This window comes from Acipenser ruthenus, chromosome 11, assembly GCF_902713425.1.
Source record: "Acipenser ruthenus chromosome 11, fAciRut3.2 maternal haplotype, whole genome shotgun sequence".
Classification (NCBI taxonomy): domain Eukaryota; kingdom Metazoa; phylum Chordata; class Actinopteri; order Acipenseriformes; family Acipenseridae; genus Acipenser; species Acipenser ruthenus.
Window position 1 is genome coordinate 12,207,538 of NC_081199.1, and position 137,491 is coordinate 12,345,028.

At 41.7% G+C, this 137,491-nt stretch overlaps 7 protein-coding genes across 20 annotated transcripts; 3 read left to right on the forward strand and 4 right to left on the reverse strand.

The window, feature by feature from the left end:
• Positions 1-399: 399 nt before the first annotated feature.
• On the reverse strand, positions 400-14,794 carry LOC117426502 (putative phospholipase B-like 2). The gene is made up of 12 exons (XM_059033365.1): positions 14,553-14,794; positions 12,618-12,711; positions 11,020-11,178; positions 10,124-10,224; positions 8,418-8,632; positions 7,822-7,916; positions 6,936-7,096; positions 5,032-5,127; positions 4,863-4,934; positions 4,066-4,218; positions 3,196-3,358; positions 400-1,941 (listed from the first exon to the last, which is right to left on the reverse strand). The coding sequence occupies exons 1-12, from the start codon at positions 14,768-14,770 to the stop codon at positions 1,774-1,776; spliced, it is 1,695 nt and encodes a 564-aa protein (XP_058889348.1). The 5' UTR covers positions 14,771-14,794; the 3' UTR covers positions 400-1,773.
• Positions 14,795-15,434: 640 nt separating this feature from the next.
• Positions 15,435-36,952, forward strand: LOC117426500 (mitochondrial sodium/calcium exchanger protein). 5 transcript variants are annotated; one of them, XM_059033361.1, is made up of 16 exons: positions 15,435-15,540; positions 16,141-16,398; positions 19,988-20,140; positions 20,632-20,684; positions 21,658-21,715; positions 23,396-23,501; positions 23,921-24,088; positions 24,734-24,847; positions 27,052-27,114; positions 27,453-27,583; positions 29,550-29,691; positions 30,590-30,711; positions 31,482-31,635; positions 31,988-32,068; positions 33,559-33,623; positions 34,977-36,952. In XM_059033361.1, exons 2-16 carry the CDS (start codon positions 16,174-16,176, stop codon positions 35,175-35,177), a joined length of 1,836 nt encoding a protein of 611 aa, XP_058889344.1. In that variant the 5' UTR covers positions 15,435-15,540; positions 16,141-16,173; the 3' UTR covers positions 35,178-36,952. The 5 variants fall into 5 exon arrangements, 4 of the variants coding, with proteins under 4 accessions (XP_058889344.1, XP_058889347.1, XP_058889345.1 ...); XM_059033362.1 differs by lacking the exon at positions 15,435-15,540 and adding an exon at positions 15,547-15,962; XM_059033363.1 differs by lacking the exon at positions 15,435-15,540 and adding an exon at positions 15,547-15,684.
• A 1,300-nt stretch (positions 36,953-38,252) lies between these two features.
• LOC117426975 (two pore channel protein 1) lies at positions 38,253-74,910 on the reverse strand. 2 transcript variants are annotated; one of them, XM_034045260.3, is made up of 27 exons: positions 74,006-74,910; positions 63,681-63,814; positions 61,020-61,196; positions 59,129-59,242; positions 58,793-58,923; positions 57,958-58,046; positions 57,478-57,512; positions 57,046-57,104; positions 56,340-56,439; positions 53,935-54,051; positions 52,924-53,048; positions 52,433-52,481; positions 52,272-52,335; positions 51,248-51,292; positions 50,749-50,805; positions 49,782-49,835; positions 49,252-49,324; positions 48,047-48,154; positions 47,181-47,252; positions 47,003-47,092; positions 46,482-46,597; positions 45,540-45,586; positions 45,132-45,200; positions 43,398-43,482; positions 41,146-41,288; positions 40,949-41,029; positions 38,253-39,662 (listed from the first exon to the last, which is right to left on the reverse strand). In XM_034045260.3, exons 1-27 carry the CDS (start codon positions 74,115-74,117, stop codon positions 39,534-39,536), a joined length of 2,475 nt encoding a protein of 824 aa, XP_033901151.2. In that variant the 5' UTR covers positions 74,118-74,910; the 3' UTR covers positions 38,253-39,533. The 2 variants fall into 2 exon arrangements, with proteins under 2 accessions (XP_033901151.2, XP_033901150.2); XM_034045259.3 differs by lacking the exon at positions 74,006-74,910 and adding an exon at positions 64,755-66,747.
• A 59-nt stretch (positions 74,911-74,969) lies between these two features.
• On the forward strand, positions 74,970-84,578 carry iqcd (IQ motif containing D). Of its 2 annotated transcripts, none has more exons than XM_059033366.1 (6): positions 74,970-75,484; positions 76,507-76,944; positions 79,451-79,699; positions 80,856-81,089; positions 82,088-82,159; positions 84,264-84,578. In XM_059033366.1, exons 2-6 carry the CDS (start codon positions 76,540-76,542, stop codon positions 84,552-84,554), a joined length of 1,251 nt encoding a protein of 416 aa, XP_058889349.1. In that variant the 5' UTR covers positions 74,970-75,484; positions 76,507-76,539; the 3' UTR covers positions 84,555-84,578. The 2 variants fall into 2 exon arrangements, with proteins under 2 accessions (XP_058889349.1, XP_058889350.1); XM_059033367.1 differs by having other exon boundaries at positions 74,970-75,472.
• A 2,181-nt stretch (positions 84,579-86,759) lies between these two features.
• On the reverse strand, positions 86,760-91,550 carry LOC117426420 (RBPJ-interacting and tubulin-associated protein 1-like). The gene is made up of 3 exons (XM_059033368.1): positions 91,394-91,550; positions 90,210-90,497; positions 86,760-89,258 (listed from the first exon to the last, which is right to left on the reverse strand). The coding sequence occupies exons 2-3, from the start codon at positions 90,437-90,439 to the stop codon at positions 88,760-88,762; spliced, it is 729 nt and encodes a 242-aa protein (XP_058889351.1). The 5' UTR covers positions 90,440-90,497; positions 91,394-91,550; the 3' UTR covers positions 86,760-88,759.
• Positions 91,551-91,979: 429 nt separating this feature from the next.
• Positions 91,980-111,556, forward strand: LOC131739419 (ATP-dependent RNA helicase DDX54-like). Of its 4 annotated transcripts, none has more exons than XM_059033370.1 (20): positions 91,980-92,288; positions 93,055-93,220; positions 93,869-93,939; positions 95,272-95,460; positions 96,565-96,614; positions 97,173-97,214; positions 98,893-98,988; positions 99,487-99,608; positions 99,753-99,814; positions 101,591-101,722; positions 102,263-102,473; positions 103,114-103,248; positions 104,320-104,541; positions 105,334-105,407; positions 107,358-107,543; positions 107,949-108,091; positions 108,434-108,547; positions 108,780-108,887; positions 109,592-109,710; positions 110,358-111,556. In XM_059033370.1, the coding sequence occupies exons 1-20, from the start codon at positions 92,163-92,165 to the stop codon at positions 110,600-110,602; spliced, it is 2,613 nt and encodes an 870-aa protein (XP_058889353.1). In that variant the 5' UTR covers positions 91,980-92,162; the 3' UTR covers positions 110,603-111,556. The 4 variants fall into 4 exon arrangements, with proteins under 4 accessions (XP_058889353.1, XP_058889354.1, XP_058889355.1 ...); XM_059033371.1 differs by having other exon boundaries at positions 109,592-109,701; XM_059033372.1 differs by having other exon boundaries at positions 93,097-93,220.
• Positions 111,557-111,707: 151 nt separating this feature from the next.
• Positions 111,708-121,200, reverse strand: LOC117973350 (coiled-coil domain-containing protein 42 homolog). 5 transcript variants are annotated; one of them, XM_059033379.1, is made up of 8 exons: positions 120,940-121,200; positions 120,542-120,593; positions 120,132-120,237; positions 119,315-119,419; positions 118,088-118,309; positions 116,828-116,989; positions 112,881-112,979; positions 111,708-112,597 (listed from the first exon to the last, which is right to left on the reverse strand). In XM_059033379.1, exons 3-7 carry the CDS (start codon positions 120,231-120,233, stop codon positions 112,884-112,886), a joined length of 687 nt encoding a protein of 228 aa, XP_058889362.1. In that variant the 5' UTR covers positions 120,234-120,237; positions 120,542-120,593; positions 120,940-121,200; the 3' UTR covers positions 111,708-112,597; positions 112,881-112,883. The 5 variants fall into 5 exon arrangements, with proteins under 5 accessions (XP_058889362.1, XP_058889358.1, XP_058889359.1 ...); XM_059033375.1 differs by having other exon boundaries at positions 120,421-120,593; positions 120,940-121,199; XM_059033376.1 differs by lacking the exon at positions 120,940-121,200 and having other exon boundaries at positions 120,399-120,677.
• Positions 121,201-137,491: the final 16,291 nt, after the last annotated feature.

Below are 137,491 nucleotides of genomic sequence, written 5' to 3' on the forward strand. Positions count from 1 at the left end.
TTACACAGACCAACATTTTTATTTAGCCAATCATGTGAAAATGCAAGCCCAGGCATGTAGACAGGTTCCTGAAAGAGCTACATAGAGCTGTGAAAACAGCACAGTTTGTATGGGGTGCTGCGGCTGGAGTCTGTTACTGGCACAAGTGTTGTGGTCATGCTTTATTAAAAGAGGCGCTGTTAGTTCATTAACTGTAACAAGTAGCTTACCAACATATTGTTTCAGCAGTCCCACTCTCATACCTTTAGTCCCCCGTTGCCGATGGAAACAGGCCTCCTGGAGACTAACAGGAAGCACGTGGTAGTGGCTGTGAACCAAGCAGAGCTCAAACTTCATAAAAACAAGTTTCAAGGATGTGTTGAAACACAAAATAAGAATTGGAACCAAACTACGCGAATGATACATGGAGGATGATTTAATTGTGTACATCTTATTCATTCTACATTTCTTAAATCAACACAAATTACATCTGACAGTATTGTATTTTTGTGTCACAGCAGGTGTTAGTGAGAAGATGCACCTTTTCAATTACAACCTTCTTGTCAGATGTTCGTATTATTGTTCAGCCTGCAGGACATTTCTAGTTTCTAAATGGAATACAAAACTAGTAAGAGCTGGCTTCAGTAGAGTGCTTTGTTTATTCTCTGATATACAAATAGACTGTAATCTAAATCCATCATACACACAATACATTCATTCAATAAAGTGCTTTACTTTCTTTTTTTGTTAGATCAGAACGCTTTAAAACTCAGTAATGATTCTCTATTGGATTAAACACCAATATTTAAAATGGTGTCTTAGACTTGCATTCAGCACTGTTTTAAATCAATGGGAAGTCTAACCTAAGCTGCATCAAGCATCACAACACAGCAAAGTAGATCTTCAGACCCACACTGCCATCTAGTGGGGTTAGCCAGTACTGACCATGCATGCATTTAATATATTGAGTATGCAATAAACTGCATGATCTTACACCTCATATATATACACATATGCATACACAAGGCACTGTGTACTAAAATAATTATTTAGCAAATTTCAGGAGCAGTTCATGCCCAAATTAAACATATTTACATAATTAATGTCACCCAAAACTAAACTGTATGCTGCCAAAGTGAACCGCTGAATCAGCCCAGATGATAACAGCGGACAAGGGTTACGCTCCTGTGAAGAACCCAAAGCCCTCATTGTGAAGTTTCTATCTCTTAAAAGGGATCTGAAATCAGTCCAGTTGGTTTCTAACTGCAGCTACATTTCAACCTGCCTGTGAATCGATTTGAATTGGGACCGTGTGGGCTGGCAGATATCCAGAGCACACGGACGGGTGCAGTTACCTGTTGAGCGCCTGATACGAGCGACGCGAGAGCCGGGTTTGAAACCTCTGAATGCTGAAAAACATGCGAGCTGAACATGAGGACTGAGAATAAGTTAACCTGCCAGGGAAACACTGGAGATATGTCCAGCTGCAGACTGGTTTGTAAATTGCATATGGAACCGGCCCAGTTTGATACTGGTAACAAGATGAGTTTTCCAGACTGGTTTCACAGCGCAGGTGGAAATGTGTTTAAAAGCTAGTTTAAAAATGTGCATCAGAACTCATACTGCACAATTCAAAATGCATGTTACACATCTAAAGAGGATATTGGAATAAGAATGGGTGTTTTTCATATTGGTTTCATGAAGCAGATAAAAGCAAGGCATTGCTTTGAGGTGTGGTAAGGAAAGGTTGACCAGGTTTCCTGCCCTCTGCCTGGCAAGGAGCAGCCCCTCCCCTCAGCCCCAGCACACCCACACCACAGGGAAGGCCCAGGTGTCAGGGTGACCCATGTGCAGCAGCCGGCTGTAGGGGGAGCGGCTCCACTGGAAGGGGGGCACCTGGTCCCACGTGGGCCCGCTGACAGCCAGGAGCTGGTAGTCTCGATACAGGGAGAAGGAAGTGACCTGGAGGGGGAGAGAAATCAGAAAATGAGTATGAATGTATTGAAAACCGCTAAGCACAGTGATTTATTATCAACAATAACATTTATGAGGAGAGTTTGAACTTGACAGAAAGGACTGTCACGCAGAGTGTTCCAATGTGTTGCTACAACTGTTTCACTGTTTAAATTGCATTCCCTGCCTCCCGACGGCTTCATATGTACCCACATGGACCTCTCAGAACTACATTTCCCATCATCCTCCTGCTTACATATGTAACTTAGATGGATTTACCAGTGAGCAGGAGGATGATAGGAAATGTAGTTCTGAGAGGTTCATACAGGTACATGTGAAGCCATCTTGAGGCAGGGAATGCAATTTCAATCTCAGCTCTATGCCTCAGGATTTCTGTTCCTGCTTTACTTATTCACCTCAGGAGTGTCTTTGGGGTCAAAGCACTGAACCATCAGCAGAGCTTGGCAGAGGAATGGAAGCAGCTGATTGGTTACTGACAGGAAAGGCAGCCCTGAAGGGATGGGGACACTCTCTCCAGGTGAAATGACCAGGAAGTGCAAGACAATCCAAAAGCAGGTCTTGCAAACAGATTTGTTAAACTTGATGGAGTAGCAGATGTTTACTAAAACATGTTTCTTTCAGAACGGCACATTTGAGACATACACAGTGTAATGAAGAGACGTGCAGAACAGAGCAAACTACTCTGTTAACTGCAATTCCCTTAAAATAACACTGCCTGGAAGGGTTCATTTGTGTTTCTAGTGCATGCGAGTGCATGGAAAGCAGGTGGGATTTTAGACGTGGATATCCAGCTCCCTGGTGGACACCTGGGGTCAATACAATTAGAATTACAGCAGAATAGTTTGCTGAAATTGAAACTACAAGTAACAAACAGCTACCCACATTAAAATACATTCTAAATAGCCAAGCAATAATCACAGGTACAAATACAGAAACAAAACTATAGAACTTATTTTTTGCAAACAAATGGAGTCACCAAAAGTGATTGAAAATACAATAATGATCGCAGTTGAACTGCAAGCCATTCAAAATGTACATTTACAGGTTCACCTACAATTACATTCATTACAAACTGCACAATTATATTTTAACTGCAATTCATTACAAATTGCACAATTCCAATTGGAATTGCCCACCCAAGTCTGATTTAGTGTATATCTGAGTTTCTCAAAGTCAGGACAATGAACTGCAATGCCTCCCTAACCCCCAGAGGAGGGAGTGCTGTTGAACCCAGCTCCTCACCTTCATGTCAGTGCCTCCGTGCAGTCTCTGCTTCAGGGCTCCGAAGGGGTATGTCCCGTTGGCCGGGTTGAGGTCCGAGCGGGCGGAGATGGCGTTCTCCCCATTGTGAGGGGGGTCACAGCCCTGGCACACAGACAGAGGGTCCTCCATGAAGTTATTATACCTGACAGTAAAACCGAGAAAGAGATGGAATTAGTGACCAAGCATCGGCTCTAACCTCTAGGCCATGCATTCTCAAATTCTAAATGTTTAAACTCTATAAGAAATACACTTGTGAAATACCCGCTGGCTGCACAGCAGTAGATATCCAGGGCATGTATTTAATATTCAGTATTCAGAGTCTATTCAATAACAATAGACTTGCACACACTGACACTGTAGTCATTTCATTTAAACTCTATTTTTGTAATAAGCTTTTCAGTTCTGTTGGTAACAACTAGACCACGCTGCCTCCCTCCCAGCCCCTCAGCTCTAACCCCTAGACCACACTGCCTTCCCCCCAGTCTCTTAGCTATAACCACTAGACCACACTGCCTCCCTCCCAGTCCCTCAGCTCTAACCACTAGATCACACTGCCTCCCTCCCAGTCCCTCAGCTCTAACCACTAGACCACACTGCCTCCCTCCCAGTCCCTCAGCTCTAACCACTAGACCACACTGCCTCCCTCCCAGTCCCTCAGCTCTAACCACTAGATCACACTGCCTCCCTCCCAGTCCCTCAGCTCTAACCACTAGATCACACTGCCTCCATCCCAGTCCCTCAGCTCTAACCACTAGACTAGATGACACTGCCCCAGCCCACTTGCTCAGCTCAGAGCACTAGGCCTCACAGCCTCCCACTCCAGTAGCCCGTGCTGCCCTGGGCCCTGACCTCATGAGGCGGATCATGGACTCCATGTCGGTGACCTGGCTGTGGTTGCGACGGAAGATTTGTGCTCGCGGGTTCAAGTCGAAGGAGAACCAGTCTCCATACTGCTGCACCAGTTCAGGCCCACCACTGGCATTGAAGATGGGCTCAAAGTACCTGGGAGAGAGGAGCAGAGAGATGCACATCACCACACAAATGACCTGCCGGAGCCTGTCTGCCGTGTGTCCATCAATCACAATGTCTCCTTACATCTAGAGAGGTGTCTTCGATGAGGAATACTAGGTACAAATGCATGCTTCTATTGTATGATCCCGTTTTTTTATTTTTTATAAAAAAGTAAAAATAATAACATCTTCATACTGTTTTAACTGAAATTATTTAACTGTCAAATGGAACATTGAGGGTTTATAGGGGCTGGGTCACTACATGGTTGTTTTTAACAACAGTTTGATTGTTTGTTGTGACGTGACCCATTTCCAAGGGAGGGCTAGGTTGAGACGACCAAACCTCATTCCACCAGACCACACTGCCTGCCTACCTCCCAGTCCCTCAGCTCTAACCACTAGACCACACTGCCTCCCTCCCAGCTCTAACCACTAGACCATGCTGCCTCCCTCCCAGCCCTCAACTCTAACCACTAGACCACACTGCCTCCCTCCCAGTCCCTCAGCTCTAACCACTAGACTACACTGCCTCCCTCCCAGTCCCTCAGCTCTAACCACTAGACCACACTGGTCACATGAAAGGTGAAAGGTGAGAGAGGCCAGAGAATCAGATACAACACAAAACAATGTACTCACGGTATGTTATAGCTCGCCCAGTAGCCCTTTCGGAACAACTCCTCAGTTTTATCTGCAACCATAACAAGGCCCCTAAACCAAGAATTGAAAAAGACAAATACTGTCACGTGTCACACACACACAAACAGAGAGCGGTATCCCCAGGGTAGAAATTGTGTACATTACTCACGGGATCTGCTCCAAAACAGTAAACAGGTTCTCCTTGGTGTCTGTCTTCCCAGGGGTAAAGTAATTGTAATCAACAATCATCCATTGGTTATTGTACCTGGAATAAACAAAGCAGTGAGGAACAGAAACACCCATACCCAGCCCTGAGGGTATCACTACAGCAGGGCTTCTCAAACTGGTCCTGGGGACCCCCTGTGTCTGCTGGGTTTCATTACAACCGAGTTCCAGTTACTTAACTGAACCCTTAATTGAACTAATCATTTACTTAATTAGACCTTTTTACTTGTTTTCAGCTCTTAAACAGATTTCAAGTTAGCTGTAACATTAACACTTTTTCAGAGCTGAGCACAATTAAAAAGGTCTAAAGCAAATCATTAGTTAAATTAAGGGTTTAGTTAAGTGATTGAGAACTCAGTTGGAATGAAACTCTTCACAGGAGTGAGGATTGATGTCAATTAAAATTAGTGAAATGGATTAAATCACTAGAAATAACAATAAAAATATAAAAAACAATAGATTTATTTATATAATGAGAGATTTAGCATCAAATAACCTTTTCATGGTCGGTGGTCCTGAGTGAATTTTATTTATGTATTCATTTTTTAAACCGGACCTCATTTCTGAATCTATCTAGCATTCAATCAAACCCAAAGACATCATGCGGTCTTGCTAAGGAGATGCAGAGCTAGATCTAAGGAAAGTAACAGGGAGAGACTGCAGTGTCTATGTCAGCGTGTTAGAGGAGGTACAGGCAGAGACTGCAGTGTCTATGTCAGCGTGTTAGAGGAGGTACAGGCAGAGACTGCAGTGTCTATGTCAGCGTGTTAGAGGAGGTACAGGCAGAGACTGCAGTGTCTATGTCAGCGTGTTAGAGGAGGTACAGGCAGAGACTGCAGTGTCTATGTCAGCGTGTTAGAGGAGGTACAGGCAGAGACTGCAGTGTCTATGTCAGCGTGTTAGAGGAGGTACAGGCAGAGACTGCAGTGTCTATGTCAGCGTGTTAGAGGAGGTACAGGCAGAGACTGCAGTGTCTATGTCAGCGTGTTAGAGGAGGTACAGGCAGAGACTGCAGTGTCTATGTCAGCGTGTTAGAGGAGGTACAGGCAGAGACTGCAGTGTCTATGTCAGCGTGTTAGAGGAGGTACAGGCAGAGACTGCAGTGTCTATGTCAGCGTGTTAGAGGAGGTACAGGTAGAGACTGCAGTGTCTATGTCAGCGTGTTAGAGGAGGTACAGGCAGAGACTGCAGTGTCTATGTCAGCGTGTTAGAGGAGGTACAGGCAGAGACTGCAGTGTCTATGTCAGCGTGTTAGAGGAGGTACAGGCAGAGACTGCAGTGTCTATGTCAGCGTGTTAGAGGAGGTACAGGCAGAGACTGCAGTGTCTATGTCAGCGTGTTAGAGGAGGTACAGGAAGAGACTGCAGTGTCTATGTCAGCGTGTTAGAGGAGGTACAGGAAGAGACTGCAGTGTCTATGTCAGCGTGTTAGAGGAGGTACAGGAAGAGACTGCAGTGTCTATGTCAGCGTGTTAGAGGAGGTACAGGCAGAGACTGCAGTGTCTATGTCAGCGTGTTAGAGGAGGTACAGGAAGAGACTGCAGTGTCTATGTCAGCGTGTTAGAGGAGGTACAGGAAGAGACTGCAGTGTCTATGTCAGCGTGTTAGAGGAGGTACAGGAAGAGACTGCAGTGTCTATGTCAGCGTGTTAGAGGAGGTACAGGTAGAGACTGCAGTGTCTGTCAGCTACAACCTATGCGATATTTGTTCCCCAAACTACATGTCTATTTTCTTTACTCATAAACCTGAAGTGGACTTTGATGTGCAGACTGCAATAGCCACGTGTGAACAGCCCAAAACAAGAACAAGCAAGCACCATGGGAACAGCGTGGCTGGGTTTCCCACTTACGTTCCGCTGTTGAACTTGCTGAATAGCCCCGCCCACTCCTTTCCTGTCTTTGCCAGCCGATTGGCTATCACGTTCCGCAACCACTCCATCACCGTCCCCTCAGGAGTGACGAACTTCCAGAGGGCGGGGTTACTGTTCCCGATCGTCGTTTCCAGGGTAACCTAGAGGACAGGAAGCAAAGGGATGAGAGGGGAGGGTCTGACTGGATGGATATTTTATAAAACAGAAACAACCACATAAAATCAGTAAAATAGTAAGGCTCTGCTTGAGAGAGACCCAGGACTGAAACCTGTTCATTGTTTCAGAGGCTGTGTGATTCGCCATCAGCAGGTTTGCGCCTTTGAGGTTTATTTTCAGGGGCTGAAAAAAATACTGTAATATATCCCCTAACCTTTTATCAGAGTTTCTGAGAGAAATCTAGTTCTTCATTGAAACATCATGAAACCTATTCATTATCTAACAGGCTGCAGGTGCTTTAATACTGAATACAACATTGTCAATGTATTCTTTGCTTCTGACCAGCAGCTGACCAAATGCAGCCCAGGCAGAGATTAAATGAAAATGGGTGTCAATCATACCCGACGCTTTCCTGTTGGTGACTGTGGATGCCAGTATCTCCGCCCCACTCAATCACGGCGTGTCGTCAGCTCAGCTGGTCAGAAACAACTCAAACTCAAAGTGGCGAATCCTGTTGTATAATGAACTGGTTGTATGAGGTTCCAATGCAGAACTCCAATCAAATACTCAAAAAGGTATGCCATTTATTACAGTATTTTATAAACCCCTGAAACAAACATAGAAAAATAGCAAGCACAGTTATAAGCAAGCGCAAGGTGAAACCCAGTACGTTGTGAATGACATCACATCTGTGCCTCCTGCAACTCACCAATCCACTGCTCAGAATGTAGAAGTCGTCCCCTGAGAATATGGAGCCCGGGTAGGAGGAGAAGGCCTGGACCCCTCCAGGGATAGGGGAGTCCGCTGGGAAAGAGACAGGAAAGACAGCAGGGCAGGGGTCAGCAGCCTTGGACAAGAGAGGACACAGTGTGTAGAGATGCAACAATTAGGCCCGGTTGTCTAACATGGTTAGCATCCACACTACAGTGCCTTTAGAACCCTACTTGAAACCAGAGCTCTGCTTCATCCTCATTATTCAGTGTGGTTTACTACACTGTTATACATTAGATTTATCATCCAACAGCCCAGAATTCTATGACATTCACTTAATTATTATACAGTCTTTGCAATGAGGGTGGTGGTACTTCCTAATAAAAGCACTTTTGGTTGGCCGGCCTATGTTATGTTTGTCAGTGTTTTCCAGAGAGGAAGAAGATTAATTCCAACAATGAAAAGTTTACACTTTGGGATCTTCTGAATACCCATTACCTCTGCTGATATTTCCTCAATGTTATATTTCAAAATGATCTCCCACACCTGCCTCCACTGATAAGGTAGGAAGAGGCAGGGGTTTGCCGCAGGTACCTTGAGGAGAGGCCTGGAAAGCGAAGGAGTACTTCTTCATGATGCGCAGCATGGACTGGTAGTTATTCCAGGTGTCATGGGACACCAGCAAGTCCTTGTTGCCTGGCAACAGCTTGATGAGGGCGGAGCAGGAGCCAGAGCCCAGTGCTCGCGATTGGTCTGTCTTGTTTAGGGCAGATTCAAGATCCTCCAGGTCTCCACCTAGATTGAACAGCCTGTACCGGAGCGAGAGAGAGAGAGAGAGAGAGAGACAGGGGGTGACCTAAAACACCACAGATATCAATCAACAAACCTTCAAATACATGAATCCTTCTACACACAGTTAAAGAGAACAAAATAATTCCATACATTCCCCCCGCCATGCACATCAATCCACTACATAGGTCTCAAATTTGCAGTTTTGAAAGGAACATGTGTTTTAGCAAGTATGTCATTTCAAATAAATCTGTATCTGTATCTGTATCTGATACAATAGTGGGTTAAAGAAATCCTGGCTTACAAGCCACGCTTTCAGATTGTTTTGCACTCCCTTGGTCATCTGGAGAGTGAAATTGTCCCCACCCCTTCAGGGCCTTCTTTCCCGTCGGTAACCAACCGGCTGCTTCCCTGAATGACTGACAGTTAAGCAGCCAGTAGCATGCTTTAACCTCAAGGTGATCACGAAGTAAAGCAGACTTCCTGGTAGGCAAAGCAAGCAAACTGAGAACTTATTTTAACCTAGGGGAGTACCAGATGTCTACAACATGTGTTTCTGTCAAAACTACACATTTGAGACCTCTACAGTGAATGAACGAGCAGAACAGGCAGCATATTATAGAATTACTACTGTAACACAAAATAGAAGCTGGTTCCCAATTCCTCCCAGGACTGTACTGTGCTGCACAGAGGAGTGGCTAGAGGCGTTGGAAGAGTTGTGGGGAAATTTGGCAGCATGATACAAATAAACCAGTCTTGCAATTACTGTAGCTGTTGAGGGATGTCACCCAGTCTGTCACTAAGGCTACATTTTTTTTTTACAAATCCATCTTTCCAAATTGAAAGTATGGTGGACTGAACCTAGACCCCAGCAGGGTAGTGTGTCCCACCACAAAACCACCAACACACATAAACACTTTCTCAATGACTGTGCTTTCTTCAGCTAGTGCGTGTAGAGTCAAGAACTCAAATGGAGCAGCTTGAGCGAGTTATGATATTCTAAGACAGTCAAGACAGATGTTAAAAGAATAATGTGTTATACTTTAACCACAAATACACAGCTCTATTTAGTAGTATATGTTTTATGACAGGCATGCTTTAACCTGGCTGGGAGGCAGGTACTGACAGGCAGGCTTTAACCTGGCTGGGAGGCAGGTACTGACAGGCAGGCTTTAACCTGGCTGGGAGGCAGGTACTGACAGGCAGGCTTTAACCTGGCTGGGAGGCAGGTACTGACAGGCAGGCTTTAACCTGGCTGGGAGGCAGGTACTGACAGGCAGGCTTTAACCTGGCTGGGAGGCAGGTACTGACAGGCAGGCTTTAACCTGGCTGGGAGGCAGGTACTGACAGGCAGGCTTTAACCTGGCTGGGAGGCAGGAACTGACAGACATGCTTTAACCTGGCTGGGAGGCAGGAACTGACAGGCAGGCTTTAACCTGGCTGGGAGGCAGGTACTACCAGGCACGCAGGGCAGGCTGCCCCTTGCCTGGCCAGGCCTGAAACACACTCACAGGAATCCGAAGGGGTTCAAGGAGAAGGAGCCCAGAGGGAGGAGGATCTGGTCGTTGTAGCTGTCCTCCAAACCACGCAGCTGCAGCAGTGCCAAGCGAACCTGACAGATAGAGAGAGAGAGAGATCTGAGAAGACTAGGCAGCTTCACACACACTCATCTATGTCTATTATCCACACACTGCAGCCTGGGGCACTACCAGCTGTGCTGTGAAACCAGACCGACACCTGCCTGAACAGAAACTCATCAGGAACTTAAATAAAGTGAAATGACAACCCTACATTAAATAACTACATTTAAAACTACCAACAGACCTGGTCTCAATTAGATTTAGAATTACAGCAGATATCATCATTACAATGGACCTGGAATTGATCAGTGATATGCTCATTACAATGGACCTGGAATTGATCAGTGATATGCTCATTACAATGGACCTGGAATTGATCAGTGATATGCTCATTACAATGGACCTGGAATTGATCAGTGATATGCTCATTACAATGGACCTGGAATTGATCAGTGATATGCTCATTACAATGGACCTGGAATTGATCAGTGATATGCTCATTACAATGGACCTGGAATTGATCAGTGATATGCTCATTACAATTACACAGGTGAGACAAGGTTCAGCTACAATCACAACTACATTGCAATCCATTACACATTACAATTAAAACTGGCCCCAGGTCTGATGATTACAATACATTCAATGACTCAGAGTTTTGACTAGAAGAAGCCTCCCAGTATTTCTAAACAAACAGAATATACACTGAAAACACAAAGCCAAACATCTACGTTTGGCCTGCTAATTTGTGACCACTGCAAAATGCTGTGGCAGAATTCACCCCTGACCCACAGCTCCAAACCCCTGGCAGTCTCTGTGCCCCCTACCTGGTGCCAGTACTGGGGGTCCTTGCCGCTCTCCATCTGCCCCTCCATCCAGTGCAGGTTGCGAATGATGTAATCCTTCAGGCGCTGGCAGTATCCGGTGTCGTATTTGTAGGGTCCGCAGTATCCCACCATGGTGTTCATCCAGTGCATGTACATAAGCTGCAGGGAGCGAGGCATGAGAACATCAGAGATCACCACTCAATCTACAGCACTGTGTGCTGCTCATATCCATGTACTGCTCTGTACTCAGTCTGTAGCACTGCCCATATCCATGTGTTGCTCTGCACTCAGTCTACAGCACTGTGTGCTGCTCATATCCATGTGTTGCTCTGCACTCAGTCTACAGCACTGCTTGCTGCTCATATCCATGTGTTGCTCTGCACTCAGTCTACAGCACTGCGTGCTGCTCATATCCATGTGTTGCTCTGCACTAGGTCGACAGCACTGTAATAGAGAACATTTTGTTATGAACCATGCTGAGCTCAACCTTTGTAAAATAAGTTCAAAGGACATGATGAAAGACAGACAACAAGGACCAGAAACCAAACGACATGAATGTGTACTGGAGAGAATTCTTGATTTTTGGTGTATCTTTGGAAAAAAATGTTTTAGAAAACATCAGACTGCCAGAGAATCCATAGGACTTCAGTATAAAAACACTGGAAAAGTTCAAGACTTTTTTATATAAACTTAGTCAATGTAGCTACTTCCATAGCTTTCCATGCACATCTATTCAAAGTGTAGGACTCAGATATGTAGCATGAAAAGAAACCAATTTTTATTTTAAAATAAGACACCTGCAAGTAGCTTCAAATGCATTCAAGTTGATATTGGAACCCAGAACCACTCAGAATGATTGTAAATATCATAACAAAGGAAAATAGCTCATTAAAATGATATCTGATTTAATGTTGCTTTATTTGCTTTAGTTGAGCAACTATACCAATCCAAATTGTTTTGTAATCTCTGTTTTGTGACTGAGTGGATCATAGAGCTGCCTGCCTGACAGCAGTGTGGATCAGAGAGAGCTGCCTGCCTGACAGCACTGTGTGGATCAGAGAGAGCTGCCTGACAGCACTGTGTGGATCAGAGAGAGAGAGAGCTGCCTGACAGCACTGTGTGGATCAGAGAGAGAGCTGCCTGACAGCACTGTGTGGATCAGAGAGAGAGAGCTGCCTGACAGCACTGTGTGGATCAGAGAGAGAGCTGCCTGCCTGACAGCACTGTGTGGATCAGAGAGAGAGCTGCCTGACAGCACTGTGTGGATCAGAGAGAGAGAGCTGCCTGACAACACTGTGTGGATCAGAGAGAGAGCTGCCTGACAGCACTGTGTGGATCAGAGAGAGAGCTGCCTGCCTGACAGCACTGTGTGGATCAGAGAGAGAGCTGCCTGCCTGACAGCACTGTGTGGATCAGAGAGCTGCCTGCCTGACAGCACTGTGGGGATCAGAGAGAGCTGCCTGACAGCACTGTGGGGATCAGAGAGCTGCCTGCCTGACAGCACTGTGTGGATCAGAGAGAGAGCTGCCTGCCTGACAGCACTGTGTGGATAAGAGAGAGAGAGCTGCCTGACAGCACTGTGTGGATCAGAGACCTACCTGTTGGGTGAGTGCTGCTTCCACCAGTCCAGCAGCATACGCCTGCAGACTGTCATTGAATTTCCCACTCGTAGTGACCTCCAGGTACGCCCACCTGCATGGAAACACAAAGCATTTCACTGAAACACTCTCCTCATGCACAGACTTTGAAACCACCCTGTACCGAAATACAAATGTTAACAACACACCTCCTCCGTCAGGGCTTCAATTACCAGAAAACATATACCAGCATAACACTGCACACATTTACACAACGCTGAATAGTCAACTACTGGAATAATCAAATAGAAAAGTCACAGCTGGTAGTGAGCTCATCACACGTCCTGTGACTGTAACTGCGAGATGTGTGGTTTCAGCTGGACGGAAGTGTAGTTGCAATCCATTAAGACATAAATGACATTTTAGAACTTATGGCGACTAGTTAACCTATTCAGCTATTTTTTTTTTAAATGAATGGATTTACATTTCTTTTAGAGTGCCCAATTATTTTACCCACAATTTTCTCCCCAGTTTAAAATGTGCAATTATGTTCAGCAATTCCCCACAAAGCTCAGGAGAACTAAAGCTTCAGTGGACGTCCTCTGATCCCACGAGCAAGCCAGCTTCCTCTTTCACAGCCAGGAACGAGAGCGCATGTCAGCGAGCTACCGGCCACTGGAGGACAAAGGCCAGCCCTGCAGGTCTCCACTCGAACTCAGCAGGTGCCTGACCAGTAGGGTCTGCTGTAGCGCTATTGAGGAGAGACTATTCTAAAACATCTTGGATTAGAGGCTGTTTGTTCATTTCTGATACTCTTTGGTAGCTGCAGTGCCCCCATGTGTCTGGAGCTACAAACACAATGTAGTTCACATGGCCTGAAAAAATATTAGATGAATGAATTTAACAGTAATAAGTATCAGGCTGCTAAGACAAACAGGTGCTGCAGAGTTGAGAGAGAGCTGGTGCCGAGACAAGACAGAGAGCTGAAGAACAGAGAGATAGATTGGAGAGAAACAGCCAGAGAGAAGCAGGACTAAAGAGAACCAAGGAAGAAACCAAAAACAGTGTGCTGTGGACTGTCTTTTCTTTTTTGTCACAGTCTGAGTAGCACTACGCTGCAGCTGTATTTGTAGCACTGACTGGTAAAGCAGCACGCTTTTACCTGCCCAGTGTACTGTCCTGGCTTAGTAAACTGCTGCATTCAAGAACCTGCAATACCTGTGTGAGCCTGTCTTCATTTTCCACACAACGCTACACTATCTTGATATATATAGAAGAAAGTTTGTCTGTCTGTCTGTTCTTTTATGCATTGGGCCCCGCAGGAGCCAGTGCAACCAGACTTTGCATGGCGTCCTCTTTCATCCAGGGGAAGGTCGAGGGCTATGTTTGGATCCAAAGTTTTGACACCCGGGGTACTTTATTAGTAACCCCCATTGCTGGATCACTGCCGTAGCCATGTATCTCAAATTAAAGAAACCCACAAAACCAAAAAATAAATAAAAAGAACAAAAATCTAAAGTTAAAAAAAAGAGAAAAAACTGAAAGGGGTCCGAGCGCATTGTGCGACACCTATGATCTGTAACTTATTGGAAACCATAAGGCTACCGTTCCCCAATTTGTCATGCTTGAAATATTAAAATATTGAATTTCCCCGGGCAATGCCGGGTACTTCATCTACTATTCAATAATACAAGATACATTGCAAAATATTGTATATATCTTTTAACCCCAAGGCTACTATATAATGTGTGTTAACGTAACGTATACGCTTAGCTATTTAGAGTTGACATAAACATGTTATTGATATAGTATAACTCTTAACTGTACCATCAATTTATACCTAGCAGTACATATTGTACAGGTTACACAAGCGATCATTTGTTTTACTGTAATGTGTCATTCTAATAAAACAACAATTAACGTCAAATTCAAACAAATACAAAACGTAAAATGTACCCGGTTTGTTTAATCTGATCAGTGAAATTCGCCCAGGCGATAAAGTCGGGGTCCAGCTCTGACGTCACTTTCAGCTGTCCCGTCTGTTTGTCCAAAACGACGGAGCTGATCTGCGTCTGAACACGGGTCAGAAGAGCCGAGAGCGTCAGACATACGAACACTGTACTGTAAGACTTCCACCGACCAAACTCACTGAGAGGAGCCATCTTTGTTACCATCGCTGGTCATATGACAATGATAGTGCAAGAAGGAGAGGTTTAAATTAAAGAGCTAGGAGTCACATGAGCCAGTTCGAAGATACCGCACTCGCTGCTGAGTAAGTGCAATTCAGACAGACGGCGAGCGGTTATTGAAGAAATAGAACATTTCTGCAGTTTTGGAATTTTCTTTCGTGGCTTCTGCTTAATGTACCCAACGGAAAGTAAACACAAATACCAGATATAATTTAATAAAACATACTATAATTCAAGGATGAAAATAAATAAGTGCTATGGTAAACCAAATTACGTTAAGCTATAGGCATAATGCAACTACAACACACACACACACACACACACACATATAAATTGTCTCATAAATGCATAATCCACATATTGTTGATATATTAAAATCATGTCCCAATCATAGAACATGGGCAATAGAAGATCGGAAACTCTTATGTATTGTAATATAAGGGATAATTGCCTGTTTTATGTGACATGCATTGGGTAACTAAAACAATAGTTTAAAATGCAGAAGCTGTACATTTGAACCAACGTTCACCAACTCCAACATAATCTATAGCACCAAACAAACACTGTCAATGCCTACTGTTTACAAAACTGTTTGCCTTTTGTAAACACTGCTCAAAAGTAGGCTCTTGTACCTTTAAGAAGGAGTTTTTTTAAGAGCGCCAGAGTGATTGGTTTGTAAGTACGTCTGTATCACTGACCTGGACAGCTAGACAACTGTAGCTTAAGAGGACATTCAATCGGTAGCATTTAGCAGGGTAAGACATAAAACGCATGTAGCTGCTGATTGTAAATATGTTTTCTGTCATCGGGCCTTCGCTATAAAGTAGCTCGTTTGTTTGCATTCTTGTCGGTGCAGTAACTTGTTGGTTGTTGTTCCGAGAGCATGTTGAAGTACACAAGTAAGGCTGTACAGCATTCTACGCAAGACTATTGCACAACGTTTACTTTAGGCTAAGAATAAATACCATGCGATACAGGTTATGGCTATATAATTTAAGCGCAGAATAGTAGAATATAACACAACTAATGTATAAAACGGTGGTTTAATCGACCTAATTTGTGTGTTTTAACACTTTTAAAACGGGGAAGTAGTTTATGAAAGAGGAGCACGTTAACTTCCTTTAAAAAGCCTGATGTCAGCAAAGAAATGTTTTGAAATTCATGGATAGACTCGCAAGTAAGTGAAATGCGTTGTATGGTCTCGTGATTTATTTATTTTTCTTTGCGTTTGTACCTGTTTTAGAGAAGCCTGGGAAACGGTTCAGGGATAAAAAAAAAAGTGAAGTAAAACACGACACGCATTGCACAAGATACTTGACATTTGTTTATTTTGCCAACGAATTTGTGTCATTCAGATGAATATGCGACGGGCAATGGACGTCAAGTAAATGGTGGTCGGGAAAGTGTACCGCATGAAACTAAACATGCCTGTGAAATCCTGGACTGCGGTGTTTTTGGTGCTCACGGTGTTACCGAGCGGTGTGTCTACCGTGAAAGACAGAGAGGAGGATTCGGTCAGAACCTCCCGACAACAACACGCTGAGAATGGGCTGGGTCGAAACAACACAGGGATGTCGACACCAGGGGAATCACAGAATACAAGCACACATGAAGTAAGTGCATTCGTTTTACTTACTATAGTACGCCTTAATGCGTTATGAAGACCAGAGTTAAACCCTTGAACACTTTAGAAATACATCTCCTTTATTAAAATGTCCGTGTCGGCCGTACCAACAACTTTGTTATGGTCGCCACCTTTGCTGTGATAGTAATATAGACACCACCCCCTTGCCCCGTTCAAATACCGTGTATGCAGATGAGCAGCAGTGTTACATGAGTCATTCATGTACAGCCTATTTCACAAAGTACAGTACGGACTATGTGTCTAGCAATACTGCTGAAATACTGCAGTGCACACTGTTCTTTAAAGACTAAGTGGCTTTATTTTTCTTTTTTTACTGCCACCCCTTTTGTGATGTTTCTAAGTGATTCTTTTTTTCTTTAATTGACTCAAATAAGGTTTAATTTCCTGTCATAGATACATGCATGTAACTTAGGCAACATCAGCTGAAGTGCCTGCCAGCGTGTCATCTAGTGCCCTGCCACTTGGACTCAAGTTTCCTTTTGCTTTGCTGTCAATGCACAGCAGTGCACTAGCTTACCAATATGAAGTCACTATGGCTGATCTAGCTTATGTTACATATGTCTGTTCCAGGCAGCTGGAACTGAGCAGCAGTTTCTGAGCTCAGTCTAAAGAACCTCAACGCAGACTTATCAAACATTAAACACAGTGTTTGAGTACTTACAAGAATAAGTACTGAGAATGAATGGCAAAGTTAAGGGGAAAGCAGGTGTATTGTGGAAGAAGATACCATTAAACTGAGAAATGTATTGTAGACTGAGAGGAACTGGGGCTGGCAGGGTTGAAAGGTCACACTGTCATGTGATTTGAATGGATTGAGGAAGGCTTCAATTTGAGTTGAGATTCTCCAGACCAACTCAAAGGCAGATTTAGAGAAACATTAGAACTCAATATTGATGGAAAAGAGAAATTAAACTACTTACTACTTTTAATATAACTTTAAAAGGGATACAAAGCAAGCATTAGGAACCCACCTGACCACATATAAAGTTCACAGACTGAGTATGTGGCCAGCTGCAGAGGAAATGTGGTCTCAATTTAATACTGTGCAACCTGTCTTCCATCCGCCCACAGGTACTGTATACTGCTGTAGTAACAGAGACCCTTTATATTGCTTTATAAAACGAATCTGCCATTTAAGACAAGCTGACCCACAGTATTGTGTGCCGTGTGTGTGATACTGGAATCTGAGCAATTTTAGGGAGTTTGTGTCCCGAGGATGTATGGCCTTGAGGTTAAAAGGTTCTCAGTAGCTGCTACAAAGGAGTAAGTCTGTGAAAATAACAATTGCTCAGACATGTGAGGTGATAAGACCAATGGGGGATGTCTGGTGAGCAGGGGTATTGATGTAATGTTTTAGTGGAAACATACTGGAAGGTTCTGGTCTCTTCTAAAAATGTATAAAATAAATGTTTCATAGGTGAGCCCTACCTGTCTCCGTCTTCTGCCTTTTCTATCACCCTTCTCCAGCTGTGGTCTCGTTTGTTCCTGATACGGACTCGGTCTCTGTTGCTTATTTTGTGCTCAGGCACTGTCCCCCTCCTTGTTGTATAATTGCACAATCGAGTTAGTGAAGACACGAGCTGATGCATTTGAAATATCTGCAAGCACCTCATAGCAGTGTTGGTGTAAATTAATTGATTCTCCGGTCTGGGGATCATGGCTTTGTCAGGGTCATTTGGGAGAGATTTTTGTAAGAGCTACAGGCCCCTGAAACCATCCCATCCCCAGTTTGTGAACCCCTGCTATAAGGAATCTTTGAGTGAGACGTTTCATGACTAAATCCTGTGAAGGCTTGGTGACGGCTCTCGCATTGTAAAGAGATGTCGTGAGTATTGGAAGCATCTGTGCACACTTCAGTTGTTAAGCGAATAGCTTGAGAAACTGAAGACCAGTGATTCATGTACAAGAAGAAAACAGGCACTATGTTGATTTCTCTTCAATAATTACTTCATGTTTACTGGAAACCACCTGCCTATAAGGAAGTTATAAATTAGACAACCTCACAGTCAACATCTCAAAAGCATCCCAGCAATTCACATGGGGGGTCATTTTGAAGGTAGTTCTCTAGTTTTAGAAAATATGGGCTTTTAAGTAAAGTCAATGGTTTGACACCTACACGAAACTGAATGCAATCACATGATGAGTGCCATGTATCCAGGGATAGATTGTGATTATTTTCTGAATTTTGTTTATTCTAACATATATTGTATATTTGTGTAAATGGCACTAGATCCAGTACTTGCCCTTTCCTTTCCTAATTAAGTCACTATATTTTTAGCATTTGTTCCTTCACTGGCCCTCAACAGCTACTGTATATTGTGTGCCTCTAAAACATATTAGACAATGCATGCTGTACAACTCCATCTGCAGTTTGTACTTCAGTGTAGCTGTTCAGGATAGAACCACTACTAATTTGAGTCCAGGAGTTGAAATGAAAATAGTCAGATATGTCAACTAGTCGCCACTTTATCATGCACTGAGGTATTTGATAGCGTCTTGTGCTCTGTTTGTGAACGTATTGTGATCTGAATAAAAACATGTATGTATGTTACACTTGCAGCACTGCACCTGCATCAAAGAGAACTGCTTCTCCAATTGTGGTAAAACTTGGTTAGCAGGTTCTTTACCACAGGCTGTTGAAAGTATCAATCTGCAGGTAATTTCGCAGGCCATGGTAACACTTCTCCTGTCTTAGTAGTGTAGAGTTTAATCACACGGTTTCTGATTGCTTTACTTTTCATTGTGTGCGTTGGTCCCTCGATTGTGCTTCTTTGTGAACTTGTCACAATAAGTGTACACACAGTACAGTTGATACTTTATACTGCAGTCAGTGTAATTGTAAATTGTAAAGGCCTAGTTCACTGAGGGGTTGTAACTATGCTTCTTGGCTGGCTGAATGTTCATGTTGGGTGACATACACTCTACAGCATGCACTGTGATTCTGTACTGCCATTCTGAGCAGTTCTCGGGAGAAATACTAGCAAGAATCAGTGCAGTAGAATAGGTGTTACTGATTGGATTAAAAAGAGAGAGAGAGAGAACACACTTCAGTACAGTAGAATGGGTGTTACTGATTGGGTTAAAGAGAGAGAGAGAGAACACTTCAGTGCAGTAGAATGGGTGTTACTGATTGGATTAAAGAGAGAGAGAACACTTCAGTGCAGTAGAATGGGTGTTACTGATTGGGTGTGAGAGAGAGAGAGAACACTCTTCAGTGCAGTAGAATGGGTGTTATTGATGTGTGATGTCATCTATGTGCAATATATTTTGATAGTCATTTATCTAATATAAACAAGTGCCACCAAATAAATTTCATAGTGGTGGTTCGAGTATTTGTGCCTACACTCATTTTTTTCAAAGATTTATGGACACACTGAACCTTTTGTGTCTCCTGTGCTAAAGTTTATACAGGAGTTTATGATTCATATCTCAGCCAGTGTAAATCTCTTTCACCCCACTAGAGGGCTTGTAACGGTGTCTACCCTCCTGCAGTGCCAGTGTAAATCACCTCCACCCCACTAGAGGGCTCTGTTATAACGGTGTCTACCCTCCTGCAGTGCCGTGATGTGATGAAGCAGAAGCCGTCGAAGCAATGCTGGTTCATCAAGCACACCAAGGACTGTGAGTTCAGCGACGGCTACATCAACTACCTGCAGGGGGCGTTCTGCAGCTTCCCTCACAGTCTCTTCCCACTCGCTGTTACACTCTATGTGAGTATCCAGGCGCTGGTCACTCGCTTTTGGTTTACTGCTGTCCTGAAAAGACACTTGGACAAATGTTTTAGAAGAAGAATTTCCCAATTTCTATTGTATTATGAACTGATTTAGCCCTTTCATATATTATAGTATTGAAATGATCACGTGCCAGGAGTTTGAACAATCAGGCCTCCTGAATGAACTGATCACACTTGTCACACCTGTAGTTTTACTAATAGGCGTTACTCGTGGAACAATAAGAGAGGAACAATTTATTTAGCATCAAAGTGCTGGCTGTATTTCAATATCATGCCTTAATAAAGGTAGTTCTGTAACCCAGCACTGGGTGCAAGGGCTAGTGTGAGACCCAAGATGTGTTGCAATGAATAAATGTTCCTCTAAAGCAGTTCTGTGGAAAGCACAACCTCTTTCTGTAACCCTGCACACTGTGTGTCGCTCCAGCATGCTGTGGATGCAGTCATGTTGTTTCTCTTCCTCTTTTGCAGGCTGTTTGGCTCCTGTACTTATTCGTGGTTCTGGGAATCGCTGCGTCAGAATTGTAAGTGACTGGTGTTAAAGCTGGGCTCAGCAGAAAAGAAAAACACTTCTTTAACTTTATTAAAAGCTTCATTTTCAAATGTCATAAGAAATGAGGTTGATCTGTTTCCGGTTCGCTGCTTGTTTTTCTGTGAATGCAATTTATTTGGGGGATCGACACAGTCGATTGATTGATTGGTTGATTTAATAGATACCCAAACAAAATGTATTAGAAAGAAAAAAAAAAAAAAAGGTATGAATGTTCACAGGAATACAAATCTTTGGGCTGGATCTTCTAATGAGATGTGAGTTGTGAACGGGCAGCTGGAGGGATGTAGTTTACATTTTCCACAAATCGTAATGTTGCACTTGCTGTTGTTTTTGAAGCTTTGCTGGAACTCCATTTAGTCCTGAAAATACCTCCGTGAGGGCAGCAGTATCTCCGGTTCCAGTCCCAGCTCAACCTTTCCAGAGACATGCAGTGCTGTACATACCTACCTTTCTTTTAGTATTCACATTTAACACTGGAGTCTAGAGACATGTCTGTGAGCTCTGTAGAGTGTTGCAGGGAGGCAGGCTCGTGGGTGTGCTCTGGTGTTCCAGAGACATGTCTGAGCTCTGTAGATCCACAACAGTGTGACCAGGATGTGGGGGATCAAATAGAAACTGATATAACAAGTAAATGTAAACCAGAAGAAGATTGCATTAGTTAAGATAGCAGTAATATGTGAAGGTGGAATTGCCAGCCGTTTCTTAGGGTTCATTTCAGTAACATTCTCAAGTTCATTATTGATCTGCTAGCTGCATCAGAAGTGGTTAGGTAGCACAAATGTGTTGCTCTACACATTTAATGATCCTGAAAAATGCAAGCAACAAAATAGTTATTGTAATGGGGTGCAGTGGTAAAGTTGGTCAGGGAATGAAGTACTTACTACTCCTTAGCTGTCCTCTGTACAGTGAGGAATGTAATTCTTGTCTGTTTTGTTTCTGTTTAGCTTCTGTCCAAACCTGGCTGCTATCTCCACCAGCCTCAAGCTGACCCACAATGTGGCTGTATCCTTCGCTGGGGTCTGTGAGGGTTTGAAGAGGTTTCCTCACAAACCTGAAACACAAATGATTAATTTCCTGTATTGGACAACTGAAACTAATTTACAAATGCAGTCTAAATCTGCACGTTTGATATGCATGAAATGATTAGATTTTATTCATTTGAATGCAGTGCATGACCTAAAACGATTGAAATTGCTGATTTTCTACAAGTAAGAATTAAAAACAAAGGTGTCCCTGAGTGGCTTACCTGGTAATGGATGCATGGTCTGGAGAGTGAGGCATACAGTCAGGGGAGCGCAGGTTCATGTCCTGGCTGTGTGAAGTCATGCAGTCAGGGGAGTGCAGGTTCATGTCCTGTGTGAAGTCATGCAGTCAGGGGAGCGCAGGTTCATGTCCTGGCTGTGTGAAGTCCTGCAGTCAGGGGAGCGCAGGTTCATGTCCTGTGTGAAGTCATGCAGTCAGGGGAGCGCAGGTTCATGTCCTGGCTGTGTGAAGTCATGCAGTCAGGGGAGTGCAGGTTCATGTCCTCGTCCGCCTTGCTGGAGATTCTGGAGGGAGCATCACATTGTCTGGTGCTCCTGTGGGTTAGTAGGCAAAACCATCGGGGACTGTTTCTCCTCATCGCGATACAGTGAACCCTACCGGCCAGCCGCCTAATGAGCTCAAGAGCGGACACCTGCAGGGCTGGCCTTTGTCCTCCAGAGGCCGGTAGCTCACTGACATCCGCTCTCTCGTTCCTGGGTGTAGAAGAGAAAGCTGGCTTGGTCGTGGGATCGGAGGAAGCCCGCTGAACCTTTAGTTATCCTGAGCTGCGTGGGGAATTGCTACGATGAGGGGGGAAAAAAATAATTGGACATTCTAAATTGGGGAGGAAATCGGGGGTAAAGTAATTGAGCATTCTAAATAGAAAAAATAAATAAATAAATAATAATCGAAACTACACTGATTCATCTGTAATGAGTCCATTAGCTGTGAGTACAAAAAGTCTGGGATAGTTTAGGTGTAGAAACAGTAAATGTAAAAAGTACAATCAGAAATGCATAGTATTTCCTGTTTTATGGTTTGCATTGCATTTTTACTAAAAAGTTAATTTTAGCATGCAGTATTTTCATACATTGTAGTTAATTTAAGGAATTGCTGTACAAAATAATACAAACAGATATTAATACTACTTTAAATATTTAATCAAGTTTCTTGGAAATACATATGTTTGAAAATGTTTTATGATTTTTTTTTTTTCTTACAAAGGTATAAATGTTTCATGTAAAACTGGAAGTCAAGCAGACAAACCGTTCAGATAGTGCCTTCCTTAGTATATTGCAGAAGGCACTAGCCTAAAGGTGTGTCTACTTGAATTAGTTTATTTTAGTTTTACCTTCAAATTCCGACTGATTTACGGATTATAAATGTGTAATATAAATGTAGATTTACAGCCTTGCTATACAAGGATCTGCATACAACCATGCCTCATTTGATAAAGGCATTGATATAAGGTTTGAGTGTTTTATAGAACAACAACAATTTACACAGCAGCACTATTCAGATCCATGATGTGTTCAAGGACTGTGCGGTCTGTTCCACAGGAGAGGCCCCCTGTGCATGCTAGTGCGTGTGCGTGTGTGTCAGTGTGCCCATGGCGGTGTGTTTCCAGCTCCCGCTGTTTCCTTGACGTGTTCCTCTCAGGGAGTGACGTTCCTGGCGTTTGGGAATGGGGCTCCGGATGTGTTCAGCGCAGTGGCAGCGTTTGCAGACCCCCGGACCGCAGGGCTTGCCATCGGAGCACTCTTTGGTAAGACCCTCCGGTCACTCAGCCACTCAACCAGGACACTTTGTCTTCTGTATTGTCAATCATTACACCTATCAGAGAGGGGATAACCTTTCCTAACTGATGAAGACAAACAGGTCTTAATCAGCACACAGAGGGAGGCACTGAGGTTTGCTTTAAAGTTCTGATTGGGCATTTTTCAAGTAATGGTTAATAGAACACTGATTGCAGAATTGAAAATGTTCACTTGTTTGTATCTCTTCTGACTAAAAGAAGAAATAACTTTTAAACTGTTCAAATGTTTATCAGGCTTTCTCTTCCCACGTAGAGCAGCAGATAATCGTGTGAAAGTGTATTGACTTCTCTTCATATTAACTAATAAAAGCAGGTGCTATACATGTTGATTATAACTAGGCTTGCGTGCTTTTCAAACTGAATCCCAGGTGCGGGCGTGTTTGTCACCACGGTGGTGGCCGGCAGTGTGGCGCTGGTCAAGCCCTTCACTGTGGCCTCCAGACCCTTCCTCCGCGACGTCATCTTTTACATGGCGGCTGTCTTCTGGACCTTCCTCATCCTCTACCTGCGGGAGATCAAGCTGGGCGAGGCGCTGGGTAAGAATAGGAGGAACCAGGAAGTAAAAGTGTAACAGATTTCCTGGAAAGCAAACTGAGAACTTTCTCTTGCTTAGTTTATTACCAGACATTCTGTTATCAAATACAAATACATGACGTGCACAACAGGTAATATTTATGACATTATTTTTTCACTACAGCCTCTTTAAGCTAGCATATTTTGTGTGTTCTGGAAACTCGGCAGGCAAAATCTAACGGCATGCTTCACTTTAACCTGTGACCTGAGATGGCCACCATATTGTGATCCTGTGGCTTTTTGTTTTCCTCATGATAAAGGCTTAACACATTAAGAGATTGTCTTCATAATCGTTTCACAGCTGTATTCGGTAATTCTCAGTCAAGTTCGAATCCCTATTTTATAAAACTGCAGCTGCCACAGTGTCAGAGGCCCATATCTTAGAAACCGTTTGCATTGGTGACTTCAGAAATGTGTTAGTCACCGTGGCATTGACCTCTGACCTGATATGTTCCTGCGACATTTTCCATTTCTGGTTTATAAAGAGCGTGATCTGTGTGTTCATTGGGGACAGGATATGAGGTCAGAGTGGCGGGACAGTTTTGGGCGGTGTTATGCTGTGTGATTGTTGGAAGTGGTCTAGTGTCCAGTGTTCCTTGTTGTTTTAGGTTACCTTGGCCTGTACGTTCTGTACGTTGGCACAGTCATCGTCAGCACCCTCATATACAACCAACAGAAGAACCGGCTGCAGGGACCCATTCAAAGCAGCTACACTGAGCCAGGTACACAGAGCTTCAACACAGAACAGTTATCAGCACACTGTCCTGAAACACAGCTCAGAACATTCAAAATAATTGTAAAACTATACTTTTTATTTTATTTAAATAGTGTTTTTATCACTATTACTGTTTTCACATTAAACTAAGAGCAACCTCTGACAGCTGCACGACTGCTGCCCCTTCCCGGCCACGTTTAACTACATGTTATTACTGTATGTATTTATTTATTTATTTATTGCTATTTTAACCCATTCATTTCTATAATTGATACTTTTAATTTAGTATGGTACCCTATATGAAAAATATTATTCTGGAACCATTTAATATCATTGTTATTGTTTACCCAATTAAGAGTGCTGTCTGACTGCATTGCAAACTGGGACAAGGTTTGGAGAGAAAGCAGTATGGAGTAGTGGTTAGAGCTCTGGACTCTTGACCGGAGGGTCGTGGGTTCAATCCTAGGTGGGGGACACTGCTGCTGTACCCTTGAGCAAGGTACCTAGATTGCTCCAGTAGAAACCCAACTGTATAAATGAGTAATTGTATGTAAAAATAATGTGATATCTTGTAACAATTGTAAGTCGCCCTGGATAAGGGTGTCTGCTAAGAAATAAATAATAATAATAATAATAATAATAATGGAAGGGGACAGGACGGTCCCAGTCAAACCGGGACGTTTGGTCTCCCTACTTTAACCCTCTTTTAAGGAGTTCTAGCTGAGGTTTAAAGTCTATTTTCATAACAGTAGGAGCATGATCAGTGCCTCCCCTTTACTAGTGCTAAATACATTTTGCTTGTTTATTTAAATTTGGGATGTACAGATTTAAAGAACAACACTGTAAATGTATTTAAAGAATCAGTTTTTCCTGGATTCTAATCACTTCCTGTACAATAGGAGCAGTGGCATACTGTGACTCTTTTTTTGCAAGGCATGCAATAACTTTTTAGATGACAGATAAAAACATTTTCTTCTATTGTACACATAGCGATTCAATAAACCAATACAGGGTCCTACTGAAGGTTGATTGGGAAGGGATGGGATGATAGCCTGCAATAAATATGAGTCACTAGGTGGCACTACAAAAAGTTTAAAATGGGTTTTATTCGAAGTGTTATTGGGGAAATGTTTTTTGTGTGTTTTAGTAAGCAGATTTGTCTGTGAGAATCTTGAAATGCAAGTATTGTTATTAATACATGCAGTGGGAAAATGACAAACTACAAAACACGTTTCTGTCTCTTACTGGGAAGATGGACATTAAAAAAAGTTTGAGGGAAGATGGCGCAGAAACACTTTCTAGCTACTCAGATCATTGTTTTCTATGTGTTTTTACTGGGAAGATGGGCATTAGAAACATTTTTATGAAATCCATCTACCCAGTTCTAACAGATAGAAAGCAGTGATCTGAACAGCTAGACATCTTCCGGCCAGTCAGGAAGTCAGATGCACGCGGTGTCACGTTGCCTAGGTAGCATTGCACGCTCGCCCAGCAATATAAGAAGACCAGCAAGGTGAGCAGATTGCTTACATGCAGGCCAGTGCACATGTCATATTATAAAAAATGTATCAAAAAAGTTTGAATTCCAGCGCATGCATTGCATACATAGACGGCACGCCACTGAATAGGTCACATGACATGACATGGCATGCTGCTACACCATTGGAGTGACACTGCTACCACACAGGAAGTGATGTGTGACCAGGAAGCAGCGGCCACTTTCATTTCTAAAGTGTTGAGTTGGAAATATCTACCTATTCCTCCCCTTTTTTAAATTTCACACCAAGATAGAGAAGTTTTTAAAAGTGTCTCAAACACAAAACAGAACCATCCTTATTGCAATAGAAACCGCAAGAAAATAACTAAGATTCTCAACAGAACAAAGGGGGGGCAGTGATAATATCGGTAACATTGTACTGTTCTGAAAAACTTCCAGCACTAAACTCATTTCAGTGTGTTTAATGTGAAACACATTCCAGTGAGTGATCCATTACTTCTGGGCTGTGTTCAATGTGGCTGTGTTGCAAAGGGATTGATGATGTCAGTTCTGTACACATGTGGCTGACCTCCCTGGTAAAGTCAGTCACTGAACATCTGTTTCTTATCAAGCATGTTAATGAGAGGAGATACCGGGAGGGAGTCTGTATTTCATTTTAAAGTTGCGCTGTGATTTGTGAAGATTAATTGTGATGCTTGCTCTTCTGTTTGTAGAGTTGCCATCTGATTCCGAAGACGCTACCCCAAGCATCTTCAACGGGAGCATCCGGGACGATGGTACTGTTTGCTGTTTTAAAGCAGATTTCACACGATAGACCACACTCTTCCAGTCAAGTTCTGTTATGAGTGTTGTCCAGGAGAATGAACCATTTCACTGCCACTTTGTTTTAACCCTTAGCTACACTATATCATACAGTATCTGATACAGACCGCTCACTTTTAATATACCAATTTTAATTCAAGCAATTGCGACGTTAATGATTTAGCAACTTTATCCAAACGGCTGTACAGTGGATTGTGAAAGTGGAAGCCGCTGTGAATGGGGTGTGTTTGTGGCGTGTGGACCAGCATTGCTTGTTCTGTACACTGGATCTGACTGGTTCCTGTTGTTTCAGAGACTGAGTACCAGCCCCTGCTCCCCTTCACTGAATCCACCTGCCAGATCTTCATCAACTCCATCAACCCAATAGACAGCAGGAAGTGGAGGAGAAAGCGCTGGTTATGGAGAGCTGCCAAGGTGGTCCAGGTAGGGCACGCACACACACACGGACACACACACAGACACAGACAGACACAGACAGACACAGAGACATACAGACGCACACACATGCACACACACTCACTCACACATACACACGCAGACACAGAGACATAGACGCATGTACAGACACACTCACTCACACCCACTCAGACGCACACACACTCGCACAGACACTCACACAGACACACACACACACATCCACTCAGACGCACGCTCAGACACAGACACACACACACGCACACTCACTCTCTCACACACAGAGACACACTTGTGCTCATGAAAGATGAGGCACGATGACTGTTGCTGCAGTGAGCTGTCATGAGCGCACTTCAATCCTGACCTGAACACCCCCTGCCTGCCGTTCAGCCCCGGGTCTCTCTCACAGTTGTGCTGAATCATGCCTTACTGTGTGGTGGAGAAGTGGCATACACTAGTGTCAGCATTGACCTGAGCTACTGAGGAAGCGTGCTGGGGAAGTTTAAAAATAGAAAATAAAAATAGCCCTTTCTATCAAATCTATTCACTCCAATATTACTACATTTCATTCCCAGTTTTATTTAACACAGTACAGTTACCACTGAATCAATAAGTACAATTGTATTTGTTACTTCTGTCATGATGCACGTGCATCAACATATGAAATTAACGGAATAAGTAAGAGAAAAGCACGAGGCGAACGTATGCTAATAAACTAACGAGCAAAACACCCGTACACACAGTACAAATGTAGCAGAGGCTCTAACAGTAATTATGAATATAATAATTAATTTAACACAGTGGTTATTAACACAGCACCACCTTACACACATTAAATGCAGCAGCAGCAGCTCTAGATTACTCTCACAATGACAGTTTTGAAAAGATTGAATAAACCATTTGAAATTGAGTTTGCTGATGATGAGTTACCAGGTTACAAAACAGTACTGTATCCGTGTTGAATGAGTTCACAACAAATTGCTATCCATCCAGAACTCCGCTGCCCTCCTGGTGTTCTCTCTGCCTCGCTTCTCCCACGCAACTCCACTACTCCGCTCACTCCACTGGCTACCGATCACCGCTCGCATCCAGTTCAGGACTCTTGTACTAGCCTACAGATGTCTTGACCAGACTGCACCCAGCTACCTCCAGACCCTCATCTCTCCCTACACCCCCACTTGACCTCTCCGCTCCGCCTGCACTAGAAGACTGGCTCTACCTCCTCTACGCTCCCCTGCCTCCAGAGCCCGCTCCTTCTCCACCCTCGCTCCGCAGTGGTGGAATGACCTACCTACAGATGTCAGGACTGCCCAGTCCCTGACCACATTCCGGCGTCTCCTTAAGACTCACCTCTTCAGACAGCACCTGTAGAACTCCTCTGTTTTTCTCCTGGGACACTATCACCCTTCCTTAAATGTGCTTTACTTACTCTTATCTGCCCCCTATTTTACTGCATTTAATCCTGTAATTCAGAGTACTGTAATCTGCCAAGTGTTTAATCTGTAGTATTTGGTATTTAATCATATCTTGATGTAACTATCACTGTCACTGTTATCTGCTGTATTATTGAATTGTATTTTGTCACTTGTACTTGCTTGAACTAGTCATTGTATTTATCTTGCTCTTATTGTATTATTACTTGTACTGTAACACTTGAAATGTATTTACTTATGATTGTACGTCGCCCTGGATAAGGGCGTCTAAGAAATAAATAATAATAATAAATATCCATTAAAAAATGGTGTTCTTTTAAGCGAAGTTCCTGTTTCTTCAGGCAGAGCATTTACAATAGGGGGAAAATTCTGTTTCACCACAAGGGTGTTCCCTAAGCCGAAGCGTTCTCTTAGGAGGTGTTCCTATGCGCAGAGATTACTGTATTCTCTGCCAGTTAAGCAGAGTGCTCCACTTTTAATTGAGATTTCACACAGCAGCTGAGCTGGCCCCTCACGTGTGCTCTGCCCCCTCCCTCCATTAGGTGCCGCTGGAAGTGTTGTTGCTGCTCACTGTGCCCGTGGTGGACCCTGACAAGGATGACCACAACTGGAAGCGTCCGCTCAACTGCCTACACCTGCTGACAGGACCCCTCGTGTGTGTGCTCACCTTCAAATCAGGACAATGTCAGTCACCACGTCTCTGTGTGTGTGTGTGTGTGTGTGTGTGTCTCTCTCTCTCTCTGTCTCTGTCTCTCTGACTGTGTGTGTCTCTGTCTGTGTGTGTGACTCTCTCTCTGTGTCTGTCTGTCTCTGTCTCGCGTGTGTCTCTCTCTCTGTCTCTGTGTCTCTGTGTGGGTCTCTGTGTGTCCCTGTCTGTCTGTGTGTGTCTCTGTGTCTCTGTGTGTGTGTGTGTGTGTGTGTGTGTGTGTGTCTCTCTGTGTCTTTCTCTCTCTCTCTGTGGGTTTCTGTCTTTGTGTCACTGTGTGTGTGTCTCTCTCTCTTTGTGTATCTCCTGTCTCTCTCTCTCTCTCTCTCTCTCTCATTTTTATCTAGTTTATTGAATTATTATTTTAATAATGCAGAGTTCTCCTATAATTGCAGTCTATCCCTTGCAAGTCTAATTTTGATTCAGCACTCCTGTTGCTCCTTGCTGCTTGCAATAGAGTGCTAGTCCGGAGCTAGTCTATTAGACCGTGCACTGAACTCTGCACAAGAGCGCAAATACCAGAAGCAGCATGAACTGGACTTGTATAGAGGAGGTAGTGATGTGTTTCCTCAGTTACCTAATGCAACTATAACCATGAGAATATGAAGCATGGGCCAGATGTTCTTTCAGTAAGAAACACATGTGTTGGTAGAGTGCTTTTAAAATGGATTTATTTAATTGTACTCCTGAATGTTGAAACTATCCCTGGGGGTAAGATTACTTCATTCAAAGCTTGTGAAGGGGTATGATTGGTGTTTCAATACTGTGATGTAACGCTGGGTTCAGAATGGGTCCAGAGTCTCTCCCATGCCTGCCTCTCGTGTGAATGTGTGCAGGGTGGCTCTGATTCATCGCTCTGGTTCCTCTCTCTTGCAGACGGGCTCCTGAACATTGAGGGCGAGTTCCCAGTGTGGGCCCTTGTCCTTCTCATCGGGGTTTTTCTATCAGCCATCTCCTTCCTCACCACCAGCAACCAGCAGCCCCCCAGGCTGCACTGTGTAAGGATTCAACTCCCTCCCTAAACTAGAATAAGAGCCCATGTGATTAGATGAGATGCCAGCACAGTTACACACAGGCTGGTCCTTAATGTAATATAGAGGCAGGGACAGAGGCTTGAACCCGGGCCCCTGGCTGTCTGCTGTGAGCAAACACATTCAAATGACATGTTAATGTTATTTTTTGAGTCTTCGTGTCTTTTTCATGCTTGCAGTCGCTCTGAGCAGGTTAAGGTTAAGTAGGGTTCTTCCAGTGAATTTGAAGTTGTCCTCTTCCCTCCACCTCCATACAGCCAGTCTGCATGGCTACCAGTAGTGTCTCTGAGTTTATTTCAGTTCTGTTAATAGGAGGGACCTGAGGAGACAGGGCAGTTCCCAGGAGTTTGGTCAGAGCAGTTGGTTCAGAACAGACAGAATCACCTTCCTTAACATCCGCGAAATCATCATTCAGAAACGGAACAAGGACCTGCTCAGAGTGATTTGCAAACCTCATAAAAAGATAAGAGGACTAATATATATATATATATATAATATATATATATATATATATATAATTTATTATTATTATTATTATTATTATTATTATTATTATTATTATTATTTAAAGCTCAGTAATAACATAGAAGTACTGCGTGCTACTCCTTCATTAATGTAAAGAGAACTAAACAATCTCTCCTGTAGTAACAGCGTGGGTTAATGCACAGGAACAATGCTTTGTGTTTGTTTTACCATCACAAATACAAAGCCCTTCCTGTCCTGTGCCCCTCTTGCAGGTGTTCTCGTTGCTGGGGTTCGTGGTCAGTGCCATGTGGATCAACACTGCAGCCACCGAGGTGGTCAGCATCCTGCGGACCTTCGGGGTGGTGTTTGACCTGAGCAACACGGTCCTGGGACTGACCCTGCTGGCCTGGGGGAACAGCATCGGGGGTGAGGAGCCTGCTTACCAAATACCCAATACCAAGTATCCTGCGACCCCTGAGTGCAGGAACAGCAAAGTGTCACAATGAGAACCCCAATACCAAGTACCAAGTATCCTGCGACCCTGGAGTGGTAGCATTGTGTAAGTCAGACATTCCATGGAGTGTTACTCGCTCTGTGTGTGCTGAGCGCAGGGCAGTGAGGCCCCCTCGCTCTGTGTGTGCTGAGTGCAGGGCAGTGAGGCCAGGCCCCCTCACTCTTTGTGTGCTGAGCGCAGGGCAGTGAGGCCCCCTCACTCTGTGTGTGCTGAGTGCAGGGCAGTGAGGCCAGGCCCCCTCACTCTGTTTTTTTTCTTCTGTAGACTGCTTCTCTGACATCACCATGGCCCGGCAGGGGTACCCGCGCATGGCGATGGCTGCCTGCTTCGGAGGGATCATCTTCAGTATCCTTTCATGTGCAGCTGCTGCCCACAGGGAGACACCGCGGGGGCTGAGCGAGAGTCAAATCCATGACTGAAAATCCATGATCTTTTTAAATAATAAAACCTGCCGTGTGCAAGGTCAATCAATACTAGCCTCTCAACACAAGATACAAAGCAAACAGTCACTATTTGAGAACATTGTAAAATATCTGTTGTTTTACACGTCAATGATTTAAACAGTAGAGCTTTGTGGGGATGAGTAACGCTATCATTTTCGGAACTCCGCTACTTAATCTTCAACTTAGGAACCGAAGAAAAAAAAAAAAGTTCAATAAAATGTCCCATACCACATATTTAATGAAGCCAGTCATACAATATATTTTAAATCATTTATTTAATTGAATGAAGAGCATACCTTTTTCTTTAAACATTGTTGTATTTGAATTATGTGGAGCTTTGAGTAGTTTTTTGGATTTTTAGCTATTGAGCTTTGTGAAGTAGCTTCTGTATATGCAGAAAGTTGAGTAACATCCTAGCAAGTTTTGAGTCCTCTACATCTGAAAAATATACGGCACTAACCATCAACTGGCTTATTTTGAATTTCTTAAATGTTTAAACTTTTAACCCCCCTAAAAGAAACCAGGGGGTGAAATCCTCAGTTCAAGAATACTGTATAGGCATCCAGTAAAGGCACCATCGAGTAAAGGCTCTCAGCGTGGTGCAGGATGCACCCTGTAGCCTGGAGATAGCTGGTTCCAATGCAGGCTATGTCATTTGCCCACCGTGACCATGAGTTCCCAGGGGGCGGCGCACAATTGGCCAAGCGCTGCCCAGGTAGGGAGGGCTCAGGTCGGCAGGGTAATCCTCGGTTCACCTCGCACCAGCGACTCCTGTGGCCGACGGGGTGCCTGCGGGTCTGCTGTGGAGCCATTCAGATCTGTGTTGTCCTCCGGCACTGTAGGTCTGATGGCTTCACTGTGGACCTGCAGTGTGAAAATGACGGCAGTGCACGTTTCGGTGGAAGCGTGTGTTTGCTGCCGTTTTGCTAAGTCAGCATGGGGGTTGCAGTGGTGGACCGAGATCAATACGTACAATTGGCGATTCCAAATTGGGGAATAAATGGGGTAAAAAAATCCATTGCCGATGACTAAATTAATAAGAGTCCTGTGGAGAGCCTGTTTCAGGGGTCAGTCCTGTGGAGAGCCTGTTTCAGGGGTCATTCCTGTGTAGTCTGTTTCAGGGGTCAGTTCTGTGTAGAGCCTGTTTCAGGGGGCAGTCCTGTGTGGAGCCTGTTTCAGGGGGCAGTCCTGTATGGAGCCTGTTTCAGGGGGCAGTCCTGTATGGAGCCTGTTTCAGGGGTCAGTCCTGTGTAGAGCCTGTTTCGGGGGTCAGTCCTGTGTAGAACCTGTTTCGGGGAGCAGTCCTGTGTAGAGCCTGTTTCAGGGGTCAGTCCTGTGAGGAGCCTGTTTCAGGGGTCAGTCCTGTGTACTGTTCTCTTAACTCTGTTTCAGACATGCTCTTCGGGGTGGGGCTGGGCTGCCTGTTCCAGATGTTTAACGGAGACACCATCGTCAAGGTAGAGCTTCCTAAATATTTTTTTCTTTTAAGCTTTTCATTGTTCTTGGATTATGTGCAACACACAGTTCTAGCAGCAAAGTGGAGCAACTTTCTAATGCTGAAAGTAGCCACTTCATTGGCTTGGTTTCCATGCAGTTTAGAAACTCCAGATTCTCTCTCCACTGTCGTGAGAATGTGACGTAGCACACACATCACACACATTCCTCACGTTATAGGAAGTGTGCGGCCAAAACAGTCCGGCTTAAAAGGGTGGGGAAGTCTGAAAGGTTAAAAAGCAGTGCAAATTGACTCAAATATATATTTTTCCAAAAGCCATATCATATGTTCATGAGACTTCAGCAGTGAAGATCACGTTTGTGACTATACGTTTCTATTATTAACAACTGAGATCTTCTGGAAGTAGCCCTGGCAAGCTTCTGTGACCAAATAGAAAAAAAAAAAAAATAATAAGCATGCAGTACGAGGGGTTTAGAGACCTCTTCATTCATTTTTATATGACACCATTTATTCAGCATTTCAAATTATTGCCATTTGCAGGTGACTACTAAAATGATAGTGTTTTACAGTTTACTTTTTACAGTTTTATAAACAAGGTTATAAAAAATACTGACGCTACTAATTAACAATTAGTCAGGAATGTCAGCCATCATGTCTTTTTCAATTGATAACATGGCTAAAGCATTTCGGTTTTCATACGTTTAAAAAAAAAATACATAAAATGAGAAGTTGAAATAAGACAAATATATTAAACACACCGAAAGCACTCTGAATTTAAATGTGAATTTTTTTTAAATTGAAGTTGTCTCTGAATCTAAATCAATCCCAAGTTTGAAGACCAAGAAGAGGAAAGACCTTAAATGGAAGTCACAATTTAAAAAAAAAAAAAAAACACACTAATTAACAATGAAGTAGATTTTTTTTAGTAGATGATTTATTTTCAGGAATCAACAGATAATTTTATATAGACCTAATAAAAGACTGATCGTCTACAAACAAACAGTCAAAAAAATAGTAATTTAGAAACACCTAGAAAAAAAAAGCCTGATGCGGCTATCAACAAGATTAAAAAAAATATATATAAAATATTATATAAATAATATTAAAACATACTGCTGAACAGAGGGTGCAAAGTAAAGGCAGATTAAAACTGTGAAAAGAATGAAGTTGAACAAATAAGTATTCATAAACATTAAGTTAGACAAAGATAATTAGACTTAGAATTTTATTTGTATATTTGAACAGCTTCAACATTTTCTGTCTCCCCCTACACTACACTAAACTACACTTGCAGTTACTCTCCTCCTCCACTCTCCTCTCTCTCTCTCTCTCTCTCTCTCCTTCTCTTCCACAGCTAGAACCGGACGGGCTTCTCGTCTGGGTACTTGCGGGAGCGCTAGGCCTCAGCCTGGTACTTTCCTTCATTCTGGTCCCAGCACAATGCTTCCACCTGGGCCGTAGCTACGGGATCTTCCTGCTCCTCTTCTACCTGGTCTTCCTGCTGGTGGCGCTGCTCACAGAGTTCAAAGTGATTGAGCTGAGAGGCAGCCCCTGACACCCTGCACCCCCCTCCTGCTCAATCCTGACAGCCAGGCCCTTCTCTCCAGCTGGGGCGTGGTGACCCACAAAGAGCAGGTATCTGGTCAGACAGAACCCACACACAAATCACGTGATTCTGAAATTTCATGCATTTATTTCTTGGAGTTTCTGTAGAGTCTGTAACTACGGCAACTGATTACAACTGAATTAAACGACTCTACAGCAAGCTGAGATTCACTCAGGATCCAAGCTTTGTGTTTCCAGACTCTGTCCAAGTGTTATAAAATAAACTAGGCCTGAATGATTCAACTCTGTGTTACAAGGAATTGTGACAATTTGCTCTTCACTTAAATCCTCTTTTTAATTTAGCTTATGTTTTTAAATGCATCATGTAACTGGACTACTGTCATATAATTTGAAAACCATTGGGCAGGGTCCTACTGCTGAAGGTGTCATTCCATCAGCAGCCTCAAGACTGACCGGTTCGCACTGTGAAGAAGAGGAGAATCCTCATGGTTTATACACTGTGAAAGAGAGGAGAATCCTCATGTTTTCTGTGCTATTGTATACATCCATGCATAGATACTGGATTATAGCTGTGAAGTTATGTATGTAGGGCCAGTACACAAACTGCCAGCCTCACGTGAACAGACAGGGTCTTTACTGAGTCGCGTGCCTGCATGTTTTTCAAGGTCTTTGCTGTATGGTCCTTCACACAGACAGTAACAGAACACTAGATATTCTTCAGGTTTGCTGTGTTTAACAGCAGGGCTTCTGAAATCAGGATTAGTATTCTTGAATTTTAAAGTCATGCAAAAAAAAGAAAAACTACACCTGCAACCCTAATGCTGTCTGGAATTGAAACTGATGTTGAGTTGAAATATGCAGCAGCTGTCTTTTTATAGCATACCAAATAACAAAAAAAACATGACTATATCCCTTGTATGACCTCTTGTGTACTATCCTAGCAGAAATGTGATAGTATACTACATAGAATACAGTAACTGAATGTATTGTACACAGAGTATATAACGCACATGCAATCTCTTAGTTTGTAAGCATTCCGTTCCATCCTGAAGATTGTGATAGACTGTGTGCAGTATGTACAGTGTAGTGGCTGCTCCCTGCTATTAACATGTCCATTGTTCTTCTAAACCATTGCCTGACTTGCCTCTGGTGTCAGTAAGGGGCACACTTTTTCAAATTCCTTCAGTTTTGTTAGGTTTGCTCTGGGATCTCTTGGTTCACATTCACCACTGCCTGAAGAGTTGAGTATTCCAGGAGCCAGGCTTTTATACAGTCAACTGTCATACAGTAGATTAGTAGCATTTTAGATACTTAAGTGATGTCAGGTTTTTATATTAGTTTTTATATTTCTAAACCTGTCCAAAGGCGTAAGCTTACTACTACAGGTTTGTGTCTGGGAGCTTTGTGTTCTATTTTGGGATAGTGGTCATTTTATTTCCTTATTTTCTTCATATACTTTGTTAATAACCGCACAGGTGATTTATTATGAAATAGTGGTTTGAGAATCTGCAGTCCTATTGATGGCCACAAGGGGGAACTATAGTGCACAATAAAAACAAGTTAATTTTGTATATCATGGTATGTATGTGTTTAATATGTATACTAACATAATGACATCATTGTTTTGTTTTTCTTTCTTTGACTGAATCAGGGTTTTAATATACTGTATATAGTGATAAGAGCCAAATGCAATTTTAATAAGTATGATGTATTTATTTTATTGATACAGATTATATGTGATTTATAAACGGGTTTGAATTAAAACTAGCTGTGATTGTCTCTTATTGAATGCTTTCCTCCTTTCTAAAAGCCCAGAAGTTCAGCATACAGCATAACTGAACTGTTGAACTGTATTAAGCTCAGAAGCTTGCAGTATTTGCACAGGTTCTGAGTTTGCTTTTCAGTGTACAAGGAAGAATACATGTTAAAGCCTGCAGTACCTGAAACGTGACCAGAGTTCTGGAGAATTCAGCAACTCTCCCCTCCTGGCTTCAGCTTACAATCAACAGCATGGCACTGAAGAGCCCAGTTTTATTTTGCAGCAAAGCAATGTGTAATAGAGCCTAAATAATTTTATTAGTATGACTTTAACTGAGGCCCGTGCCTCATCGCTGGCCATGACCTTGAAAACATTTAGTGATTTCTGGGATTATATTGTGATCTTGATTATGTATAACTAGCTAAGAAACCCATTTCTGACCCCGAGCTACTGCATCTGCTGTCAGTGGCTGTAGCCTCTACCCAGCCACTCTGTGTGCCATACCTTGATATTTTCACTGATACAAAGAACACATTGTTAAACTCATGTTTTTAATCCACACACATACTTCAGCCCTGGTGAGTGTTGTATAGTTATGGATGTTAGTTCTACTGTTGTAATTATAGCCGTGATGGGAAATAATGGCTGGCCATCTAGCATATCACAGTACTAATGCATTAGAGGAGAGCAAGTTAGAGACCGATATGGTGGACAAGTGATACAACATCAATTATTTCAGATTTTATAAATAAGGCATAAGGAAAAGTTCCCCTCCCACTCCTGTTTTCTACTAAATAAACAACCTTTACAACAGGGTTTGTTTTAAAGTTCATGTTATTTTTATATATATTTTATTCCATACACAAATACACTTACTGAGTAGCAACAAAAAAAGAGAAATATGTGGTTATTTTGTATTAATAAATACAGCTTGTGAGAAGACTACAGACACATTATCTTTGGTACCTTAACCAGGCTCTTCTTGTTCTGCCTGTAAATAGTCTAACAAAGCTGAAAATGCCTCAAATCAAACTCTGACATGGTGGCAGCGGCAGCTTTAAAAGATACCTGGAACAAAAAGGCTATTCTTTTTTGTTGTTGTTGGAAACCCACAATCAAACTTTCGTACACAAAGCAATTACACATGCTTTGTGTACGAAGCATGAAATCAATGTCTTGAAGAGCTCTGCCTTTATTATCAGGAAAACAAAGACACGTCATCTCAACATGGCAGCCAGACATCTGAAAATATGAAGCTGTTATAAAAGTAGCAGCAGAAGCTTTACAGATTCATATAGGCTTGGCTCTCAGGGAAGCTCTTCGTTTATTTGTGTATTAAAAATGTTGATGGACAAGAGAACAACAATTACAAAGATTCAGGTGTTAGAATTAATAACTAATACTGAGAAATTAAAACACTTTTTAATTGTGTTGCATCTAAACTGCATACAATTTTACTTCTCAAACTGGATAGATGTTTTTTTAGTATTGATGGGTTTGATTTAACCAATTTGTGGGTAAAAATAAGGTCCTAATTTCTATGCTGCACATAGGAAATGATGTGGGCCAGATGAGGAAAGTTCAATCGAACGAGGATAAATGAGCTTCAACAAGAAAGGTCTGGAAAACAAGAGCAAAACAGCAAAGGCCATGAAAGCATGTTGTTGCAATGAAAGGCAAGAATGTCTTTGAAAGCCTTGGTCATCACCCCTTTAAGGTGTTCTATTAGATTGTTATTTTGCATAGTGCCATTGTCTGCATAGTGTTTTTAAAAATAATTCAAACTTCTTAATAAAAACTAAAAGTGAAGCATCTGAACAACAATATCTAGCATCAACACGGCCCCTCCTGGTTCACATTTTTGAATAGTTTGAATACTGTTGTCTGAAATGCTGCATTAATTAAACATCTGTGATTGTGTGATGTTTTAGAGGTTTATTTTACTTAATATTTTTAGGGTTCACTATTACTATAATTCCATATCATATGGAAGTAATGAAATATGTGATTAAGATTAAACCCTCTAGTTGCATTAATAAAATACCAACTATGGTCCTCAGTATGATCTCATCTGCAGGCAAGGCATATGAGAAAGGCCCCTAATGCCAAAGCACTACGAAACAGCAATTACAGAAAACTGAACTAAATCAAGGGGATGTGGAGGACAGATGGCTTTTCTACCCAGTACTGAAGTCTTCTCTTGTGAGAACAGGCCTGGTTGTGACGATGAAGTACACTGGATGAAATCCATTAGGACACTGCTTCTGTGGTGAAGCTTCTCCACCATTCTGCAATGCAAGTCTTCAGTTCCTCTCCTCCAGGTCCCCCCCCCCCCAAGGCACAGTCCCCTAATCGTGTGCACGCTACATTATGAAGTAATGGAAGGTTTTTTGCAGGGCTAGTAGAAATCCAGTAGAAAAAAGTTTTACTCGGAAGGCATGACGTTACTGTATACGGGAGTATGTTTTATTTACAAATCAAATGATCCAGAGTACGTGGGGTGGGTGGAGCACAGCCCAGGTGCTCCCAGTGGGTTCTTTTGGCCCTGTTAGTTGCACAGAGCAGGAGGGCTGCAGGCAGTCTGACCTAGCCGACAGTCTGAGAGCGCAGCCGCACGTGATCAGGAGGGGGCTGGTTGACTGAAGACTGCAGACTCTCCAACTGTCTCTCCAGCCGAGGGCAGCCACTGTCCTGCGAATACTCTGTATACCACTCCTGAAACACAGAGACAGACGCACAGCTTCACAGGCACATTCACAGAGACTACTTCATCACACCTAGGTTCAAATGGGCTTTGAACAGCACAATTACATTTGTACAGACTTTTATGCTGTAGGGTAACTGCATTTAGACAAAAGTGTGCAGAACTGACAACTTGAGAACACAACAGATTTTATAATACAAGATAATGCTGAACAGAAATGTTAACAAATAGTGTCACTAAAACAATGTCCCATTAAAAAAAAAAAGCATTATGCTTAACCCTTTTTTATCCCATTACAGCTTGCTTTGTAGCAAACATGATTGGATTCTCCCTTGGCAATTATTATTATATGAGTCATTTAGCAGACACCTTTATCCAAAGCGACTTACAGAGACAAGGGGGTGAACTTGCATAGGACCTCAGTCTTACGTCTCACAAGGAGGTTCACTGATTTGCTCCGAGTCACACACAGGGAGTCAGTGGCTTGAACTGCTTTCTTTAACCACTTGACCACCAAACCTCCTGGCTTTTAAAACTGCACCATGACAGTAGTGACAGGTCATATTGCCTTATTTTAACAATACATACAGATAGGTAATCCAAGTAATTACTTTAAAACTACAACTTCAGAGACATTCCAACTGGACTTCTGACAAAAGGTTCCTTAAAGGGAATATTTACAGGTCTGATAGTTTAACAAAAAACTTTTTTCCTGCGCCAGGAAATTACGTCGGAGGAAAAAAAAATGCAGTTTACTGCATTTACTGCTAAGTTAACCTGCATTTACTGCTAAGTTAACCTTTGTATATGTATGAGTGAAAGGTACATGCAACTTTTGCGAGAATCGCTTAATTTAATACTGTAGAAGTTGTTTTTGACTAATTACCCGAATTGTTGTTTAACAAACTGCATAGTCTCCATTGCATGGTTGCTTATATATCAACCTCAGGATGGAACTTTAATCAAAAGGAATCAATAGCCTACTATTTGTTATAGCATTGTAAATTTGTTATAAACACATAACAAAGAAGCACTGTATTTGTTATAGTATATAAATATGTTATAATCACATTATAACAGGTAGCACTGTATTTGTTATAGCATGTGAATCTGTTATAACCACATAACATGTTGTACTGTATTTTATAGCATATAAATCTGTTATTTTCAGAGGATGACATCATGAAGGATGTGTATACTGTAATGAATACCAATTGTTAAATGCCTTAATTAGAATATACTTCTAGTTATACATATCCTCTTTACAGAAGACATGACTTTACACTTTTCTCCTCACCTGTATCTCCTCCTCATACATTCTCATACTTAAATCACTCTTCGTCCTGGATCTTCGACCAAGGAACACCAACGAGGTGTGCTGAAGGACAAAACAGGTTTAGAGTTAGTGAGACTGGACAGGACAGGACAGTGCCCTGCAGTAGATTTTTGATTCTCCTTGCAGAATTTTGCTGTTTGTTGAGGTTTGGAGCTTACCCCATTCCTGTCCATGGCGGAGAGCACCCCCTGCAGAGAGGAGATGCTGGAGGCTGGAACGCAGGTCTGCTTGTAGAGCTCCAGCACAGTGTCTACCTCCTCCTTCGACACCTCCGTCTCAAACACAATGCCGTTCTCCTCTTCTGCAGAGTGAACAAGAAACAAAACTTAACACCTGCTAGGCTGCGTGGGATATGCATTAACCTGTTCGAAGCATGCAGCACCTCCAAAAATGTTACATTTTCACCCAGGACTGTGAGACAAGCTAAGCCAAGACCATTCCTCTATGTAGAGATACACTATTAAAACAAAATCAAGTAAACGTTGCTTGGGACTTGTAGTGTGTGGTGGGACACACTCAATTTAGATCACACCATTTGTTACAATTTCAATCAACCTTACCACAAATGCTAGCTTAATATAAACAACCCCAAAACTGGCAGGACATTTCACATTAATTTTTTCATGACTTTGTGTTTGAGATGTAAGGGGGGGGGGGGGGGTTAACATTGTCTCAAACAATTTTGAAGAAGCAACACAATGTTATTAATACATTTTAAAGTACATTTCTGTTTTCTATATGCTTAAGAGTGCATTACATTACAACATACATAAATAAATAAATAAATATATACAGTACTGTGTAAAGTTTTAGGCAGGTGTGAAAAAATGCTGTAAAATAAGAATGCTTTCAAAAATAGACATGTTAATAGATTATATTTATCAATTAACTAAAAGCAAAGTGAGTGAACAGAAGAAAAATCTAAGTCAAATCCATATTTGGTGTGACCACCTTTTGCCTTCAAAACAGCATCAATTCTTCTAGGTACACTTGCACAAAGTCAAGGATTTTGTAGGCATATAGTCAGGTGTATGATTAAACAATTATACCAAACAGGTGCTAATGATCATCAATTCAATATGTAGGTTGAAACACAATCATTAACTGAAACAGAAACAGCTGTGTAGGAGGAATAAAACTGGGTGAGGAACAGCCAAACTCAGCTAACAAGGTGAGGTTGCTGAAGACAGTTTACTGTCAAAAGTCATACACCATGGCAAGACTGAGCACAGCAACAAGACACAAGGTAGTTATACTGCATCAGCAAGGTCTCTCCCAGGCAGAAATTTCATGGCAGACAGGGGTTTCCAGATGTGCTGCCCAAGCTCTTTTGAAGAAGCACACAGAAACGGGCAACGTTGAGGACTGTAGACGCAGTGGTCGGCCAAGGAAACTTACTGCAGTAGATGAGAGACACATCATGCTTAGATCCCTTCGCAATCGGAAGATGTCCAGCAGTGCCATCAGCTCAGAACTGGCAGAAAACAGTGGGACCCTGGTACACCCATCTACTGTCCGGAGGAGTCTGGTCAGAAGTGGCCTTCATGGAAGACTCGCGGCCAAAAAGCCATACCTCCGGCGTGGAAACAAGGCCAAGTGACTCAACTACGCATGAAAACACAGGAACTGGGGTGCAGGAAAAATGGCAGCAGGTGCTCTGGACTGATGAGTCAAAATCTGAAACATTGGGCTGTAGCAGAAGGCAGTTTGTTCGCCGAAGGGCTGGAGAGCGGTACACGACTGAGTGTCTGCAGGCAACAGTGAAGCATGGTGGAGGTTCCTTGCAAGTTTGGGGCTGCATTTCTGCAAATGGAGTTGGGGATTTGGTCAGAATTAATGGTCTCCTCAATGCTGAGAAGTACAGGCAGATACTTATCCATCATGCAATACCATCAGGGAGGCATCTGATTGGCCCCAAATTTATTCTGCAGTATGACAACGACCCCAAATATACAGCGAAAGTCATTAAGAACTATCTTCAGCGTAAAGAAGAACAAGGAGTCCTGGAAGTGATGGAATGGCCCCCACAGAGCCCTGATCTCAACATCATCGAGTCTGTCTGGGACTACATGAAGAGAGAGAAGCAACTGAGGCTGCCTAAATCCACAGAAGAACTGTGGTTAGTTCTCCAAGATGTTTGGGCCAACCTACCTGCCGAGTTCCTTCAAAAACTGTGTGCAAGTGTACCTAGAAGAATTGATGCTATTTTGAAGGCAAAGGGTGGTCACACCAAATATTGATTTGATGTAGATTTTTCTTCTGTTCACTCACTGCATTGTGTTAATTGATAAATATAAACTATTAACATGTCTATTTTTGAAAGCATTCTTACTTTACAGCATTTTTTCACACCTGCCTAAAACTTTTGCACAGTACTGTATATAAATAAATAAACTTTTTAAGATCTCACCTTCAGTGTCCCTGTTCTTTCTGCTGTAGTTCATCCTGAACACGAAGGCGTCGAGAATGAAGGCCACGATTATGGTCATCACCACCTGAAACAGGAGGCTCAGGGTCAAACAGCACTGGGGCAGGGGCAGGGGTAGGCAGTCGGCATACCAGCAGAGTCAGACACCAATGGGGAGGAGTGGGCAGCACGCCAGCAGGGTCAGACACTAATGTAGCAGGGTGGGCAGCCGTCACGCCAGCAGGGTCAGATAGCAATGGGGCAGAGTGGGCTGCCGGCATGCCAGCAGGGTCAGATAGCAATGGGGCAGAGTGGGCAGCTGGCACACCAGCAGGGCCAGACAGCAATGGGGCAGAGTGGGCAGCCGGCACGCAGGCAGGGCCAGACAGCAATGGGGCAGAGTGGGCAGCTGGCACGCAGGCAGGGCCAGACAGCAATGGGGCAGAGTGGGCAGCTGGCACACCAGCAGGGCCAGACAGCAATGGGGCAGAGTGGGCAGCCGGCATGCAGGCAGGGCCAGACAGCAGTGGGGAAGGGGAGGCAGCCTACACGCCAGCAGCCCAGGTCCTTCTAACCATTTCCTTAACTTTTACAGTGAAAGATGAATTAATTCTACCAATTAAACCTGGAAAGGAATGACCCTCCAGGACCGGAGTTGACCCACATCAGGTGTAATTATAAAAAAAGACACTAAGAATTTTTAGATTTTGTTAATAGTTATATGGTAACACAAATACAGCTGGGAGTATCCAGCATTATTCAAGCAGTTTAAAAAAAAAAAGTGGATTCTATAGGTTTATTTGTTTTAGCATTGCCCTCTGTGAAAATCATCATGCACTGTAAAATGTCCCTGTGTAATGAAATATGACTAATCTTCATTAAACCTGGAAAGGAATGACCCTCCAGGACCGGAGTTGACCCAAATCAGGTGTAATTATAAAAAAAGACACTGAGAATTTGGGTGACCACACGAGGCAGAATACAGCTGACAGGACGATGTCTGTGCAGTAATGAGTGACATTAGGACGGGACTCCCGCGGGATTCCCACTTTATGGGAATACATTTCTCTTTATGTTTGCGGGAATGGATGGAAACGGAAATGAAACTGGCAGAAACGGGTGGGACCGGGAACAAAGTGTTTTAAATCTCACAGGAACGGATGGGAATGGAACTGAAGGCTGCAGGAATGGGTGGGAGCAAGACTGACGGCTGTGGGAAGAGCACTACCAAACTCTTTTCTTTTTATTAAATATCACAGGATGGGACAGGACGGGATGGGACAGGTCATTTTTTGAAAAAAAAATTATATGTATGGAACAGTACGGGGTGCGAAAAATTCTGGTGGGACAGGATGGGAACCAAAATTAAATTGAACATTTTTTCATGGGATGGGACAGGATGGGATGGAACTCAAGTTTCATTCCTGTGTCACTATACTGTGCAGCCACTATGAGAGAGAAATAAAAAATACATCCTAAAGCTTGAACCAATTCAAGCAATGTGAAACAAACATTCAGGAATTGGGTGATTGTGTGTGTAGATGCTCACATGGGGCTCCCTGCTCACACATTCAGGAATTGGGTGATTGTGTGCGTAGATGCTCACATGGGGCTCCCTGCTCACACATTCAGGAATTGGGTGATTGTGTGCGTAGATGCTCACATGGGGCTCCCTGCTCACACATTCAGGAATTGGGTGACTGTGGTCTAGCTGTTCACATGGGGCTCCCTGCTTACCATGGTGACGATGTAGAAGGTCATGAAGTACATGCGGCTCCAGTGAGAGGTCTGTGACGTCACTCCTTCCTGCAGTGACAGAGTCAATGGATTAAACTGCTGTGTTTACAATGTTATTCTGTCATGGTGTTATTTTGCCATGTAGAACACAGATTCCTAAGATTACTGTATGCCCAACAACCTAGACCATTACAGATTATTTTTTCTTTGTAAAAGTACTGCATTTCAAAAAAATACCACTAAACCACCCTACTCAAATGACTGCTTATAATCAAACAACAACATCCATGTTCTCCGAGTAACAATAAAGAAATAACAGCGCTAGTGTTTTCTTACCAAACAATACATCGTGTACAGGTGATGACCACTCTGTGAATTAAATATGAAGCTCAAAATCCTTAAACTCACCATAGTGATATACCAATTGTTTACCACAGTAAGCTCAAACAATGTTACTGAAAAAAAAGGAGAAAAAAATATGTTAAAACTTGTATTATCGACATACATAGGGTCCTAGAGAGTGGCTTTTTATAATGTACAGTATGCTGGGGGGGGGGGGGGGGGGTTCAGAAGTGCATGTAGTAGTGTCACCATGACCTACACCATCCAATGTGACATGCAAACATACAAGTTCCTCCATATGTCCCCAGATTCTGACACTCTTAATAAAATACATAACATATGATAGATGGGGTGCAGCAGCCTTACAATCTTAAACAAACATTTTGGGTATAACATTCGTCAATTTTATTAGCACACTGATTAAGGAAATGGCTATATAGCATTCCTTGTAGGATTACTGCTAAGTTTGTATTTGAAGTCATGGATGAAGTCTTGCATCATTCAAAACGATAAAACTGGACGTCGGATTCAAGTGGATTCAAATTATTGGAAAACCCATTTTCATGGCCAAATCAATTGAATCAAAGTTGAATTCAGTTTATTTGATAAGCAGTGCATTTTCTATATTAAAATGGCACAGGCTATGTCAAGAACAAGCTGAACGTGTCACTGCAAGCTATTCAACCAATCAGAGCCAACTTGGATGTGACATTTCAGTGATGTTTCTTCAATACAATTGGATCGATGTGGAAGGTCTGTTGTCAAAATTGCTTCAAAGACACCTTTAGTGAGAATGGGCTTGTTGGATATAGCAGGCTCCTTTAGTGAGAATGGGCTTGTTGGATATAGCAGGCTCCTTTAGTGAGAATGGGCTTGTTGGATATAGCAGGCTCCTTTAGTGAGAATGGGTTTGTTAGATACAGCAGCTCCTTCAGTGAGAATAGGTTTGTTGGATATAGCAGGCTCCTTTAGTGAGAATGGGCTTGTTGGATATAGCAGGCTCCTTACCGAAGCTGTTGACAATGTTGTTGAAGTTGTTAAGATAGTAGTAGCCCTCCTCCACCACAGTGCGGTTCCCCACAGTGTAGTTGAGCAGGCGGTACGAGTCTGCCACTGTGCTAGTGCTGGAACACAAGACAGCGCATTCATTATTAGATGACCAGACCCATACTTTCAAATCCCCCGACTCTAACGCTAACAGCTTCAGACGCTTTAGATTCAGCCTTTTTATAATCCCTCCCCAATTCAGACCAACCTTTTTCAAGCATGGATACAGCAATGCTATTCTCATAGGGCAAAATCTACTACAGTGGATGCAAGTCCTTTCTGTGTATTTAAAAAATTAAAACAGCAGCAATACTGAGATGTGACACCAGTTTAAATTAATTAAATGCCTTTCAACTGTAACCCTCGCTTTTACAAGAGACTATGACTGGTCCACTCCAGTAAAGGATGCAAATTTAAATGTGTTGTTTATGGTTGATAGATTTCTCCCTTCTATTTTTAGTCTTTATGAAGCACCAGCTTACTTGCAGCAGTTTGGATAGACGACACCAACAAAGAACTCCATCCCCACAATGGCAAAGGAGTAATAGAAGATAAGAAGGGTCAGCCCCAAACTGGAAAAGAATGAAACCGGGTAAGGAGGACTCATTGTCTATCTGGTAGACATCATCTTTATGACTTGATAAGAAAAACAAACAGTACCTGGCCATTCTAGGAAGCAGTTCGAACATGGTATCGAGAACATTGCGATACCTCAGCTTGATTTTAAACAGCCTAAAACAGAAGGGAACAACACAGCAATCATCATCATGTACCACTCTGTTTGCAACCACCTGGAGCTCCATTCTCAAACTATTCCTAATGAACTGCATTCATATATTTTAGGTTTTCACAAACCTTAGGAACATTAACTAGTAAGACTAATATTCACACTACAAACAGACACTAAACTTGAAATATTACAAACGTTATTCAATCTGAAGTACAATAAGGTTTAATACCTTAATTTAAACATAATTGCTTTGATCCGATTATGAACTGGAGACAATATTCTTGAGAATTCCTTGTAAATTAAATCTTGTTTGCCTCATATTTCAGTTAGCAATGTAACTTCCGAGGAATAAAGTCCTATATTTTAATAGTTATGGATTGATTAGGCCACAAAAACAAAAAAAACACTTGTGGTTCTGGTAGCCAATCATAAGGGAAATGTCAATACTGAGACACCATGTGGTACCCACAGGATAGCGCTGTACCCAGTTAATCTCGTTCATTCTCCTCATGTTTCCCTCATAACCGGGAAAAAAAAGCTAAAACATAAAAGTACTACAAATCGCCAGATATGTATGTATGTATGTATGTATGTATGTATGTATGTATGTATGTATGTATGTATGTATGTATGTATGTATATATATAAAAAAAATAATTAACAATACTTACCTAGCCTAGTTTTTGTATTCTATACTCAGAAAATGCTTTGTCTCTACCTTCCCTATATTTTCCACACTGTTCCCAGAACCACATCATACATTTTGCTTGACCTTACAGAAATGAGGAAAGAGTACCGCAAGAGCTGAAGAGGCCTGAGCACCACGATGAAGTAGAAAGGCTCCATATCAAACGCCAGGACGATGAGGCCAAGAAAGGCGAAGAGTGTCACTGAAAAATCAAACCTGCAGCAGGGCAGAGCAGAGCAGGCTCGTTACCACAATTCTACAGCTGCTCCTCAACAGCTAATATTAACATCACAAACAAAAACACACAATAATAATAATAATAATAATAATAATAATAATAATAATAATAATAATAATAATAATAATAATACAGTGCACTCTGTTTATAAGAATCACACGGCGCGGTGAGGAGGAGGAGGGGGCGGGGGGATTGCAGAGCTTTGCATCTCCGCTTAATGAAAAACTGTGAGATTTGCATCGCAACAGAAAATAAGTAAGCCTCAGATGCTTAAATGCAGTGTTAGTCCTGACAGTAAAATTCTGTACTGTGAAGTCATTTTTCATTCAAAGGCCATTACACATAACGCCACACTGCAGTCAAACTAGGCACCCTCACGAGACGATTGCTTCTCAAGTACACTGTAGTAAAATAGGGTTCTGAAGCCTTGAGTAAACATAATCGTGATCATGTAACAAGTTGCTTACCCACGAGGACTTGTTTTAATGTATTGTCCTCAGTGATTGAGCACCATAGATATTTGTACACTGTATTTAAACTGCTGGCGCGCCGAGTAGCTTTTGCCAATTGTAATGTGACGTAGCCGAGGGCAGCATAAATGATCAGGCTGCAGTCTTGATTTATAGTTTAAAACCGGTGTTGGTTTTATTTTTCTTACAGTGGGGGAAAAAAAAAAACGCTAATAAAACAAACAAACAAAATAAACCTAGCTTTCAGTTGGAGAGCTAACTAAATAATACTTTGTGTTGTCCCTGTGCATACATGCGGGAACTCATGACATCTACTGGTCAACCCACTACACTGCAGGGAACAAAGCTTTAATTCTCAACCACAGTAATCACATCACTCCGCTTTTAAGAATCAACCGCTTATAAGAATCAAGTTATCCGGGACGGGTGTGATTCTTATAAACGGAGTGCACTGTAACAATAAACTATTACAAATATTCAAAGTTAACAAGCTATATAAATGGCATTTTAAATGTCCAATCAAATTTGTATTATACATTCTTAGGAAACAATAGAATTTGCCATATTTAAAAATCTTGCTAAATGTGATTTATCACAATACTTACAGGTTCCACCCAGAGCTGAAATATTCAAGGGGCCCCAGTCCTGTGATTTTTAACAACATCTCCACTCCATAAACTGAAAGACAGAGAGAGTAGGAATCAGCAAATACTGTTGTGCAGTTCAGACAGTCTGCACTGTGCTACACCTACACAGGTTTAGTGGCTTGGAGAGGAAAGTGGACAGCGCTCCTGGGAGTGCACTAAAATAGCACTTACATGCACTACATGAATCTCATCCTTAAGTACTTCCACCCATTATGCACCTCTACCCTTGCAAGTGCCAATGATCCCACTCATTTTTTTAGATTTTTAAATGTAGTCCATTTATGCCTTTGTAAACCTGGTCAACCTTAATTTGGATGGAGGCAGGCTTTCCCATCCATGTATGCACTGCCTTAAGCTGAAAAAGAGGAAGCTGGAAGCCTAGGCTCATGTCTGTCTGCAGGGGGGCCAGGCAGTTCAGCATTACTGAGCTGTGATACAAGGTCTTTGCAGGGCAGCTCAGATAGCACCTGATTCATTTGAAAACTTACTTGTGAGGAACAAAATGTAACTCCAGGGAACGGTTCCTGGCGAGAAGCTTCCATCTGCACAAGGAAGAATTTTAAAGGGCGATGATCAACAATTGTTTATTGAATGTCACACCCGTCTTTGCACTTACCATTGCAGTAACCTTTTAAAAACAGCAATAGCATATTTGTGGAACCACCTGCTTAAAATCTTAACATATCCTTTTCTTCATTTCGTTTTACAGCATATTTAGTAAACTAGGAGTCTGAGATCATGAGGTTTATTGCTTTGTTCAACATCCAAAATGCCAGTAGGTTAAAGTCGTAAAGCAAGCTGTGATGAACAAACAAAGTAAAAATAACTGCAAACTGTACCACAGCAGAAGCACACAAAGAGACAGTGTTTTTGAACTCCTTTTTTTCTACTTTTATAGTCAGACTAATATTATTTGTTTATGTAGGTATATTGTATTTAAAAAAAAAAACATGGTTGAATTTTCATCCTGTGGCTTCACATATCATTACCCACTTCCTCCATGATTTTGAACAAATTTACCCTGACTGCTCTGTGACTTTTTGGTACAAATTTCTGTGACAAAAGCATTACTTATATTCCATATAGAAATGCATTCCTGTCATTTCAAGTCAGCCAGAGTTTTTCACAGAGTAATAAAACTGGCAGGAAGGAAAACGGCAAGGGCGGTATTTCATACAAGCCATCCTGCTTCAGACAGGAAATGAAGGAAAGGATTGTAAAAGCAAACCAAATACTCAAAGCCAAATTTATAAGACAGGTACATTTAGAGAAACTCCTAATAATTTAAAACAACTTGCTATTCTTAGGATAAATGAGTCAAAGTGAAAACAAAAGTGTAGGAAAAAAAGAAAATCTCCAGTAAAATCATTTGTGAATGTTGTGATGCTGTTAAGAGGAAATATTTTAAAAGTCCATAGCGAAGGTGGATATTTATTTCAAAGTAAAAATGATTACCGTGCATCATGAATGTTTGCACCAGGATCCACATTCCATTTACTGCAACTACGACATCTGCCAAGAAAAACAGTAAAAACAGCAGCGTTATAAACTCCAAAAGAGCTCCTCTGATGACCATGCGGTGGGATTGCAGCTCCTCCCTAATTCAGTACGGGAACAGCTGCTCTTCATGGCTCTTAATGAATGATGGTTGTTTGCTAGCATTGTTTTATTGATGGGCTTATGAAACAGTAAATTATCTGCAGGTCTGTACAATGACTGCTGTCTCTCATGTCAGGAGGCTCTTTACAATGGGAAATCACATTCCCTGCAGTAAATTAGTGAGGTGTACACCCACCTTTCACTCAGAGATGGGGAAGCCTGGCTATGACAGTGCAATATGTATACGGGTTCCTCTTTTCATCTCTGTAGCACATAAACAAACCTGTTATGGATACTGGCCTGTGTTTCTGGCATACATCAGTAACCCTACAGTTCAAACAAAAAGAGCACTTACACATTGCATATTGGAAGGCTTTGGATTTCACAAGAATATTAATGCCTAGAAAATGAGAGAATCAAAAAGTGAGTAAAACAATGACAGACATCTTTTGTGATTGATCAAAGAAACAAAACATATCCCCCCCAATCTCTGCAAATCACACCAGTGTGAGCTGCAGATGATTATGCGCATAGCTCTATTATTAGTCAGTTGTTGGTTATATGGAATCATTTGTATACAAATCTAACTGCTCGTTTTCATGAGTCTCATTCCCCTAGCATCATGAAGCCAGATGAAATATTTTTTGATCAATCCAACATGGCGTTCTGAAGTCATAAGCCTCACCAGCTTTCACAGAAACTAACATCCAAACCTGAAAACCTATAAAGACTGTAAGGTGTGCAGCGTTTGTAGCTTGCGCACATCACACATCACAAGTGTCTATAACATGAAAAAATGCCAACTGGATTTGACCCGTGCCCTGAACTGTAATACTGTCTTTTTTATTTATGTTCGTTTCATCTGTGGAATGGCTTGGTGTGGACAGGCGTCATCATAGCTTGGCCTCATGGTTCTGCAGGCGAGCGAGCGCACCACAGTCCTATAAACAGCCCCTGCCATTCAGGTATAGGGAATGAGTGAACTAGCCCACTGCTCCACCTAGCCTCCGATCTGTAGGAATCTCAGTATTAAACAAACCCAGCTGGACTCAGGACTGACTTTTCAGTAGAAAACAATAGGTCTGTTGAAACTCTTTTTCCCTTCAATACAACTGCAGATGTGATGGCTGACTTCGTAGGTCTTGCTGCTTTTATTGAAGTGCAACAACTAAAGATGAATCAATTATACAAACTAAAAGAGAAGTTAGAACTAAATAAAAAAAAAAAAGTGGTTTATCAAAAGTAGGTTACATTTAAAAAAAACCCCAGAGGAACAGGGTTTTGGGTGCTCAGGACAGGCAACGTACAGATTATAGGAGGGGACAAAGGGACGGTTCAAGCTAGCTGTCTGTGCTGTCTCCATTATTGTAAAATGTTACCTTTGAAAATGAGGAAAGTGGTGTGTGGGAAGTCATCAAACCAGTGCTCTCCACTTCTTCTGGCCTGGATTAGTGCACAATAATCACACGGTTAAGGAATTTAATGGAAATCAAACCCATGTACTATACCAAAAGCAAGCGGAGGGGGAAAAAGTACATACCTTCCATTTCAAGCCTGTAACTGCATAGAAGCTGTAGAAATCCTGCAAGCTGAAAAGAGGATTACAAATATACAGTTAAAGGATATACTTGCAGCTGTATGTATGCAAAATCATAAATCTATAATTCAATAATTACATTCAATTTGAGTTGATAGACACGTTTTTCATCCCACTCGTTAACTTCAATTGTTTACCTGGATGTATATCGGCCCGTTATCGCATTACGTGGGGAAACCCGACAATTAACCTGGCGGGTTACTCCAAAGGGTGGGAGTATGTTATACAGTCCTCAAAAATAAACAAAGAAAACAAATAACCCTATTCATGTTTTATCAGTTAAAGATATTAAGCAGAGAACCGTTATCAACCTATTGAATATGATTGTTAAAAAAGCATGACATTTCCATGACATGAAGAATTCAAACTACAGCTTTTTATTATATTGTTATATTGCATTTGGAATATGCAGTTCGTGCCGTGTGTGGGGTTACCTGAGTATTGGAGTGCTGGAGTGGTTGAGTGCCTTGAAGGTCAGGTAGCGGTCTCTAGCACTCATCCGGGGCCGGTAAAACCTCATCAGCCCGTCAAACTGCTTGAAGGAAACCCCAGTGGGCCTCTGAAAGAAGATGTGCAGGGTACAGTACTCCGTTCTAATTGTAGTATTGCACTTTATTGTTTTATTTAGGGACGCTGCTATGGTTATTTCATTTTGGGCTTTTTGCTTTTCTATTTAATAAAAAGCTTGTGAAGCATAAAAACATAGTTATGTTTTTACTCAACTTCCTCTAATATCCAAAGTGCAAAACAAAGCACCCCTCCCTTATACTAAGAAAAAAAGATTTGCATAATTGTACTGAGTCTTTAATGTAACTAGCACTCGGAGACTGAAATCAGTGGAGAAAAGGGTATTGCTAACCAGTAGGTCTTAACCTTTTCAGTGGCATAAAAATATTGTTTAAAATAGAGGTCTTATCAGGAATGTCCAATCAGGGTCCTGGCCATTCCACTCCAGGTTTAACAGGTAACATTATACTTCAGGGTCTGGATGGAGGTTCATTTAAACAATTTAGAACAGGGTTGGAACAAAGACCAGTAGTGGAAGGGCCAACTTTGGCTACCCCTGTCTGAACTCTTTCTGCTCTTGTTTTGATCTTGATGGGAAGTTGTAATCTCGTAAGCAGCAGTTTGAGTTAAAACAGAGGCTGGTTTAAAATATATAGGCAGAAGGATCCAGCAATTTCAGAAGACTACTTCAGAAGTATTGATGACAGCAAGTAAAAACCCTTTTTATTTAGAAATCCTAGGTCTTGGAAAAATAAAAATGGTTATTTGTAAGTCAGTTTTCTGAAGACAAAGTTACAGCACAGTCAAAAACAGGATGCTGGGTATCTCTTGGATTATATGAAGGAGAGGTAGACTTAAACTAGCAGTAATGTTCAAGGTAAAACTCAACCATTATAGCATTATACGCTTTTCAATGTGTTTTTCAGGTTTTGCCTCACCTGTTTGCTGACCAGAAGCTTGAAGGCATGATCGACTGCTGATCGCTTGTGCAGAAGTAGGGATTTAAATTTCATCTTTTCTACTCCGTTAAAGGTGTCGAATACCACAGCAAGGAGCTGGAGAATAGAGAGAGAGAGAGGCATCAAAGGATTGATCACTGAGGCTAATAGAGTCTATCAAATCAGGCAAAAAAGAAGAAACAAGGACAGTATGTCAGTGCCAGTGACACACTACAGGTGTCTGTACTAGGAACACGTGGGTAACTAAGAACACATGTAACATCATTAGACTGTTTCAAGTTGCTTTTAATTTTTAAAAGATAAATATTTGTGTTTCATATCTCATCCAGCAAAAACAATGAAAAGGACACACATTATACTACAGACACTTTCAGAAGAAAAGTCTCACACAAACCCCAATTCTGGTACTTGCAACAGTACTTTGGATTGGTGACACCTCCTATATATTATAGTACTGTACAAACTAATATACTGTACTGTAGCAGGGCTGAAGCCCTGCACTTGTAAATATTGGGTGTGTTTTTTTGTTAATTTATTTTGAATTTAACCCTTTGCAGTCCATTTATTAAGTGCGCGTCAGGTCCAATTTATTTTCACACGCGCAGTTAATTTTAGACACACTGTTTAAAAGTATTTTTTTCCACAGTCAAACGGGTTTAAAAGGCCCTGTATATCAACAAAGCACTCACTAGGCATCTCCAGCCCCCCCCCCCCCCCCCCACCCTTTCGTTCGCTATCGCTTTCACATATGCTAAGAAATAAATAATAATAATAATAAATAATAATAATAATAATAATAATAATAATAATAGTCGTACATACCGATCAATCATCTCCTGATCACTCGTTTTATCACCAAACTCCTCAATAATGCAATCCAAGTCATTATTTTATTACTATAACATCTCAAAAAAGCTCTGCAAATGTCCGTGATAGTCTCTGTGCGCTGATTCAGTAACAGCCAGCTTGTTTCCTTATGACCGCCCCTATGTAATGCCAGGGGCATGTATGACTATTCATGAGATACGCTTTTTTTTTTTTTTTTTTTTTTTAAATCGGCTTGTCTCGGCTCCTGTCGCTCCCACTCGGCCATTGAATGGTTTTCTCTGCTTTTTCCGGAGAAAAAACGACTAGAAACCAGTTTTTTGCGTTTTTTTGATGATGTCGGACAGGGTCCGACAATGGACCGTATAGGAATAATTGCGGCAGGGATGGTGTTAAAATCTCATCCCTGCCAAAAACATGTGTCGAATGTGGCCATTCCCAAATTGGTTAATTGATTGCCAATTTGGGGATGGCCAGCTGTATATAAGAGGAGTCAGTGCCTTTGTTCTGAGTCTCAGGTAGTTTAGAGAAGGGCTGAGAGCAGCAGGTTGTGCTCGCTGTCCTGCACCAAGACAGCTTTTGCTTGTGTGCTGTTTTTTGTTGTTTTTTTAACAGTTTACTTTGTTTATTTAATTGTATAATAAATGTGTGTGAGAAGCACTGAACTGCAATCTTCTGCCTCTGCTATTCCTGCCGCTAGCCAACCTTGACCATCCAGCTTCCCTATGACACGTACATATTCAGAGAGCTCAGATGCTAATTAATGCACTGCAGAAGTGTTGTGAACCTTTCACCACTGTTGCTGCTTAGTCCTCAGATGTCTTTAGAAGCACCCTGTACATTAACATCACAGCACAGTACCTATGTACAGCATAGCATTTACATTGAGTATAAAATTGCGGTACTTAACCCTTTGCGGTCCTATGTCGGATCTGGTCCAACATCGCAATTTTCCCTTTCCAGTCCAATGTCGGACCCTGTCCGACACCATCAAAAAGACGCAAAAAACAGGTCTCTAGTCGTTTTTTCTTCGGAAAAAGCCGAGAGAACCATTCAATGGCCGAGTGAAACCGATAGGAGCCAAAAAAAAAAGGGCGTATCTCATGAATACCGATAGCCCCGACACCACATAGATAACACGGACATAAACAAACAAGATAGCTGCTTCTGCATCCAGCTCTCAAAGAACATCACAGACATTTGCAGAGCGTTTTTTTTAGATGTTATAGTAATAAAATAATTACTTGGATTGCATTATTGAGGAGTTTGGTGATAAAACGAGTGATCAAGAGATGATTTATCGGTATGTACTATTATTAAGAGGTATTTGAAAAATATAGTGAACAAGGGGTGGGGCGGGGCTGAAGATGCAGTACTGAGTGTCCTGTTGATATGCACTGCCTTTTAAACAGCGCGTTTAAAATAAACTGCGCATGTGAAAATAAATTGGACCTGATGCGCCCGAGACGCGCTGAATAAATGGACCTCCAAGGGTTAAGTTGTGAAAATCTGCAGGGTTACAATGAAGACTGCACTGACCGGTGGATATATTTACTTACTAGGTTCATGATGAAGTAGAGTTCTATAGACAGATACACAATGAAGAACACACAGGACCAGGTATTCCTGGAGTAGGCTGGCATCATCACATCTGGAAAACTGCAGAACAAGAGAGGTGTTTTATTCACTACACAATACCAGTGAAGAGTACTCCTGTTACAAATTAAACTCCAAAGAGAAGCCATTCAAAAGGGCCCTCAGACATGAGATGTCAGTGTAGCAGTAGGGATGTAACACTATTCTAAAGTCACAATATGATGCAGGTCACTATGCAATAATTATCACACCTCTGTCATGATCCTGGTGTCTAATACTATACAACTCACAGGTATTGTAGACGTGATACTAGCTCAAGCTAGCCCTCTATTCTATATCTGGTATTTATAGTAAAGTAAGACATTGTACATTAAATATTTAAAGGTACAATGGATGTTTATTGATTAGGAATGACAGAATAATGATTTTACAGCGGTAATAGACTCACATCCCCTGGTGCCTAGTCTGGATAATAGTTTTAACTTCTTCCGTTTTATGGGATATAAAAACCAGTTCCCCATCTTCGATCCACATGTTTACAACCACATACTGGCCCAAAGAAGCTTCACTTCTCTTGCCCAGCACGGCGGTGGATGAAGCGAACATGCAGGATCAAAGAGCTACCATGCACACATGTCTACAGATCAGCAAACAACTGGCTGTACTCACTTGGCAGTGGTCAGGAGGACAAACAGACTGACAATGCTGTTTTCCAAAGTGTTGAAATACTAAAATTGGAACAGACAGTAATGTTTAAAATTAATATTTGGATTCAAATGGCAAGATAAAGAAAGGACTGACAGAAGTGTGTTCCTTTCCAAACAGATGGCATTATGTATGGATTATTTTACTACAAACAAAACTCACATGAGCAACAAGTATGTCAGTAGAACATATTCCTGTAGAGCTATCCAGTATCATGATCATGGCACACATCCAGTGTATGTGCACTTAATATGTAAGTGCTCTAGATATATGTAAAAATGAACATATGAAGAGACAGACAGAAGCTAAATCTCCAGATTTCAATCAACACATTTGGCAGCCAGAAGTCTATAGACAATTTGTTATAACAATTCAGAAAATGTAAAATATACTTACTGGGTCTGATGGATTTTGAGAAAACAAATAGAATCCTGCAAAGTATATGTTTTTAAAGATTACGTGGTTTCAAATGTGATTTCAATCATTGTATTATACTTCCCTTGTTTCTATAATCATCATGAGTTCTGTGCTCTAACATTGAGTTATTAACATGTCTTCTACAGCTTCCTTTAACCTGCTTGACAATGTGAACTTTAAAAACTCTGCTTGCGGCACATGTTCATGTACAGAAAGATTAGGTATGGCCAGCATAGTTGAAAGGCTATATTATTACATGATGTATATGGACTCAGTAAGTCTGTTTGGTAGTTAGGATTGTCCAGGTAAGCTCAAAGCAAGCGCAGTCATGTCAAGAATGACACAGAGAACATGAATAAGCAACACAGACCAGAACCACTGTGAATGATTACTATTAGTTACTATTACAAAAAGTGAAGAATCTTTCTTCCTGAGATCAAACTCTAGGATGGTACTCACCTAAAATGGCAAATATAACCATGAAAAACAGCAACAGTAGCAGAATATCAATGAAAGGAGGAAGAGACTGGAAAATCTGACGCAGATTCCTGTGTTAAAAACATAAAAACAGCCAATAACTTATCTGCAAAACAGAATCGTAGAACTGACACAAAACAGCATAGTGAAAGGAGAGTTGGGGATCTAAACTCAATTGAGAGAGCAATGAAAACAAGTATATCAGGGGCTTGTGTCTCTCCAACAGCAGTAAATACAGCATTCGAACCAGCAGTAACAACCTACAACAGCAGTAAATACAGCATTCGAGCCATCAGTACCATGTACAAGTAGATCCCATGCTCTGCATCCCTCGTACGCACATGACGTAAAAATATAAGTTACAGTCAGATGCCAAGACACCGCAAGATTCTGATACTTGTAACGAATATTATCATCACCTGTCATCAGTTGGATAAGTGCATGTCTAGATGTATGTCTATATCTCTTTCCCCAGCACATCAATAAACATAATTTCTACTTCATTTCTGTTTAGTGTGGTGTTTCTTCTAATAATCTGAATGAGCCATAAGCAAATATGTATGATATACAATTCTATGACTCTGGCTTTGCGAACAATCCTGTCTATTTATTATTTCATGGCTATGCTTTAGTACTACGCTGCGATGCCACATGGATCCAATTGCAATTAATTTCCAAATCATTTATTGAATACAGTTATTAAATACATTTCTGCATTTTCCTGTCGCAACTGTTATCTATGGTTCACATACTCTGGAGGAAAACAATCAGGATGTTATATTGTGCGAGGGCAAGCAGGGCTCCTGTGCTGGATTACCTCCGGACTGCGCCGCAGTATCTGCAGTCCACCAGGAAGATGGGCCTCAGGGCTCGCGTCACGCGCATGTGGGACAACTGTCTGACCAGCACCACGATCGCCTCCACAAACTGCAGCAGCAGCACACAGGTCTGCAGGAATAATATAGACAGATAGGAAAGAGAGAAAGAGGTGGTCATTATGAATAGAGGTGAAGGCAATCTGTGAAACAGAGATACAATCAATTCCATGTGCAGTGACAAGAGACATGCAAAAGCCCACTCAGGAGGGTTGTTTAGAAACGAGCATACTGGGTCTCGCTTGTTGATTTGGGGAGAGGGATGGTGCTTGACATACCTTGACCATCGTCCTCTTGTGTCTGATGAAGGTCTGGAAGCCCAGCCAGCGCAGTTTCATACACAGCTCAAACGCCACCATCACCAGAGCAAGCAGCTCCAGTGTGGTGTGGATCTACAAAGAGAAATCAGGGTTAGTGGGACCTAGGACAAGGATGGTAGGGAATGGATGTGCATACAGTCAGCATCACACATGAAACAAGCTTGCTGGTCTCAAGTTCTCTCTTAGTAGACAGTGGTCCAAATCACAAAACAATAACCCATTGGATTCTGGATCGCCCAGTGGCTGTAGCGGGTATTATACCCAATACATGGATTTACTTGTAGTTCTGACAGCATATTTTTAAAAGTGGTGCTTCTACTTGGAGTTTTTGAATGTAACATCACTAAACCTAAACAAACTAAATCACACAAACAAAGGATGAGGTTAAGGGTTACAGAACAAGAAATACATTACGGTACTTTACTGACTTTGCCATAGGCTGTGTTGTCCGTTTTGCAGCGCTATATATTTCAACATAATCCTACGGGTTATTAATCAACTGAAAAAAAAAAAAAAAATGAAAGAGCTTTCGCATGGAGATAGAGGAATCGTCTCATAAGCACCAAAGTGTATTCAAAGTCCCTCCAGCAACAATGCTAGTCCCACAACAGCCGTCAATTTCAATCAGAACATTATCATTGTATCAGGATTATGTGGAAAAACATAAATCAATGGAGACACAGCACAGGCAAAGTAATGCGTTCCTAATAAACATTGCAGGGTGTTCCGTAACCCTTTAGAAAGGAAAAGATCCTCTTTAATACCAACAAAATGGCAGCACAGCTAACAGGGGTTAAATATATTAATCATATTCAAAATAAACTTTATAGAGGTCTATTTTTGTTTTACAGCAGTTTAAGAGTGACTGAGGCGGAGTTCCAATTCTAAAAGGATGCATTGTCTTCCATGTGATCTTTGTGATTTGGACAAAAGGGAGGGAATCTTGAACCATTTATTAACACCCTTCACCTTCACCCAACTATCTAATTCACATGTAATCGTACCATTGAAGACTCCCTTATTCCATTTCATGATGTTGATTACCATTCACAGAAACTAAATTCAAACAGATAGTAAACCCACAGATGTGCATCTCTATTCAACTGGCCATCTAAACTACTAAATGTTTACAGCCTTGCGCTTCAAATCAAATGTATCTGCAACAACACCGATAACTACCTTAAAAGAATCCAGGAATTCAGTTCCTTTGCCGAAGGTATCCCTTAGACATTGTTAAATCAACAAATTCAACCTAGCACATTTACATTTAAATTCAGAGAATCTCTCTCTCAACAGGGTGAAAAATAATTTCAAAGAAAAACTAATTCCGTTTGTGGTTGATTTTCACCCTATAGCGCCAAATTGCAAGTGTACAATTCAGGAAAGTTACCCATTGACCAATTCAGTAGAACTCCAGAAAGCCATTACCAAGCCTCCTGTCATATTTTTTTTTTTTCGCCAACCTCCTGTAGCTTGTTAGTAAGAGCTGAGTTAAAACAACCCGTCATAAAATCCTGAATCTCACCACTGCACCTCAAACAGACGCACAATTATAAACTTGCTGATATGAAGATTCTTCCAATAGTAAAAGAGTACAATGCTAACATGTACGATAAAAGAGAAAAAGTATGGATTCAAGAACTTAAGACTATTTCCCTATGGACTGAACTTATATTTGAAGGAATGTATTTGGTAATAAAATGCTTCAGGGGATATGTTACTTCTTTCCACCTCATTGTATTAGATCCAGCGTGCTCCTCCTAGAATGTTTGCTCCTGATTAAATCTACTTTGTTTGTAGGCTCCTTGGCCTCTTGCCCACACTGTTGTGACGATGGTGTAGTACGTACGTAGATGTCAAGGCGCAGTGTGGGCACTGCAGGGGCCTCGCACAGTGACAGCACCATCAGCAGCAGCCCTGTCACCAGCTCCATCATGTAGAACAGGTGATTGTGAGCAAACAGGTAGGCGGCCAGCGCCTTGGGGTTCCTGGGGTGAGTGAAAAACTTGTCATTGTTCGCACCTTCCTGTGGGAAAAGCAGAACACAACAGTTAAGGAGTTTTCTGTTTGTCCAGAACCTGAAAAGATGTTTTTAAGTTATGTTTCCTAGCTTTAACAGTGTGTCTTGTTTCAGTTTTTCAAGCACTCTGCCAGAGCAGTTGTAAAGAGGAAGTAGCTTGAAATGCCATTTAATTTGTTTTCTTGATTTTTTTTTTCCACATTCCCACACTGTATGAGTTTTGCAATCATTTTGAGTGTTAGTGTTCTGAGTTACTATCATTTTTCTCTCTATTTGCCTTTATCATACTTGTGGTGGAGAGCTTGCTTGGATAATACTATCTGCCAGACAGAGTGCTGTCCCATTCTATTCAGATCATGCGACAATGCCACCTTTAAGAGAGTGAGGTGAAATATACAGTACATATAAACCATTCCCATCTAATCTTTGAACCCCCAGTGTGCAAAGGTGGCAGAGAGTGAGAATGAGGCATGCAGCCCATTGCACAGGTCCCTGGAGCTGTCAAGAGACAGACAATCATAATGAAGACTGGAATTTACTTATTTTCATTTGGTCAGAGAAACTTTATTTACAATCTTTAACGGTTACAGTATATGATTACAGTAGAGCTTGTGACACTGTGTGCACTGGAAAATAATGGTTGTTTTGCAGCGACAGCCAAATGTAGTTAACTAGCAACAGAAATGTAAACTCAGCTACAAAAGTGGAAGTTTAATCATCCTATAAAGCTCAAACCTTTGTTATTTTGTACTTTCAATCCCCCCCCCCCCCAAAGTCATCAACCAAGTAAAATACACACACTTAGAATTAAAAAAGTAAAATGCCAGTTAGCGTAGGCAGTGGTGGAGTATGAAAGTATATAGATGTGATTTATTTGTATTTGTATAGTTTAAGGAAACACCAGCTGATTCAAGGTTCCACTGTAATTAAAAGATCAGGATAACAGACTTCACTGATATTACTGGATAGATTTTTATTTTACAGAATGCATCAGTAATCACAAAGATACAAAATATTGATACTCAAACTGAATCATGGTTGTAACGCTATTGAACTTGTCTCTACACATCCTTTATAAGGAATAGAGAGGCTTTATCAGATATCCTCACAGGAAAGAAAGGTGAAGCCAGAAGCAATCTCTCTGTTTTGTTCAACTAAAGTCAAAAGTTAATGCATTTTATATTCCTGATAATAGCAAGTGCCAATCAATAAGTCAGGGGTTGGTTTTACTTTTCATATAATGGATACACATTCTCCTTGGTGTTGAACTTTTGTCTGGCAGATCTGGAGTTGTCTACTGTACTAAAAATCTATCCTAGCCTTTTAATTCAGAGCGCAGACGTATGGTTACTTCTTCAGACAGACCTTAAAACAATAGTCCAAATTCAGAAGTTTCATTTAGGTTTAAACTTTCTTCTCAGTTTGGGAAATCATAACCATTGCATTCCTAGTATAAACTGCTTCCTTTATGACTGTGCAGCTGAAGCTACAGCATGTATTTTAACATTACTATACTTTAAAACCACTCTGTGGACAATTTATGTACAAATCTCAAGGTGGTTCCTTTTTCTTAGTAAAAGTTTCACCCGAGTTGAGGTTTAGGGATAGGTTTGTACAGTGTAAACAGGACTTGATTTTTAGTCTCCAGATACCAATGTAGAAAGAAGTGAAACTCTACCATCAGCTCAAGTCACATCCAAGCCAGACATGTGACAGTGTTGTAAGGAAATTTGATAGTCCATACTAATATTTGGAATGTATGGTACTTTCAATGGAGAGATATTGAGCACAGAGTTTAGGTGGGGTATTTTGGAATGCAGGGTCTGTCTCAATAAATTACAGTTCGGCTAGAGAGAGATCAAATATGACCATTTATGGGCATTTGTGGAAAGGGTCCTCTGTTATGCTGTTTTGTTGCATGGGGGATGGGAAAATCTCAGAGATAACAGAGACTAGAGGAATGTTTGTGAGGCTTGGGGACTGGCCATGTACACAAGTTTAGGTGGGGAAGGGTCTCAAATGATGTAATTACAGGGGAGTAATCTATGTTATTAAAAAGTGATTGCAGCCATTGCCTGTGGCACAGATTCCATCCGCTGTGACCCAGAGCATTTGTCTCTGCTTTCTTCAAATAGTTCTATTCTTGTATTACACCAATAAACATATTTTTTGGTTTCACTAATATTGTTTCAGGTTGCATCAATTTTGCCTTACAGTGTGCAAGACATACTGTAAGGGGAAACTTTAAAACAATTCCACCTCAGGAGCCCATGTTTTGAATACAGTTTGTAAATAGTTTGGATTTCTCAGCTTTTCCTACAGCAGTCTTTATCACAAAGCAACAACTCCATTTGCCATAATGATTTCAACTCAGTTGCACTGGAGGAGCTCACCAGCACTGTACCCGACAGCCTCCACTGTTGTTTAACCCCAGTACCTGACTGAACGGGTACTATTTCATTGTTCGAGAGCAGACTGGAAGAGCCTCACCTGCAGGTATATAGCAGCCTCCTGGTAGTTCATCTCCCAGCTCTGCCGAAGGGTCCTGTACTGAGTCCTGTAGTCCTGTACCCCAGGGGTGGGTACCGGAGTGTTGTTAATAGTGACGTCATAACCGCCTCCATCTGCAGGGTCAGAGCAGACTGGGGGTCACACATCACACAGGAAAACAGGGACAGCATTACAGCAATTACTGAGTTAACCCCGGCTCCGATTCCTAGGCTGTCAATGCTGGGAGTAAAAGGGGTGGGGAGTTTATTTTTCTTTACCCACCTCCTTTTTTGTAGTGATTTAATACACATACAGTGGCACTAAAACTGCAGACAGGTACTGTACAATAGGTTTTATATAATGATCACTTTTAGCCAATACTGAAAGAAGAAAATTCACGTATTATGGTACTGTTAATTGAATAACATGTCAAGCTATTTTTAAGATCAAGAAACAAAACTTAGGGTAAATGTCTGAATACCTTTTGATGCCACTGAATTTGCAGACAAAAAAAATTAAAAAAACAAATGCACTGCATTGTCATCAAATCTGCTGTACACACCAGTACACTACTGCTTAACTGTACAATACCAGTGAAACACTTTGTAGGCCCACATTGACTACTACTTGTCTTATGACTTTGATACTCTCCACGATGGTATTTAAAAAATAAAAAAGAGAAAAAAAAACTTAAATAAAACAGCTGTAAATGCATTGCATACTTATCACAGAATTGTGATTTCAAATTTGGGTTCTACAGTTGCTGGCAGCATGTATTTCATTTTTTTACTTTGATTCAGATTATATTTCAGTTTGGTCTACCAGGGAAGCAAGGAGTCTACTGTATCCCCCCCCCCCCCCCCCTACTTTACATCTTTTAAATTTACAGTAAAATTAAAGAAACTTAGACCACATATTTCAAACAAACAAGTGTCCTTATTTCCCTTTATGTCCTATAAACCTTTTAGAAAGTCTTTTATATAAATTTTGAGTATTAAGTGAAGTTTAATATTCACACAACTTCTTTAGTGTGCAATCTAAAGCACGTGATCTCATTCTGCACAGAACACCTACCAACGGAGTCAAAGTCCACGCTGTAGGATGCCCTCTCCACGGGATGTTCATATTGTCCCTCTGACTCAATGACAGCCAGCCCTCTACCCACATTATTGCCCTGCATGGCTACAGCCATCAACCAGGATCGTCAGGGAGGCAGTGAGAGGGAGGCTCGCTCCTCCTGTACTCGGGTTCTATAGCGCAATCTTCAGAGATGCACAGCAACCCCACCACCCACCCACCGAACGTTCTTAGATTTTCACAGATATCTTTGTTAAAATACTCAGAAGTCGGATAGGTGTCATTTTTCCTGGACACAAGAGCCGTTTCCTTGGAAACACTGAGAGGTGCTTCCAATTAGTCCCAGGATGCGAGGGGTCAGAGAAACACAAATTGGCAACAGACAAACTCGGCTTCTTCTTCCAACCAAGGAAATAGTCACAAGGTTTAGACTTCAGCTTTCCAAACAATAATTGCTTATCTAAAGAAGACCTTGCCGTATATAGAGTACAGTCCCTTTTTAATAGCCTACATAGTAATAACATTTGAACATTGTATCGCATTGATTGATTTTTTAACTGCACTTCATGACAACTTCACTATTTCTTATCTTGGACATCTGTTTGTTTCAGCACTCCAATGACATGTAATCAGTACAGTACACGTTTTACTCTCAAACTCAAAGCACGCCTATGCAGCAAAAAAGACAGTACTTCTTAAATTCCAAAACAACTTGAAGCCATGTTTTACAGTACATTTTTATTTGCCAAATCCTATAAAATCCTTAAAATCAACATATTAAACTAAATTTTCTCCTTCCAGACGTGAAAATTATTCGTTTTAGTGTGTGTGAAGCAAACTCCCAGTGTGCACTGCACCCACTTTTCAGAAGTTTAATTTTCCACTACATAGAATTTGCAAAAAACAAATGCTGTTCACTCTACTGTTTTAGAAAATGGTGTAGTCTAAAATGTAGTTTTAAACATTTACAAAACGGTATGACCCTTTAAACCAAATTATAGGATAATCCCTCTCTAATTCAAAACATTTAGGACTTTCTTAAAAAGTTTAGGTTTCTTTCCAACATGTTATTTAGCCTTTTTAGTACCACCATGCTTGTATTGTTCCAAAACGTAATGCTGAAATGTTCTGTTGCTATCTTTTGAAGTCAGATTAGCCTTTCTAACTCCTGCCTCAATGCCATCAGCTGGGACCAGTCTGGAAACAGTCATGCCTACCACAACACAAGTTCAACAATGTCTGTTCTTCTGAGAGCTACTGCACTGAAGGTACCGGTTTGCTTATCCAATGCCTTCGAAAATGACTGCTTTCAAATGAAGAGCTGATAACTACAAGATGACAATGCAAAAAACACATCTAATCCAGGCATAAAAAGGGAAAGTGCTTTGAAATCACTGCTCCAAGTGGGTGGCCGTAATTCATAGGTTTATCCCAGGCTTGTGAAGTCTGCAAAAGCTTCAAAAACGGCCTGTATGCTTCTTCGGTGATCTTCTGGTGGTGGATCCCTTTGTTGGGTAATAAATGTTTCTTTGTAGTTTTAATCCCCTAATCTGTAATGTATAAAACCATTCAAAACAAGCTGAAAAAATAAAGTAGCAACAAATTAAATTGCCTTCACGAACAAAGGTAGGTTGCCATCAGTCCTCACATGTCAAATGATGAAAAACTATTTTAACCAGCTACAGTATCTTGCAATACAAAACCGGCTGAAATCTGAGCTGAATGCGCTACTGACCGCTGTGTTTTTTTCAGAATGAATCAAGTTTTAACCTCAAGGTTGTTTTGATCAATAGAATATCTTCTTTTCAGTGAGTCACTGTGCCTCCACCGGGAGAAATGTTCTGGCACTTTGTGAAGATCTGCGAGCACAAGACTGTGGTGGCAATCTAGCAAGGAAGGAGCAAGGTCTGTTAGATTGTAATGTGAGCTCCTGCGAGTCTCAGTATCCTCACACAGATATTAATACCACACCACAGTTCCTGTGCCAAATCAGAATTACGCTTCCCTGAAAACATCATTTAAAAAAAAAAATAAAAGAACGACCTCCAGCAGAAGTGTCTTATTTCTTGCAGAAAAGAAAAAATATATATATATATATATATTTCCTTTTAGGTCCAGAGAAGACACATAAAAACTTCTGTCCTTGGAAACAAAGTGAAATGATCGTGATTCATAAACAATCCTGCGGTGCTGGGCTGTCTGCTCCAAAGCCAATGCCAAAATCCATGACAGCTGGAGGGTTGGGCCAACTTGGTCCAATTACAATCTGTGAGAGTTACCAATCAAAACACAGCACTCCTTGAATCTGAATGGTATTCCAGAAAATATGACAGGAAATCACCGGACAATATCCCCTAGAAACTGGGAAGAGGTTGTTTTTTAATGATGATATTACAAACACAGCCAAGTCATGTCCTGACTCTCAGTTCCCTTTAGTTGAACATTAAAATAGATGTTCCTTCCATGCAGAGCAGCAAGACCAGTAAAAACAGGATCCTCAGACTGCTGCCAAATCAGCCTTGAAGTGAAATTCAGAAAGGGAACACCCAGAGACCCAGCGGCATACCGCAACACTGTAGGCAGGACAGCAGATACACAAGGGCGGCAGATACAGCTTTCAGACTGCCTCCAAACACTGATTCACCAGCTCCACAGCCCAACAAAGCCATTACACATAAAGGTATCTGTGCAGTGCTGAGAAAGCACTTTCCAGCCACTGGAAATGTACAAAGGACACAGGATTAATGACATGGGAAACAAGCAATAGTAGCTGAGGTTTTGTTGTGAAAGCTGTAGCACTGTTACTGTTTATCTGAAAGTCCTTTTGTGTATTTTAGGGATTGATGTGGGACTGATAGTGGGGACTGAAGCCCCATGTCTGTCTGTACAGCTACAGTGCAGCTCAGCATAATACAGACAGACACAGAGATAAAGAGCAGGGTTTTAGGATTTGTTGTAAAATACCATCTGCAAGTCTCAAACATAACAGAGGGAGGGAACTGACTTACTACACAGCAGTTTGATCCCCCTTATAAAAGTTTACAACAGTCAAAGCACAGTAAAGTGTATTAAGCATTGTGAAAGCATGCTAAAGCATAGGTAAACATTGTAAAGAATAGTTAGGTATGGTAAAACATATTAATAAACATGGCAAACCAAGGTAAATTATGGTAAATGCATAGTATAAACATGGGAAAACTGCAAAAAAAACTTTTATAAGGGCTGTTATGCTTTAAAATGTAGGTAAAAGGAGAGGAAGTCTGGTGAACGACCACACTTTTCATTCACCAGATGTTATCTGTGAAATCAATGACAGGTGGTGTGCATGCTTCTGTGCAGGAAAGTGCGTGCCGTTTTCTATGAACCCGGGTGTTTACTAGCAGAAAAGCTACCACACGTCTGTCTGTTCAGTACTTTTAGGCAGCATGTCTTCTACAGCTATGGTCAAAAGCTTTGCATTACCTTGAATTTTAGGATTGAGACATCATTTAAAAAAAAAAAAAAAAAAACTATATGAACATAATTTCTATCTTTTATTTATCATGTAATCAAAGAAACTACAACATGATATTGCAGAAGTCTACTGGAAGCCATAACAGTAGTACAGTATTTCATGTGAGATTCTAAAATGTCCGTGTGGAAGGGTGTGGGTATTCACTGACATGGGAGACAGAAAGGTGTACTTGAAACACTGCACAGGTGCCCAGGACGTTATTTATAGGGCCAGCAAGCCCACCAATGCCCGCCTCTCAGCCACTCAGAGAGAGGGAAAGCCCACACACCCTCTCTCCCACCTCTCTGTGTCACTGCCACGACTGACCGGCGGCTATTGCAAGGCGGCTGCCCTCTTCCTGCAGCACTATGAATGCACAAGAAGAGTCAGCACAGATCTCCCCCAGTTAGTCAATTTTTCAATTTCTGTCAATTTTTTGTCAAGTATATGGAAAACTACAAAGTGGTATGTAATTCATTATGTTAAGGTAACATTATTCAGCATGTTTCATTCGACTTTATGAAGCAAAATGAGTTAATTCTATAGAGTGATGAAACACTTTTGGCCAGAGCTGTACAATGTCACTGAATGCCTCTATATTTTCCTTTTGCTTTGCAGGCCGTGTTCCATGTAATGATTCCTCTGCTCACTTCACTGTCCGAGCCCGGAAGTACTTGTCAACTACAAAGGTCCTCTGTGACACTGACATGCCATACTCAGACTGGATTAAATCACCCCAGAATATCTCAGTTTAGGATTTATCATGTCCTGTGAAGAAAACGGTCGTAGTGGTGTCGCATTTCTCGTGGAGAACTCGACATTATTCACATTGGATAACATTTCTCAGGAGCTTGTCTATGATGCAGAGATTGTATTTTTAGTCCTGTGCGAACTACCCTTTAATCATGTTTTGTGTTCTAAAATGATATTCAGCTGAAGTTGTGAACTATACTTTCAAACCAAATGTGTTAAGTTTTTTTTGTTTTAAAATAACTGAAAACTTGCTACAGCCATACAACAGTAGATATTCAATCCTATTTATTTACAACTGTGATATCACTTATACTCCTGCAGTATAATATTAACAAATGTATGCAAATACAGAGGAACCTTGCTGTATAACTGCGCAAAAATGTGGAATATGTGTAATATCAAACTGTTTATTATGAGAGGCGATAAGACTGGCCACAACAGGACATTCTGAATGAGGACCTGCTGCAGATCTACTTGTTATAGTATCATTTTCACTTTCTGGAAGGAATCCCATTTTCCAGTCATATGCTCTGAAGTTCATTTCTTTTCCTGCATTACAGGTAACAGGGCCCCATTTCATTTGCACTCCATGCTCTATATAGTATATGGGGTGCGCTCAAGTCACAGTACTGTAACATGAGAAGTGAATCAATGGGGGCTTCCAGGAAATATGCAGCGTTGTGGCAGGATATACCAAGTGGACTTGGTTAAAATAATGGGGAGGGGGGAGAACTGAACTAAATTGTGACAATGTTGTTATGGTAATGAGAAGAAAGTATTACAGTAGCTCATTGAGGACATGGACAACAAAATAAAATCCAAATGTTTTTTTTTGAGGATCACAAGATAACATTTTTCAGCATCTAAATGATTCTATTTGTTATGTTGAGATTCTGAGAACACCCAGATAATTTCTCTCAGATAATTCTCAGGGTCTCGACATTTTCAATTCCATTTTTTTTTCTTCATATTTCATAATCTAATAATTCATATGGTTAACACAGTTAAACCATTTTGACAGTAAATTGCAATTTTTTAAAATGTTTTTTTAAATGTATTTTTAAGTACCCTTTACAAATTCTTTATCCTCAGTAATTATTTATTTTGTGTGCATAACACAGAGTGGAAAGACAAGGGAGCACTGTGTAATGCTCACTGAAGATGAATGACTTTAGTTTTAGAAAAAATAAAAATAAAAAACAAGCAGCTTCTATCTTCTAATGAATGTTAACAACAAGATCTTCCAATTGTTAATTCTGCTGAAAGAATCCCACAGCAGGTTGCTGCCTGCTATTAACAGTAAAGAACAAATATTCCCCAAAAGACTGCTGTCGCTTAACCAGATGTCTTGGTATTTTGTGACAAAACCCATAAACAAACAAAACCACCAAATCATCCTGTCCGCGTGCTTGGATCAAGGTCAGGCCTTGATCATTCCTACATAATATGACATCACACCCCCACACACAACTGCTGGGACACAACCGAGAAGGCCAGGTAATCCCCAACACAAAATCAAGTTGCCTTTAAATTGAGAAGCCCTTATAAACATTAACAATAAATATGCACAGTAATTTTGCATGCTTTTCCCATGGTTATACTTTGCATTTACCATACTTTGCAATGCTTCTATTATGCTTTATAACTTCTCTGTGCTTTACAATGTTTACCACGCTTTTCAGTATACACTCTGCTATGCTTTTACTATGGTAAACTTTTATAAAAAAAAATACTATGACAGGGCTGAACTTCATGGGCATCCAAAGAGACTGTTTTTATGAACAAGAAAGGCCACTTGGCCCTTCGAAGCTCATCTGATTCTTAGTAACTCAAGTGATCTGCCTCAACAGCACGACTAGGTAGCCCATTCCATCACTCATATGAAAACTCATAGAAACATTTTAATATGTGAATATATTAGGAAAATCTGGCAATCAAAACAAAATACTGTAAAGCCATAAATATTTGCGAGGATTGTGTTATGCTTTTTTCACGTATGAAAAAAATGCAAACATTTTTGGCATGAAATCAAATTCCACTAACAATGCATACTTCGTATACTGCAACAGGTCGGCAACATTTCTGGAGCCAAATAGGTTTTATGGGTGTGATTCGCCAAATATTTTGGTTGCAAATATTTATGGCTTTACAGTAGTTTGCTGCAATGGGTAGGATGAGTTACAGCAACTCAACTTTTCAGCTAATAGATTTCCCCTAAGTCCCAATACAACAGCACCCCCTCTGTTTACACAGTGTTTCAGAAACTTACAGCACAGCCTCAGGACAGGTCAGGATTTATACATGGAAGTGCTAACCACCTCCCTCCCCCCACATTAGCAGATGAGCAGCCTCCTAACAACAGATAAGGTAACAAAACACCCAGCTAGCTATCCAGCCAGCCATCTGCCTGCTATCCTTACCCCAGCTCTTGAAGCCTGCTGTGCAATATTGACTGAGTCAAGCTCACAGAGGTGGCCCTGCCCAAGTTTACTGCTAATGCTAATGCTAATGCATTCCAGCATGCCTATGGTAATGGTGCACATTCCGACCATGTCATGTATCAAGTTTTCATAATGCTCACTGTATTGTGATCAAAAGTGCTGGTGTGTGAAAATCCTTATAACCTTCAAATAATGTGTGCATGCTGGCTTTCTGAGTGAACACGCAAAACAAAATGAATAGATACATATTTCATTACAAAAAAACACAGGATTAAAATATCTGCAATTTCTGCATTGCAGCAACAATACAAGTGAATAGACGGGTACAGTTCCCCACCATTAATCTTCAACATCATGTCTGGCAGTTTTGAGCTTCCCCCTCTGGGTCCTTAATATACAATATGATGTGAAAGGAAGCGAGTCGGGTGCCACATAATAGCACTGCGAGTGCCTTATATTCATATCTCATTCATTCATAAACACTGTGTAGTGCGCTCGCCCGGGCTGCACACATGATTTTAGCTCAGAAAAAAAGGTTGGCCCTTAAAGTTATTTTTAATATCATTGTTTTCACAATTCAGCAAATTTACGTGACTAACTGATGAGCAACAAATTGGGTTATCTAAAATTGCAAACATACACGATTTTTGTGGGTGATCTACGTAGTGATTTGAGCAGTTGTCAATCACAGCACTTCTAAATCAATGTACCCTTAGTCGGAGCCCTGTATGCCTGGAGATCTCATTTAAAAATGTGTCAAGATAACTTTTATTATTATTATCATAAGAGATGTCATTTTAAGTGCAATAGGCTTTACAGGTATGGGGCTATACTAAGATCACAACGATAACTCTGAGCAGTATTTGTGTTTGTTTTTGCCGATCGCTTACAGCCCTGTGTTAGCTGGTTAAATTACTTGCATGACATTTTAAATAGTGGTAATTATCTTTTATCTATTCGTGGCATGCTGGTTTTATTTCGATGAAGGGACTCCCTAAGCTTATTCCTTGGAAACAGACATAGTTCCCTGCAATTCTCCAAGAGTCCAACGGGTTATCTGTTTTTTTTTTTATCATAGGGATGCAGTACAGTATACTGTAGTTGTGCACATTTTAATATTCTGTATATTTTACCTTTTTTGTTACGCTTTTTATGCATCAATATTAGGGCTATTCTCCTGAACAATAATAATGACAATAATACAATACAATAATGCTCACAACTGATAGGTCTTTGTTTTCATGGTGTAGTATTATTATTATTATTTATTTCTTAGCAGACGCCCTTATCCAGGGCGACTTACAGTCGTGAACAAAAATACATTTCAAGAATCACAGTACAAGTAATAATACAATTAAGAGCAAGATAAATACAATGACTTTGGTTCTAGCAAGTACAAGTATGACAAAATACGATTCAATAACGGAGCAGATAACAGTGTCAGTGATAGTTACATCAGGATATAATTAAATACAAAATAGTGTATATTATGAATGTGTGTAATGGGATATTGTAGAGGTGTTTTCGTAGTGTTTTGGTATTTTGGACTGCAGTGAAGTTCAACAGGCATTAACACGTTGATTAGGCTTCATAAAGTGAAGGATCCTGAAAAGGTCAGAAGGAGGGTCATTTGATTTGGTGTCAAACTTTGATGACTCGCCTCAGTCACGTTTATGACATAATCTCATGTGAGGGGGGTCAGGAAATATACTCGCTAGACTTCCCTGATGAAAAACGAATGGCACTTCATCACACTCTTATACCATTAGAGCCAGAGTGAACTGTACATATTACCATTGCTTACATTTACATGGTAACACTGCTATATAGTGAATAGGTAAACTGCAAACACTATTTTATAACTTTATTATCGAGCTATAGCCAGCATAATAACATATCTAATGTCGAATCCTTGGTATACAGTACACACAGGCAGTATGCATATACACCTAATTTAATACAATCATTATATATTATATCTATCTGTTTAAATGAGAGAACACAATCACATGTGAAAATACATGTAAAAATGTGAAAATACTGTAGATTTCACGATAAATCTGCATATTGTGTTAACGCAATGTTAAGGTCTGTATTAACTTAGGAACACATCTAATGGTTCTGAAATGTATATATTTAAAGCAAGCATATATCAGTAGCCTGCAATACTTTCTTGCTTCACTCACGTCGGGTTGTAGTCTGTACCGCTATCGGTGTATATATTGAAAAAATAAATAAATAAATAAATGCACATGCATTACAAGACTTGAAATAAAAACTTAGCAATTTTTGACCGCTTACTATTTCCCGACCTTACACGGTACCACTGCCCTACACCGAGAAAACACCAAGTATCACAGATTTCAACAGAAACCACAAAGCATCACTCTTTAATTGAGAATTTGTTTTTTTTTTGCATGTGATGTGTGTGCGTTTCCTGTTCAGAAACACAACAGTGGCAGTTCAGCATTTGCCATTAGCTGTGGCAGTAAATTGGACACACATTTCGGTCCTGTACATAGTCCCAAACAGACACACACACACACACAAAAAGTGCTTACTTTCACTGGGCACCTCGACTCTCTCCGGATCTTCGTTGGACAGCAACCCACTGCTCGCTTCGTCCCAGATGAGTATGAGCGGCACATCGTCATCGTCCATGTTCACTGCCATACCAGACCGGCCGGGCTCCCCTCACTATCAGTATCCTGGGTTATTTCTCAGAACTGCCCGTCAAGACTGACCACAGAACACTAAGACTTCAACTGTCATAGCCCAATTTTAAAATACTGATATGCTTATTGTAAGGGCACTTTCTGAATAGTATACAAAACGCATGAATGAACGAGTCATACAGTTTCACTGGCAATGCGTTGCTGTTTAAAAGTTAAACCTAGAAGATTTTGCAGGAGCAAACACTCAATAGAAATACGCAAACATTAATATTCAGAAGACGTTACTTATATATTTAACATGCGCAATTAAGTGCGATACAATTATACATAAGACCTGTATTTTTTCAGTTTCGAGTAGTCAAACGGCACAAATACATAAATATTAACATAACAGAAACTGACAAAACAAGCCAGTAACTTCTTCACACAAATACAAACATGTAAGGAAATCTCTGACTACACAGTCGGTACCGTGTTCATCCAGTAAAGTCACGCGCCGTATAATACTGCAACCGCTTTTAAATGTTAAAAAAAAAAAATAACACTAACAAAAATGAATTATCATAAAAAATATTACAATTGGGGTCACCTTTAACCTTGCCCTACTTCTATATCAACAAAAACCGAACAGACAGAACACAACCCAGTACATCCAGTTTGGAAGACCTGCCCAATCTCCAGCTCGATTGGTTACCGGTTGGCGGAGGAATCCTAACTCGCTCTTGTGATTGGTGAAATGACATGCCACTCCTTAGAAGCTAGGCTGGACCTCGCCTGTCCCGCGGGACAGAAGACGGCTGACTAGTGACGTTGGCACGGGACCCTCCCAGTAGACATTGGCAACCTTCCCGTTATATTAAATAATTTAGATAACGTCACACACATTGAGCTAAACTAACATACCAATATTAGCATTGAGAATTCAGTTATATTTAGAGACAGATATTTAATAAAAACAACAAACAAACTTTGTAGTCTGCATAAAGAGAAGGCAAATGTGAACTTACAGACTGCATTTCCCAAAGGCACTGCTGTTAAAGGCTGTTACGTATGATTGGTTTCTTCAACCATCGATCATCAAAGGAACGCCTCCCGAAGAGCGGTATCTTAGCAACATAGATAAACCACTAGGCAGAAACAAGCTTCTGTTAGGAGCTTTAGCATTGTGACAGTTGTTAGACGTATTTTATTGGGAACATTTATTCATAAAAATACAGAAAGCGGTGCAGCAAGGATTCAGAAATACCGTAGTCCAGTCACAACCTTCACGAATTCACCAGAGATAATACCAAGTCCAGTCACAACCTTCACGAATTCACCAGAGATCTGTACAACTTGGAATCTACAATAAAAGTTCGTTGGCTGGTGAATATCATCAATTTTCTTTTCCAATTTTTTTGTATTTTGTTTTTGTGTGTGTGTGTGTGGAGTGAGTGTGTGTGTGTGTGTGGAGTGAGTGTGTATGTGTGTGTGTGTTTTAATAACATGACAATATTAAAACTTGTAATACTGGGCTTGGTTTCAGAAGTCGGAACATATTGAACTACAATGAGCCAGTTCTAATGTATTTTTATTTGATAAGAAATTAAAAGATCAAAGCAAAGCATTTGGGAGATGTGTTTTTCCTCTATTCTGGGCTAGGCTCGTTGTTTCGGACGCTCACAGTTTCATAATTATTTGGATTCCAACCTATAGTAATTATATTTTCATGGTTTATATTTCAACTATTGAAACGGTTTCCTTACTTTATTATTGTTAGGATAATGATTAATATTCTCTTGCAAGGCAAGGCAAATAGCAGTAGTAGTACGTGTACATCCATGTTCACCTCAAGCTAAGGTGTTCATTTTATAGAGGTAATGCCCTACTCCTCACATCACTCCATTTATACTGATGTGTACAGCATAGCAAAGCTCATTCTAAGCCGCAGATGGGCTTCTATTACCTGTAACACAAGAAATTGACTTAATCTGAGCAAAGAATAAAAAACTAAATTAGCAAAAGCAATCAATCAAGTGCTGGAGAATGTTGTTATGCTAATGAGGGGTAAGGAAATCAATTTTTAACACCTTGGTTATTACACCTTTAAAAAGGGGAGGTGGGCATGTCACTGCCCCTTTGTACCAAGCCAAGCATGGTGCTGTATAACTTTATGTACAGTGTAGAACACAAGTACAGTTAAAAGGTTAACACCAGGGAGTTCTTCACCACATTCCTTGACAACTATGAGAATAGGGATAGAACACTCTTTATGTTCAATGTTTCTAACTGTACATGATTATCTGTATATTACATTAATTCTGAATTCACTGAAACAATTCATTATAAAGCAATACATCTGCACTGTTTGAAACAAGTCATTTATACTGTTCACTTTTGTATTCCAGCACTCCAGTTTGAAAGTCATCAAGCAGTTGAACATGGCTACAGAGCTGGCAGTCCTGCCCCAGCAGCTCGATGATCCTGCCCAGCTGAAGGGCTCTCACACCCCTCAGCCTCGGACCCGAGCCGCCAAGGACTCTCTGAAAATCCTGGACCCTGCCAGCAAGAAGCTGAGCTGCCTGGAGGCTCAGCGCATCGCCTCAGTCCTGGAGGAGTGCATCAGGAAGGCAGAGCTGAGCACCCTGCTGCCGTACTGCCTGCACAGCCTGGATCGCTTTGGAGTGGTGCTGGGAGCCGAGCTGACAGGGGCCCTGCAGGAGCATCGCCGGCTGGGAGACAATCTACAAACCCTGCTGGAGAGGCAGGAGCCCCGATGGGGAGAGATGGGAGCACTGCAGCAAGCCATCCGCAGCTCACTCAGGAACGTCCTGCGACTTTTCCAGGTATTGTTCTGGAATAGTGAGACCTGGCTGTATCAGTTATATATGAACATATATTTACAAAAATCTATACATGATTTACACTTCAGCAAGCACTTTCAAGTATGGCTAGTTTTACTTAAATAAACCTGTGTATAAAGCTGGATTGTATGGAAATTATATGTGTACTTCATCATCATTTATGGCTGTTTCTGCCCTCCTCGATACTTGGTACGTTTAATAAAGTTCCAGCATATTTCACCTTTGGGGCAATCTCTGAGGAAGCCGAAGCAAAGTGGCATTTGTGTGATGAGGAAAGGTATAAAGTTTCTTTCCTCCTTGAAATAGTGGGTTTGTTAGATTTTGTTCCTTTACAAATTGTCAACAAACTCACTTTCAGGCAAATAAATTATCAGTCGTAATTTTCATACTGGCCTTGTAGAAGTTTCCCCTTGCTCCAGTGAAACACTCTAGTATATGCATTAATACCAAAGATCCCATGAGTGCAGAAACAGTAACACATGCCGATTTGAGAGCTACAAAAAATGTTTGATTGCAGTGATTGCCTCTAAAGGTTGTGCAACAGAATATTAGGTTAGGGGTCCCATCATTTTTGTCCATGCCATTTTCATTTGTTTTTTTATTTACAATATTATGTTGAATAAAAAATCAAAAGCAAAGTCTGATTTCTATTAAATATGGAATAAACAATGGTGGATGCCAATTACTTTTGTCAGTTTCAAGTTATTTCAGAGAAAATTGTGCATTCTTCATTTTTTGTGGAGGGGTACCAACAAATTTGAGCACGTCTGTATATATATGTAACAAATTAATGCACTTACCCATCACATGCGATTTCCAACTCAGTCACCAGTTTTCTGATACAAAGCCCATCTCTTCAATGTTACAATATATTTTAATATCCGTCACAGCCCACGTTTTTTTCTCTCTAATTCCAAATCAGTCTGCACAGCTCTTCCTCCAGTTTCACCTGACAAAAATGCAGCCAAAACAAAGTGAACGAGACTAGCTAGGTTAATGTAACAGTTAATCATTAAACTGTTTTAAATACTGTGATGTATTGTTTTTAAATCTGTTATCTTTAGGGTCTTATCGAACACTATAGTCTGCAATTTTGGATACTGTTTTATTTCTGGAAACTGTGTTTTTTTGTTTTGTTAATCTTTTGCTAAATTACATTCCCTTTTACGTTGTACACAGTTCTGTGCATGGATAACATTTAGATTTAATTTTGCTGTTGGGTCGTTAATGGGAAATTTTACATACTGCTACAATAGGTACCAGATTTAAAAGCATGTTTTGTATTACAGTTAACGCAGTGCTGCCCAAACACGGCCCTGGAGAGCCCCTATCCAGTAAGTTTTGTAGGTCACCCTAAATCGCTAATTTCTGAAGACTGGGAACGCATGAAAGTTATTGATCAATTAAGCAAATAACTTGTTTAATTAAGGGAACTCTGGTCATTGGACCAGTTTACATGCTGGGAAAATGTCATGACTTGTTTACTGTCATGACTTATTTAAGGTGGTACGGTCTGGATTACAATTTTAGTTAGTTTTGGTTTATGTTTAGTTTATGTTTGAATACAAATGTAATACATTATACAAAAATCAAATACAACATGAAGTTTCAAAGCAGGAATTGTTCAATTAAACAAACCAAAATGATCTAAAATTATAATCCAGCCATACCACCTTAAATAAGTCATGACAGTAGACAGATAAGTCATGACATTTTCCCAGCATGTAATCCAGGCCATTGAGGGCTGAAAAGGGTAGTTCATTTTTTGTACCAAATGATCTCTAAATGACTTCACTTAATAAACCACCTGCTTAATTGATCACAGTGATATTGTTCCAGGTGTTAAGAAATTGATGATTAAAGGTGACCTATAAAACCTGCTGGCTAGGGGCTCTCCAGGACTGGGTTTGGGCAGCACTGAGTTAACGTGTCGTCTCTTTTGGCAAGTGATATTTTCAGAATCATATCGTTCTGAATTAAAATACTACTTCTGTTAAAAATAAGTAGGCCTACTTATTTTAAAACACAGTCCTTTCACATATGAGGCGTTTAACCTTCAAAATCGTATGGGTATGTGAGTGCTAACTGTATAGTGCAAGGGCGCCCCTAGTGGTTGAAAAATAGGCAGCTCCTTTCAAGTAGGGAACAGTGTGTGCAGGTGGAGGCAGAGAGACGACACAAGAGGCTTTAGAGCAGGGGTGCCCAATCCTCTTACTGGAGAGCCGCTGTCCCTCCTGGCTTTTGTTACAGCTGGGACTCTAATTCCTAAATTGGCTGTTAACTATCCAGCTGTAGCCATGTCTTTTCCCACAACCATTTAACCAAGAAACACCATCTTCAACTCAAAACTGGCCACTAGTCTCACAGGAAAAATACATTATACATGCCTTTAACAAATTATAAGACAATCAGATTATATATACTAAATATATAAAATTGACAGTGAGATATGTTTAATAATCTGTGCTCAACCCAACCCTGCTTCCAGGCCAACCCGGTGGCGTGCCAGACCCTGCGGTCAGAGAAGGGCAAGCGTGACCCAGCTGGGCAGGAGCTGGTGAGAGGCCTGACTGAGCTGCGGGGCATCGTCTTTGACAAGCTGCTCACAGGGCCTGCAGAGGACCGCGAGAGGGCCCGCTATGTCCAGGAGGTCGCCCTGCAGCACCACAAGAACATGGTGGTGGTCAGCGCTCTGGAGGCAGATGTGGAGTCCGCTATTCAGGACAGGGATACAGAGGTAAGAAACACAGAGCTTCTCATTCAGGACAGAGAGGTAAGAAACACAGAGCTTCTCATTCAGGACAGAGAGGTAAGAAACACAGAGCTTCTCATTCAGGACAGAGAGGTAAGAAACACAGAGCTTCTCATTCAGGACAGAGAGGTAAGAAACACAGAGCTTCTCATTCAGGACAGAGACACAGAGGTAAGAAACACAGAGCTTCTCATTCAGGACAGAGAGGTAAGAAACACAGAGCTTCTCATTCAGGACAGAGAGGTAAGAAACACAGAGCTATTCAGGACAGAGACACAAAGGTAAGAAACACAGAGCTTCTCATTCAGGACAGAGAGGTAAGAAACACAGAGCTTCTCATTCAGGACAGAGAGGTAAGAAACACAGAGCTTCTCATTCAGGACAGAGACACAGAGGTAAGAAACACAGAGCTTCTCATTCAGGACAGGGAGGTAAGAAACACAGAGCTTCTCATTCAGGACAGAGAGGTAAGAAACACAGAGCTTCTCAGCTGCTGAACCCGGGGGAGGTTGGGTGATGCAGTGGATTCAAGAGATATGCTTTCACCTCTCCAGCTTTACAAGTCAATCAGGATTGGTGTTCTCTCTACAGCCCTCTGTGTGCAGACAGCAGTGTCATCCATTTATGAAATAAGACATGAAGCTAGGTTGCATTAGCATCAGTTTGTATGTGGAAGAAACCTGTTGGCATCTAGAGCTGGGACAAACATGGGTTTTCATGTTCAATCAGTCACAATGCAAAGGAGCATTATTTAAAAAAAAGTATAATTTAAATTAGCTGGAAAACAACATTATAATGTATATCATACTACAGAAAATACATCAAAGGAGTAAAATAAGAAGGATAAAAAACACTCTTCAGTATTTTTTATATACATCATTTATAAACTTATATGAATGAACATTATGCCTTTCTAGGATTTGTCAAGAAAGTAGAGGCTGCTAGTTCTGCTGAATTGTGACATAAACTAATGTCCACTGGGGACTATGTTGAGATCTCCAGACACCTTTGTCTTGTGGATGGATCTGATTAGCTTCCGGGGTGAATGTATTACCAACATGGTTCCCTAAGCAACAAGGTGATCCCCATATTGGAAAGGCTGGTAACTTGCTTATCATATAACTGATCACGTCTCCCTCAGATCTCCAAAAAGAATGAGATGATCCGTCAGCTGAAGAGCTCCCTTCACCAGACAGAGAAGCTCTCCGATGACTTCCTCAAGAAGACACGGCATGAGTCGGACAAGCAGCTCCAGTCTGACCAGAAGGCCTCGGAAGTGAAGTGCGGCAAACTGCAGCAGGAGATCACCCAGCTGCGGAGCCAGCTGAACAACCTGATCACAGAGAACTGTGAGTCTGAGCTGGCACTCAGGAAGGTGAGCTAGTGCAATAACACAGTGCTGCTGAACAACCTGATCACAGAGAACTGTGAGTCCAAGCTGGCACTCAGGAAGGTGAGCTAGTGCAATAACACAGTGCTGCTGAACAACCTGATCACAGAGAACTGTGAGTCTGAGCTGGCACTCAGGAAGGTGAGCTAGTGCAATACAGTGCTGCTTTATCACCCGCAGTGTTTCTCTGATCTGCAGCGACATTGAATCAAATCAGAATTTGATTAGGAGCTTGTTTCACATTGTATCTATTGCATGGTGTGTGTGGGGGGTGTCCCATTAAGCACCCTTAGTGTTATAAAACACAGTGAAAGCATTGTTGAATCATGCTACAGTAAATCACAGTTCAGTATGGCAAAGCGTTGGAAATTCATGGTGTAGGGCCTAGGCATAGTAAACCACTAAATTACCTGTGGTAAACACTTAAAAGGGAATGGAAATATTGTAGGATATGAAACAGTTGTATTTGTTTCCAAACATCAGTTCAGTCTTTATAAACCAATAGAATTACAGCAACCAAAATGGTCTCCACTGTTATTCAATTTCTATTTTCCCTTCAGCTTTGACACAGGATGCAGTGTGATTGAGGTGTGATGCATTAATCACATTGTATTGATCATACAATATATCTGAGGTATTTACGCCCACTCCTAGAGGGTTGTGGGAGCGTAGGACCAGTGTGAACATCGACACTAACCACAGCCTACATATCACTATGTGATGAACATGTAGGCTTGATCATGTTTCAAGAGATAACCTGGTGGGGTTACAGTTTTTGACAGAGTTCATATGACAATACATTTTACATGTAATATTTATTTTTTTGTAGTGGTTAGTTAGAGCAATTTGAAGCAGCCTTAAGTCTGTTAAATGCAGCATATTGTAATGATATGCATCATTTTGTTGATGATGGGACTAAAATAGAAAAATGATCACATCTTTGAGATTTATGTATTGATGTTTATCCCCTTCCTTTCCTTTAGAGGAAGTACAAAGTGGAAACAGAGATTGAAAACTGGATACAGAAATACGATGCAGACATGGGAGAGAAACAGGTAAAGAAGTTCTACCCTGGGGTATACAATGTGCAGGAGGGTCATGTCACTGCAGGACACTGATTCCTGCCTGAAGGACAGTACAGGGCGCTATTCTCTATGAGCCAGAGCTCAAGCAGTGCCCTAGCATGCTGTTAGTACTGCACTGTCCTGCGGATCTAGTCTACTCTGGACATGACATGAAGAGCAGGGATGCTAAAGAGCAACTTGTTATGATTATGAACATTTTGAGTTATCTTAACGCATGTATTGCTTTATAAAAAATACATTTTAAAACCCAGAAGTTTAAAGAACCCAATTAAGATAATTAATGTGTGTAATGGTTTCATTCAGTTAACACTCTTAGTTACAAATTTCTCCCAAACGAGCTCAAGATCGCGAGAAACAATAGCACAATAAAACATGCAACATTGTTCTATCTTTTATGACTTTTGTCAAAGGTTTGTGACTAAAATGCAGTAGGAAAGTGTAATAAATCAGCTATTTAATTTCAGTAAGCAATACTGGTTAGGCATAATCTTAGTGTAAATGTCAATTACAATTGAAAGCATTACATTAATTGTCTATAAGAATGTGCATTCTGTAATAACTAATTCAGTAAATCTAATAATATGAATATGCAACCAGGATAATTGTTTAAGTATGAGTCAGGAAATAAATGAATATAAATTTAATACATTCTAATTAATAGGATATTAATAGTTCATCGTTCTTAATTTTGATCAATCTGTTGTTAAAATATATCCTTTAATTAGTTTAACACCCATTCATCTGATCTTTAAGGAAGATAACATTCAGCCCCCTTATTCAAGTTCATAGATCACAGCTAACAGCTAAATATTTTAGCTGTTAGCTGTAATTTACTTTCACGGGAGATTAAATACTAACCTTTCTTTTTGTAAGAAAACTAAGTATAACACACACCCCTTTTACATTACACCACTATCAATCTTTCTGCAAATGTACATGTATTTAATTCCTCCAAGTATAGTTTCTTTAAGTCTTTCTATTCTTTAGTTTAATTGGGAATACGCATTGTTTCACAGAGTTGATGCAGTGTTGACCATGCGTGACGTCTTGTAGCGCAGTGTGCCCTTTCAGTCTTTGTTTAACAAAACAAACATTTTTTCAGTAAAATTGATCGTTCCTGGTAGCTCAATTCAGTCCATTAATTGAGTCTTTGAATCATTAATTGTCTTCTTTAATGATGTAGTGAAGTTATTTGTAAGTTAATATATCCTTTAAACGATCTTATTGGGTGTTTTCTAGATGTTATTCAGAGCTTGCAGTTTCAAATGTTGCTGCTGCTTCTTCTGACGTATTATTTATGTGGGTATTTGCTGGATGGTACTAGCAGTGTTGCTGTCCAGTTATTAAAAGCAAGCTCCTTTTTCTCTGACTTATTCATTTGGAGTTGTTGGTTAAAGATGTTATACGCACGCTCCCTTTTTCTGACTTTGCTTGCTATATGTTGACAGCACATTTTCTCTGACTTACTGTACAAACTCACTCAAAAACAAAGACAGCCTTTTGGTTGCCCTTGAAGTTTTCCAAACTTACAATATCTCTCATTGCTCACAATAACTATATTGAATCAGCCGCAACACCTGGCAACTCTAGGGAGTCAAACCTGGTCGAGACTGTGGGCCTCACTTATCGGTGTTGTTATGGTTACCAAGTTAGACTACTCCCTTTTTCATCTTTTATTACAGTTTTGCAGTATCTATACAATTAAAAATATGTTTAAAACACAAAGAACAAAAGACTACACTCCGTATCTTTCCGGTTGTCATGGGGACTTGGCCAGCTGCCTCCAGACCTATATGCTGAATCGTATTATTAACCTGTTATGTTCCTACAATGGCATAGAATAGACAACCCAGTTAACACAAGTCACAACTTCAAACTTAGGACACAGGGCACATATAAAGCTAATAGAATTAAATTCACAACAGAAGAATCAGTTTTTTTACCCAGAGAATGGAATAGATTACTAGGTGGTGTAGACAGATTCAAAACCCTAGGAACATTAAAAAACAGACTGTACCCTATGAAATGAGATTCCTTTAAAAGTGGCCTGTGGGGCTGGCTCCTATGTCTGCAGGTGGAGCTGGAGCAGCTGCATGCAGTGTACACTGAGGAGCAAGGGGAGCTGAAGGAGCTGGAGGAGCATTTCGCAGTGCTGGATCAGGAGTACAGTCAGATCATGGAGGAGCGGCGTCTAGCCCGGGAGAAGAAGGAGCAGGAGGAGCGCGAGCTCGTCCTCATGATCCGTGCCGCCACACTCATCCAGGCTCTCTGGAAGGGGTACAAGGTGCGCAAGATGATGAAGAGCAAGAAGAAGGGAAAGAAAGGGAAAGGGAAGAAGGGCAAAGGGAAGAAGGGCAAGAAATAAACTGGCACTGGTAGATTGAACAAATGCACAATCATTTTTAATTTGCATCAGTCTTAAAAAATCTTTTCTTGCCTATCTTTATCCTCCTTCTGTTTTCCAGACTAGTTTCGCTGTCACTCAGGATTCCGTTCTGCCCATAACACTGTCATAGGTACTTATGAGAAAATAACATTGGATAGGAAGTATTAAGTTTTGCTTAAACCTTTTATTTTGTTCCTGATTGTTGTTAATAAAAGTGTGTGACAGTGCTGAAACTGCAGCTTTCCAATTCTGGATTTCCTTGCTGCCAGTTAACAGCCTTAGCCGTGATGCAATCCTGCCACAGGTAGTGTTAGAGTGGGATAGCGACCCAGAGCACAACTGCAGCAAACTAAAAAAAGGAACAAAACACAGGAACAAAATAAAAGGTTTAAACAAAACAGAATCCTTTAAGCAAACCACTACTGCAAGACTTCAACTAAAAGTGGGACTGCAAGACCCCTCACGCTTTTAGTTCAATGTTGGTACAGTTGTCTTTTGGCTGCCATAGGTTTGTGGTGGAAAGAGAGGAGGGTCGTGGGGATCACAATGTCTTCAATTCAGTTCTGGAGAATTGAGGATTTCTTATTCTACTCTAATTGAGTTTCACAAAGTATTAAAGTTAGGCATAACTAGAATCTAGGGGATATTTCCTGCTTCACATATGGAATCGTTTCTCCAGCAGTGCACTGGGGTCCGTTTCTAGCTGGTATTTTTGTGACTTGTGTCAGTGATGACTTCCCCCATCTGTGCAAAAAGCAGTAATGTAATACTGAAATGAAGCTCAATGTAGATTTTTACACTGTAAACAAGAAGTGCTTTGTAGCCATCTCCTAAGAAACATTCAGTATCCATTGTGAAACCACCCTAAATCATTGTGCATCAGGAAAATCTAGTTTAACACACTGCTAAGGGGTTAAAGATGTACAAGTAATAAATGGCGTAGGTGGGTGTATGGAATGGATTGCCAAGCCATTGCCAAGCTGCTGATTCATTGGGATCTTGGATCAATTAGCTTTAAGGAACTGACCGAGTGGCCTCCTCTTGTTTGTAACTTTCCTTATGTTCACCCTGCTATGCTTCTAACGACTCTACCTCTTATTAGCATAACATTCTCACAGGTCTCTCAAAGATGTTGCGGCAGAATAATGCTCTGGAAAACAGAAGACATCAATAGCACTTTCGATCATTTCTAATTCCCTAGACAGGTATCAAAATAAAACCTTGAACCACAAAACTTCATTAACTGCACTGTGCATTTTTTTTCCATATGCAAGGCCTCTGTAGATTTAAATACTGTAAAGCTAAAACATTTCTCCCTTTTAATTTTTTTTTTTTTTTGGGGGGGGGGGGGGGGGTGGGGGGTTAAAACATATATTACCGGTATATATATATTATATATACATATACAATTCTCCTTAAAACAAACTCGTTATGCATTTGGCTTAAACTCCAGAGAATAAGAATTACTGATATGACATTTATTTGCTGGACCCTTGAAATTCATATTAAATGAGAGCCGACTGTATATTTGGCCATAATGTTTGATAAAGAGCCGATTTCAAGGATCAGTAATCATCTTGTTTTATTATTCAATCAAGAGAATGAATTTGACCAGAATAAAACAAGCTACTGCTTGTTAAAAGCAGCTGTACTTTCTCTACACTGTGACACGAACGTGCTGTACCAAGGGTCTGCTGCAGTACTGGCACATACTGATTCTGTTAATATATATGCACATCCTGTGGCACTCTTCCTCTCGAGTCCATTGAAAGAAATATATCAATTGGATGTATTATGTAAAAAGAAATCTACATTCAACTACAAATGCTTTACTGTGTTCTTATTGTTCACCCTAAGAACCTCAGCTGTTTGCATTGCAGAGATGCACACAAAGCCTGTGTCTCCGAAGGTGGATATTGTCACAATTGTAGCCTAGTTATAGTACCTCTAGTAGATATAGCATTTTTAACAGGGGCACTTGTGGTGCTTCAGAAATATTATTGGTATTGCATAAAAAAGTCCATACCCCAAAAAACATTTGCATCATTATCTCCAAATGTACTGTCAATATTACATCCTATTTTATCTGCAGCGTGACAGTGTGACTGACTGTATGTAGGCATCTTTATATAAGGACTACCTCTTACACTCAGTGAATAACAGTACTCGTGTTCAAAGACAATGACCTTTGAGGAAGAAAAATATTTATTAAATGGTATTTTCATAAAAATAAAAAATAAAAATTAAACACATTCAATTATATCATAGATTAAATGGTAGCCGCATCAGTCCAGAGATGATAGACAAAGAGACTAACTAAACAATAAATAATCACAAGCTTTCAAGACAAAGGCAGCGGTCCAGATAGCATACCTGCCGTTTTTACACAATAAAAAAGCCGGAATACGCACTCAATTTGAATTTAATGCTTAAAAATCGCATAGCAATTTTGCTGCACAGCTTGTCTGCCTCCCCTAAAACTTCCACTAACAACTACATCTCCCAGAATAGAATGTCTTCAGTTACTAGGATACTGTACCCAAGAACAACCCAACAAACATTATCCAATCTCTGGCTAGCCCTGTTGTCTTTGCAGCCAATCACAGTAAGAATAAAAAAAAGCTGAAGCTACACAGGTTGAAGCGTAAACACCCCACTACAAAAAGGCGCCTATAATATTAAACTAACTTTTGTATAACTTATTAATGAATGTCCTTATTTTATTTACCTGTATGATTTGATATTGAAGTTAACATGTTCACTGAGTTTAAGAATTTAATGTTAAAATATAAGTAACACAATTAATTGGCAGAGTCAGTGTGATACCTCGAAAAAAATTCGCTGAGCCGATAAAGAATCTTGTATAACACACGCATGGTTGTACAGTAGTTCAAAGTAACATTGCAGTTAAAATGGAAGGCTCTTTTTTAATGCCTACCCCATTACCATTAAAGATTGTACAGTATTTATCGAGATTACTCATGACTTCAAGGTAATGTTGCATTTTACCCCCTGAAAATCCACTTTACTCCCTTAGTGTTAAAATTTGAGGGTAAGTTACTCCCAGACCCAAAACCTTATCTGGAGCGCTGCTCAAAAGTCTCTTCAGGTGAAAGTAGGAAAGCTTTTACCTGAAGAAGAGACCTCTGAGGTCTTGAAAGCTTATGATTAATTACTGTTTAGTTAGTCCAATAAAAAGTATCACATCTCCTAATTAATTTATACAAACAGTTATACAAATACCAACATCACTTGTATGAAAGAAGTACATTATTAATCAAATTCAATTGATTTTATGAAAAGGGAAAGGATTGGGGATTTGATTATCTGCACAATGAAAAACATATCAGATTACTGTGGTAATTAATACTGCAAAACTTGAGATTTGCATCTCATTTACAAGGGAGCCTAGAAGACAGTAGTAGCAAATGGCTTGTAATCAATCTGTTACACACCATGACAAAGATAGAGTAAGACAATGATGTGTCCACACTGCCTCCATGCCAACAGCATGACAAACATAGACTAAGACAATAGGACATGTCCACACTGCCTCCATGCCAACACGCAGGCAGTGCCAGGAATAGGAATCAACGCTAAGGGAGGACCCACTAATATTTACAATTGGTAAAGGATACTTAAAACTGTTTTAGTAGATTACTTCTACATTGAGGTTCAGTTGCAATAACTAGTGTTCTGGACACTTCACTTCATATAAGTGCTTGTACCCCTCTCCCCTCCCAGTAGCTACAAGAAATCCAGCAAAAAAACTAAAATAAAATAAAAACAAATCTTTTCTATCCACATTTGTTTGTGGTCCCTTTTCATTATACAAAGACACACACTCCAACACACACACACACAGGAACACATTTAGTGCAAAACTCATCTCAAGGTGCCATATACACATTAACCATAGTGTATATCTCACCTCACCCTTCATCCAAATCATGCAATAGGACATATACATGCACCATGTACAAGGACCCTTTACTATCACTAGGAGGGCTAACGACTAGTCCAAATCACCTTTATAATTCGGGAAAAGCCTTCAGGTTCAACACAGCCTTGTGAGATAGATTCCTTCCTGTATGTTCACTAAGCACTCCCTATCACAAACCATGCACAGCTCTTTCATGTTAATTCTTGCTGCTCCAATGCTTCTCCTTGGTTAGCTGGTCACTTTAATACCTCCAGGGGGGTTTAGTCTTGATGGAGCCCGTGGTCTTGGGTCTCCAGACGGGCTTGCTCAGTCTGGCTGACCGGACCCTACCATTAGCTTGCCTCCCTGCGAGGTCTGTGAATGCTGAAGCAGGTCTCTGTCTCAGTTCCACCTCTCTAGAATTCCTTGTAGCTCCTTTTTCACCTACCCAGGACAAGTTGGGCCCCATTCCCTCGTCTTCCTCACTCTCTGGGGGGTTCCAGAAATTCCTCTTGCTTTCATAGAGGAACTCTGTGCTGCCATGCTGCGTTTCCAGTGGGGTTTCTTTCAAGGGGGGCGCTTTGGCTGGGTTTGTGGGAGGGGCCTGTGTGGTGCATGTGTGCAGAGTGGGCGGGGTCCAGAGGAGAGGGCGGGATTTATGAATATCATCCTTCTTTGTCCAGGGGGACTTCCAGGCAGGGGCTTCCTCAGGGGAGCCAAATAGGGACTCATCGCAATAGGTAGGAGTGTGGCTCTTCAACCTGAAAAACAGACATGCACAGGGCTCCCTTCAAACCATTTGTCTTTCAGCATTTTAACTGACTGTGTCAGACAGCTGGTTACAGTTACATACAATAAATAGAACATATGCCAGGACAAGCCAACTCAACACTGCAATCACAGCTAATTCACGTCATCCACTTCTGATTGCTACGGGGGCTAAACACACATCAGGGTAAAAAAATAAATGTGTAGGAATTGGTGAACAAAAAAAAACAAAGTCACAGGAAAACCAAGAAGTGTTTTCCTTTACAAGAAGCCTTGCACTATGCTACTAATCAAGCTAGGACTGATGCGTTTTCAAAGTGTACTGCACTCCTTCATGTGCATGCTTGCAGCAGAGTGAGGGATGAGGAAAAGGAGCATTGACATATCTCCATGGTGCGAGCGACACATCTTCACCAACATCTTAGACAAAAACACCATTAAAAAAACAAATAAATAATGTGTGTCTTTCACACAGGAACATGTGAGATCCGCTGACTGCAATTCTTATTAGGATTTTCTAACAGTTGTTTTGTTAGCTCCTGTCTGTTCAAACAGAAAAAAAACCAAGATTTAAAAATCCATTTAGTTATATCTTCTAATAGTATCACTGGTGCGCTTTTTTCTTTTTTAAACTTTATTTTGGTATACAGCATGCGCACATTTGAAATGCATTTCTGCAGCTTTCTACCCAATGGCTTTCTAAGCAGTTTGTCAGTTTCACTCCAGTGGTTTAGATGCAATCCATATTTGAACTGCAGCACAATAAGTGTTACAGGCTGCGAATCTTAATCAAGAGGCGTGATGAAAATAATGAAAGAGCTATGAGGACATGAACTCATTGCTCAGATATTTTCCTCACCAGTCTATTTTAATACAACCACAACACTGATGATAATAATGTGAGAATCCTGCAGTGTGCATGTTGAATCCCTGGTAGGACCCACCTGTACTTGTTCTTCTTTCTGAGGCTAGCTCTGCTGAGCGGGGAGCTCTTTGAAAGGGGCGTCGTGGGGACCTCTGGCATGGTGGGATGGCAGAGCTGGGACTGCGATGCTCCATCTCTCCTGGCACCACTGAACAGCACTCCTCCTAGAACATCCCCTCTGCAGCCCCCCCCTGTCCTGGATGGGGCGCGGAAGGCCTGCACGCCGGTCACTGCCAACTCCACAGACATCTGGTACCCTGGCACCGCTTTCACGGGACGTCCCAGACTCAGTGACTGCAGATCCTGCCTGGAAAACAATCCACACTAATTATCTTCGAAGGGCTTTGATTACACACAAACACCACAAGGGAATGTGGTATATGCGCTTAACTCAAGCTGTTAAACCCTTGCTTCTCTGCACTATCTGATGCTCCAGGTTTTCAAGGCGTTTCCTCCACTCTATAATGGAGGAATACTAGATACTAGTAAATACTAGCCTTTGCAACATGAATTAGTTTTATTTTACTTAGGAGAGTGCAAAACTTCCCACCAATCACTTGTTGGTGCACAGTACAAAAAATCTAAGACCGCTGACCAGCGCTATTGGGCAGCAGTGTGGAGTCGTGGTTAGGGCTCTGGACTCTTGACCGGAGGGTCGTGGGTTCAATCCCAGGTGGGGGACACTGCTGCTTTACCCTTGAGCATGGTACTTTATCTAGATTGCTCCAGTAAAAAACCCAACAGTATAAATGGGTAATTGTATGTAAAAATAATGTGTAAAAAAGAATGTAATTGGATGTAAAAATAATGTGATATCTTGTAACAATTGTAAGTCACCCTGGAAGGGCGTCTGCTAAGAAATAAAAAATAATAATAATAATATTGCAGTCGATACCGTGTCTATGCAACAAGCACTGGTGCCACGCAAGGATATTATTATCACTGCTTCTGTAATCGTGTTCGACACCATTCTTTATTTCAAAGCTAAAGAAAGACGTCTCTGTATGTGCTGTGTGCCACAAGTAATGTTATTTTCCTAATTGTACTTTACCAAACACATACAACCAAACGAGCAAGATGGGCCGAATGGCCTCCTCTCGTTTGTAAACTTTCTTATGTTCTTATATGTTAAATATTCATAATTGTACTAATGGAAAATGAAAATTTGTAGTTTACACTGTTAATTGTTGTCACCCTGCTTACCTTAATTACAACCCATTGCGTCTGGGGTGCGACATCCTGATGTCCGCATTACATTTGCAGACTTTATGTTTGTCAATACCGTCACTTAGCAATATTGCGCGCAGCAACCAGGATAAAACAGCAATGCAAAACATCCGGAGGATTACACTTTCTGAGGAGGGGTGGAGAGATTTAAGTCATTGCTAAAATAAATACTATTTATTAATATAAATCTTTATTAATTATTTTTTTATAAAAATATAACACTTTTGTATAAATTTATTGCAGGATAATACTTTGATACATTAAAACAAAAATGAAATCATAAAACTCCCCTATCCTGGTGTTAGTAGATTCCAGGTGGGAGCCTACAACTTCGTACCTCGGAATAGGGGTGGGCAATTACTTAATACGCAGACTCATGATACTTTTGTTGAAAATAAGCCAGTGTTTCATTTTACAAATATAGTACAGTACTTAAATAAAACAAATGTATAAGACAAATGTTTTATTTATATCAACTGTAAAGCCACCATAAGAACAAAGCAAAAAAATAAAACACTCTCCCTCTTCATGTAGTGTATTCGTCTAGCAATAGTACACGCTGAAAAAAGTGTCTTGCCCACGTGTGTTCTAACATGGCTGCGTCCTGCATGTGTTGTATGTGTAAACTCAGAAGTTAGTAAATAGAAATATTATAGCGCGTTTTTGTCGAAATATTTAATTTTTTCTGCGCCTGGTGAATTGATAGCCTCGCTCCCTTACACGGCTCAGAATAAATCGGGGTAAAATGGCTCAAAGGAAGAAGAGGTTTACTAAAAAGAGACGGCATCCGAAACGGGACCTGGATGTGGATTCGGACGGTGGGGAGTTCGAGTTGGCGGCTGAGGTCAGCGATGAAGACGATTCCAGAAAGGTACCTGTCATGAGATCTGACAAAAAACCCGACAGACCCCTGTGATCGAGAAACTGACACGATTATAATATTTATTAGTAATGTTTGGTGAATCAGCTAAGATTACAACATGGCATTTACTGTACTGTAGGTTTTTTTTTTTAACTTAATTAAAATGATTTATATTGTGTTAATTACAGACAGTACAGTTTTTTTTTTTAGCTAGTAACCAGCGCTCTGAGACTTGGCCTACAGGTGTCAGAAAAAATCCTGCAAACCAACGACACTGATTCACTGAACACCTTGTAGAATTGCTTGTCTCATTGCCGCTTTCATCTGGTTTAATAGCACTGCCTGTTGGTTTCAGATCACGCTTATTGTATGAAATCAGGAGCAGGGATATTGTTTATCTGTGTGATGGTGACTTTTACAATAACCATCTGAAAAATGTCCAGTTAATAATAATTATAACACCATCTATATTCACAGTTGCCAATACAACATAACATATAGTTTTAATAAATGTAACCTATATACCCCAAACCTAATAGAGTCAAACACTAGAATACTATAGTGTGGTATCTGCATCTATTACCTTGTAGACAGCATTAACCTGGTCTCTGCACTGCAGCTTCTGTGTTCCTTGGAAGTTAATAGGAATCAGGTTCAGTCTACACAATTGATATCCAGATCAGACCAGCCCTTCTGGTTCGTCTTTCTGAAGAGAATGGACCTGTTGTTGTAAGATTGGTTTCAGAACTCATCTACTTGCTTTGCATGGCCGCAGTTGGCAATGATCACTAAGGAGCGTGCTGTGCTGTCCCTGCAGGCTGGCAGGACGGTCCCTGGCTTCCCCACAGCAGACTGCCTGTCGGACGTGGAGCCAGACACTAGGGAGCTCGTTCGGGCACAGAACAAGAAGAAGAAGAAGTCAGGAGGCTTCCAGTCCATGGGTAAGAACAGCACTCTTACTGGATTAATAACTGGATGAGGTGGCCAGGACTGTCGTAATCTAAAACAATTTGAATTGTCAAGGTGTCAATTGTAAAATAAACTGTGCAGTTTAAACCAACACATTCATTAATTGTCAAATGAATGATATGTTGGCAACATTATTATTATTACTTGTTTATTTAGCAGACGCCTTTATCCAAGGCGACTTACAGAGACTAGGGTGTGTGAACTATGCATCAGCTCCAGAGTCACTTACAATTACGTTTCACCCGAAAGACGGAGCACGAGGTTAAGTGACTTGCTCAGGGCAACACAATGAGTCGGTGGCTGAGGTGGGATTTGAACCGGGGACCTCCTGGTTACAAGCCCTTTTCTTTAACCACTGGACTACATAGCCTCCATAGGTCCAGAACATGTCCAGTTCATGATGCCATGCTCAAATTCAAGGCTCATGCAGCTTCTGTTATTACATCTTTCTAACAGTTCATATTTAGTTGAGAATTGAGATTGGCAAGGGTGTCAAGCAATGGTCGACTCCAAGCCAGGCGAAACTTATCATTGAAAAACTGGAGTTCAGATCTCTGACTACGTGCTTCTTTGGAAAGTCTGTTGTGTTGTTGATTGCCCTTTCTGTTCTCTCTTTGCAGGGTTGGGTTATCCGGTTTACAAAGGGGTGATGAAGAAGGGATATAAAGTTCCAACACCAATTCAGAGGAGGGTAAGTATTAGGGGAAAACGAATCATTATAGCTGGGCAGTATCAAAAGCATACAGCTGTTTAGTCCACCAAATGGTTCTTGAATTATATTTCGTTGATCTCATGAATCAGTCCATCAATCACTTTGCTGTGCATCATACAAAGAAGACCATCACACTCATTAGGCCAGTTTACATGTGTGATTATTTCATGTGAATTGACAATACACGTGAAACTTGGACGGGAAAGCTCAGGAAAGTGTCCCAAAAAACGGTCTCAGTATTTTACTGTGAAAGTCTCCATTTCTTTTGAGATTCCAGGAAAAGCTTGTGAGGTCAACCCCCACTTAAACATGGAAACACGAGTTTCTCGTGGAAATGTTAATTAGCTCCTTTCTTGAAGCTGCTATAAAAGTCACATGGGAATACGTAAGATACCGTGGTCCAAAGATGGGAGCAGGGAAGTTAATTTTTTGTTTGCAGTATTTCCCTTATCAGATTGATGTTGCAGATAACCCCACCTTTTTCTCCATCTTCCTTAGAACTTTGCATAATGATAATCATCCATGAATCTAAATGTGTTTGTAAAGTATCATACAGATTGTATTTACCAAGTTTCTGTTTAAAACTATTAGTAAAAATCGTGGGCTTGTGAATTCAGGTGGTTCAGATGATGTGTGAAAAGCAGTGTGGGTGACAACACTAAAACAAAGTATTAAAAAAGCAGGCACGGTCCATCAGCAAATCAGTCAAACGCGATGACACGTGGATTATTTCTCGTGAAACTGTTCTCTGCTCATGTAAACAGTGTTTTGGGCACTTTCACGGTTAACAGCACGAGAATCTAAGTGGGCCGTCAGCATGGCTAATTTAAATCTGACCCCCTTTCCCATCTGCTTCATTTGCAAAGCGTTCGGGGAAAAGTAGGCATTCCAAAGGGAAATTAGAGTCTTTACATGTAAACACAAAAAGCAAACACTTATGTAACGTGGCCTATTGTTGCTGTGCAAGTCACATGGTTACCGGCACATCATCATATCTAGTGCATCGTGACTTTAGTTGCACCTCCAGTAAAAAGTGCTGGGACAAATTCATGTTTGACTATTCATTCAAAATTTAAACAAATATTATTTTGTTTGTTTTACTTCATACTGTATAGCAGTAAAACATCTCTCAGGAGTAGAGTAAACCTGCTACCCCATCATATGACCCATTATTTATAAATTGTATTATATAAACAAATAAACATGGTCATTTTGCACACAACAGGCATTGTTTGTTCTAATATTGAAATATTTGTCCCGGCACGACCTCTGACCCTGTTTCTAAACTCTTCCCAATCCCGGCTCCCCCAGACCATCCCGCTGATCCTAGATGGTAAGGACGTGGTGGCGATGGCCCGCACAGGAAGTGGGAAGACAGCTGCATTCCTCATCCCCATGTTCGAACGACTGAAAGCTCCCAGCGCCCAAACAGGGGCCCGCGCTCTCATCCTGTCACCCACCCGCGAGCTGGCACTGCAGACCATGAAGTTCACCAAGGAGGTAACCACCACAGCAACCGTCATCAAACTCGCAAAACATGTTCTTTCACAGGGCTTGAAACACACACCAGCCCTCCACCCAGTCCTGGTGTTCAATTAAGTAAATGATCAGGAACCACAAGTTTGATGTTAAGCAAGTTCTTCCCCACGCTGTGATATTGTGCCTTGTAGGTCAGGTCACATGTCACTGTTTTCAGGGTAAAGACTTGTTAGTGGAAAACAAGACACATAAACACTGAGTCAAGAGTTCAAGGGCTGGCTGTGCAAGTTTATTCAAAAGAAAACTTTACATTAGGTGCCTGGCCCTTTCAGGAACAAAACAAAAACCTCTCTGCCTCTGGGAGAAATAACCTAAACTTATAAGGAGGTAAGTTCTCCTTAACTCTGTCCTATACGAACTGGGGGAAGGCTAAGACCTTTTACCCCCATCAGATATTTAGACCTTTTTAAATGACCTCCGGTTCTGATAACACAATGCAAAACAGCACAGCACAGTTGCTTGCATTCCCTGGGTCCCTCCCCCCCATGGTCTGTCGCCTCCTCTTACTGAATTAGTTGGTTTAGGACATGGCAGAGATGATTGGCAGAGCTAACACCCAGACCTGAATCTATTTAACCAGCTCTGCCAAACCTTCCACCTGCCCTCAACCTGAAGCCAGAATTTCCCTTCCAACCATCATGTCCCCCAGGGTCCTAAAGCCCTTAAGTTCCTGGATGACCAGTATACTCCATCACACCCCCCTTCTATCTTCATGAACATCTGTTGGTACACCTACAGACTCAGGTGTGACTTAGTCATGCTGTGATAAGAAGTGCGATCAGTTCAGAGCAGATTTACCAGGGGTCTGATTGAAACACAAGACACCTGGTCATTTCTATAATATACTGCACCGAAACAAGGGCAGTTGTGAAACCCTGGACTGGGTGCAGGGCTATTGTGAGTTTCCAGAGTTGGCAGAATCTTGCTGTCCATCTGTGTCAAAAGTATACTTTTTTCAGGAGCTTTTTCATGATACTCATGGCTCTAATTTGGCATTTCCTGAGTGTTAATAAACAGCACACCAATTGCTTGTTACACTGTTTAACACATTTATTTTTATTTCAGCTTGGCAAGTTTTGTGGCTTCAAGACTGCACTGATTCTTGGAGGAGACAGGTAGGAGAGGTTTCTGATTTGTATGGGATCTTCTGCCTTCCTGGGCTCAACACATTCACATAAGGTTTTTACATGTATGTGATTTGTAGTAATATTTTTAGTATTTTGTTGAGCAAAGCACATGTGGCACTTATGGCAATATAAACAGAGTAAAGTACAACACTGAGTGCATTCCGTTCCTCGGATGCTGTTTGACCTTGTTCTGTGCACAGTGTAATCTCTGATCCTGTTCCTCGGATGCTGTTTGACCTTGTTCTGTGCACAGTGTAATCTGTGATCCTGTTCCTCGGATTCTGTTTGACCTTGTTCTGTGCACAGTGTAATCTCTGATCCTGTTCCTTGGATGCTGTTTGACCTTGTTCTGTGCACAGTGTAATCTGTGATCCCGTTCCTCGGATGCTGTTTGACCTTGTTCTGTGCACAGTGTAATCTCTGATCCTGTTCCTCGGATTCTGTTTGACCTTGTTCTGTGCACAGTGTAATCTGTGATCCCGTTCCTCGGATGCTGTTTGGCCTTGTTCTGTGCACAGTGTAATCTGTATTTGTTTCTGTTCTCAGAATGGATGACCAGTTTGCTGCCTTGCACGAGAACCCTGATATGTGAGTGTAATATCTTATTGCTGTGTGTAACTTGCTTGTTTTTTATATATTCATCTCTCCTTGCTGTTTTACCTGTGTCTGTATCTGTCTGCCTATCAGATTGTTCTGCTGTTTTATACCTGTTACCCCACCTTCCTACATGTGTTTCTACTGGTATTGGATTCCTCATCTTTTGCTTTGCTTAGTTACTGGGGTTTTCAGAGGCTACTCGTTCACAAGTTATTATTATTATTATTATTATTATTATTATTACTATTTATTTCATAGCAGACACCCTTATCCAGTGCGACTTACAATTGTTACAAGATATCACATTATTTTTAAATACAGTTATTGTTTTCTTGCTTCACAGTGTCCTGCAGTGTCTCATGTTGTTGTTGTTGTTTTCTTGCTTCACAGTGTCCTGCAGTGTCTCATGTTGTTGTTTTCTTGCTTCACAGTGTCCTGCAGTGTCTCATGTTGTTGTTCTCTTGCTTGACCGTGTCCTGCAGTGTCTCATGTTGTTATTTTCATGCTTGACAGTGTCCTGCAGTGTCTCATGTTGTTGTTGTTGTTCTCTTGCTTGACAGTGTCCTGCAGTGTCTCATGTTGTTGTTTTCTTGCTTCACAGTGTCCTGCAGTGTCTCATGTTGTTGTTGTTGTTGTTTTCTTGCTTCACAGTGTCCTGCAGTGTCTCATGTTGTTGTTCTCTTGCTTGACCGTGTCCTGCAGTGTCTCATGTTGTTATTTTCATGCTTGACAGTGTCCTGCAGTGTCTCATGTTGTTGTTGTTGTTCTCTTGCTTGACAGTGTCCTGCAGTGTCTCATGTTGTTGTTTTCTTGCTTCACAGTGTCCTGCAGTGTCTCATGTTGTTGTTGTTGTTGTTTTCTTGCTTCACAGTGTCCTGCAGTGTCTCATGTTGTTGTTCTCTTGCTTGACCGTGTCCTGCAGTGTCTCATGTTGTTGTTCTCTTGCTTGACCGTGTCCTGCAGTGTCTCATGTTGTTATTTTCATGCTTGACAGTGTCCTGCAGTGTCTCATGTTGTTGTTTTCTTGCTTCACAGTGTCCTGCAGTGTCTCATGTTGTTGTTGTTTTCTTGCTTGACCGTGTCCTGCAGTGTCTCATGTTGTTTTCTTGATTCACAGTGTCCTGCAGTGTCTCATGTTGTTGTTTTCTTGCTTCACAGTGTCCTGCAGTGTCTCATGTTGTTGTTGTTGTTGTTTTCTTGCTTCACAGTGTCCTGCAGTGTCTCATGTTGTTGTTCTCTTGCTTGACCGTGTCCTGCAGTGTCTCATGTTGTTGTTCTCTTGCTTGACCGTGTCCTGCAGTGTCTCATGTTGTTATTTTCATGCTTGACAGTGTCCTGCAGTGTCTCATGTTGTTGTTTTCTTGCTTCACAGTGTCCTGCAGTGTCTCATGTTGTTGTTGTTTTCTTGCTTGACCGTGTCCTGCAGTGTCTCATGTTGTTTTCTTGATTCACAGTGTCCTGCAGTGTCTCATGTTGTTGTTTTCTTGCTTGACCGTGTCCTGCAGTGTCTCATGTTGTTGTTTTCTTGCTTCACCGTGTCCTGCAGTGTCTCATGTTGTTGTTTTCTTGCTTCACCGTGTCCTGCAGTGTCTCATGTTGTTTTCTTGCTTCACAGTGTCCTGTAGCGTCTCATTTTGACTGGTCTCTCTCTCCCTCCTCTTCGTTCTAGAATCATTGGCACGCCGGGTCGTCTGATGCACGTGGTCGTTGAGATGAACCTGAAGCTGCACAGTGTGGAGTATGTGGTGTTTGATGAAGCTGACAGGTAAGGTTGGAGTTGTTGGTGGTGTTTGATGAAGCTGACTGGTAATTGGGCTTCACTTTCTTGTCCATTGCAGCTATTCCTTTTCTCTAGAAGCAGTGTCCCAAAGCACTTCTATAAATACTGTTAAAAATGAAAATGACATTGATCTATATGACCAGAGGCGAAGGAAAATGGTCAGTGGTCTTGGCACTAAAAGATTACTGCAAATATTTTCTTGATTTCAAATTTAGTAAAACTGGTATTAAGTTACTCAGAGAGAATTGATAAAATACATAAACCTACAATTACAAAAAGTCATAATGTATTGTTATAAAATGTGGTTTACGGACTGAGAGAAGGGATACAATTTGAATGGTTAGGAAGTGATTCTCGATGCAGGTTGAAAAGCATGATCCTGCAATTTCCCTTCAGAGCACAGGCTGGTGATGACAGGTCTGTCTTACTGCAGATTGAAACAGAAGTGGGATGTGCTTGTCAGTGTGTGCTGTGTCTCTGCAGGCTGTTTGAGATGGGCTTCGCAGAGCAGCTGCAGGGCGTTATCCAGCGACTGCCAGAGAACCGTCAGACCGTGCTGTTCTCCGCCACTCTGCCCAAGCTGCTGGTTGAGTTCGCCCGCGCAGGTACAGGAACAGGGACCTCATCATACTGCACAATGCTGTGTCTGTGATCGTTTTCAATGAAGTGTGATATCCATGCAACTCTCCTGTTAAACCTTTCCCTAGTTTCATGAACTGTATCTATTCTGTGGTCCTCTCCTCTCCCAGGTTTAACAGAGCCAGTTTTAATTCGACTGGATGTGGACACCAAACTGAACGACCAGCTGAAGGTAGGTGTCGTAACTCATAGCACACAATTAAAAAACCTTATTTTAGACCGATTTACATTTGATACAACCACTAATAAAATAAAAACTGATATGATACTGGAGTTGATGGGGATGGATTTAATTTCCTTTTGCTTTTCATATTTTGATGTCTTATGTGGCACACTATTACAATTTGCTTGTAAAATAGTTTAAGAACAATCTTAACCCTCTCCGTAGCCAGTGATTTTCTGACAGTCTGTTTTTTTTTTTTTTTTGCACATATAGTAGACATGTTTGTCCGTGTTTTCTCTCCCGGTGCACTCTGTGTTCTGTTTGTGGGTGCACTCTGTGTTCTGTTTGTGGGTGCACTCTGTGTTCTGTTTGTGGGTGCACTCTGTGTTCTGTTTGTGGGTGCACTCTGTGTTCTGTTTGTGGGTGCACTCTGTGTTCTGTTTGTGGGTGCACTCTGTGTTCTGTTTGTGGGTGCACTCTGTGTTCTGTTTGTGGGTGCACTCTGTGTTCTGTTTGTGGGTGCACTCTGTGTTCTGTTTGTGGGTGCACTCTGTGTTCTGTTTGTGGGTGCACTCTGTGTTCTGTTTGTGGGTGCACTCTGTGTTCTGTTTGTGGGTGCACTCTGTGTTCTGTTTGTGGGTGCACTCTGTGTTTTGTTTGTGGGTGCACTCTGTGTTTTGTTTGTGGGTGCACTCTGTGTTTTGTTTGTGGGTGCACTCTGTTTTGTTTGTGGGTGCACTCTGTGTTTTGTTTGTGGGTGCACCGTGTGTTCTGTTTGTGGGTGCACCGTGTGTTCTGTTTGTGGGTGCACCGTGTGTTCTGTTTGTGGGTGCACCGTGTGTTCTGTTTGTGGGTGCACCGTGTGTTCTGTTTGTGGGTGCACCGTGTGTTCTGTTTGTGGGTGCACCGTGTGTTTTGTTTGTGGGTGCACTCTGTTCTGTTTGTGGGTGCACTCTGTGTTCTGTTTGTGGGTGCACTCTGTGTTCTGTTTGTGGGTGCACTCTGTGTTCTGTTTGTGGGTGCACTCTGTGTTCTGTTTGTGGGTGCACTCTGTGTTCTGTTTGTGGGTGCACTCTGTGTTTTGTTTGTGGGTGCACTCTGTGTTTTGTTTGTGGGTGCACTCTGTGTTTTGTTTGTGGGTGCACTCTGTGTTTTGTTTGTGGGTGCACCCTGTGTTTTGTTTGTGGGTGCACCCTGTGTTTTGTTTGTGGGTGCACCGTGTGTTTTGTTTGTGGGTGCACCGTGTGTTCTGTTTGTGGGTGCACCGTGTGTTCTGTTTGTGGGTGCACCGTGTGTTCTGTTTGTGGGTGCACCGTGTGTTCTGTTTGTGGGTGCACCGTGTGTTTTGTTTGTGGGTGCACCCTGTGTTCTGTTTGTGGGTGCACTCTGTGTTCTGTTTGTGGGTGCACTCTGTGTTCTGTTTGTGGGTGCACTCTGTGTTCTGTTTGTGGGTGCACTCTGTGTTCTGTTTGTGGGTGCACTCTGTGTTCTGTTTGTGGGTGCACTCTGTGTTCTGTTTGTGGGTGCACTCTGTGTTTTGTTTGTGGGTGCACTCTGTGTTCTGTTTGTGGGTGCACTCTGTGTTCTGTTTGTGGGTGCACTCTGTGTTCTGTTTGTGGGTGCACTCTGTGTTCTGTTTGTGGGTGCACTCTGTGTTTTGTTTGTGGGTGCACTCTGTGTTTTGTTTGTGGGTGCACTCTGTGTTCTGTTTGTGGGTGCACTCTGTGTTCTGTTTGTGGGTGCACTGTGCTTATTGTTTCTGGATGCACTGTGTTTTCTCTCCAGCTTGCGTTTTTCCATCTGCGGGTGGATGATAAGCCGGCTCTGCTGCTGCACTTGCTGAGGAACGTGATAAAGCCACAGGAGCAGACAGTGGTGTTCGTAGCTACCAGGCACCATGTGGAGTACCTGAAGGAGGTGAGGCTGACCAGCAGGGTGGGGCTGGCACTGGCACTGGCACTGCTCTGTATCACAAGCCTGTATAAAATGAGGAAACGGGAGAGTCTCCAGAGCCAGTCCTGTTCCAGGGGAAAAGTCTGTCCCATACGCAAAATGACCAATAAGACCATATCATTTGTATGATGCTTGCTTTAAATTCCGCTAATTGCTGCTGTGGATTGATCCATCCATGTTCTACCAAGAATCAGGGAAGCAACAAAACACAAGAGGTTGTATATGGAATACCGTGTAGGATGCTGTGCGATACAAGCTGATATCCACACCAGCAGAGGTTAGGGCAGCTACCCACATGTGACAATGAGTGGGTGAAAATCAGCTTGTATCATACACCCAGCTGGGTTTGCTGGGTGAGTCTCTGGATTTGTGTGAATGCAGTTCCGCTGGGTGAGTCTCTGGGTTTGTGTGAATGCAGTTCTGCTGGGTTTGCTGGGTGAGTCTCTGGGTTTGTGTGAATGCAGTTGCACTGGGTTTGCTGAGTGAGCCTCTGGTTTGTTGCAGTTGTTGATGTTGGAGGGGATGGACTGTGCGTACATCTACAGCGCGCTGGACCAGACGGCCAGGAAGATCAACATTGGGAAGTTTGTGCACAGGAAGGCGATGGTGATGATCGTGACGGACGTGGCAGCTCGCGGGATAGATATCCCCATGCTGGACAACGTCATCAACTACAACTTCCCCTCCAAGGCCAAGCTCTTCCTGCACAGAGTCGGTGAGGAGAGTTTCCTGTTTGCATTCAGATCTGTTCATAGAGAATTCTCACTTCTTGTAGTTTGCATTGTGAATCCTTACCCCCCCTGCTGTTTTTATAAAATACTTTACCAATGCTGTATCCAGTGTCCCTGCGGAAATATATTTAAAAATAATCTGAATTGTTTTGATATGCTTGTTAACACTTCATTAATCAACTGGAAGTACATTTCTCAGCTTTTAGTCGGGAGCATTAGGCAGAAGAGAGAATTTCTCTTTGAAGTATTCTAGTGTAAACCGAGCATGCTCACTCAGTGTCTTGTTTTCTGTGGACACAATAGTCATTAATTCAAATCTGAGCTGTTTGATCTGGATACACTGTGATGAGGATACTAGGGATAAGGCAATCCAACATTAGTGCTAATCGGGGTCTGTGAAACCAAATGTTTTAAATGTAATCTCTGTACTAAGGACAGGTTTTAACTTGTCTCCAGAGTCTATGAAAATACAACCTGGTATTCATGAAACTCTTTGCTTAAATAAATAGTGTGAAGAGGGCTCATTGTGGTAAACCTGGTAAGATGCTCAGTGTGTTTAAAGCACACTGTTCTCATCTAACCAGTCCCTTTGCGTCTGTGTGTGTATGTGTGGTGTGTGTGTAGGTCGTGTGGCGAGAGCAGGGAGGAGTGGTACAGCGTACAGCCTGGTGGCTCCAGATGAGATCGCCTTCGTGTTTGACCTGCACCTCTTCCTAGGACGCCCCCTGCAGCTTGCAGGGCCCAGGCACAGCCAGCCAGGTATGACTCGTACAGCAAGATCTACATTTATCCTACCTCCTCTGGCAACACGCACAATCCCGGTTGCACTTAATGTACTTTTATTTTAGATAATCACATTTTGTGTTGTGAGTTGATGCTATTTTTTGTTTTTGAATACAAACAAGTGTGCAGCTTGAATTTCACTTACAAAGTATGACATAATTTCCAGAAACAATCAAACATATAAATTGATATAAATCAAATTATTGTCGTTATCTCAGTAATCAATTTACAGTGCTCGCTCAGTAAATTGTAGAATTGTAAATTGTCGCTCACTGCCTTGGATATTTCAGGTACAAGTTAAAAGGAGAAACAACAAGGGCACTGTATAATCCTAGCTCCAGTTTAGGCAGCTGTATCGCTCATACGCTGTGTGTCAGTGGAGCCCCCATCTCATGCTCCCCCTCTCTCCCTGTGTGTAGATGACAGCGTGCTGTGTGTCAGTGGAGCCTGTCTCATGCTCCCCCTCTCTCCCTGTGTGTAGATGACAGCGTGCTGTGTGTCAGTGGAGCCTGTCTCATGCTCCCCCTCTCTCCCTGTGTGTAGATGACAGCGTGCTGTGTGTCAGTGGAGCCCCCATCTCATGCTCCCCCTCTCTCCCTGTGTGTAGATGACAGCGTGCTGTGTGTCAGTGGAGCCCCCGTCTCATGCTCCCCCTCTCTCCCTGTGTGTAGATGACAGCGTGCTGTGTGTCAGTGGAGCCCCCGTCTCATGCTCCCCCTCTCTCCCTGTGTGTAGATGACAGCGTGCTGTGTGTCAGTGGAGCCCCCGTCTCATGCTCCCCCTCTCTCCCTGTGTGTAGATGACAGCGTGCTGTGTGTCAGTGGAGCCCGTCTCATGCTCCCCCTCTCTCCCTGTGTGTAGATGACAGCATGCTGTGTGTCAGTGGAGCCCCCGTCTCATGCTCCCCCTCTCTCCCTGTGTGTAGATGACAGCGTGCTGTGTGTCAGTGGAACCCGTCTCATGCCCCCCCTCTTGCCCTGTGTAGATGAGGACAGTGTGATGGGGGCTCCACTGACACGTCGCATGCTTCTCCCTCTCCGTGTGTAGATGAGGACGGCGTGTGTGGGCGAGTTCCGCAGAGTATCCTGGACGACGAGGAGGCTATGCTGGTAACGGCTCATGAGAACTCGCTGGACCTGCAGAACATGCGCCGCATCTCTGACAACGCCTACATGCAGTACCTCAAGTCCCGGCCCAACCCCTCGCCTGAGTCAGTCAAGAGAGTTAAGGAGACTGACTTCTCCAGTCTTGCAGTCCACCCCCTCCTCGGTCAGTCTCTTTCACTGTTCCTATCGAAATTAAACTAACATTGAGAAGCTGTCGAGTGTTTGTTCTCTGTGTTTCTTTTGTGTTTAACTTGATATTGACAGGCATGAAAGTTACTAATGTTTTGCTTGCCTTTTGTTTTGAGCATGATTCAACTTTTCTCAGATGTATTGTTTAGTTTCTTTTGGCCGTTTTGAACATTAAAATAATTGCCTAACTCCAGAGCATCCAGCCATTCCAGTATTCTTATTGCAAGCTTTGTTTATCTTTAAAAACTGTGCTTTTTACCTGGTGTACCAAAAATTATCCCCTGAAGAAACTGCTCTTCTCAGAGAAGAGAGCGTTCTGTGCAGAGTAGAGTCACGTGCCGAGCTCTGCAAAAACGCGACCAGTTTGACAAGAAATACAAGCACTGCTAAATCACAATGTAGAATCATTTGTTTCAAGTTTTATTTTAAATAGCACTTTGATATAGTATATTATTAATTACCTTAAAATTACACAAGGCAATTTATTTGTAGGTGCGTGCATACCAGCTAAAGAAAGGGATGATTGAACATTAAAATTATATAACCCGAACACCCAAACGGCCAAACAGAAACAATATATCCAAGGGAAGTTGAAACGTGCATAAAACAAAAGCAAGCAAAACATTAGTAAACTTTCATACCTAGAACTTTCTTACCTTTCATACCTAGGAGACAGAAGTAGGTCACTGTGCCACTAGAGGGCACTGTTGAACAGCCTGGGTGTGTTGTGTGCATTTTCTTAAGGTTCTTTTTTTTTTTTTTTCAGGTTCTGTGCTAGAAAATGTGGAGTTGGAGAGACTGAAGGTGGTTGACAGCATCAAGCAATATAAATCCAGAGCAGTAAGTTCCACAGGTTCTCATGTGCATTACTGTGGCGTGCTTCGAGGTAATAATTGGATTCCCCAGTCAATAGAGGTTATTACCAAGGAATATGCCACTGAAATGCCACTATTTTACTACGACTTTTTAAAATTGAAAATGCTTTAGCATTGAATGCCTTTAAAATGATATACACCGACCATCACAGTGCAAGGAGCTTCCACTGTTCTGTTTTGAGCAGCGTTTTCCTTGTTTATTATTTTATTCTGTAGAGCAGTGTTTTCCTTGTTTATTATTTTATTCTGTAGAGCAGTGTTTTCCTTGTTTATTATTTTATTGTGTAGAGCAGTGTTTTCCTTGTTTATTATTTTATTGTTTAGAGCAGTGTTTTCCTTGTTTATTATTTTATTGTGTAGAGCAGTGTTTTCCTTGTTTATTATTTTATTGTGTAGAGCAGCGTTTTCCTTGTTTATTATTTTATTGTGTAGAGCAGTGTTTTCCTTGTTTATTATTTTATTCTGTAGAGCAGTGTTTTCCTTGTTTATTATTTTATTCTGTAGAGCAGTGTTTTCCTTGTTTATTATTTTATTGTGTAGAGCAGTGTTTTCCTTGTTTATTATTTTATTGTGTAGAGCAGTGTTTTCCTTGTTTATTATTTTATTGTGTAGAGCAGCGTTTTCCTTGTTTATTATTTTATTGTGTAGAGCAGCGTTTTCCTTGTTTATTATTTTATTCTGTAGAGCAGTGTTTTCCTTGTTTATTATTTTATTGTGTAGAGCAGTGTTTTCCTTGTTAATTATTTTATTGTGTAGAGCAGCGTTTTCCTTGTTTATTATTTTATTGTTTAGAGCAGTGTTTTCCTTGTTTATTATTTTATTGTGTAGAGCAGCGTTTTCCTTGTTTATTATTTTATTGTGTAGAGCAGTGTTTTCCTTGTTTATTATTTTATTGTGTAGAGCAGTGTTTTCCTTGTTTATTATTTTATTCTGTAGAGCAGTGTTTTCCTTGTTTATTATTTTATTGTGTAGAGCAGCGTTTTCCTTGTTTATTATTTTATTGTGTAGAGCAGCGTTTTCCTTGTTTATTATTTTATTGTGTAGAGCAGTGTTTTCCTTGTTTATTATTTTATTGTGTAGAGCAGCGTTTTCCTTGTTTATTATTTTATTGTTTAGAGCAGTGTTTTCCTTGTTTATTATTTTATTCTGTAGAGCAGTGTTTTCCTTGTTTATTATTTTATTCTGTAGAGCAGTGTTTTCCTTGTTTATTATTTTATTGTTTAGAGCAGTGTTTTCCTTGTTTATTATTTTATTGTTTAGAGCAGTGTTTTCCTTGTTTATTATTTTATTCTGTAGAGCAGTGTTTTCCTTGTTTATTATTTTATTGTGTAGTGTTTTCCTTGTTTATTATTTTATTCTGTAGAGCAGCGTTTTCCTTGTTTATTATTTTATTGTGTAGAGCAGTGTTTTCCTTGTTTATTATTTTATTCTGTAGAGCAGTGTTTTCCTTGTTTATTATTTTATTGTGTAGTGTTTTCCTTGTTTATTATTTTATTCTGTAGAGCAGCGTTTTCCTTGTTTATTATTTTATTGTGTAGAGCAGTGTTTTCCTTGTTTATTATTTTATTCTGTAGAGCAGCGTTTTCCTTGTTTATTATTTTATTCTGTAGAGCAGTGTTTTCCTTGTTTATTATTTTATTGTGTAGTGTTTTCCTTGTTTATTATTTTATTCTGTAGAGCAGCGTTTTCCTTGTTTATTATTTTATTGTGTAGAGCAGTGTTTTCCTTGTTTATTATTTTATTCTGTAGAGCAGTGTTTTCCTTGTTTATTATTTTATTCTGTAGAGCAGTGTTTTCCTTGTTTATTATTTTATTGCGTAGAGCGTTTTCCTTGTATATTATTTTATTACGTAGAGTAGTGTTTTCCTTCTGTTTTATTATTTTATTGTGTAACTGTTTCTCCATCTTTGAACAGACGATTTTCGAGATCAATGCGACCAATAAGACCACAGCGGGTGAGGTGATGCGAGCAAAGAGGAGTCGAGACGTGCGGCTGGTCGACAAGTTCCAGAAATCCCGCAAGGACAAGGCAGCAGAGAGCCTGCTGGGCCAGTCTGCTGCCAGCCTGCCGCGGGCAGAGTCAGACGAGGAGAGCATCCAGGTACCCTTCAGAAACCACAGCCACAGCATTGAAGAGTACGGCTGTATGACCAGGGCCAGGGTTTAAAAAAAAAAAAAAAAGTTTTAGAAGTGCATTCTTCCCTAACATTACTGTGATCAAGGAAAGTCTGTTTCTTCCAGGATAGCTTAATATAGAAAGGGTTATCTTGTACATTGTTGGCATACAGGAACTAAAATCGCCTTTAGAAACCTGAGCAAACCTAAGCTCTATCGACCTTGCATTACAAGACAGTGCTGTGTACTATATCGGCACTACAGAATAGCCTCTTCATTGCTGCTGTCCTGACCCACACCTTCTAAACTCCAGCACTGTTGATTGCTGCTGCTGTCCAGCGAATAGGACTACTGCCTTCACTATTAAATATTGTTGTTTTTTTTGCTGCAGAATGTGTTTTCAGAAGTGCTTGGTGGCAAGAGGAAGAAGCCACAGAGTGAAACGGACGCTCCCAACAAGAGAGCCAAGGAGGCAGGGCGCGATGAAGAGTTTTACATCCCGTACCGACCCAAGGACTTCGACTCAGAGAGAGGGTAAGAGATCTGGAAACATGCTTTCACACCCTGGTGTGGCCCTGGAACCCCAACCTGGTACATATACTGTATCACAGGCACAGTACACGGTTTACTCCAAGCTGTAAATGGGAAAAGGCAATTAACAATCAGATTTTAAAATAACTAGATAGATTTAGATTTAGTGACGAAAAAAATCGAACCAGAAATTTAAAAGCAAGAGACGATCTGGTTTGTGTGGGTAAATACATAATTAAGTGTATCGGTACTCAAATAGCCCTAAATTAAAAAGGATGCGATGCAGTTTAGTGTTGAGGTTAGGAATGTACTCTAACCCTGCCTCCCTCTCTCTCTTCTCCCCAGGCTCAGTATGCAAGGAGAAGGCAGCACATTCGAGCAGCAGGCATCGGGGGCAGTCCTGGACCTCATGGGGGACGAAGGGGACAAGATGAACCAGCACAAGCACATGATGAAATGGTAAGAACCGCTGTGTGACTCGGTTCAGCAGCCTGAAGACACTGATTTTAAAAAAATAAATAAAATGGAGCGCTGCATTATGACTATTTGAATTACACAATCTAAGTTTAGTTATATGTTTAGTAGCAATAGTTGTCCACTAGGCTGTGTAAAGGTAGCGGCATTCATGTTGCACCCCTGTCTCTGCTAAGCATGTGAGTTTACTGGCTGTGTTGTCTTCAACCTCCTCCAGGGACCGCAAGAAGAAGCGCTTTGTGAGGGAGACGGGGAAGGGGGACAAGAAGAAGACCGTGAGGATAGAGAGCGGGCAGCTTGTCAGCAAATCCTTCAAGAAAAACTTGTATCCTCTCGAGCTGCTGTTGGCCAGCGCTGTCACTGGACAGTCTTGTACATGTGCTGCAGGACAGAGACTTAATCTTTGTCACTTTCATTTAGTTGTATCCCCCGGCGTATGCGTTATATTGCAGGGGATACAGCAAAGGTAAAGTAATGAGTTTCTTGTAACTCTCCTAGCCCATCGTCTAAAGAGCAAAGATACGTTGGCTTACTGAATCCAGCATGGTTAGGGACGACAGTGTTCCAGTACAGCCTGCAACCTCAAGAAATCTGAATCTCAAAGCATTTTTCAAACAAGGTAAAAAGACAAACTGGTCAGTTTAATTCTTGTCCCTCTAAAACAAAAGAAACTTCTGGCTCTTGAAATCGTAGAGCAGTTTCCATTGTCACTGCTGCCTTCTTTGCCCCGTCTGCTTATGGTGGGGATCCACTGAAGGATGGACCAATAGCTAGGTGGGTGCACCTGGAAGCTTCATGTATTGCACTTGTGTTTAAGCTTGGGGTGTCTATAGAGGTTTATAGTGAACCTCGTATCCAGAGTAAAGACCTCTTGGTTTGAATTGGCTCTCGACGACCAGAGCTGCCTGTCCTTGTGTAGAGTTAGCGTTTTGTTTTAATGCACCATGTGGTTACAATGGTAGTTTAGTTACTAAAGGTTTCTGTGATCAGCCTGTCTTGTATGCACTTCCTTGACCATTCACCCCACAGCTACGAGGAGTGGAAGAAGAAATACAAGGTGGAGGACGGAGTGTCTGACAACGAATCAGGAGGAGAGGGAGGTGGCAGCCGGGCCAGGACAGCGGGAGGAGGAAGAGGAGGTAGAGGAGGTACAGTAATATGCATCTGCTGCTGCTATAGAAAATACAATTTATAGACTGCATCTTTTATTAAAGAAGAATTTCCAGTTCTGCACTGGTGGTGGATGCTTATCATCTGTGGGACTGATTACATATTAATCTTTAGAATAATCTTTAGTCTGCATTTATTTAAAGAGCATGTACCTTCTAATTATTATTACTGTTATTTTTTACTGTTCCCATTTCCTTTTATTATTATTATTTATTTCTTGGCAGACGCCCTTATCCAGGGCCTACTGTTTGCAATTGTGAAGCATTGCCAAATGTTCATGTTTGAGGCAGACAGTTTTATAATGCAAAAAATAAAGGCTAAATGCAATACAGACCATGATTTTTACAGACCCAGAGTGGTGAGGTAGCTTAAGTGGAGATCTGTGAAACCAGCCACAGCAGCGTATGTAAATACAGCCACTGTTTAGATCATTAAAACGGGGGCTGTCGTGTACACAGGTTATGCAAAGTAAACATGTAACCTTGCATGGGAGTCTCTGTAATGTATTTCTTTCAGTGAATTCTGCTGCACTACAAGGACATATCTCCCATAGTATTTACATTGTGACAGAGCACTAGCCCGTCTGCTGTGGCACATTGCTGTATTGTTTCTCTCTGTTTGGCAGGGAGGAGGGGTGGCAGAGGAGCCCCCACCCCCCCCAGACGGGCCCCGGTGCAGAAGTCCCGTCCAGAGCTGAAGAGCCACGATCAGATTCTGAAGCAGCGCAAGAAGAAGCAGAAACAGCAGTTCCTGCAGAGCGGGGGCCTCCAGAAGCTACGGGGCAAGAACCAGTCGCGCCTGCATGAGATGAAGAGGTCCGGCTTCGGGAGGGGTGCTGTCAAAAAGGGCAAGCTGCGCAAGAGGCTGTGAGGGGAAGGGGAGCTGCTCACTGACGCGCCATTGCAAAGGAGAGGGGTCGGGACCTGTCTGGACTCAATGGGGGGGGTGGAAAGGCACCTTTTGTAGATTTAATAACTGACCCTCCGCTCAGCCTTAACCTTGGTGGTGCACGGACATGCCTCATAACACAGTCTGCTCTTAGCTTGAATTCATCCCTTTTAACCCTTTGATTACCAATGTTATTCCTGAACAACACCAGGATTTTAAAAACAAACTGCATTTTTGTTCACATAGCAACCAATGGGATCATGGTTTTATATCCTAGTTTGGAATTCTAAACATAATAGTTTTTGGACAAACACTTGTAAAAATAACTTGTTTAATTTAATTAGAACACAAATGTATTGCGTTGGCATTTAATTAGGGAATTCAAGGGTTAAAGTTTGGGGATTTAAATTCTTTACAAACTCAGAACAGTATTTGGTATTTATTATTATTATTATTTGTTTATTTAGCAGACGCCTTTATCCAAGGCGACTTACAGAGACTAGGGTGTGTGAACTATGCATCAGCTGCAGAGTCACTTACAACTACGTCTCACCCGAAAGACGGAGCACAAGGAGGTTAAGTGACTTGCTCAGGGTCACACAATGAGTCAGTGGCTGAGGTGGGATTTGAACCGGGGACCTCCTGGTTACAAGCCCTTTTCTTTAACCACTGGACCACACAGCCTCCTTTTATGTTTATAAAACCTGTGCTTCATTGAAATGAAATTGCAGCCAGACTGTGGTCAGTCTCCCTAAACTGGCAAAAACGTATGACAATAACAAGACTAGTATCATCTTTGTTAGTGATAGATTTGCGTTAACATTATAGAACAATGGTGCTCTTTGCTTCCACGCTGTATTTGTGTTGCCCCAATGGGGTAGAAACGCCCAGAAACAATGTGCTCTACTTCAATGAATAAAGAAAGATCCTTTACAATAGCTTTGTTTTCTTTTACAAATAAATCCACATTTTAGTGCACAGATGATTTGTAACAAGGGTGCCACTTTGGAGAGTGCTGTGGGAAGCTTTCTGTTACCAGCAAATGGAGTCTGCCACCCTTCATCTTTTAAGACAAGCAGTTTATACCTGTTGAGATCATAGCTACACACAGCAAAAATGTGTCTGGGATGTCATGATTTACAGGACCGAAGTGTTGACCATATACTTTATGGTAAAGCCAGGCACACACTACTGGACCACAGTTGCTGGCTGCAGTTGCTCCCCAGAACACAAAGCAGCTGTAAGTAAAGCCAAACAGAACACAAGTGGATAAATAGAAAGATCCTTCCCCCAAGTACTTGATAAGCTGTGAATTAGAACATGATGGCATTGGCACAGTAATTAAACTCCCTCTGTTGCAGGAACGCTGTTGATGTAAGGTTCTTGGAAGACATTCTGACACTGATTGCTCTATTTAAAACTGCAAACAATTTATTTCCGCTAGTTTCGCAGACCCCAATTATCACTACTCTTGCAGTACCGAGTGCTAGCTTAGAAAAAGTAGCACAAGACTTGTGCAAATCAAGGTCTGTGAAACCGGTCTCACAATTAAATGCTGTGATCTAGTGGGCGTCAAGGTCAGCGACAATGAAGTCATGTAGTCATCCATCTCTGACATTTTCATAGGGCTGCAGTGCTCCAGCAGAGCTAAAAAAATATTGACAACTTGTGCACTGGTTTTAACTGTTCTGTGCTGTGAAATACTGTCCTTTCTTTTTCTTTAACCATAGTTACTTGTTTATACCTTGCCCTCTGGTTCATTAGTGGCTTAAACATGTTTCCCAATGTTTCTTTTTTATAGGAAAATGTGCAGCCTATGAAATGGTAGTGCAGATGTGCAGTGCTTTCATTTTTCTATTTGAAAACTATCCATATCTAGTAGAGTGGTAGCAGTGCGTCTGTCTCATTGTCTGGTTTCTCTCCAGGGTGAAGCTGATACGGAGATCACATTCTCTTTGAGTGTTCTTAAATTGTTATCTGGAACAAAGAAAAACTCATTTTAAATAGATATCAGTGTTGTAATTTTAATGAACGTTTTGAAATATGATACGAGTTCAAACTAACGTAGCCTGAAAAAGAGGCCAATAGAGAAGTAAAAGAAATATCTAAATTAAAGTCACTAAAGGGACTGAATGTGCGTGGCTGCATATTCTAGGCAGTTAAAATAGTGTAGAAAGAACACAATCCAATCTGGGGTCCAGTACTTTAAGAGCAGGAAAATACTTCTGCGTTTGGAAATTCCAATGTGTCCAGTTCCTACCTTCTACTGGTTGTTTGACTGTGTATTTGAGGTGGGATTGGCGTCCATCCTCTTCAGATCACGGAGGATATCTGTCTGGTCCACGATGAACATCTGAATCTACCAACAAAACCAGGTAAGATAAGTGTTCCATTTACAATGGAAGAGTGTAGAACTTCCATTTGTTAAACCACTGGACCACACTGCCTCCCTCCCTGTCCCTCAGCTCTGCACTGAATCCTGAGAGTGTTCGAGGAAGGAGGAAACCAGCTCTGCACTGAATCCTGAGTGTCTGAGGAAGCTAGCTCTGCACTGAATTCTGAGTGAGGAAGCAGCTCTGCACTGAATCCTGAGTGTCTGAGGAAGCTAGCTCGGCACTGAATCCTGAGTGAGGAAGCTAGCTCTGCACTGAATCCTGAGTGTCTGAGGAAGCTAGCTCGGCACTGAATCCTGAGTGTGTCTGAGGAAGGAGGAAGCTAGCTCTACACTGAATCCTGAGTGTGTCTGAGGAAGGAGGAAGCTAGCTCTGCACTGAATCCTGAGTGTGTCTGAGGAAGGAGGAAGCTAGCTCTACACTGAATCCTGAGTGTGTCTGAGGAAGGAGGAAGCTAGCTCTGCACTACATCCTGAATGTGTCTGAGGAAGGAGGAAGCTAGCTCTGCACTGAATCCTGAGTGTCTGAGGAAGCTAGCTCTGCACTGAATCCTGAGTGTGTCTGAGAGAGGAAGCTAGCTCTGCACTGAATCCTGAGTGTCTGAGGAAGTTAGCTCTGCACTGAATCCTGAGTGTGTCTGAGAGAGGAAGCTAGCTCTGCACTAAATCCTGAGTGTCTGAGGAAGCTAGCTCTGCACTGAATCCTGAGTGTGTCTGAGGAAGGAGGAAGCTAGCTCTACACTGAATCCTGAGTGTGTCTGAGGAAGGAGGAAGCTAGCTCTGCACTGAATCCTGAGTGTGTCTGAGGAAGGAGGAAGCTAGCTCTGCACTAAATCCTGAATGTGTCTGAGGAAGGAGGAAGCTAGCTCTGCACTGAATCCTGAGTGTCTGAGGAAGCTAGCTCTGCACTGAATTCTGAGTGTGTCTGAGGAAGGAGGAAGCTAGCTCTGCACTGAATCCTGAGTGTCTGAGGAAGCTAGCTCTGCACTGAATCCTGAGTGTGTCTGAGAGAGGAAGCTAGCTCTGCACTAAATCCTGAGTGTCTGAGGAAGCTAGCTCTGCACTGAATCCTGAGTGTGTCTGAGGAAGGAGGAAGCTAGTTCTGCACTGAATCCTGAGAGTGTCTGAGGAAGGAGGAAGCTAGCTCTGCACTGAATCCTGAGTTTCTGAGGAAGCTAGCTCTGCACTGAATTCTGAGTGTGTCTGAGGAAGGAGGAAGCTAGCTCTGCACTGAATCCTGAGTGTCTGAGGAAGCTAGCTCTGCACTGAATTCTGAGTGTGTCTGAGGAAGGAGGAAGCTAGCTCTGCACTGAATCCTGAGTGTCTGAGGAAGCTAGCTCTGCACTGAATTCTGAGTGTGTCTGAGGAAGGAGGAAGCTAGCTCTGCACTGAATCCTGAGTGTCTGAGGAAGCTAGCTCTGCACTGAATCCTGAGTGTGTCTGAGAGAGGAAGCTAGCTCTGCACTAAATCCTGAGTGTCTGAGGAAGCTAGCTCTGCACTGAATCCTGAGTGTGTCTGAGGAAGGAGGAAGCTAGCTCTGCACTGAATCCTGAGAGTGTCTGAGGAAGGAGGAAGCTAGCTCCGCACAGAATCCTGAATGTGTCTGAGGAAGGAGGAAGCTAGCTCTGCACTGAATCCTGAGTGTGTCTGAGGAAGGAGGAAGCTAGCTCTGCACTGAATCCTGAGTGTCTGAGGAAGCTAGCTCTGCACTGAATTCTGAGTGTGTCTGAGGAAGGAGGAAGCTAGCTCTGCACTGAATCCTGAGTGTCTGAGGAAGCTAGCTCTGCACTGAATTCTGAGTGTGTCTGAGGAAGGAGGAAGCTAGCTCTGCACTGAATCCTGAGTGTCTGAGGAAGCTAGCTCTGCACTGAATCCTGAGTGTGTCTGAGGAAATTAGCTCTGCACTGAATCCTGAGTTTCTGAGGAAGCTAGCTCTGCACTGAATTCTGAGTGTCTGAGGAAGGAGGAAGCTAGCTCTGCACTGAATCCTGAGTGTCTGAGGAAGCTAGCTCTGCACTGAATTCTGAGTGTGTCTGAGGAAGGAGGAAGCTAGCTCTGCACTGAATCCTGAGTGTCTGAGGAAGCTAGCTCTGCACTGAATCCTGAGTGTCTGAGGAAGCTAGCTCTGCACTGAATCCTGAGTGTATGAGGAAGGAGGAAACTAGCTCTGCACTGAATCCTGAGTGTCTGAGGAAGCTAGCTCTGCACTGAATTCTGAGTGTGTCTGAGGAAGGAGGAAGCTAGCTCTGCACTGAATCCTGAGTGTCTGAGGAAGCTAGCTCTGCACTGAATCCTGAGTGTCTGAGGAAGCTAGCTCTGCACTGAATCCTGAGTGTATGAGGAAGGAGGAAGCTAGCTCTGCACTGAATCCTGAGTGTCTGAGGAAGCTAGCTCTGCACTGAATTCTGAGTGTGTCTGAGGAAGGAGGAAGCTAGCTCTGCACTGAATCCTGAGTGTCTGAGGAAGCTAGCTCTGCACTGAATCCTGAGTGTCTGAGGAAGCTAGCTCTGCACTGAATTCTGAGTGTGTCTGAGGAAGGAGGAAGCTAGCTCTGCACTGAATCCTGAGTGTCTGAGGAAGCTAGCTCTGCACTGAATCCTGAGTGTCTGAGGAAGCTAGCTCTGCACTGAATCCTGAGTGTATGAGGAAGGAGGAAACTAGCTCTGCACTGAATCCTGACTGTCTGAGGAAGCTAGCTCTGCACTGAATCCTGAGTGTCTGAGGAAGCTAGCTCTGCACTGAATCCTGAGTGTCTGAGGAAGCTAGCTCTGCACTGAATCCTGAGTGTCTGAGGAAGCTAGCTCTGCACTGAATCCTGAGTGTATGAGGAAGGAGGAAACTAGCTCTGCACTGAATCCTGACTGTCTGAGGAAGCTAGCTCTGCACTGAATCCTGAGTGTGTCTGAGGAAATTAGCTCTGCACTGAATCCTGAGTTTCTGAGGAAGCTAGCTCTGCACTGAATTCTGAGTGTGTCTGAGGAAGGAGGAAGCTAGCTCTGCACTGAATCCTGAGTGTCTGAGGAAGCTAGCTCTGCACTGAATCCTGAGTGTCTGAGGAAGCTAGCTCTGCACTGAATCCTGAGTGTATGAGGAAGGAGGAAACTAGCTCTGCACTGAATCCTGACTGTCTGAGGAAGCTAGCTCTGCACTGAATCCTGAGTGTGTCTGAGGAAGGAGGAAGCTAGCTCTGCACTGAATCCTGAGTGTCTGAGGAAGCTAGCTCTGCACTGAATTCTGAGTGTGTCTGAGGAAGGAGGAAGCTAGCTCTGCACTGAATCCTGAGTGTCTGAGGAAGCTAGCTCTGCACTGAATCCTGAGTGTCTGAGGAAGCTAGCTCTGCACTGAATCCTGAGTGTATGAGGAAGGAGGAAACTAGCTCTGCACTGAATCCTGACTGTCTGAGGAAGCTAGCTCTGCACTGAATCCTGAGTGTGTCTGAGGAAATTAGCTCTGCACTGAATCCTGAGTTTCTGAGGAAGCTAGCTCTGCACTGAATTCTGAGTGTGTCTGAGGAAGGAGGAAGCTAGCTCTGCACTGAATCCTGAGTGTCTGAGGAAGCTAGCTCTGCACTGAATTCTGAGTGTGTCTGAGGAAGGAGGAAGCTAGCTCTGCACTGAATCCTGAGTGTCTGAGGAAGCTAGCTCTGCACTGAATCCTGAGTGTCTGAGGAAGCTAGCTCTGCACTGAATCCTGAGTGTATGAGGAAGGAGGAAACTAGCTCTGCACTGAATCCTGACTGTCTGAGGAAGCTAGCTTGGCACTGAATCCTGAGTGTCTTAGGAAGGAGGAAGGACGACGCTATCTCTGCCCTGACCCTTTTGAGCTGTCCATCCGTGTCTTCGATGGGGATATCGGCCTCCTGCACTCCTGCCTGCTTGTTCACCAGCTGCAATAGGTTCACAGAGGCCATCTTTATCTGCCCCAGAAGGAGGGTCTTCTTGGCTGCTGTGTTCTGGATGTGGTTCCACGTTGATTCCTGAGAGAGAAAAAAGAATCTTCAATTGCAAACTCTTCAGGGTATAAGATTATTCCTTCACAGTATTTTCAAGGCACCAGATTCTACTGCTACTCTATGGGTTGAGGTTTTCTGTTTTCTCAGCTACTCCTGGGTTTTGTTTACACATTACATTATCAAACTTGCGCCATTGGTTTTCATTTTAAAAATCACCCATCAAAAACTGACTGACTTGTAAGTTAAGCGATGGAGGATCATCCTGGTTACTTGGTGGAGAGTTCCTTCACAGTGGACAGTGAGTCTGGATAATGTTTTTTTTTCCTCAAGTTGATAATGCCATGGAAAAAAAGCTAAGGTGGTTTAATAGTGGGTTAACCACATTAAAAACTAATTTTCATGGGCTGAAAAAGAAGTGATGCCAAACCATTTTGGGAGAGTCAGTAATCTTTTATCCCAATAGGCTAACATTATTGCTAAATGTTGAACTGGAGGAATACCATTCCATTTCTCTATCAGTGCTTAGGATGATCTAAAAGTTGAACCATTGACCATGTCAGAGATTTGCCTGTTAAAGAGGTCGGCTGTAGTGTTTAAGCAGCAGGATATGTGAAGTGTAAGATTATTTAGTCTTTGCCATATACTTGTAAATAATGTAAACATCCAGATGAAAGTTGTAATGCATCGTGAAAAAGTAACAGCACTCGTGGTGGCTTTTTATACTGGTTACAAAGATTCCCAATAGGTTAAAGTATGATGGTTTAGGAACCTGACATTCCTAACCAGTGCAGTGTGAAACTGTGACAGGAATGCTGGTGCCAACTACTTGCTGGAATTACAGCTCTAAACTCTCCATGGTGACAGCATTGCTCAGTGTGTCTGAGGCTCACCCATTACAGCTCTCCACTCTCCATGGTGACAGCATTGCTCAGTGTGTCTGAGGCTCACCCATTACAGCTCTATACTCTCCACTGTGACAGCATTGCTCAGTGTGTCTGAGGCTCACCCGTTACAGCTCTATACTCTCCATGGTGACAGCATTTCTCAGTGTGTCTGAGGCTCACCCATTACAGCTCTATACTCTCCACTGTGACAGCATTGCTCAGTGTGTCTGAGGCTCACCCATTTGACAGTGTTGGAGCAGGCCTGGTCCAGGCACCCCTGCAGGGTGGCCAGCTCGTTGTTGTAATACAGGACCTGGGTGCTCTTGTCCTCGGTGAAGTGATGCAGTTCCAGCCGCTGGCTCTCCAGCTTCTCCTGGTTGTCACTGGCTTTGCGCAGCAGCTGCTCCCGAGTGGAGATCAGCGTGTCAAAGCGGCCAATCATCTCACGGATCTCCTGGAGCTGCAGGAAAGTGTGTGTGCGCATTACTGGAGTGCAATTAATAATTACAATGCAACCTGCACTAATATCATCATGATACTTTATTATTTAACTTTATCAATTGACTTTTTATCTATATATAAAGTATACAAAGTGTTATTGTGAAAAGCTTTTAGATTATGTGTCATAAAAAGGTCCACAGAAATTAAATGTTAAATTATATTACAATCAAACATTTCATGTAAAAGATCAATGTAAAATGCATTTTAAAAAGGTAAGCATACTCACGAAGAAACACGAAGGCTTTTTTGTGGAAAAAGAGGTGCGAGTAGGAAGTCTTGCTGCAGCAGTATAATTTTCAATTATTATTATCTCCCCCTCCCGACATACCATCTTTTTTCTTTTTTTACCAGTATGCATACCAGCTCATACCACCCCACTTTAATCACTGTTTATTATTATTATTATTATTTGTTTATTTAGCAGACGCCTTTATCCAAGGCGACTTACAGAGACTAGGGCGTGTGAACTATACATCAGCTGCAGAGTCACTTACAATTACGTCTCACCCGAAAGATGGAGCACAAGGAGGTTAAGTGACTTGCTCAGGGTCACACAATGAGTCAGTGGCTGAGGTGGGATTTGAACCGGGGACCTCCTGGTTACAAGCCCTTTTCTTTAACCACTGGACCACACAGCCTTCACATACAGTAATACATACAGCAACCACTAACACAGCACATACACCATGTTTGGCGCACAGAGAAGAGTGTTTCTACACGGAGGTCATACAGCTTACACAACGCTTCCTAGACAACCATTCAAGAGCGCCAGCTTAATAATAAATATCCCTCCCATTCATTGTGCATGGACAGGTAATGGATTTGAGGTATGAAAGCAATTCTTATTAAACTGCAAATACTTGACTATCTATTCAGGAACATGAGGGTATTTAGTAGAGACCGGTCTGACTGGTAAAACTGACCACAAGCTCTGCCCACCCTCGTGTTATTGCTGTGTCCTTACTTTGAGGAACTTGTTGAATTTCAGAAGAGACTCCTTCAACTGCTCCTCCCTCCTCTCCAGCTCCTCTCTACGCTGCTGCAGGCTCTCCATCTTCATCTGGAACTCCTGCAACAAGAGCAACACACTCACTCACACAGCTCACTCACTCACACAGCTCACACACACAGCACAGCACAGCTCACACAGCACAGCTCACACACTAACACAGCACAGCTCACTCTCACACAGCTCACTCACTCACACAGCTCACACACACAGCACAGTTCAATCACTCACACAGCACAGCTCACTCACACAAGCACAGCTCACTCACACAGCACAGCTCACTCACCACAGCACAGCTCACTCACACAGCACAGATCACTCACTCACACAGCACAGCTCACTCACTCACACACACAGCACAGCTCACTCACACAGCACAGCTCACACAGCACAGCTCACACAGCACAGCTCACATGCTCACAACACAGCTCACACACACACACAGCACAGCTCACTCACACAAACAGCCCAGCTCACTCACACACACACAGTAAAGCTACCTGTACTGCTGCTAGTTCATTAAATGCTTAATGACAATAAAGATTTTACAAAAAAAGCAAGGTCTGCTCCCCTCTCTACCTACCTCTCTTCAGTGCAGCCAAGCCCAGCGCTCCCTCACTTTCCTGCACTCCTCCCTATCTCTTTCTGGCTCCCAGGGTCTGCTCTCCCTCTCACCCCCCTCTCTCTCTCCTCCCTACCTCTCTTCCTCTGCTGCCAGTGCCTGCTCCTTCTATCTCTCCCTGAGTTTCTCTCTCTTTCTCCCTCGCCGTACCTCTTTCTGTGCTGCCAGTGCCTGCTTAACCTCGCTCATCTCCCTCCTCTTCTTCTCAGGAGTTGTTGCTGGCGTCAGATACTCGTCCTCCCTCTCCGGCATCTTACTGGACAGGACAGAAACAAAAAATAATTATTGTTGGCATTTTTACCAAAAAATCCAACAGTTAAACAAGTAAATATTAACTATACTTGTATTTAAATAGCAGACTACTGGTACGTTGATATAAAGTGGTAAACGAACAGAATATTAATACACGCACAATACCGGCAAAACAAACTAAATTTACACAAGCAACTTGTCTTCATAGACAGTTCGGAAATAATCTTCGAGGTTCAACGCCATTTTGTGAGATGTATCGTCCCGTCCTGGCAGTTCCTCAGAAGAAGAAATTCTCTTTTCTCACATACTTTGAACGCTGTCCCGTCACTATAGCAACAAGTGGCTGGATTTCCGGTGCCTCTGAAACAAACAAACCACACATTGGCACTGGGAAAACTGCTAGCCGAGAAAACAGCGTGCTGGTTTTCAACCTGTGGTCCGCGCACCAGTACTGGTACGCACCGACACTTCTTTATGACGATTTGATTCCTCAACCACAAAAATAAATTATGGATACTTATACTTACTCATACTTATATATTCTCTTATTTTAATATCATTATAATTATTAAATTTATGTCACCACTGCATTCATATAGCCTTGTTTTAGTTTTATAAAGCAAACATGTTTTTTTTCTGCTGAGTTTTTTTGCTTGTAGTTATTTGTCTTTTGTTTATGTGTGTGTCAAATGCAATCCGAACTCACCTTAGTATTTGTTGTCGGCAGTAACAAACTGTATTGGGCCACACAAATAATCCATGTAAATCACATACAGTCGCAGAAAAAACGTATTAGCCCCTGCACTTAATATAAACTAATCCAGGAAACCACGTTGAATACAAGTATTTAGGGAACATTATCCACTAATTAATATGACAAAGACCAGAATACACCATTTCTAGACGTTTACAGTATATATATAGGAAGCGTTGTGTAAGCTGTATGACCTCCGTGTAGAAACACTCTTCTCTGTGTGCCAAACATGGTGTATGTGCTGTGTTAGTGGTTGCTGTATGTATTACTGTATGTGAAGGCTGTGTGGTCCAGTGGTTAAAGAAAAGGGCTTGTAACCAGGAGGTCCCCGGTTCAAATCCCACCTCAGCCACTGACTCATTGTGTGACCCTGAGCAAGTCACTTAACCTCCTTGTGCTCCATCTTTCGGGTGAGACGTAATTGTAAGTGACTCTGCAGCTGATATATATATATTAAAAAAAAGCACTTAAACATGTGGCAATACTGCCCTCTTGTGGATTATTATTATAGCAGCATGATTACGCCATTACATTTGAGTAGAAAATAGTTCCACTACAAACAGATATAAATGAAAACGCAGTTCCCGCCACACAGCGCCTTGTGTTAAGAGCCATCGCACTCACATTGTGTTAATTGCATTGTTTACAGTTTTGTATAAAGCTTATCGTTGGTAGATGAAATGGTAGCCGTATTAGTCCAGAGGTGATAGACAAAGAGAAGGAGATGTGATACCTTTTATTGGACTAACTAAACAATAATTAATCATAAACTTTCAAGACCTCAAAGATCTCTTCTTCAGGGGAAAGTAGAAAAGAGATGTTGATGTCTATATTCAAATGTGGCGTCAGAATTTTAACAAAAATAACCCATTTCGAATCACTACAATTCTAATGCAAGGAAAAAAAGCTGTGTTGTATTTCTATATCTTTTTTCACTATTATTTCTTTCCCTATATTAGTATTTACTGTTACAATTTTTACATATATATATATATATATATATATATATATATATATATATATATATATATATATATATATATATATATAATGTATTTATTGTACTGTCTCAAAAAGGAAATACTTCAGAATAAGTTATTTTCAGTAATTATCCCCTTTCCAGTAAGTGCACACACTGCCATCTACTGGATTATTTAACAAAAAAGACAACTTGTTCTTTGTTATTAACTTGAACTAAAACTGAATGCAATCTCCATTTTCACTCATAATATTTATGATTTGTACTGAAAAAAATATTCAGACTTTCATGAACTGTATTGATCGAGATATGTTGTTGCTTAAGTACACAATGTAAATATTGAAGGGGATTAAATCAAAGTGTTTAGCGTGTTTTAAGGTTCCATCATTTTAAAAAAAATAAAATAAAAAACACAGTTATAATTATTATAGTGTGACTATATATAGAGACCAGTAGAAAAACTATAATAGGTACAGCTATAGGCGCTGAGGTAGCGGTCTCTCATACTCATACTCACACTTTATTTTCAATTAATCAGTACAGCAAAAACAAAGACATGTCTATGTTCTTGGCACCCCAAAATCCCATTCCCATTTTAACACAGTTTTTTTCATAAAGTCTCGTCCCGCATGGTCCTCCACAAATACTGGTGCTCAACCCTGTCAAAAGCCTTTACCTGGTCTAGTGAAATCAGCCCAGTGTCTATGCCAAATATCCTGGAGACTGCCAAAATATCCCAAATTAAAAAGACATTGACGAAGAGTGCCCTGTTGGGCACGCAGTACATCTGGTCAGAGTGTACTACACGCCCCATGTCTTCCCTCAGTGTGTTGGCCAGAGCGTTAGACAGCAGTCTGTAATCAGCACACAGCAGGGGGACAGGTCTTAATTTCGACAGCTCTCACTGCATCAGACTCTCCTTAAATATGGACAGCAGGTCCTCCCCCAGCAGAGCCCAGAAGGTCTTACAGAACTTCACTGGGAGGCCGACAATGCTGTAGGCCTTGCCATTATTCAATCCTTGTAGGGCTGTGGAGAGCTCCTCCAGGTCGCCCCTCTCCTCTTCAGGGACCTGTGGCAGACCTTGAAGGAACCTCTGCGTGTCGGCTGTCTTGCCCTCCCATTTCTGTGGAGAAGAGCTGTGTGTGAAACTCCACAGCCCTCCTGCGGATCTCCCCCGGCTCTCGCAGCTCACGCCCCGTCGCCATGTGCAGGCAGTTTGCTCTGGCCCTGTTTTTTCTCCAGGCTGAAGAAGTAGTGTGTGGGGGCGTCCACCTGCGATACACTCTGGAACCTCAATCTCATTAGTGCCCCCTGTACCTTTGTGTCCAACAGGTCAACAGGACACTTTTTTACTCTTGAGGTCCTCAACCAGCCTGCGATTTGGATTGGACTCCAGATCTCGTTGGAGCTCCAGGATGTCGGTCTCTAGCACTCTCATTGACTCGTTGATGCTCTTAATGACACTCACAGTGTACTGCAGACAGGACTGGCAGATCTGCAGCTTCCCAACATCCCACCACTGCCTCAGGGAACCAAAAGAGCTCTTCTGTGCACTCCAGCTCTGCCAGAAGAAACTAAAACATGTCTTAAAATGAGCTTCACCAGTTAAAATGAGTGTCACTGGTTAAAAGTGTGTTAAAATGCCAATAGGCACTACAGGTCTTTAAAGAGGGGATTAAAACCCTGGAGACTACCAGGCAATATATCTGTAAAAACGCTGCTCTTTCCCTACTGTCGGCGTAAATATTTATAAAAAAGCGTCTTCTGCTCAACTATTGCCCGTATTATGAGCAGGCGCCCTTTAACTGCCTCATCGACGGTAAGGGAAAGAGGTTTAAAATCCTCAGAGAATCAGACTGCTACTCCTGCACTCAGAGGACCTGTGACTTAAAACAACATTGTCATTCTTTAAGCCAAACAGTTTGATTTTCATTGCCACTATGAGTTTCTTGTAAAAATGTGACGTTTATGTTTTTTTTGTTTAATAAAATCAAATACTCCAGCTCTTTTTACATGACTTTATGGGGACCACACCTGTGTTTACTTAATATGTTCTTCATTTTAATACTTTCTTCAATCTCCATCTCTGCTGATCGCTGAAGCTCTCAGTGCTTGAGCCTTTCTTCATTAGATATTTCACAGAGCTGACAACTCAGTATCAGGGAAATGATCCTCTACTACAGCCTCTCTCTTGTCCTTTGTTTTCTCTACAGTGTCAAATACTCTGCAGACTTCATCCCCCCTTTGATTGCTGGCTTGCCGGTGACCCCGAGGTGAGAGAGGAGTCAGTGAAGCCTCCCTCTCCATCACTCTTAGACCCGGAGGAGCCCTCAGTAACTGCGCTGGCAGTAACCACACTCCAGTGCTTAGTGACCCATCTCCCGGCAGAGCTGCTCTGCTCTGCGGGCTCATTGTCCCCTCAGCCAGCGCTCTCGCTGCCTTCTACTGACCTCACAGTCCCTTCAGCTGCCTTTCTCGCTCTTTTCTTCCCTGGTAGTCCACTCTGGGAGTCATTCAGCCCACTGTCTCCCTCTGTCTGTGAGCTGGGCTGGTCAGCCCTGCTGCTTCTCTCCCACAGCCGCTGTCCCAGAGCCCTGCTCCCCCTGCTCCTCCCCGGGGCGCCGGGACCAGATTCCCCTCCTGCTCCTGCTCCGGACAGTTTCTGACAACATGCCCCTCGCTTCCACAGCTGAAACACTTCATTGACTCCAAGGTAGCAAAAATGACATCATCGTGATTATCAATTCTAAACTTTAGAGCGACATTAAGATCTTCATTTATAGGAATAACTCTTCCTTCATTCATTCAGGAGCTCTTCCACCGGGGGCAGACCTGCTCTGGGGCTATAAATAAAGCTCTAAATAACAGATGAGTTTAAAACAATGAATCAGGAAAGATAAAGTAGAGTATAGACCTGTCAGCAGCTCTCACACCTAGTCCAGGACTCCACCCACACACTCCCAGCATGCACCACGAGAGAGAGAGAGAGAGAGAGAGAGAGAGAGAGAGAGAGAGAGAGAGAGAGAGATGCCAAGATTTACACGGAGAGAATTGTTTCAGTAATTACCTGTAAAATGAACACTGTAGTTTTTATCATTTTTCTCAATGCTATTTTGATACCAGGTAAGGGGATATGCTTTATGAATTATGTTATAAAGGACATTATAAACAATATGAGAACAATAACAAGAACATGCTATAGCAAAGCACAGATGAAATTGTGACAAATACTTTTTTAAGCATTGCACCAGTAATGTGCCATTAAAATGTTATTGTAATAACTGTTATGCCTTATTATTAATCATCCAAACCTTTTCTGACACATTTCTAGATGTTTAAGGGATGGATGCTAAAGCGCTCAGTATATTTTTGCACTCCAGGTTCTGTAACCCAGTCTGAAGTTCAGCAATCAGACACGCTCATCACTATCTCAGAGGGGCGAGGGGTCCAGATGAACTGCTCCTACACCTTCCCATCCATAGGGAGCCTGCAGTGGTATCGGCAGCATGGATCCAGGGCTCCACAGCTCATTGTTTTAAGAGCATTTTCTGGACAGGAGCAATCTGGAAATTCAGCTATGATATTAAATGAGAAAGACAAGTGGAGCAGGCTGGATATCAATGAAACACAAAACCCAGATTCAGCTGTCTACTACTGTGCTGTGAGGCACAGCAAGGCAGAGACTGCTCCACCCTTAACAACATCTGCTATGTGCTGGCTGGAGGTTACACTGCACACTCTTAAAAACTGGAGACACACTTTAAAGAGAAACTTGGTGCAGTTCAGAAATCCACTGCAGTGTGCTTTGAGGGCAATAATCTTGTTAAGTTTAGTAGGTACAGGGAATAAAAAGAGAAATGCAATGTCGAGATCACAAGATGTATTCTGCCTACTCTCCTTGTCTGCCATTTGTTGCCTGTGGCTCCGACTCCCTGCTCTCTCCACTGGTGCTAGGGATCTGGGAGTCATTCAGTCCACTGTCTCCTTCTGTCTGTGAGCTGGGCTGCTCAGCCCTGCTGCCTCTCTCCCGCGGCCGCTGTCCCAGAGCCCTGCTCCCCCTGCTCCTCCCCGGGGCGCCGGGACCAGATTCCCCTCCTGCTCCTGCTCCTGCTCCGGACAGTTTCTGACAACATGCCCCTCGCTTCCACAGCTGAAACACTTCATTGACTCCAAGGTAGCAAAAATGACATCATCGTGATTATCAATTCTAAACTTTAGAGCGACATTAAGATCTTCATTTATAGGAATAACTCTTCCTTCATTCATTCAGGAGCTCTTCCACCGGGGGCAGACCTGCTCTGGGGCTATAAATAAAGCTCTAAATAACAGATGAGTTTAAAACAATGAATCAGGAAAGATAAAGTAGAGTATAGACCTGTCAGCAGCTCTCACACCTAGTCCAGGACTCCACCCACACACTCCCAGCATGCACCACGAGAGAGAGAGAGAGAGAGAGAGAGAGAGAGAGAGAGAGAGAGAGAGAGAGAGAGAGAGAGAGAGAGAGAGAGAGATAGATATGCCAAGATTTACACGGAGAGAATTGTTTCAGTAATTACCTGTAAAATGAACACTGTAGTTTTTATCATTTTTCTCAATGCTATTTTGATACCAGGTAAGAGGATATGCTTTATGAATTATGTTATAAAGGACATTATAAACAATATGAGAACAATAACAAGAACATGCTATAGCAAAGCACAGATGAAATTGTGACTAATACTTTTTTAAGCATTGCACCAGTAATGTGCCATTAAAATGTTATTGTAATAACCGTTATGCCTTATTATTAATCATCCAAACCTTTTCTGACACATTTCTAGATGTTTAAGGGATGGATGCTAAAGCGCTCAGTATATTTTTGCACTCCAGGTTCTGTAACCCAGTCTGAAGTTCAGCAATCAGACACGCTCATCACTACCTCAGAGGGGCGAGGGGTCCAGATGAACTGCTCCTACACCTTCCCATCCATACAGAACCTGCAGTGGTATCGGCAGCATGGGTCCAGGGCTCCACAGCTCATTGTTTTAAGAGCAGTTTCTGGACAGGAGCGATCTGGAAATTCAGCTATGATATTAAATGAGAAAGACAAGTGGAGCAGGCTGGATATCAATGAAACACAAAACCCAGATTCAGCTGTCTACTACTGTGCTGTGAGGCACAGCAAGGCAGAGACTGCTCCACCCTTAACAACATCTGCTATGTGCTAGCTGGAGGGTACACTGCACACACTTAAAAACAGGAGACACACTTTAAAGAGGAACTTGGTGCAGTTCAGAAATCCACTGCAGTGTGCTTTGTGGGAAATAATCTTGTTAAGTTTAGCAGGTACAGGGAATAAACAGGAAAATGCAATGTCGAGATCACAAGATAAATGATCTTTCAAACCGCTCTGTCGAGATCAAGTTATCTTGTGATCTTGACACATTTCCCTTTGAATGTATTAATCAGTAACAAGTGAATTGTAATGCTCTTTGTTTCCTTTTCTTTACCTCCAAGCCTCCCTGCCTAATTGTAAATACACAACCTTAAAGATACGCACTCTGAAGCGTTTTCTCATTTACAGATACCAGAGACATCGTTGTTTTCAACCTGCAACAATTACCATACCAGTGTTATTTTATAGGCCTTCATGTCTTCATTCTGGTCAGTTTGCTTGTTTTGTGTGACCTGCAGGAACAAAACCGTCCCTGAAACAGGTTTTCTTAATGGGCCGTCCAAAGTATCGACATTTTCAGAAAGCATACAAACCATGTGCAGGGCTGTCCGTGCACTGTGGTGCTGTCCTGTAACAGAACAGTTCAGGAGATGTGATAGACAGTTATGTCCGTGCACTGTGGTGCTGTCCAGTAACAGAACAGTTCAGGAGATGAGATAGACAGTTATGTCCGTGCGCTGTGGTGCTGTCCAGTAACAGAACAGTTCAGGAGATGAGATGGACAGTTATGTCCGTGCACTGTGGTGCTGTCCAGTAACAGAACAGTTCAGGAGTTGAGATGGACATTTATGTCCGTGCACTGTGGTGCTGTCCAGTAACAGGACAGTTCAGGAGATGAGATAGACAGTTATGTCCGTGCGCTGTGGTGCTGTCCAGTAACAGAACAGTTCAGGAGATGAGATAGACAGTTATGTCCGTGCGCTGCGGTGCTGTCCAGTAACAGGACAGTTCAGGAGATGAGATAGACAGTTATGTCCGTGCGCTGTGGTGCTGTCCAGTAACAGGACAGTTCAGGAGATGAGATAGACAGTTATGTCCGTGCGCTGTGGTGCTGTCCAGTAATAGAACAGTTCAGGAGATGAGATAGACAGTTAAGTCTGTGCACTGTGGTGCTGTCCAGTAACAGAACAGTTCAGGAGATAAGATAGACAGTTATGTCTATTTTGTATTACTACCCCTTATAATTGCTAAAAAAGTAATTGTCCTAAACTGGAAAACCAGAACTAACACATCAGTTCCCAGTGGTTAAATATAATGTTTAATCATGAATCTATGGAGAGACTTAAAGCCAGGTTACGGGATGAATACAAGTCATTTAATGAAATATGGGACCCCATTTTTTTCTTACGACTCAGGAGTTATGCTGCTATTTTTTAAGTTTACTTTTTAAAAATCTTTTCTTCCATTCTAGAGCGTTGGACATTAGAGCTATGTGGTCCAGTGGTTAAAGAAAAGGGCTTATACGCAGGAGGTCCCCGGTTCAAATCCCACCTCAGCCACTGAATCATTGTGTGACCCTCAGCAAATCACTTAACCTCCGTGTGCTCCGTCTTTCAGGTGAGACATAATTGTATGTAACTCTGCTGCTGATGCATATTTCACACACCCTAGTCTGTGTAAGTCACCTTGGATAAAGGCATCTGTTAAATAAACTAATAATAATAGCTCCCTGTCAATAACAATAGTCTTCCATTGGGTCAATCATTTTCCACTATAGCCCTCCTCTCCAGTCCATATTTTATTTTTATATATAGGAAAGCTCTCTGCTTTCCTGTCCAACCACTCTCTGCTCGACCCTCTCCAATCTGGCTTCCGCTCTGCTCACTCCACTGAAACCACCCTCCTGTCTGTCACTAACTCACTAAACTCTGCCCGAGCTGCCTCTCTCTCCTCTGTCCTAATTCTCCTCGACCTCTCTGCTGCCTTTGACACTGTCGATCACTCTATTCTACTATCCTCTCTCGCTGACCGGGGAATCTCTGGCACTGCTCTGGCCTGGTTCTCCTCCTACCTCTCCAACCATACTTACCAGGTAACCATGGAGCAACCTCCACACCTCACCCTCTCTCAACAGGAGTCCCCCAAGGGTCAGTCTTGGGTCCTCTCCTGTTCTCTCTCTACACCCGCTCCCTGGGCCCTGCTAAGAAATAAATAATAATAATAATAAATATGTGTGTGTGTATGTGTGTGCATGCGTGCGTGTGTGTGAGTGTGTGTGTATGAATAGATATGTGTATTTGCGTGTACATGTGTATACACATATGTTCATGCATTTCTGTGTGTATACGTAGACACATATGGTTTGTTTCCCCTCATTTTCATTTTTTCACATAATAATAATATCACTATGAACTTGAATGCTCTGTAGTAAGGATCCCCGTGGAGCGGGTGGGTTTTAAGGGATGGCTTTGTTGGTTTTGTTTTGCTTTTCTCTTTTGGAGATAATAAAAGAAAATTATGATATTTTTACATTGCTTGAAATTCACATGGCTTCCTGCAAAAGTACTATAGCCACTAGAGATTTCATTTTTAAGATTAAGTGTTATTATACTTTTGTATTTATGCATTATGGTTCACATGTTTATTAAATTACTTATTTTGCCAAACATACTGTATTGTTTACAATTTTGATTGTTTAAAAAAAAAAAAACTTTAATTGTGTGCATTTTGTATTAAAAAACGGGAACACGATTTTGATTGGAAGATAGGGTCGTGTGACCCTGCACTGGCTATCTATAAAGACCCCCCGGGTGAGGTGGGTTAGCTGTGCTGGCAGTCAGAGTGATCAGAGCATTGGTGTTGACACGTCACACAGACACGCAGATTTATTTTCAACACATATGCTGCCACTAGAGTACCAACAGTGGTAGCCCTAGTGTCAGATTTAATAAACAAAACAAAGCTAAAAATAGAAGTTTGCCACACAAAATGGCGAGCGCTATTCCAACTAAAGGGAACATCCTTTTGGCAGGGATGGGGTTAATTCCATCCCTGCGACATACACGTGTGGAATGTGGCTGGGTCTTGATTGAATAATTGATCATCATTCAAGTCCCAGCCACATGGTATAAAAGAGCGGCGCAATTCTTTATATGAGGGAGGAGTTTGAGAAAGCTATCAGTGAAGGTGGCTGCCAAGCCTGAGGGTAAAGTCTGGGTTTTGGTGCTTGAATGTTATTTTGTGAAAACCTTTTATTTTGGCCCTTCTGTGTTGGTTTGTTACTTTGTGTCTTTTGTTAAATAAAGTGTGCATTGCGCTTAAAACTGCAGCTTCTGACTCTGGGGTTCTTTCCTGCCGTGACCAGCCTTGACTGCAACACTACCCTGCTACAGTGCCTGCTGTGCCACCATCCTGTCCATTGCCTTTGTTTTTCGTTTACCATCAACCACGAATTAAATAAATTCTTCCCCTCAATGTAGTATAAATGAGCTGGACTATTCTTTACTAAATGAAATAATTCATGCCTTATATTGCAGCACAGTACAAAATAAGATTCCAGGCAAGTTATAAGAGGGAAGGGGATTGATCTTTGAAGGAGAACACTGACCAAGAGGAGCCCTGACTACTATGGGCTCCATTCTGAAGCAAGTGCAAAAGCACATTTCTTAAGAGGGGTAAAAACTGCACAGAGATAAACAAGCTCTATGATTGGGAAGCATTTATGATTATGCCCTCTTTAAACCACCTCCCACTTTAAACCACATCCTTTTCATATCGCCTCTGTGCTTGTGTGTGTTTCATGTAATCTATCTCCATTGTAACATGAAGAAGCAGAGGGTGGCACGATGCATGCATATGCTTGTAATAGTGTTCATGAAATGTATGTATTTTATTTGATTACTTAAAAACAAACCCCAACCTGTAAGCATAATGATACTATAATTGTGTATTAATGGCAAATTAAAAAATATCAGTAGTTTGGGGAATTCAAGGTCTTGGTGCCTCTGTCAAATTCATATATAAATTATATGTAATATAGTTTCTTATTGTGCTTGTGTTTTTTAGGTGTTATCGCTCAAGATGAGGTTCTCCAGTCTCCACGCTCTCTAAAGGTATCCGAAGGGGTACAGACAACACTGAGCTGCAGCTATAAAACATCAAACTTCTATAATTTGCAGTGGTATAGACAATACCCCAATAAAGAACCTGTGCTGATCATACTCCTTGCATCAGAGGAATCGCAGAGCAATGGAAGAATCACCGCTACTCTCAGTAAAGCACACACGCTCAGTAACCTGTCTATCAGCAGTGCACAGCCTGCAGACTCTGCCGTCTATCAGTGTGCATTGAGCCACAGTGTGTCATTCACAGCAGCAGGTAGTGCAAAAACATCTCCGACTGTCTGTAGGGTATAGGACAGCTGCGTGCCCAGGTGGTGCGTGTGAAGGAATGTGATGCGTTTTCATCACATCATTGAGACGTATTTTTAAAAAGTTTAGTCAGCAAAACCATTTCACTAAGCCTTAGTTCAGTATTTCATGAAGGCTTTTTGTATCATCAACGTGAGACTAAAGGTCAGAGAGTGAGACTAATTTGATTGTGACAATTGTGTTGTGTGCGCTGGTTAATAATTGCTGTTGTTAACAAGATACATTTTTTTAAATTATTATTTATGGAAAAGAAAAATGCCTTACCTGTATTGCATGTATGTAGTTTTGAATCCACTGGGTTGTATTAACCCCTTTACAGCCAAAAGTTTTTTGTCATAGATGTCATCCCACAGCCAAGCATTTTATGACTGTTTTTACCACAGTCTTTAAAGTGCTTGTGGAAGGGTGGTGTGCAATTCACTAACACACACGGGAGACACAAGTTTTATTTGGAAACACTGCACTGGTGCGCAGTTTTATTATTTGACTATTTTGTCTTTTAGCCTGCAGAGGGTGCTGTTGTCCGTGGCCTGAGTACCGACAACGGTACACAGGACCACAGGAATACCAATACTGGTAAACAGTAGACAGGTGCTCAAAATAATAATGAAAACAAAAGGCGAAATGAAAAGGGAAAATAAAAGACAGTAATAAAACTACAAAATAAAGGTTCTGTTTACACAGTGCCCCCACTGCCGCTAAGCCGGTCAGTACGGGCCTCCGACCTACGCTCAGCTATTTCTATAGACTGGGATGGCCAGAGTTCCCTGTATACCTACACATGTCCCCTTGGGTACGTAATTATTTCTTTTACTTTGTAAATTATTTTAAGGCAGGCTGTCTCCCTCAGCTGGGCTTGTCTGGTCCTTGTTTTACACTGGCGTCTTCTGCCAGCGTCACTATATATTTCCAAACACGGCCACCCGAATGCACAACCAAGCACAGTTCTTATGGGCCGAGCAATCTCCCAAGGCCCGCCTCTCAGCCACTCAGAGAGAGGGAAAGCCCACACACCCTCTTCCCCACCTCTCCGTGTCATCGCCATGACTGACAGGCGGATCTTACGAGACAGCTGCCCTCTACCTGCAGTACCACGCATACGCCAGATAGTCAGTACAGATCTCCCACCGTTACAGTGCTATACAATAAAAACCGTGCCAGAAGACACTACTACATGTTTTACCTTTAGGAGGTATTTTTTTCAACAATAGGACATGTTTTAAATACACGATGTTACCTTAGGTAGGCCTACCCTGGGGTAGACCAAAGAGAATTTTGTTCACAATGGCAGTTTAGAAACTCCAGATTCTCTCTCCATTGCTGTGACGTGGCACAAATCACACACATTCCTCACGCTTATAGGAAGTGCATGGCAAAAACATGGTACAGCTAAAAAGGTTTGGCAAGTCGCTTTCTCATGCTAAAAAGCTGCACAAATTGGCAAAAACAAAGGGTTTTTTTTGCACTTCAACAAGACTTCAGCAGTGAGATTCCATTTGTGACATAACCAGCACAACTTGCTATTATAACTAAAGGCCTATTGTAGATTTATTGCCAGTAGTTTCAAAATGTACTTTACTAAACATTTTACTGGATATTTTTTATACTATTTTTTTAACCTAAAGTGCTGGATTTGAGCTCAGTTCGTAAACTACCATAATGATCAGAATTGCTGAAGCTACATGTATAAAATGTATAGAAATATATACACAGTCAAAAATGTATGGGTAGTGTGTAATGTTGGTATCGGTGGAACGCTATGACTGGGTTTTTGTTTTATTTCCTTCGCTTTTTTAGTTTTATTTTTTGGTGGAATAATGAACCAGGCTGCACTTGCGGTTCCTCAACACAATCTACAATCATTGTAGACCCAGTTTAAGAAAGCTGCGTGATATCAGTCGTCACGCAAGGCCAAATAGGAACACTGACAGAAACATTTAAATATACACTCCCATAGTTTAATATTAATTAGGTCATTTGAATTTTGAAGGAGAATTTCTTACCCTAAAAGAAAACGACATGTAAACCCAAATTGCCCAAAGGTACTGCCAAAATAGTGTGGCAAAACGGTGAGGCTTATTTGTATTTTTGCAAGTAAACCAAGCCAATTTAACATTAATAATTGAACCTATTGGTAATATACAAAATACATCCAAATTCAGTAAACCACTGCAATGAAAATGTCAACAGGCTGCAAAACTATACAAACATTGTATAATACTGCCAACAGTTTGCACAGCGAATTATATATGGTTTGTGCATGTGTCCATACCACACTGTGAAGGCTCTACCTGTATTTCACCCAGTTCATGTCTGTTATGCACTCAGCCTAATCTCATGTGTAACAGTGGCAGACCTCCCATCAACTCCAAATTCCTCAGGACCACTGCTGGCTCTATAGAATATTCAGTGTCTGGGGCTGGCTGGTCACACACCTGCCAGGAATCTGAATTCAGTAACTTCTGTAGTACTTCCTCATCGCTGCAAACGCCATGCTAGTTATTATATTACAGATCTGAAAGAACAAATACATACATAAACCAGCAAATAAATACATATAAAAATGAGATTATATATAATATATAAAAAACACCACCACTTCCTAATTGTTTCACAAATGCATTTATATAGTTGTTATAATACAGTTCTAGATGCATAAAGGCATACAATTAAAATATTATTATTTATTGCTTAGCAGACGCCTTATCCAGGGCGACTTACAATTCTTACAAGATATCACATTATTTTTACATACAATTACCCATTTATACAGTTGGGTTTTTACTGGAGCAATCTAGGTAAAGTACCTCGCTCAAGGGTACAGCAGCAGTGTCCCCCACCTGGGATTGAACCCACGACCCGCCGATCAAGAGTCCAGAGCCCTAACCTCTACTCCAATAACACGCTCCCCTACTTTCTACATTTGATTCTGTCCATCCACAATACAGATTACAAGTACAAAGAATACATCTGAATCACTCGTGTCTCCTCCTATTGATATTCTGGGGTTTACATGGATATGAAGAACTGAATGTAGGTCTGAGAGAAAGTGACAGCTGCAGCACTGATCAAAGCCGCCATCTTCAAAGGGTTCAGTCTGCCACTCAAGTTGGGTAAGTGAACAGAGACAAGTCTGGCAGGTTCGAAGTGTGGTGCAATTTAATGATGGACTGTGTAGTTAAGAAGGGACACGTAGCGTGGAATTGAACACGGCTAATGGCAGCTACTCAAAGACCACTAGAGGAAATCAAACATAGCCGAAAGAGCCTGCAAACAGAGCAGAAAAAGCTGAGCGTTAGCTTAAAATCATTCTTTTCTTTATGCATAGTATCTACAAATCTGTTCAAAAAATCATGTTCTACTAAATATTTACACTTGTCCTTATCTCCTGAACCATCAATTCCCAGCAAAGTAACAGAAATTTGTTTGTGAATATCAACACCCTGCAGTGAGCAGACATCTAGATTTGCAACCAGCACAGTCAGTTGTGGTACAGACAGCTGCTGCAAACTCAATTCTCCCTCCCTCTCTCAGACTGTGTTTGCTGAGGGAAGCCTCAAGACCACAGTCAAGCAGTTCCCTTCGTGTCAGTAAAAAACAAACAGGCTGCAGAACACTCTGGACTAAGAGATGCATTTTCTAATTCAACTGCTTCTGCTTACAATGTGTAAGAATGAGCTTCATTGTGGTCATCTAGTTAAATGTTTAAAATTAACTATTTATTATTTTAATAAGATTAATACTGTTTCTTTTATCTTGAATTGATTATGCTTCTCATATGTAATGTATATTTCTCCAGCTAAAATGGTTACAGGTCATTTAGTGTATATTATGACAATTTCTTTCTCACATTTATCAGTGTATTTATTTAAAAATGGTAAATGTGTGCATTGATGATACTGTTTTCCATGCTTATACTAGGTATTTACTGCATTTACAATGCTTTTACTATGTTTTACTACACTTTGCTCTGCTTTTATCCTGGAATACTGCACTGCTCTTTTTGAAGGGGTTTGCTGATGTCATGAAACCCCTGATTTTCTGTGTGTCTTCAGCTGGCTGCTGCCTGGGGAAGCTCAATCAGACATCTGGACTGAAGACAGTGGAGGGATCACCAGCCCAGATCCACTGCAGCAATATAGCTGCCGGTGATACAGTGTTCTGGTACAGACAGTATCCCAGTACAGCTCCACACATGATCGTCAGTGAATACCAGAAGGATGAAGAAGGACACTTTACATTAGTAGTAGAGAAAGCAAAGGGCTCCTGTGTTCTTGAGATCGCAGGTGTTGAACTGAAGGATGCCGCTGTGTATTACTGTGCGGTGCAGGCACAGTGAGAAAGGAAGCTGCTCTACCTGTACAATATCTCACAGCACACAGATACTGATTGAGCTGAGTCTTTATGGAAAATAGAGACCCCTTTTACGCATTGAGTTATAGTATAATGTGAAAAACATTTAATATCTTGTATTTACAAATTGTTTTGATTATCATTAAAGAAAGAGAAAGTTTAGCATTGGCTTTAAAATCATGTCAGTTTTTTCTTTTTCTTCTTGTCTGTGGATAAACAAACATTCTAGTCTCGTTGTTAGATGTTTTTACAATAATTACACATTCAGTAGTTCGGGGCAAACACCAATCACAAAATGCTTTAGTACAAGTATTTATTGTAGAGAATGCGGAGTATGCGATTTAACAGAAAAGTATGCTGTATATACACATTCATTTGGCATCAAACCTAACTTGGTTTGAGGGTTCGCTGCCTGGCCGACTGGACTAGGCTGAGACCCCCAAAAAAGAACAAGCCAGTCTCACTGCCACAATTAGAAATGAATATAGCCCACTTGAAGGTTTAGCCAACCTTTAGCAAATGATCATCAGCACGCAGGAGAGGAAAACAAAACCCATTTTTGGGAAATAAACCTCTGGGAATCCATGGCCGATTCGATTGCCCTTCCTCCAGGCAGGCTTACTAACACTTAAGAGCACATTTCTGTAAAAGCATTTTTAGGCTCCATAATATTTGTTATAATGTAAACTTGGTAAGCACTGGAGGATCAACAACCTAACCGTTTGATAAGAGAGTCTGGAACTCAGTGGGAAAAAGCTGCTACGATTCTGAAGGAAGGACCGGAAAACTGCTCAGCTGCGAATCCGGACCTGGAAATAAATCAGGTGAAAGAACAACAAATGTTGGGTGACGATTGTTCAGTTTTCGTTAATAAACAGCTGGTCTGAGGGTGATGCACCCTGAGAAAGATGGAGAAGGACAAGAGAGAAAGGGGTCTATGGGCCAACATGGGAGTTTAATTTATAAACAAAATTGAAAAGCTTTCTCTAATCTTCCTGGTCCGTTTTACTTCTTTTGAGCAGGAAGGAAAGGGTATCACATGAGGGGATTGCTAGGTCAGAGATTAAGGGGTGAATCTGGGGGTTGAATCTGAGAGCGATGTAGACTCCCAGCACCTATGGGAACCCAAGAAGGCTAAGAGAAAGAGCTTTAAGGTTTTATCTAAAACAGGCAGGAGTAGCTGGAGCAGATGAGAGGCACCAAGAGAGTATGTTGATGGCAATAGGTAGGTAAGCAGGAGGAGAAAGATTGATAGTTGAAGCCCTTTCAGGATTAGTGAAATTTGAGAGTTGCAGAGTGTAGAGCTGGGACACTGAAATGGAGTCGAGTTTGTAGAAAAACGATGCCGGAAATTCAAATCTTATAGCTCTGTTCTTAAAGGACATAAAATAGGATGACGCTACGGGCTCTGAAAATGATGGAAAGGAATGTTGAATGCAAAGTGAAATTTTAAAGCAATTCCAGGATGACCAGTACATTTGCAGTGAGCAGGGAGTGATGCTGATAAGAGTTGTTTCTTGAGCCTGCAGAAATCAGGGAATGCAGCAGGTGGCTCACATGAATGTCAGGTCTGAAAAATGAGGA

Excerpts from the sequence above, each read along its gene's own strand:
- LOC117426500 (XM_059033361.1), top strand. The coding sequence starts at position 16,174 with ATGGTGGTCGGGAAAGTGTACCGCATGAAACTAAACATGCCTGTGAAA. Across the intron at positions 21,716-23,395 it reads AGCTGACCCACAATGTGGCT|GGAGTGACGTTCCTGGCGTT; the intron begins GTATCCTTCGCT and ends TGTTCCTCTCAG. Across the intron at positions 27,115-27,452 it reads CGGGAGCATCCGGGACGATG|AGACTGAGTACCAGCCCCTG; the intron begins GTACTGTTTGCT and ends CTGTTGTTTCAG.
- LOC131739419 (XM_059033370.1), top strand. The coding sequence starts at position 92,163 with ATGGCTCAAAGGAAGAAGAGGTTTACTAAAAAGAGACGGCATCCGAAA. Across the intron at positions 102,474-103,113 it reads GCTCTTCCTGCACAGAGTCG|GTCGTGTGGCGAGAGCAGGG; the intron begins GTGAGGAGAGTT and ends GTGTGTGTGTAG. Across the intron at positions 105,408-107,357 it reads AGCAATATAAATCCAGAGCA|ACGATTTTCGAGATCAATGC; the intron begins GTAAGTTCCACA and ends ATCTTTGAACAG.
- LOC117426975 (XM_034045259.3), bottom strand. The coding sequence starts at position 64,872 with ATGGCTGTAGCCATGCAGGGCAATAATGTGGGTAGAGGGCTGGCTGTC. Across the intron at positions 47,253-48,046 it reads AGGCCTCTTCAGCTCTTGCG|GCTGTTTAAAATCAAGCTGA; the intron begins GTACTCTTTCCT and ends CTTCTGTTTTAG. Across the intron at positions 39,663-40,948 it reads TGTATGAGGAGGAGATACAG|GAGTGGTATACAGAGTATTC; the intron begins GTGAGGAGAAAA and ends TCTGTGTTTCAG.
- iqcd (XM_059033366.1), top strand. The coding sequence starts at position 76,540 with ATGGCTACAGAGCTGGCAGTCCTGCCCCAGCAGCTCGATGATCCTGCC. Across the intron at positions 76,945-79,450 it reads ACGTCCTGCGACTTTTCCAG|GCCAACCCGGTGGCGTGCCA; the intron begins GTATTGTTCTGG and ends CCCTGCTTCCAG. Across the intron at positions 81,090-82,087 it reads CTGAGCTGGCACTCAGGAAG|AGGAAGTACAAAGTGGAAAC; the intron begins GTGAGCTAGTGC and ends CCTTTCCTTTAG.
- LOC117426420 (XM_059033368.1), bottom strand. The coding sequence starts at position 90,439 with ATGTCTGTGGAGTTGGCAGTGACCGGCGTGCAGGCCTTCCGCGCCCCA. Across the intron at positions 89,259-90,209 it reads AGAAAGAAGAACAAGTACAG|GTTGAAGAGCCACACTCCTA; the intron begins GTGGGTCCTACC and ends TCTGTTTTTCAG.
- LOC117973350 (XM_059033375.1), bottom strand. The coding sequence starts at position 120,476 with ATGGCGTTGAACCTCGAAGATTATTTCCGAACTGTCTATGAAGACAAG. Across the intron at positions 120,238-120,420 it reads TATGAAGACAAGTTGCTTGT|TAAGATGCCGGAGAGGGAGG; the intron begins GTAAATTTAGTT and ends TGTCCTGTCCAG. Across the intron at positions 119,420-120,131 it reads CACTGGCAGCACAGAAAGAG|GAGTTCCAGATGAAGATGGA; the intron begins GTACGGCGAGGG and ends CTCTTGTTGCAG.
- LOC117426502 (XM_059033365.1), bottom strand. The coding sequence starts at position 14,770 with ATGGTAACAAAGATGGCTCCTCTCAGTGAGTTTGGTCGGTGGAAGTCT. Across the intron at positions 10,225-11,019 it reads ACCCCCAGTACTGGCACCAG|GTTCGCTTGGCACTGCTGCA; the intron begins GTAGGGGGCACA and ends TCTATCTGTCAG. Across the intron at positions 8,633-10,123 it reads TTGAACCCCTTCGGATTCCT|GCTGTTCAATCTAGGTGGAG; the intron begins GTGAGTGTGTTT and ends GCTCCGGTACAG.